This window comes from Canis lupus, chromosome 2 (assembly GCF_011100685.1).
Source record: "Canis lupus familiaris isolate Mischka breed German Shepherd chromosome 2, alternate assembly UU_Cfam_GSD_1.0, whole genome shotgun sequence".
Classification (NCBI taxonomy): domain Eukaryota; kingdom Metazoa; phylum Chordata; class Mammalia; order Carnivora; family Canidae; genus Canis; species Canis lupus.
The window spans coordinates 53,872,485-53,985,587 of record NC_049223.1 but is presented as its reverse complement, the minus strand read 5'-3'; the positions used below and the strand labels follow the sequence as shown (position 1 = coordinate 53,985,587).

At 37.6% G+C, this 113,103-nt stretch overlaps 2 protein-coding genes, 1 long non-coding RNA gene, 1 other non-coding gene and 1 pseudogene across 10 annotated transcripts; 2 read left to right on the top strand and 3 right to left on the bottom strand.

The window, feature by feature from the left end:
* The first annotated feature begins 1,125 nt into the window (after positions 1 to 1,125).
* Positions 1,126 to 2,029, top strand: LOC119870284 (annotated as a pseudogene).
* Positions 2,030 to 7,719: 5,690 nt separating this feature from the next.
* BDP1 (B double prime 1, subunit of RNA polymerase III transcription initiation factor IIIB) lies at positions 7,720 to 96,974 on the bottom strand. Of its 4 annotated transcripts, none has more exons than XM_038530795.1 (39): positions 96,541 to 96,966; positions 92,962 to 93,238; positions 91,269 to 91,378; positions 89,908 to 89,967; positions 87,822 to 87,950; positions 86,486 to 86,619; positions 85,320 to 85,414; positions 78,167 to 78,221; positions 74,548 to 74,691; positions 71,385 to 71,666; positions 69,141 to 69,288; positions 65,728 to 65,886; positions 64,862 to 65,021; positions 62,841 to 62,932; positions 61,349 to 61,547; positions 60,475 to 60,587; positions 57,434 to 59,024; positions 56,086 to 56,267; positions 55,423 to 55,645; positions 52,049 to 52,227; positions 50,210 to 50,414; positions 49,050 to 49,189; positions 43,587 to 43,785; positions 43,120 to 43,310; positions 41,905 to 42,292; positions 38,149 to 38,271; positions 34,740 to 34,776; positions 34,170 to 34,262; positions 32,400 to 32,625; positions 31,093 to 31,250; positions 25,254 to 25,404; positions 24,847 to 25,027; positions 21,986 to 22,046; positions 21,480 to 21,666; positions 20,073 to 20,280; positions 15,958 to 15,997; positions 15,069 to 15,336; positions 14,177 to 14,423; positions 7,720 to 10,507 (listed from the first exon to the last, which is right to left on the bottom strand). In XM_038530795.1, exons 1-39 carry the CDS (start codon positions 96,750 to 96,752, stop codon positions 10,376 to 10,378), a joined length of 7,779 nt encoding a protein of 2,592 aa, XP_038386723.1. In that variant the 5' UTR covers positions 96,753 to 96,966; the 3' UTR covers positions 7,720 to 10,375. The 4 variants fall into 4 exon arrangements, with proteins under 4 accessions (XP_038386723.1, XP_038386724.1, XP_038386725.1 ...); XM_038530796.1 differs by having other exon boundaries at positions 91,269 to 91,375; XM_038530797.1 differs by lacking the exon at positions 14,177 to 14,423 and having other exon boundaries at positions 96,541 to 96,971.
* Positions 52,839 to 52,985, bottom strand: LOC119870585. Its single transcript, XR_005356245.1, has one exon. It is a non-coding gene; the product is annotated as a U4 spliceosomal RNA (small nuclear RNA).
* Positions 96,849 to 104,120, top strand: SERF1A (small EDRK-rich factor 1A). Of its 4 annotated transcripts, none has more exons than XR_005355652.1 (4): positions 96,849 to 97,290; positions 97,379 to 97,434; positions 100,862 to 100,970; positions 103,862 to 103,894. XR_005355652.1 is itself a non-coding variant. In XM_038530799.1 (3 exons), exons 1-3 carry the CDS (start codon positions 98,469 to 98,471, stop codon positions 103,932 to 103,934), a joined length of 231 nt encoding a protein of 76 aa, XP_038386727.1. In that variant the 5' UTR covers positions 98,294 to 98,468; the 3' UTR covers positions 103,935 to 104,120. The 4 variants fall into 4 exon arrangements, 2 of the variants coding, with proteins under 2 accessions (XP_038386727.1, XP_038386728.1); XR_005355651.1 differs by lacking the exon at positions 103,862 to 103,894 and adding an exon at positions 98,273 to 98,512 and having other exon boundaries at positions 96,857 to 97,290; positions 100,862 to 100,924; XM_038530799.1 differs by lacking the exons at positions 96,849 to 97,290; positions 97,379 to 97,434 and adding an exon at positions 98,294 to 98,517 and having other exon boundaries at positions 103,862 to 104,120.
* Positions 97,895 to 99,626, bottom strand: LOC119870285. The gene is made up of 3 exons (XR_005355653.1): positions 99,467 to 99,626; positions 99,277 to 99,353; positions 97,895 to 99,036 (listed from the first exon to the last, which is right to left on the bottom strand). It is a non-coding gene; the product is annotated as an uncharacterized LOC119870285 (long non-coding RNA).
* Positions 104,121 to 113,103: the final 8,983 nt, after the last annotated feature.

Below are 113,103 nucleotides of genomic sequence, written 5' to 3'. Positions count from 1 at the left end.
GAGGAGATGCATATTTACTCATCCAACAAATGTTTTTTTTCCCGTGTCCCCTGTGTCAGTTGCTCTTCTGGCGCTGGGTCTTAACAACTTGGCGAGTCTTCCAGCTTCGTCTTCAAGTGTTTTTGTTTGTTTCGTTTTGTTTTTGTTTTTGGCTAGTTACGATCGGCTTCTTGAGATTCCGTATTAACTTTAGTATGGGTTTTTCTGTTTTCTGCAAAAAAAAAAAAAAAAAAAAAAAAAAAGTCACTCGGGTTTTGATAGGGGTTACATTGATCTGTTGCTCACCATCGTTAGTGTTGACATCTTAACAGTATTAAGTTTTACAATCCATGGACACGAGATGTGTTCCCATGTATTTGTGTCTAATTTCTTTTTTCTTTTTTTAATTGTATTTACTTATTCATGAGAGACAGAGAGAGAGAGAGGCAGAGACACAGGCAGAGGGAGAAGCAGGCTCCATGCAGGGAGCCCGATGCCAGACTCGATCCCAGAACCCCGGGAATCATGCCCTAAGCTGAAGGCAGCGCTAAACCGCTGAGCCCCCTGGGTGCCCCTGTGTCTCATTTCTTTCCATAATGTTTTGTGGTTTTCATCATGCAAATCTTACACCTCCTTGGTTAATCCTATTTTATTCTCTTGAGTATTGTTGTAAGTGGGATTATCATCATAATTTCCTTTTCAACCTGTTACTAGTGTGGAATGCAGCTGATTTTTGTGTGTTGACTTTATATCCTGCTGCTTTGTTGAATTCGTTCATTAGTTATAGAGTTTTGGAGGGGGAGGTTCTTTAGGGTTTTCTACATATTTGTCATCTGCAAAGTGATTGTTTTACTTCTCCCTTTTCGCTTTGAATGCCTTTTATTTCTCTTTATTTCTTCCCTAATTGCTCTGACTAGGTGATATTTGCTGTCCATCAAGAGTATGTCGAGGGATCCCTGGGTGGCGCAGCGGTTTGGCGCCTGCCTTTGGCCCAGGGCGCGATCCTGGAGACCCGGGATCGAATCCCACGTCGGGCTCCCGGTGCATGGAGCCTGCTTCTCCCTCTGCCTGTGTCTCTGCCTCTCTCTCTCTCTGTGACTATCACAAATAAATAAAAATTAAAAAAAAAAAAAAAAAAAAAAGAGTATGTCGAGCTTGGAGATCAGCTCCTCCACCTTCAGTCAGAAGATGAAATTGCCATTATCTCCCCCATTAGTGGAGGGTAGTGCTCTGGAGCCACTTAGGAAAGATCTGAATGAAGTTGAAGAGAAACCTAAAGATATAATAAAATTCACTGCTGAGAACCTCTCCATAGATGAAGTCTCACAATTGGTGATTTCTTCACTGTGTGGTGCAGTCTATTTGTAGGGACTACAAGAAACAACTTTGAAGGGAAAAAAAACTCATTAGTTTAGAATATGAAGCATATCTACCGATGGCAGAAAATGAAATCAGAAAGATCTGTAGTGACATTAGGCAGAAATGGCCAAACACATAGCAGTGTTTCATAGACTTGGCTTAGTTCCAGTATCAGAAGCGAGCATTATCTTTACTGTGTCCTCGGTCCATAGGGCCTCATCCCTCCAGGCTGTGAGCTATGCCATTGATATTTTATTTATTTTTCAAGATTTCATTTTTATTTATTCATGAGAGACTGAGAGAGAGAGAGGCAGAGACACAGGCAGAGGGAGAAGCAGGCTCCAGAGGGGAAGCCCAATGTGGGACTCCATCCCGGGTTTCCAGGATCAGGCCCTGGGCTGAAGGCAGCAGTAAACTGCTGAGCCACGCGGCTGCCCTGCCATTGATACTTTAAAAGCCAAGGTGCCCATATGGAGAAAGGAAATTTATGAAGAATTATCATCATCTTGGAAAAGAAACAAAGAATGCTTTTGGGAGCCCGATGTGGGACTGGATCCTGGGATCCCAGGATCACACCCTGAGCTGAAGGCAGACACTCAACCTCTGAGCCACCCAGGTGCCTCGGTATTAGTTCTTTTTTAAATGTTTGGTAAGATTTACCAGTGAAGCCATAAAGTCCAGTGCTTTTCTTTGTCAGGAGGCTTTTGTTTTGGTGTTGGTTGTTATTGTTATTGTTTTTGATTACTGATTCGATCTTCTTACCATAGATCTATTCGAATTTTTTCTTTGTGAAATAGTCTTGGTAGATTTTTGTGTTGGTAGGATTTGTCCATTTCATCTAGTTACCCAGTTTGTGGGCGTACAGTTGTTCATAGTGTTCAGTTTACTTTTTCTTTTAGGGAATACAGTATGTCAACTTACAAAATGGAAATAAAGATGTTTTTACCTCTTTCTCTCATAAATGATCTCAAAGCAACAAAGGAATATAAAAAAGAATCCATATCCTACCTTCAATTAAAATAGGAGATATGGGATGCCTGGGTGCCTCAGCTGGTTAAGCAACTGACCAACTCTTGATTTTGTCTCAAGTCATGACCTCAGGGTCATGAGATTCAGGCCCTCATCAGGCTCCACACTGGGTATGAAGCCTGCTTGGGATTCTCCCTCCCTCTCTCTCTGCTCCCCTGCCCCTTACAGGTACAGGTACATACACTCTCTATAATAATAATAATAATAATAATAATAATAATGGAGATATATGAAGACAGCAGGCAAAAAAATAGGAAAAATAATTTTTTTCCCCAAAGATTTTATTTATTTATTCATGATAGAAACAGAGAGAGAAAGAGAGGCAGAGACACAGGCAGAGGGAGAAGCAGGCTCCATGCCGGGAGCCCGATGCGGGACTCGATCCTGGGTCTCCAGGATCACCCCCTGGGCCAAAGGCAGGTGCCAAACCGCCGAGCCCCAGGGATCCCCGGAAAATATTTTTCCAGGGATCCCCAGAAAAATAAATTTAGAAGGAAAAGAGGAAGCTGATATCTAAGTGCTTGCACTGGAAGATTAAAAAAACAAGTAAACAAGTTGATTTGCCTCCCGGAAATCCCTACAAGGCTCGGGAATTGGTGGTACTGGAAAAAGAGGAAGGTGTGGGTGGGTGTGGGGAGCAGTGGTAGAAACCAGGAAACAATGAAAGTACTTGAAAATCTGTGTCAGAAGCAGTTAGAACCCTAGGTTTTCACTCCCACTTTGCCCAGAAGTTAGGAGATATATTTTATCTGGAGAAACTGAATCTCGGATGTTCCTTTTTTTTTTTTTAAGATAATTTATTTATTTATTCATAGAGACAGAGAGAGAGAGAGAGAGAGAGAAAGAGGTGCAGAGACACAGGCAGAGGGAGAAGCAGGCTCCATGCAGGGAGCCTGACGTGGTACTCAATCCCAGTCTCCAGGATCACGCCCTAGGCTGCAGACGGCGCTAAACCACTGCGCCACCGGGGCTGCCCTCGGATGTTCCAAATACAGGAACAGTAGGCAAGAGTGAAGCGCCAGATTGAAATCACCAAGATTAACTAAAAGTCTGGAGGCCAAGTCAAGAAAGCTCTGTTCCCCAATGCCCGTTTTCCTCCGAGTTCTAAAATGTTGGCTACTGGGTTTTAATAGGAAGGCATCTGGAGAAACCTTGCCACCTCACAGAAAGGATAGAGTGATATTTGAGGCTTCCCAGTGGAGAAGCACCTTGGAAAATAATACACCTACAGTGTAATCTACAAATTAACGTGTCCTATCTGCACTTCAGGAAGCTTGTAAAATCTCCCAACTTTTTAGAAACTTTCTCTAACATATGCATGGATAGCCAAGGATCAACAGGCATTGGAGCAAAGTCTTCAAAATGAAAAAGACCCCCAACACAACCAAGAAAACCTCAGAAGAAACCAGCAGTACAAGGAACAGAAGCAACTGGAACATCCTTAGAGAAATGAAAAAACATTGCACTTGTGAAACAAGAACAGGATTATGAAAAAATTTCTAAGCTTTTGGAAGTAAAAATGAGATTAAGAATTTTTTAAATCTATAAAAAGGGAAGGAAATGTGGAAATAAAATTTTAAGCCTCATTTCCAATTTAAACCTTGGCTAGAGGAATGCCTGGGTGGCTCAGTGGTTGAGCAGCTGCCTTCGGCTCAGGTTGTGATCCCAGGGTCCTGGGATCGAGTCCTGCATTAGGTTCCCTATAGGGAGCCTGCTTCTCCCTCTGCCTGTGCCTCTGCCTCACTATGTCTCTCATGAATAAATATATAAAATCCTTTAAAAAAATAAACTTTGGCTAGAAAATGTAATCAAAGCTAGAGATTACAAGCTTTGTAGACATTTAATGAGAAATTATTAGGATGGGAAAACATGTTATAAGGAGACTAGATACTCTGCTAGCCACCAAATTTATTAAATGAGAGGTTAGCAATTATTTCCTGGTTGGCATTAAATTTAAGTTTATATCTAATGTATACTTATTAAAAATTTTAATAGTTTATGCTTATCCTGTGTATCTTATTATAATTGAGTTTCTAAATCTGTTTGCTATAGTCAAATAGCGTTCTATAATATTGAAAGGCCTGCTTTAATAGAGCCAGGCTTGGTTTGAAAACATAAGACTATGAATGGATGTTATAGAAAATACCATTGTTAAAATCTTAATTGTAATAAAAAAATCAATTATTTCTTAATATCTCAGCAATAAACAATTAGAAAATAAACATTTTAAAGACCATTTATAATGGCATCAAAGAACACCAAGTACTGGGGCACCTGGCTGGCTCAGTTGGTAGACCATGCAACTCTTGATTTTGGGGTTGTAAGTTTGAGCCCCATGTTGGTGTAGAGAGTACTTAAAAATCTTAAAAAAAAAAAAAAAAGTACTTAGGAGTGTATCTCACAAATGAGGTGATACTATGTATTTACATAAGAGAAATAAAAACATGTCTACAAAAGAATGTTTATATAGCTTTATTTAAAAAAACAGCCAAATTTGCAAACAATCCCACAGGAAAATGGAAAGAAAATTCGGTGTGATCATATTATAATATGTTATATTCATAAAATGGAATACAACTCAGCAACAAAAGCAAAGAACTACTAACAGGGATGAATCTCAAAAACATACTGAGCAAAAATAATCAGATACAAAAAAAATAAATGCATCATATGTGATTCCACAAAGTTTAACACCAGGTGAAACTACTCTTTGTGGATGACCAAGGAGAAGGGGTTTAAGGGAACTTCCTAGGGTGTTGAACATGTAAGATCTGTATATTTTATTAAATGTAAACTATGCCTGGGGCACCTGGGTGGCTCAGTCAGTGAAGTGTACCTTCAGCTCAGGTCATGATCCCGGGTCCTGGGATCAAGCCCCACATCAGGCTCCCTTCTCGGCAGGGGAGTCTGCTTCTCTCTCTCCTCTGCTGCTCCCTCTGCTTGTGCTCTCTCGATCTGTCAAATAAATAAATATGTTTCTTTAAAAAATAATAAATGCAAACTATGCCTTAAAAACACTAATAAAGAAAACAGTGTTGATTCAAAATTATGAACCAAGTCAAAGGATGATGGTTTTACCTGATGGCTCATTCTGTGATTTAATTCTACAAATGTGTTAGAAGCATCAAGACTGTCTTGGCCTTCTTTCTACCCATTCTGTGATTACCAAAGTCACTTCTGAAAAGAAATAGATGCTTACATTTTTCTCCAGAAATCAAAATTGAGACACTCTTCCCCTCCCCAAAACAGGATAACAACAACAAAAGTGAAGAAAAGAAAGGAGAGAGGGAGGAAGAAATGGGAAACAGTATAGAAAAGATAACTTACAGACCCAATAAAAGTGCTAAAAAAAATGATTAATAGAAAGGACAGACATGAGAACAGTGAAAATGGAAGGGACAAAATTATCAAAACAATAATACAAGAACATTTCCCAGAAGGGAAGTAAATGAGTTTCCCTATTAAAAAGGTCCATTAGTATTCAGCAGCATGAATGTAGGGGCAGGAAAGATGGACAGGCTTACACCAAAGTTCATTAGTGTGCAGAATATAGCAGGTCAAAACACTGTAAACAGGCAAGCCACATTCAAAGGAGAGAGAATCAGAATGGCACGAAACTTTTAAACACGGACAACTGGAAGACGATGGAACATGCCTTCAAAATGACATAAAAATTATTTTCAAATTATTTAGGAATTCTATTCATAGCCCAACTAAGAGTAGAATAAATTTCAGACATTAAGTAATGTTACCACCCATGTACCCTTTTGCAGTAAATAGTTGGAACATGTACCTCCCCAAACAAATAAGGAATGACAGTGAAATGGGCTCAAGACACAACATCTAAACCAGGAAAGAGAGGCAGGAGGTTCACAGAGTAATGGCACAGAGAAGTCTCATGATGACAGCTGTGTTGCACACAGAGACCTGGAAAGCCCCTAATCTAGTTCACAACAGGAAAAGCAATCTCTAGAAAGTTTTCCAGGAAAAAAAAAGAGGAGAAAACAGTTTAAGTGATGGTTTGACTATGTGCAAAATTATACGCAGAGGCATTTTACAGACTTGCTAGAGGGTGTGGAAAGTTAAAAGAGGGTAAAAAAGCAAATTAAAGAGTGAAACAAATATTAACTCCAAGAAAAACAAATGCTTGTCCCATAAATGTCACCTTAGTACATAAAGTGGTACAGCACTGAATAATTACGATTAATACAGTAACAACAAATATGGATTAAACCTTAGGATTAACATATAGGAAGGGGAGAGTTTTAAGAAACCCAAAAATCTTAAGTACCAGTGACAATTAACAATGTAATGTCTCATATTTGTGAACAAGAGATAACAGAATAACCATATTTAGAAGTAGGTAATAACAGAAGAAACAGCTTGTTTGAAATCTAGCACTACTTAAGCCATGTATACTAATTTTTTAAAATGCGAAATAATGCATTACTAAAAGGTCAGTACCATGCCTACATAATAAATGGCAGCCTGTTGTTTTAAAAAAGTGAGTTCTTAAAAAGTCAGACCAGGGGTGCCTGGGTGGCTCAGGCGGTTCACCATCTGCCTTCAGCTCAGGTCATGATCTTAGGGTCCTGGGAACACGCCCTCTGTACGGCTCCTAGCTTGATGGGGAGCTTGCTTCTCCCTCTCCTGCTCCCCCTGCTTGTGTTCTTTCTTTGTCAAATAAACTTAAAAAAAACAAATCTTAAAAAAAAAAAAATCAGACCAGTTGTACAGAAGCCCAGTTATTCCTGGCACTGAAGCCAAAGAGAAATATTTCCTATAGATTCTCATACATAAGATATTGGGTGAAATAATTTTTTAAAACTCTGTAATATCATTATAGTAAAAATAACAATTTCTTTAGGCTTTTATTCTATTTCACGTAAAGTCCCTCAACACAAGCAGACAGAATGGAGGCAGCGCATATATATAGCTTTCTGATAATCTGACCAAATTCAAGATAAAAATTCTGTCGACTTCAAAAGTCCAGGATTCTATTATATCCAGGACTAAAGTTTCCCATTTATCTTTCTCTACAGAGAAAACAAAGTAGGAGGAAAAAAGAGCAAGAGATTGAGTTCTTTTACCTAAAAATTCATGATATAAGGAATAAATGAACAAGAAAGCAACCCTTCACAGGTCCTAAATGGGACGGAGGGGAAGTCTATTCTTTACTCTTGCAAGATCAAAAAAATTTCCTTCACAGCATGCATATAAGACAAAAGATTAATTCTTCAGTTCTATTTTTATGAAAGGAAGGAAGTATACACTATAGGAGAAAAATGGACGAGTTTTGGTTAAACATTAATATCTTTAAGTCATTAGAAAAGAAAAAGAAAAAAACAGAAATAGTATAAAATAACTTTTATTTACATAATTTATATCTATAGAACATAACTGCTTTCTTTAGAACAAGAAAATTTACAAATGACAGATATTGCTTTTTTGTCAAAAACTCCTTCAAGTAAGAGTATACATAGTCACTTCTATTTCAAATAATGTGGTGGTAAACAGTGAATATTCGTATTATGTATGATCTGTGCCTCAATCATTTACCAACAATTAGGCTTTTAAAACCATCATGTTGATCACTTGCTAATATATAAGTATTCAGGACAAAAAGTCAAGAAAACAAACACCATTATTCATACCTCCTTTAAGATTTACAAAATAATTCTTCACAACATCATCTTTACATGAATCAGATATAAACAAAGGGTGTGGCTAATTCTTTCCACCTTATAAAGTAAATACAATAATTGAGTTTCTCATTTTCCCCAGATTAGCTTTAAGGATATGATAGGACAATTTAGCTTGGCTGACTTGATTCTCTTACACAATGAATGCCCAAAGATAGAATTATTTCTTATATAGTGAGAAGTTACATCTTCCATAAAATTAATTCATTGTAGATGAGCAAGAGATGGATATTAACAAAGTTAAAAAATAAATATTACACTAGGGATAAAATAATAGTTTAACTGTGGCAACCTAACATCCAAACTAACATTAAATGAAAGAAACTCTTTCAGAATATGAGACCTTAAAAAATTTATAAAAACAGGGCATTAAAATAGTAATGTGATTTACTACCATGATTTTTGTGACATATTAGTCACATGAAATAAATTAACACATACCTAATTGAGAATTTCCACTCAGATTTATAGATCCTCCTTTATGACAAAAAAGTTAAATTGTAAATTTCACTATAAAGTAATGAATAAGAAATGCTTTGATAGCAATTTTAGGATTATTGTTACACTTGCTGAGCCATATCCTATTTTACTAATGAACTTGAAAATTGGCCACTATTTTTCTCAATATACAAACACAATTATCTAAACATTAAAATATTTTCCCAGTTAAAATACTGATCATTTTGTAATGAAATCAACAGTTTTAATTGTGATGCACAACTTATAACTGTCAATGACAAATAATATGTCATAGATAAAATGTCAGCACCTGACGGTAAGAAAATTACCATCCAAAGTAGGGGTCAAACTAAAAAGCCCATTCCAGCCATGTCAACCACTTCCGTATCGTCTGTAGCTGTTTTCACACTGAAGCAGCAGAACTGAACAGTTGCCACAGAAGCCATGTGGCCCACAAATTCAAAAATACTTTGCAGAAAATGTTTCTGATTCCTGCTCTGAGGCTTTTCAAATAAAAGAATAAATCTGTTTTTAAGAAGTTTGATTGGAACCACCGAAGATTTCCTTGGGTGGAAAATGGAATTACATAAGTAAATAACAATATTTGAAAATTAAAAACAACCCTTAAATTAATACTGATGATAATCACTGTACTAAATAAAGTCTTATCATCTTATTTTCTGTTTTTTTTTTTTAATTTTCTGTTTTAACATCACAATTATGTTCTGTGCTTAAAGGCCTATGTGTTCCCTAATCAAAATTTAATGGGGATAAAAAAAGCTATCAAGAAATTAGTTTTAAAAAAAGGAATGTGTGTGAGTGTATACGTGTGTAAAAGGGACTGAGTTTTCTATGTGAATCACCCTCATAAATTAAAGGTTTTTTTCCCCATACAAATCCTGAGATTATCCAAAAAACAAGAAAAACAAAACTTCACAGTACAAATTCAATATACTAAACTATGAGAAAAAAAATTGCATCTAAAACATATATACTATCCAAATACTTTTAGTGATATAACTTTAAATATCTTTAAAATTAAAGAGGGAAAGGGACAAACATAAATTTGTCAATGTCTTCTTTACCCATAATCTGAGTGGTGAAAATAATTAAAACTGAATATTCTTTTAAATAAAAAACTTTAAAAATAAATAAATTTTTTGATGTTTCATTTTTATAAATAAGTTTAAATACTACTTGTTCAATTAGGACTAATGTTACATCAACATGAATTAGAAAAATACATATTTTCCAGTCAAATAGCTGATAATAGAAAATTTTTAACATTTACCATACTAAAGTGGAGTTTCACAATATGCTCTCGTATACTGAGAGGCAACTGAAAAGGCCTTCAGCAAAACAAACAAAACACAAAACAAACAAAACCAAAAAAACAGAAAAAAACCTTTACCAAAGAAGTTTGTTACATGTTAAATACAATCCCACCTCCAAATATGTCGGCACTGTGATTTATACAGACATTTATCCATAATATTCCAACATGTCCATGTGTGTTCAGCACAGGAAGAGTCAAAATGTAAACAAGAGAAGCTATTTCTGTCTCAGGAACAGTCTTATTAATTGCTTTGTATTTCCAAAATGCTAAATCAATCAGAATGAAAGGAACCTCAGCAATGTTTTCCACTGATTATAAAAGCTTCAAATCAAGTTCATTAAATATTCAAAATCAATCTAAAGAAAAACAGCCATAGATGTTCTTTTCTAAATACTGCTTAGTTGATAATTTGACTCTGGAAATCCTAGATATAAAAACCAAAGCCAAAACCAAACCAAACCAAACCAAACCAAAAAAAAAAACAAAAAAAACAAAAAAAAAACAAACAATTTTATTCTGTTTCATCTACTTCAATAAAGATATCATTAAAGAAATATTCAGAGACTGTGGTTGGCTCCTCTTCAGGTACCCGGTTTTGGACACTTTTACATTCTTCTTTTGGTAAGGGACGATCACAAGAAACCTAAAACGATAATTAAAAAAAATATGCAATATAACATTTATGTATTGGATAGTGATCATCTAAATTGATTCTCTCTTTGAAAATCAATACAGTGATAAATATTAAGAGCTTTAAATATGTTCATATGCTTTAACCCAAAAATTTCATGTCTATGCTGTTAGGGAAATAATACTAAACATAGTAAACATTTTATGAATAAGATAACCTTTGAAGCATTAGTTAAAATAACAAAACTGGACTCAACAAGCCTGGACATGATAATAGGCACGATTAGATTATAGTGTACACATGATCCATTATTTTACCCTAATTTCCATGAAAAAAATTTAATACAGAAAAATGTAACACTATCAAAACTATAATGAAGAATTTTAATAATCTGCATAAGAATATACAGACCCACAAAACAGAACAGTATCCCCAGGCAACTACAAAATAAAGCAATCCTATCAAAAGTTAGCCTTTTTTTTTTTTTTAAGATTTTATTTATTCATGAGAGACACAGAGAGAAAGAGAGAGGCAGAGACACAGGTAGAGGGAGAAGCAGGCTCCATGCAAGGAGCCCAATGTGGGGCTCGATCCCGGGACTCCAGGATCACACCGTGAGCTGAAGGCAGATGCTCAACCGCTGAGCCACCCAGGCGTCGCAAAAGTTAGCCTATCTAGAAATCTATAAAAAAATTAAGACAACGTGGTATTGGCATTAGAACAGACTTATGTATTAATGAAAAATGAAGACTAGAAATAACCCCCACGCATATAACTGCAAATTCAGTATCTGAGAATAGTTAGGTTATTTAATAAATAATGTAGGACAACTGTATAACCATCTCAAAAAAAAAAAGTCAAACCTGTACCTCACCAAAATAAATTCATCTATGTAAAAATTTTTTAAAAATCTCTGCATGACAAAAACTACTGTACATAAAATCAAAAGACAAGTGACATATAGGTTAAAAAAATTACAATCTTTATCACAAAGGTTTTTTTTTTAAGATTTTATTTATTTGACAGAGAGAGAGCAGGCACACAAGCAGGGGGAACAGCAGGCAGAGGGAGAAGCAGGCTCCCCACAGAGCAGAGAGCTCAATATGGGGCTTGATCCCAGGACCCTGGGACCATGACCTGAGCTGAAGGCAGACGCTTAACTTACTGAGCCACCCAGGCGACCCACAAGGGTTTTCTTTAATATAAGAGCTTCTACAGATCATCAAGGAAAAGAGTAATAATGTAATTTTTTTTAAAAAATCAGACATATTGGACAGATGGTTCATAGAGAATGCATAAATGATTCAAATATATGAAGACGTACTCAACCTCATTCATATGCTCATTAAATCTATGAAGAATGACAAAAGTGAAAAAAAGATCTCCAAGACATAGTGTTATAGTGAAAACAGCAAGGAAGATAACAGTATGGTATTATTTATGAAAAAAAGAAAAATATTTATATATATATATTTTTAAAGATTTATTTATTTGTGAGAGACACACAGAGAGAGAAGCAGAGACATAGGCAGAGGGGGGAAGCAGGTTCCTCGCAGGGAGCCCGATGTGGGGACTCGATCCCAGACCTCAGGATCACGCTCTGAGTCAAAGGCAGACGCTCAACTACTGCTGAGCCACCCAGGCATCCAAAAAAATATTTATATTTGTATACACATATTGTATGTCTGGAAAAGTAAACCTGAAGCTGATTAATACCATACACTTATAAAAAGGGGAAACTAGGAAGCTAAAGGACAGACGTGGAAAACTTCATACTGTCAACTTTTTTGGTAAATCATGAATTTTAAACCTTGGAATACATTACTTATTTCAAAAATAGTAAAATAGCAATTTGAGAATAATGTTTAGAGTCTTGCCTCATACTCTTTACAGAAGCCAAGAACCATGATTTTTTTGTTTTTTTTTTTTTTTCTAGAAAGAGTACACACACACACACACACACACACACACACAAGACAGGGAAGCAGGACAGGGCCAGAGGGAGAGAGAATCCCAAGCAGGTTCCACAGAGCTCCATCTCAGGACTCTGAGGGACGACCTGAACTGAAACAAAGAGTCAGACACTTAACCAAAGGAGCCACCCAGGCACCCCTGAACAGGGTTAGCTTTAAAACTGATTACTAAATGTTTTATTATCTATGGAGAAAAACCTTCCTAATCATAAAAGCAATATAAGAAATTGTAAAGAAGGGTAGTCCGGGTGGCTCAGTGGTTTAGCGCTGCCTTCAGTCCAGAGCCTGATCCTGGAGATCAGAGATCGAGTCCCACGTCTGGATCCCTGCATGGGGCCTGCTTCTCACCCTCTCCCTCTCTCTCTGTGTGTCTGTCCTTCATGAATAAATAAAATCTTAAAAAAAAAAAAAAAAAAGAAAGTGTAAAGAAAAAAACAGATCTGACTAAACATTTAAAGCTTATGTGTAGGGCAGCCCTGGTGGATCCGAGGTTTATTACCGCCATCACCCCAAGGCATGATCCTTGAGACGCGGGATTGAGTCCCATGTTGGGCTCCCTGCATGGAGCCTGCTTCTCCCCCTCTGCCTGTGTCTGTACCTCTCTTTCTCTGTGTCTCTCATGAATAAATAAAGTCTTACAAATAAATAAATAAAGCTTATGTATATACTAAAAACCCTACAAAAATTAAAAAGTAAATGAATTTTTAAAAATTACTTGCAGTAAAGAGCTAAGAGGTATGTGGCTTTCTTACATAAGAATCTCACATAAATTGGTAAAGAAAACTACCTAGATCCCAAAAGCTCTAAATCAGTGAAAGACAGGAACAAAAAAGAAAACAAAGAGAAAAAAACCTAGTAAACATATGGGAAAAACCTAGTCACTAATAACTAAAGAGGTGCAAATTAAACAAATGAAATTACATTTCCACTCTCTATTATTGTATTAAGTACAAGTATTCCTCTTGAGGCTCACGCTATCCAAGAGATGGTCACCAGCCTTTTCTGCATGGAGATCCTACGTAACCAACACCCATATTCTTTCAAAGTTTTTGAAATACTAGCTCATGTATTTTTCCTTCCCACAAATTGCCATATGAACATCTTCAGAATGCAGAGAAAGGAAACATGCAAACAAATTCTAACTTTACCATTCCTTGCCTTTTTTTTTTTTTTTTTAGATTTTATTTATTTGAGACACACAGAGAAGAGGGAGAGAGAGAAAGGCAGAGACACAGGCAGAGGGAGAAGCAGGCTCCATGCAGAGAGCCCGATGTGGGACTCGATCCCGGGTCTCCAGGATCACGGCCTGGGCTGAAGGCAGCGCTAAGCTGCTAAGCCACCGGGGCTGCCCCCATTCCTTGAATTCTTATGGGTATCAGGACATCTCCCTAAATGCAAATAAAACTCTAGCACTGTTCTGTTTTGCTTCCACAGGTCAGAAAGTTCTTTGCATTAAAGGAATGGCAATTCAGCATCCATTTATGGCTAGCTTAAACGACCTTATATTAAAGGAGCTGCTGGAACTTCCTACCTCAGCAGCTTATCTTCTTCTCTTATAGTGAGGTATGATGGGGAGGAGATAAACAGGAGATGCTCTGAAATAACTTCTGACATCCAAATGAAAGTACCAATTGGCATGTGTTTCCTAGTTGCGTATGATTTCTAGCCCATTCCATACAAATAGTAACACAGAACAGTTACCACGCACCTGAGCTGCTGAACTGTCAATACTCTCAGACTGAGTATTCACAACACTTGGAGATGGAAGCGGGTCAGAGGACTCATGGACTTTTTTCTGGCTTTCATGGAGTGGATTTGATCTTTTCAGATTCTGTCTTGGTGCAGGTATAAGAGGCCTTAGGCGTTTCTTATTAGAAACATGAGTAGGTTCATCAGACTCCAAACTATTCCTTGAACATATTAAAGACAAGAATCCCAGGGGCCTCCTGCCAGGCCTAGAAATGCAAACGTAAAGATATTTAATACCAACTTCTTCCATGATGGTTAAAATGGCACATGTGACAGATACCACCTTAGTGGCACCAGCGTATCTTCTAAATATCATTATTATTTTGATCATTGTACCAGTAGCTGCCAATGTAGAGTTTCTACCTAAAAAGTTAGTCTCAGTTAAAGTCAAGCTCTTATTATATGGAATATTGTATTTATCTGAAGAGTCTTATCAAAATGTTGACATTACTGAATTTCCTTAGATGAAACTCCTTCCCTTTACATTACTGACAGAGGAATATATTTATTTTTTTTATTTTTATTTTTTATTTATTAATGATAGTCACACACAGAAAGAGAGAGAGAGAGGCAGAGACACAGGCAGAGGGAGAAGCAGGCTCCATGCACCGGGACGGGAGCCCGACGTGGGACTCAATCCCGGGTCTCCAGGATCGTGCCCTGGGCCAAAGGCAGGCAGGCGCTAAACCGCTGCGCCACCCAGGGATCCCGAGGAGTATGTTTAGAAAACACTATCCGTAGTACTGAACTTAGTCTTTACGTATATGTCATATCTGTTGCATATATATTACATTTACGCTTTGAGAAAGAGAAAAGGAGAGAAACATTTGTTAAAGATAATCTCATGGTACCTGGTTAATGGGGTTTTTGAAGATGATGTGATGCTAGTCACTTGTTCAGACTTTGAAGCAGCACAAGTTTTCTCTTCCTTATCAGACACAATCCTCTCATCCTGAGGTAACTGTGATGTACTCTTTTCTGTATGTGTATCTGTTACTTTATCAGGAGATCCAGATCCTATATTCTGTAAAGTTGGTTCAAGTTGTTCTTTCTGAGGTTCTGGAGTTGTATGTGTGCTTCCTGAGGTAGGGAAGGTATCTTGTGCTGTGTAAGACTCCCCTTCAAAAAATGAAGACAACTGGTAAGCACAGAGAACACATACTGAAATTTATACATCCAATTGAACTGCAACATTTGAAGGAAAAATCATGACATTCTTCCATAAACCTATTGTAGTAAGAGTAGGCTAAATGATAAATTAATATGTAAGTTATCTATTAAGAACATTGTAGCTGGTAAAAAAAAGTATGGTTACAGTTTCTGCATTCAGATAAAAAATAACCGTATCAACATATCAACATATTTTGATCTGGAAAATCTTTCTCCATAAATGTATCTTCAACTAGCAAAATGAGAGTTATCACTTTCTAATCTCTAGATAAACCTAAAGAACTATAAAAACTTTTTTATGCTCAGCTTTCTAATTCCTAAAATATAGTTAAGCTTTTATAGAAAATCCTGTAGCCACATGGTTTTCTATTAATTACAAGATTAAAGTAGCTTCTTATGACTATGAAAGTGCCAAATCCAAGATCTCAGCTAAGAAGAAAAACTTCTAATAATAAAAGCAAGATTCTTGGAGAAAGCAAGCAAGACTCTTCTTTAATTCCAAATTTGAATAGATGCATCAAAAATAATCCAAAAATAGCAAAATATCACAGTAAAATTTATTTCACTTACCTGTTTCCTCGGAAACATTTATCATTTCCTTTGAGCACACCTGTTTTAAGTAAATTTACAAAAAAATAATTTAAAAATCCATTTATCATGTAAATCGTTCTTGCCTTTTTTTTTTTTTTTTTTTTTTTAAATAAAGAAAGCATGTGAGATACAGAAAGCTATAGGGTAAAAGATATCTCCTGGAAATTCTACCAAACATATACGAAGAATACATTGCTACTGTTACTGAAACTGTTCCAGAGCACAGTGAAGGAGGGGTGAATTTCCAAATGCTTTTTCTAAACCAAGATTAATATTAATTCCAATTCCAATTAATATTAATTCCAATTATAACCAGTACAAAAATATAATGAATTAGTACAAGCATAATTCAGCAACACATCGAAACACTAACACATGATAATCAAGCAGAGTTTTTTCAGGAATGCAAAGATGATTCAATATGAGAAATCTAATATAATTCAAAAGAAGTGAGGAGAAAATAGTGTCTTAATGTAGGGAAAGTGTCCAAAAATGTTCATGCTTGAAAAAAAGGCATTTTCTTAACACCATAAACTATAATTACTACAATTCAAAAACCAGAATCCCACATCATAAACACTGGAAATATTCCCTTTTAAATTAGGAATAAGAAAAAGATGTCTACTATCAGGACTATTTTCTGACATTTTTTTTTAGTTTATTAGGCAATATAGAAAAAAGAAAGAAATTAATGATATATAAAGTACACAAGACAAATTAAAACTGTATTTGCAGATGATATATGACTATTTACTTAGAAAGCCCAGCAGAATCAAGTGAAAATGTACTGTATATAAGGGGAATTCAGTAAGCTCTCTACATAGAAAAGAATTCAATGATAATGGCAACAAAAAAGATAAAATTCTCCTTAGGAGATAACCTAATAAGAAATGAACCAGAATTTTATTTTATTTATTTATTTAAGATTTATTTATGAGAGAGAGACAGAGAGAGAGAGAGAGAGAGGGGCAGACACAGGCAGAGGGAGAAGTAGGCTCCTCGCAGGGAGCCCAATGCAGGACTTGATCCTGGATCCTGGGATCAGGCCCTGAGCCAAAGGCAGATGCCCAACTGCTGAGCCACCCATGCACCCCTGGACCAGAATTTTAAAGAAGAGCTGAAAATACCATTGAGACATAAAAGAATAATTACACAAATGGAAAGTCATACTATGTTTTTGGATTAAAAAAATCCAACATCACAAATCTGACACCAATTTTCTCTATGTTAATTGGTCAAGTTAATATGATCCTAATATAAGTAACAAAACGGTTTTTTATTTTCAAGCTCAGAACAATTGAATTCTAAAATTAATATAAATTTAGAAATATATACCCAACTAGGAAAAACATGAAAAAAAAAAAGTCATGTGGAGGGGACAGAGAAACTTTCCATTTAAAATAGCAAAGCAGGGAATCCCTGGTGGCTCAGGGATTTAGTGCCTGCCTTTGGCCCAGGGCATGATCCTGGAGTCCCGGGATCAAGTCCCACATCAGGCTCCCTGCATGGAGCCTGTTTCTCCCTCTGCCTGTGTCTCTGCCTCTCTCTCTGTGTGTCTTTCATGAATAAATAAATAAATAAAATCTTAAAAAAAAAAAGAAAGAAAGAGAAAGAAAGAAGAAAGAAGAAAGAAAGAAAGAAAGAAAGAAAGAAAGAAAGAAAGAAAGAAAGAAAGAAAGAAAGAAAGAAAGAGAAACAAACAAACAAACTGAATAAAATAGCAAAGCATTTAAAAACTGTAACTTAAAACAGTGAGATACTGGCCCCAGAACAAATAGGTGAATCTCAAAGTAGAAGAAAATTCAGGAATATACCCAAATATGGGATTTAATATCCAGTAAGTATAATTTTAAATCAGTGGAGAAAAAGATGAGTTTTTCAACAAAGAGTGCTGGGACAATTCAGTAGGCACCTGGAGAACATGAAGTTGGTTCCACTCTTCCTAACACCAAAATAAATTCTAACCAAATCATTAATGTTAACTCTAAGAATTTATACTTATCTTGAGGCAGACTTTGAATGTATAACAAAAAGTCCCCTAAAGCCATAAAGACTGAAAAATGGGATTACATAAAAATAAAAAAAGTTTGTATGTGTATGTGAATGCAGTATGTGTGCATTCTAGAATTTACAATTGTAACTTCAACCTTTTATAAGCATCCTTTTATTGTTAGAATGCTGAAAACAAAGTTTAAAAAATAAAAATCACAAGATCAAAAGACATTATACTGTTCTTACATAGTCACATCAACGTATATCTATCATTTTTAAAGGTATATTATAAACTGGGGGCCTAGTTTTGCATATAGTAATGTACTGTGATCCTTTTCTCATGTCATTAAATATACTTTTAAAACAAAAGAGAATAATAATAATGTTTGTAAGGAATGCTGATAAACTGATCAAACTGGGTTAACTGATACACAGGGATACATTATACTTCTCTATCTTTTAAATGCTTGAAATTTTTCAGATTAAAAAATCAGGGCATCTGGCTGGTTCAGTGGGTAGCTCATGAGACTCTTATCTCGGGGTTGTAAATTCAAGCCCCACATGCGTAGAGATTACTTGAAAATAAAATCTTATGCCCCCCCCCCAACCAAAATCAACCAAAAAAAGTATGCAAGAAGAAAAATTCACAAAAAGTAGTTAAAAGACAAACCGAGAAAAAATATATGCAACTCGTTCATGGACATACGATACACAGAGTTCCTCTAAACCTCTAGGAAAAAGATTAACAACACAAATGAAAAGTGGGTAAAGAATATAGAGTCATTTCACTGAGAAAGGAATACAAATGGCTCCTAAGCATATGAAAGACATTCAACCTTACTCATAGTAAGAGAAATTAAAAGCATTCTGGGATACCATTTTCCACCTATCAGATATACAAGGATACACTGCCTCTGTTGTCTGGTCTTCAACTGTCCCTGAGAATATAGATTCTAAATCAACTTTTCCGAAAATAAGTTAATTAACTTTTCCACAGTGTAGCTACATAGTGAGATAAATTATTATGCATACTGGAAACAAAAACAAGTAGGTGCTAAGAAACCGTTAACATAGTGGCTGCTGATCAAATCTACATAGTATCTTCAGGTATCTCTGAGGTAGTGATGACTAGCTAGTCAAACACAAAGAAGTTTGTGTTTGGCAAAGAGATGTCTCAGAAAGAGACCAAAAAAATAATGCTGGGGCATGAAGAAGTATGGTGCATTCAAGAAACTGAAAGATGGGGGCACCTGGGTGGCTCAATGGTTGAACTTCTGCCTTTGGCTCAGGTCATGATCCCGGGGTCCTGGAATTGAGTCCTACATCAGGCTCCCTGTAGGGAGCCTCCCCCCTTCTCCCTCTGCTATGTCTTTGCCCCTCTCTTTGTCTCATGAATAAATAAAATCTTAAAAAAAAAAAAATGGAAAGATTATCAATTCAATATGGTTAGAGAGTGAGGGACAAAGTAAGATCAGAGACAGAAACAGGTTCTGGTTTTCTTCCTAAGAGCAAGGGATAGCTTTAAGCATTGTGGTAACAGTGGTGGTGATACTACTATTACTATTTTACACAATAGGAAACTCATTCACGGAGAGAACATATCTTTACTCAGGTCCCACAGCTGTTCAAGGGTATAGCCAAGATCCAATTCTACAGGATACTTTTTTTTTTTTTTAAGATTTTATTTATTTATTTATTCACAAGAGACACAGATTGAGAGAGGCAGAGACATAGGCAGAGACACAGGCAGAGGGAGAAGCAGGCTCCATGTAGGGAGCCCGACGTGGGACTTGATCCCAGGACTCCAGGATCACACCCTGGGCCAAAGGCAGGCTCTAAACCGCTGAGCCACACAGGGACCCCCTATAGGACACTTCTGGCCTTGTTCTCAGCTAATAACAGAACTGGGGATGGATTTTCCGATTAATGTCCATCAATTTTCATTTAGAACTGGTTGAAAGTGATAATCCAAAACTGGTTTTAGATGGATTATTTATGGTTAAAAGTATTGGAACTATCTTTATATAAAGAGTCTTAAGCAAGAAACAAAAACGGACCTCTTATAATATAGCCATCTTATTTGCTTGATGATTCTCTCTTACCTCAGAGGTGTAATTTTGACAATCATCTCCTGAAGTGAGTGAAGTTTTCTTGGCAGGAGGAACATGGTCACTTTCATCGAGTGTACAGTGAAATCTCTTCCTAGATGTAAGATCCAAATTAGCAGGAGGAGGCTTTTCAGAACCATCTTTTCCAGAATCAGACAAACACATGGCATCTTGACCAAATGAAGTTACTGGAAAATTCATACTGCATAGAAAATGCATACATATGAAATCAGCAAATTAGAATCTACTTAATGAGGTTAAAGGCTGAGCTATTCGAAAGAAAACTGCCAAAAAACTTCCAAGTAATTAATATATATGTAGCCAAGGTCACAAAAATGTTAGTTTTCCAATCAATTCATACTTGAAAACTCACAACCTGAATTCCATTAATACTGAATTAAATCCAAGGTATAGAAATAGCATTTTCTTTGTCAAGTTAAACTTTTAATCTAAAATGTCTTATAAAAAAAAAAACACACTTCAACATCTAATGCTACTTGACAATTAAGTGTCCTAAACCAGTGACTGTCTTAATACATCAATTCTATAGTAAAGAATTTATTTTTTTATATGCAGTATATGTTTTTTTTTTTTTTTAAAGATTTTATTTATTTATTCATGATAGTCACACAGAGAGAGACAGAGAGGCAGAGACACAGGCAGAGGGAGAAGCAGGCTCCATGCTGGGAGCCCGATGTGGGATTCGATCCCGGGTCTCCAGGATCGCGGCCCGGGCCAAAGGCAGGCGCCAAACCGCTGCGCCACCCAGGGATCCCAGTATATGTTTTTTTAAAACACATTTTATTTATTTATTCATGAGAGACAGAAAGAGAAAGAGAGAGAGAGAGAGAGAGAGAGAGGCAGAGGGAGAAGCAGGCTCCATGCAGAGAGCCCGACATGGGACCCAATCCCAGGTCTCCAGGATCATGCCCTGGGCCAAAGGCAGGTGCTAAACCGCTGAGCCACCCAGGGTGCCCTATAGTAAAGAATTTAAAAAGCCCAGGATCCCTGAGTGGCTCTGGTTTAGCGCCGCCTTCAGCTCAACTGCTAATTTTTTTTAGCTTTCAAAATATTTAAGATACCAAACAAGTTTCATACAAAACTATTATACGTTTAAATGGCAGCTTTATCAGGTACAAAATCAACAATTTCTTCTCTAACTTATCACATAACTATTAAATAAGATCTTCAGGACAATTACAATAATGCTTGTGAATGGCTTATTCAGTCAATACTATTCAATTCATAAAGTAATGAATTCTTTCCTCCTAGTAAAAACAGTTTAACTCCCAGGTAATATCTGGAAGTGTACATCACTATATTGTACACTGGGAATTAATACTGCACTGTATGTTAAATGGAATTTAAATAAAAAATAAAATAGTTTAGCTCAATCATTACCTCAAGTCACTCCTTCCTTCTGTATTCACGGATTTGATCAATATAGGTGCTGGCAGTAAAGGGTTTGGCATTAACTGTGCAGTGGTATCATTAAAGTCTTCTACAGCATTGGTTGGAATTTCCACCAGAGTTAAAATGAACGCTTGTTCATCCTCACCATCTTGATGTACGTTAGCAACTAGATTCACTATCAAAGTTTAATAGTAATGAAAAGATGAACTATAAAAATCATTAATTTGTTAATTTATTACATTTCTAAAAAGTCTCACTATAACTTACCCCCACAAATAAGAAACAAATTACACCCACAAAAATAAAAAGTAATTTAATAAAGGATAAGATGGTTAACCATAGAGAGGATGTGCAATTCTGAATAACAATTTTTTTTTTGTTTTTAAGACTGTCATAGACTAAAAAATTATGTTGTTTTTCATAGTCAAATGGGGTATGGGAGTAAAAGCCAAACTATTCGCTTCTGTGATCTTTATCAAAGCAAATTATCATACCTGTTAAGTCTTGAGAACTGATTACATTCTCTTGTTGTATTTCTGGCATAGTTGGTGTACCCTAAAAAAATTAAAATGCAGGAATGAGGCAGACCAAATTCTAGTTGTTTTTTTTGTTTTTGTTTTTCCAAATTCTAGTTTTAAAAAGTCTTCCAGACAACTGGATATAGTAAGAATTGTTTCAAAACTCAGCAACTCTTTAACCATATACAATTTTCCAAGTGTTTTGAAACTTTTTAATTGTACCAGTAACTTCTGATTCATTTAAAGGTTTTTTAAAATTTATCTCTTTGAGAGCAAGAGAGAGAGAGGGAGGGAAGAGAGAGAAAGAGAGAGAGAGAACATGCACAAAGCAGGGGGGAGGGGCAGAGAGAAATGGAGAAGCTGGCTCTCCTTTGAGCAGGGAGCCTGATGCAGGGCTTGATCCCAGGACCCTGAAATCATGACCCAAGCAGAAGGCAGACACTTAACCAAATAAGCCACCCAGGCACCTCACTTTTGATTCATTTAAATAAACATATATATGCATAAAGGGATTACAACTAAATTGTTGAATATGTGAATTTTATGAAATTTTTTCAAAGTAACAAGAAAGGGAGATTCAAACCCCTCAACCTTCCCTCTATCCCCAGCACAGCAGCTCTTGTACTATCAGTAGGTGACACCAGAATGGAAGCGAACTGTCTCTCCTTGCCTCCAGCATTGCTCCTTCCGATCTGTTATCCACAAAATTGCAAACACTGTATTCTCTAAAATGCAATTCTTTTTTTTTTTTAAAGATTTTATTTATTTATTCATGAGAGACACAGGGAGAGAGAGAGGCAGAGACACAGGCAGAGGGAGAAGCAGGCTCCATGCAGGGAGCCTGATGTGGGACTTGAGGGGTCTCCAGGATCATGCCCTGGGCTGAAGGCAGTACTAAACCGCTGAGCCACCAGAGCTGCCCTAAAATGCAATTCTTTTTTTTTTTTTTTTTTTTTTTGCAATTCTTATTATAATTTTCCACTGCTTAAATCTGAAAACTTTCATTTTGTAACCAACAAAGTCAGTAACTGATTCCGGCAAGCATCATCAATGGATACTAGAAGTACTAGGTATAAGATTGTCGAGTCTCAAATTACTTACTAACACAGTGCATAAAACATGCTGTTATTGGAAGAAATCTGGCAGGCCCAGGCTTGCCAGTCAACATCACCAAAAATGGGACAAACTGACATTTACATGCCTATTGAGGTAATACAAAAGGAAGAACACATCAACTAAATAGTAATTGTGCCAAAATGTTCAATCTGAATCTAATACTGAGGAACAACCACAAAAATCCAGATTGTGAATTACCCTGGAATGTCAAGTTCACAAAAGAAGGTAAAGGGCAGGAAGAACTACTCTAGATGAAAAGAGAATAAGGAGGACTACTAAGTACAATGTGAGAGCCTTGACTGAAACTATGTTATTACATATTATTTTTAAATCCTTGTTAGATAGTATGGTAATACTGAGTGTGACAACAGTACTATCATTTCTCTGTAAGAAACATCCTTGTTGATATTAGATATAAGCTGGAGTATGTATAGGTAAAGGCTCATGTCTGCAACTTCCAAATGGTTCAGTTTCTTACAAGTATGTATCTATATAAATGGAGAGCAAGACAGAGTAAGCAAATGAAGTAAAATGTTAATAATTAACAAACCTAAGTAAAGGGCATATGAGAATTCTCTTTTATTTTTAAAAGATTTTTATTTATTTATTCATGAGAGACACACAGAGAGGCAGAGACACGGGCAGAGGGAGAAGCAGGCTCCCTGCAGGGAGCCCAATGCTCTGGGATCACGCCCCGAGCCACCCAGGATTCCCATATATGGGAATTCTATATAAGATCTCTGCAACTTTTCTATGAGTTTGAAATTATTTCAAAATAAAAAAGTTAAAATAAACAACTTGCGGGTCAGGGAAAATCCCTTAACTCTGGATATAGCCCAAACTCTTGTAACAAGTCCTAAACATTCCGTTTATGGTCTGCTCCCAGGCTACCCAGCTCATTCACCTCGAACTACTTCATTTATATCCTACTCATAACTATTTATAGTCCCTGATATGAAATGATGTTTCTTACATATTTTTTACATATGTTCCTCTCCTTTTTCCTGGCTAATTCATACCTGTTCTTCTAGATCAAGGATTCTTTCAGTCCTGGCTGCACATCAGAATAACCTGAGTAACTTTAACAGCAACAAAAAGCAAATGCCTACACCCTACTTCCAGAGACTGATTTTACTGGATTGGGTTGAGGACCACTCCTTTACAGTCTTATGCAACTTGCCTTCATAGCACCTATTCATTTAGCAACCATTCATTTACTAATCTGTTTTCCCACAACTCTGCCTCCCCACTACCTTACACAGTATCGAACATGTAGTAGTAACATCTCAAAATAATACCTGCAACATGACTGTATTTCTCAGATTCAGTGGCCAGCAAGCAGGAGGTAAATACTCTGTACAAACACTTCCTTTTTCATAACTTTCACTGGCTATTTTATCTAGGTTCCAAAGACTAAAGACACACTCAATAAAAGTTCAGTCACAATACATTCTTGCAAGGCAAAACTATAGGAAAAGAAAACAGATCCATGATTGCCAAGCAGTGGGGGTGGCAAGGGAGTGTGTGACTTAAAAAGGGCCCTGGGGCATTTGAGGGATGATGGAACTGTTAATGTGTTGCTTACATGACTATATATGTTTGTCACAACTTGTAGAAGTACACACTAAAAAGGGTGAAGTTTACTGTAAGTTATACCTTAATATTTTTTTAAATGGAGAATAAACACCCAGCCACCCCATGTTATATTGGTATTCTTTTACCTCTGACACATGAAATGTAAGCATACTGTCTCCATCAGAGTCCTCTCTCTGGGGCTCTTTGATAGAACTCTCAGTGAGACCCATATCTGAACCAAGAGTATGGGGCCTTGTCTCAGGGGAAACAACTGGAGCAACTGACAATATCTGAACCTTTTGAGATTCCTCTTCTTGATCATCATTTCTGAAAAAGAAATTAATATATATTCGACTTTCAGAGTATGTATTCCAGTTCTGTATTGAAATCAAGTGGACAACTACAGCATAATGTTTAGAGCTAAGTGAGTCAAAGATTTAATGTTCAAATTTCTAAAATATTTTTAATGCAACAGAACCCCCTTTTTCCAATCAAATTCTTACAGCTGTAGCTAATGACTATAGTTGAAACAAAATCCCAGAACCTCTTTTACCTTTCAGTTAGATTTGCTTCCTGAGAAACAGTAGTCTCTTCAATACCATGTTCACATGCCAATTTATTCTGCTCCTTATTTTCCGCTGCTGTAAGTGATCCAAGGCTTTTATCTTGTAATTCCGTTGCTTCAGAAACATTTTTCTCAGGTTCTTAAACAAAAAACACACTTAAGATGTAGTCTAAAGTAATACAGCTAAAACCTCAATATAAGAAATAAGTTCTCTATTCAAAGACAGATCACTATACAGTGGCTCTTCCAAATTTCTCTTAATCCAAAAATCAAGCTTATCCACATGGAAGAAGAGTGGTACTGGCCAATGAGATTGTTGAAGCAGATGATTAATGAATCCTACACTGCACGTTTCACTGGTGGCTGCCACAACAATTTTATGTCCACTCTATGGTGATAGTAATGTAATTACAAATCCACCTACAAAACAAGTTTAGAGGAGGGTACACATGAGGTCTGGCTAGTTCTACCTTGGGCAAAGTGTTGGGGAGGGAGTTATTTTGCAAAGAATGCCCCAAAAAGAAGAAAAAAGATTTCTACATAAAAGAGTTACTTTCAACTTGCTATTAAAATATCAACAGCAATTATCACAATACTGTATCAAATAACACTAAAATTTGTATGAAACCACAAAAGACTCTAAAGACTCAAAGTAATCTTGAAAAAGAAAAACAAACTTAAGAAGTATGACAATCACAGATTTCAAGATATCCTACAAAGCTATAGTAATTAAAATAGTATTATAAAGACACAAAAGTAGATCAATGGAAGAAAAAAAGAGTCCAGAAGTAAACCCACAGCTATATGGCCAATTAATCTAGGACAAAGGAAGCAAGAATATACAATGGGGAAAAGACAGTCTCTTCAGTAAATGGAAATGGAAACTGGAAAGCTACATGCCAAAGAATGAAACTGGACCACCTTCTAACTCTGCACACAAAAAGTAAACTCAAATGGACTAGAGATCTAAATGTGAGATGAAACCATAAAAATCTTAGGAAAAAACCACAGGCAATAATTTCTCTTACATCAGCTATAGCAACATTTATCTAGATATGTCTCCAGAAGCAAGGGAAACAAAAGCAAAAATAAACTATTGGGACTACATCAAAATAAAAAGCTTTACAGAAAAGGAAATCATTCACAAAATGAAAAGTCAACTACTGAATAGAAATGTGCAAATGGCATATCTGATAAGGGGTTCATATACAACATATATAAAGAACTTACACAACTTAACAGCAAAAAACAAAACATTTTGATTAAAAAATGGGCACAGATGCGGCACCTGGGTGGCTCAGTTGGTTAAATGTCTGACTATCTCAGCTCAGGTCTTGATCTCAGGGTCATGAGTTCAAGCCCTGCACTGGACTCCATTCTAGGAGTGGAGCCTAGTTAAAAAAAAAAAAGGGGGGGGGGGTGCATAGGATCTGCACAGACATTCTTCCAAAGAAGACATACAGATGGACAGCAAATGAAAAGATGCTCAACATCACTAATCATCAAGGAAACGCAAATCAAAACCACAAGATATCACAACAAGAATGGCTAAATACAAACACACACACATACACACAAGAAATAACAAGTGTGGATAGGGATGTAGAAAAAAAGGCATCTTGTGTACTATTAGTGAGAATGTAAATTGGTGCAGCTGCTGTGGAAAACTGTAAGGCTGTTTCTCTAAAACTTAAAAATACAAATACCATATCATTCAATAAATTCCACTAGTAGGTATTTACACAAAGAAACCAAAAACACTAATTCAAAAGATATATGTACCACCCCGACATTTACTGTAGCATTACTTACAATAGCCAAAATACGGAAGCAACCCAAGTGTCCATTAGCACATGAATGGATAAGGAAGATGGGATATCTACACAAAATGGGAAACAACAGGAATACTACAAAGCCATTAAAAGGATGAGATTGGGCCATTTGTGACAACAGCTATAGATGGATGGACCTAGAAGGTATTATGTTAAGTGAAGTAAGTCAGAGAAATAAATACGGTATAATTTCACTCATATATGGAATCTTTAAAAAAGCAAGTGAGGAAACAAATGAAGACCATAATCATATCTACAAATAGAGAACAAACTGGTGGCTTCCAGAGGGGAAGAAGTAGGAGAATAGATAAAGTGGGTGAAAGAGTGGAAGATACAGGCTTCCAGTTATAAAATGAATAAGTCATGAGAATAAAAGGCATAGCATAGGGAATACAGTCAATGTTATTGTAATAGCATCATATAGTGAGAAATGATAGCTCTACTTGTGTAAGCATAGCATAACATACAAACTTATTGAATCACCACATTGTACACCTGAAACTAATGTAACCCTGTGTATCGACCACACTCAAATTTTTAAAAAACTGAATAAAAATATAAAAGGTAACTTCAGCCTGCACATTGAAATAGCTTCTGGGTATTTCTGAACTAAGAGTAAGTAATGAATTAACTAACTGAATCATCAGAGTTCCTGGTTGAAAGGAAATTCCAGACATCAGGAACCACAAAGTAGGGAAAAGATGATGCTAACTATCCAGATCTTCTACCTACAGGGCTTAAGACAATCTAGATAACTTATTAAGTGCACTGTTTGTCCTGCTCTTACTAGCACATAAAAGAGTTGGGCTCTTGGCAGATGGTGGGGGTTGGTATAGGAGTAGGATTCCACACGTACATCACAAGACAGTGAGGCTATTAAAAAAAATGAAAGCACTAGGTGATCACACAGAAAGATTTTTAAAATATACTAATCTTTAAATACAGAGTGCTACTATATAAAGAACTCAATTTAAAAAAAACACAAAAGGCAGCCTGGGTGGCTCAGTGGTTTAGAGCCGCCTTCAGCCCGGGGTGTGATCCTAGAGACCCAGGATAGGGATCGAATCCCACCATCAGGCTCCCTGCATAGAGCCTGCTTCTCCTTCTGCCTATGTCTCTGCCTCTCTCTCTGTCTCTCATGAATAAATAAAATCTTAAAAAAAAAAGAAAGAAAATAAATAAGCACATGAAAAGATATTCAATATCATTGGCCATGAGGGAAATAGAAATCAAAACCACAATGAGATACTAGTTTAAGTCCCCTGGCATATCTCATAACAAGTGTCTAGGAGGATATAGAAACTGAAACCGTCACAGAATGTTGGTGAAAACAGACAATGGTGGGGTACCTGGCTGGCTCTGTTGGTAGACCATGTGATTCTTGATGTGAGTTACAAGTTCAAGCCCCACACTGGGTATAGATTACTTAAAAATAAAACAAAAAAATATTTTTAAAAAGAAAACCAAAGGAAATACAGAATGTTGCTACTTTCGGGGTTTTTTTTGGTGTGTTTTGTGTTTTAAAACAGTTTATTTTGTTCATGAAAACACAGAGAGAGAGGCAGAGACACAGGCAGAGGGAGAAGCAGGCTCCATGCAGGGAGCCCAATGCAGAACTTGATCCCAGGACCCTGGGATCACCACCTAAGCCAAAGGCAGGTGGTCAACCACTGAGCCACCCAAGCTTCTTGATTGCTACCTCTTTTGAAACAGTATGGCAGTTCCTCAAAAAGTGAAATACAGAATTACCATATGATCCAGCAATTCCACTTGTAGGTATAAATCCAAGACAAATGAAATCTTATGTCCACACAAAAACTTACACAAGTGTCCTTAGCAGCATTACTTCTAATAGCCATAAGATAAAAAACAACCTAAATGCCCATCAACAGATGAATGAGTAAACAAAAAGTAGTATATTTATATAATGGAATATTTGGCAAGAAAAAGAAATGGACTATTTGACACATGCTACAACATAGATGAGCCTTGAAAATATGCTAAGTAAAAGAAACCAGACACAAAAGGCCACATATTATATGATTTCATCTAAATGAAATGTCCCAAATAGGCAAAGCTACAGAAGGTAGATTATTGGTTGCCTAGGGTTGAAAAGGGTTGAAGAAAAAAAAAAAAAAAAGAAAAGGGTTGAAGGATATGGGGAGTGCATGCTCCAACTGTTAATGGTGAAGGTTACATAACTTTTAAACACCATAAGTATACGCTTCAAATGGGTTAACTATATAGAATTATCTCAGTAAAACGGTTATTTTTACGAGCTGAACAAGGGGTGCCTGGCTAACACAGTTGCATAAGTGTTTGACTCTTAGTTTTGGCTCAAGTCATTCTCCTGAAATTATGGGATCGAGTCCTGTGTAGGGCTCCATGCTCAGCCCAGAGATTGCATGGGACTCTCTTTCCCTCTCCCTCTGCCTCTTGATCCCATGCTTGCTCTCTCTAATAATCTTTTAAAAATTAGTTAATTAATTAAAATAAAACAGAAGTGCTGAACATATAATGTATGATATAGTATGCTTATATTTTTGTTCTGAAAAGAATACACATATATTTTTATACATGTATGTGTGTGTATATATGTGCGTGTGAATGTATCTACGTACCCGGTCCCACATTTAGATGCTTATACGTATAAAACACTTTTGGAAGTCTACAATAAAAACATAAAGGCAGTTTACTACTAGATATAAGGTTAGGGGACTGGGAACCAAAGTTTATTAAATTTTAAACCTGTGGACAGTGTCTTATTCTTTGCCACACACGTTTATCTTTCTAAAAAAAAAATGTTTGCTTGAATATTCATGTACACAAAAAAAAATACACAAGAAAATGTTTAATCAAGTAAATATAGCTAACTCTTGAAAAACATGGTTTTTTTTTTTTTTTTTTTTTTTTATTTTATTTACTTATGATAGTCACAGAGAGAGAGAGAGAGAGGCAGAGACACAGGTAGAGGGAGAAGCAGGCTCCATACACCGGGAGCCCGATGTGGGATTCGATCCCGGGTCTCCAGGATCATGCCCTGGGCCAAAGGCAGGCGCCAAACCGCTGCGCCACCCAGGGATCCCAAAACATGGGGTTTGAGTGCAGAAAACCTCTCATGCAGTATAAAAATCTGCATATTTGATTCTCAAAAACCCTAACCACTAATAGTATACTATTGACCAGATGCCTTATTGGTGACATAAATAGTCAACCACCACATAATTGCATGTTAAGTATATTAGATACTGTACTCTTACAATAAAGTAAACTAGAACAAATAAAATGTTAAGAAAATCATAAGGAAGAGAGCAAATACAGTTATAATACTATACTGCATTTATTTAAAAAAAAAATCCATGTATAAGGGCACCTGGGTGGCTCAGTCAGTTAAGCATCCAACTCTTGATTTCAGCTCAGGTCATGATCTCAGGGTCAAGATCAAGCCCCACATGGGGCTCCACACTCCATATGGAGTCTGCTTGGGATTCTCATATTCCCTCTCCTTCTCCTGCTCCCTCCACTCTTGCTCTAAATAAATAAATAAAATCTTTTTAAAAATCTGGGGTGTGTCGTTGGCTCAGATAGTTGGGCATCTGCCTTCGGCTCAGGTCATGATCTCCAGGTCCTGGGATCAAGCCCCACAGTGGGCTCCCAAGTCAGCACAGAGTCTACTTCTCCCTCTCCTTCGGCCTCTTCCTCCCCCTGCTTGTGCTTTCTCTCTCTCTCAAATGAATAGATTTTTAAAAAACTTTTAAAAAGCCACGAAGAGTGGACTCATGCAGTTCAAACGTGTGTTATTTTGGGTCAACAAAACACAAAATGATAATGAAGCTAGTTGATGCAATTATTGGTGTTTATCTTATAGTTCACTCTCCATTTTGAAACTTTTAATACTAAATTAAGATAACTTTAACCGAATATTCCACTTGAAATGTTAATGCAATTTCTCTTGTAAAAGTAATTTTGTAGCTATTTAAGGGAATAAAATTTACCTCTTTGACTTTCTATTACTTCTCCTCTGTTTACAAACAAATTGGGAACTTCCTGATGAACATTCAACCTGTTCGTTCTCAAAGCCTTAAGATTTGGTTTAGGCTTGGGAAATCTACTTCTCATTCTCAAATTACTGGTCACATCAGAAGTTGTATTCCTAGAAAAAGAGGGGAAGAGAGAAAAATTCATCAACCATGTAAGAACTCCATCTCATTTCATACATTATGATAGTTATATGTCACCTACTCAGGTGCCACAGTATCTCTAAGTGTTCATTTTTTAATGCTGAAAACACACAGCAGTAATTTTATTCAAAATTTAGAAGGGGGATGTCTGGGTGGCTCAATGGTTGAGCGTCTGCCTTCAGCTCAGTGTGTGATCCAGGTGTCCAGGCACGAGTCCCACCCACATCTGGCTCCCTGCAAGGAGCTTACTTCTCCCTCCCCCTCTGTCTCTGCCCCTCTCGGTGTCTCTCATGAGTAAAGAAAAGAAAATCTTAAAAAAAAAAAAAAAGTCTAGAGAAGGGAAGAGAATCTGGACCAAATTTGGAAAACAGAGTATATTTACATAAAACTATTTCACTAAAGCTTCAAAGATGCACACATTGCATTGACTTTAATATGCAAACCAGTAGGGGTGCCTGGCTGGCTCAGTGGGTAGACACTGTGGCTTCTGATCTCAAAGTCATGAATTCAAGCCCCATGATGAGTGTAGAGTCTATTTTAAAAAAATAAATTAAAAAAAAAAAAAGGCAAGCCAGGGGCACCTGGAGGGCTCAGATGGTTAAACATCTGCCTTAGGCTCAGGTCATGATCCCAGGGTCCTGGGATCGAGCCCCCCCGTCAGGCTCCCTGCTAACAGGGAGTCTGCTTATCCCTCTCACTTGTCCCCCTTTCCCTGCTCATGCTCATACACTCTCAAATAAATAAATAAAATCTTTAAAAAAAAATGCAAACCATTACACTGAAATCAAACCAGCCAATCCTCACTTTAAAGGCTGAGAAATTAGCAGTGCCTACTTCATACTTATACAAGTATTACTCAAAAGCTATTAACTAAATTGATAGTTGGTTTAAATGTATTTATTAGGGTTGGCTCATTGGTTGAGTGAGCATCTGCCTTTGGCTCAGGTCATGATCCCAGGGTCCTGGGATGGAGTCCCCCCATCAGGCTCCCTGCAGGGAGCCTGCTTCTCCCTCTGCCTATGTCTCTGCCTCTCATGAATAAATAAATAAAAATCTTTTTAAAAAATGTATTTATTAATTGCATACTATAAAACTCAAGAGTTTAAGAAAGCAAAATAAACCTGATTGATATAGCGTTCTCCTTTACTTTCTCCACTAAATCAGTTTCTTCTTTAGTACTTTGCTCTTCCAATACAATCTTGTTTTCTTCTAATGATGATGGAGATGTAGTACTGACAGCTGAAGAAAGTTCCTGACATTCAGGAATAATTTTGTGATTTACATTATGTGGGCTAAAAGGAACACAGCTTTTATCCTTTGAATGAACATCAAGAAGTACGCATACTCCTATTACAGAAAAAAAGAGAAAATTAAAAATGACCCAATACAAGTAGGTGTCCAAAGAAAATAAATCCCTCTACATTAAGCAACTGTAAAATTCTATATTATTTTTAAAGTTTACTCTTTTTGGCTCCAAATTTAAATATAGTATCATATATTTTATGCCAGAGATTTGACTTGTTCTAAGCCTAATAATTCTTAAAGACTATAATTTTTGTGCTATTATAAGGAAAAATGAATCTGTTACCTTCAGTAACTACATAGCCTCAAATAAGTTTCAAGGTAGGATTATCTTCATTTACAATTTTTCAAAACCTGCATATTATTTTCTAAAGATTTGTGACAAGCTCCAAAGTAATACTCTGTCATTGAGAAACGAACTATATATGGGCACCTGGATGGCTTAGTTGGTAGAATATGTCACTCTTGATCTTGGGGACATGAGTTTGAGCCCCACACTGGGTGTATAATTTACTCAAAAAAACAAAAAAAAAACAAAAAAAAAACCCACAAAAACAAAAAAACAAACATGAGAGAGTAAATAAGTAAATAAATAAAAATAAATAATAAAATAAATAAAAATAAAAATAAATTAAAAAAACCCACAAAAACAAAAAAACAAACATGAGAGAGTAAATAAGTCTATATAAGGAACCAACGAGAAAACTCCTTGATAAATATATAGATATGGGTCTAGAAGTCTAAAGCCTCAAATAAATGGCAGGCAACTCATCTCCAGACAAAATAATGAGGACGAATATAATTAGCATAACTATCCATTTAGTATACGTAAACTAGAAGGGTCCTCAGACAGTAAAGATAATAACTTCTCCGTAAGGTTAGTCTAATACTTATGGGTTGACATATATTTTGGGTCAGTACAAAGTAACAGAATAGTCACAACTAGATTATTTCAATGACTGCTACTGTCCCTTCATACTATATTCAATTGTCAGGTAACTGTGAAGACAATCCAAAGCAGGAACTCCTTTGCTAAAGTAAACATGTATAAAGTGATCAGTGACCAATGAGATCAGTTAACCCATGTTTATGATGCTTATGTTTATCATGTTTATGATGAATAAAGTGTAAGACTCACTGTATTATTCCAGGAATAAAACTTTTTTAAAATAAACCAAGTGTACTACTTTGAAATGGTGGCTACTACATCTAAAGGGGTAAGTTAGATGGATCAATACACACATATTACCTTTTTCTGGAAAAAAACAAAATTATGCCAAATGTAAAAAGCAGATACTGCCTTATTAGTCAAATGTGGGTATAATTTCTTAAAAGCCAAAAAAGGCTTTTTTTGAAGCACCTGGCTGGCTCAGTCAGTTAAGCATTTGCCTTCGACTCAGGTCATGATTCCAAGGTCCTGGGATCAAGTCCTGCTTCCAGTTGTCTGCTCAGCAGGGAGCCTCCTTATCCCTCTCTCTGTCCTTCCCCCTCATGTTCACTCTCTCGTGCTCTCTCTCTCTCTCTCTCAAATAAATAAAATCTTTAAAAATAAAAGGCTTTTTTTGGTAGGACTTATATTTCATCCTTACCATCACTCTGCTCTGTACCGATCTCTGACTGCAACACTAGATCTCCCATTGTAAGTAAAGTTATAGCAGCTTCAGTGCTTCCATCATTGGTACCTTGTGAGGAAATATACCAACATTAAAATAGAAAAATGAAGCTGAAAATTGAAGTTTGTTTACTTAGAAAACATTTTTAATTCAAATATTTATCCTCTAGCAACAAGTTTCAATATCCTCCATACCACTAATGTCTTACTAGGGCAATGTTTTGTTACTACAAAAAAGAAATCATTGATTGTTAGCTTTTACTCATTGAAAATGCCTCCTTCTCATTAAGTAACTTCCTACCTTCAAAGAAAGTACAACTGTGCAGATAGAGGAAATAAGTAATATTTCTTTACTAAACATTTAATTCTTAACTCACTTCATAATTATTCCAAGAATTCCAAGTTTCTCCTGGATATAACACATTCAACAGTGGAACATATTGTTCAACTCTCCAGTAAAATGATTCATTTGCTAACAAATACCAATACAAAATCACCCTGTTAGTGTTATCCAAGTAGTTTTAGCAGTTCCCTTTTTAACAGTTACCTGTTTCATCTTGGATATGTTCACCTGTGTTCACTTCCTAAAAGAGGAAAAGATAAACAATGTCTTACATATTTTCCCAAATATATGTTCTGTCTCAAAAACCATGATTTTTACAGTTCTTCAATATTATTGATTATAAAGGAGTGGAAACTGTTAAACATATGTCATGATCTTATATGTAGAAAAGTCTAAGGAATAAACTAAAAAAGCTACTAGAACTAAAGAGTTCAACAAAGTTCCAGGATGTAAGACCAATATACAAAAATCAATCATATTTCTCTACATTTGCAATAAAGAACCTGAAAGCGAAATTGAAAATACAGTTCCATTCACAACAGTATCAAAAATAACATACTTGATAATAAATTTAACAAAGGAAGTGCAAAGTCTATACTGTGCAAACTATGAAACACTGTTGAAAAAAATCAAAACCTAAGTAAATGGGCAAAAACTCATGTTCATTCATTGGAAGACAATATTGTGAAGAGGGGACTAGCCCCCGCCACAAAGTGATCTACAGATTCAATGTAATCCTAATCAGAATCTTACATAATGTGCCAAAATGACAAGTTTTTAAAATCCATATGGAATTGCCAAGAGCTCCACAACAGCCAAAACAATCCTAAACAAAGAATCAAGTAGGATGACATATTCTTTCTAATTCCAAAACATTAAGCAACCATAATCAATAGAGCATCACTGGTACAAGGATAGACATATAAATCAATGGAATAGAACTGAGAATCCAGATATACAGTCAACTGATTTTTGACACGAATCCAAGATAATTCAATGGAGGAGGAGTCTTTTCAAAGAAATACTGCAACAACTGTACAGTTACACACAATGAAGAAGGACTCTAACCTCACACCATATACAAAATTTAATTCAAAATTGATTAGACTTAAATGTAAAACTATAGGAAAATCTGGGCAGCCCTGGTGGCGCAGAGGTTTAGCGCCGCCTGCAGCCCAGGGTGTGATCCTGGAGACCCAGGATCAAGTCCCACGTCGGGCTCCCTGCATGGAGCCTGCTTCTCCCTCTGCCTGTGTCTCTGCTTCTCTCTCTCTGTGTATCTCTCATGAATAAATGAATAAAATCTTTAAAAAAAAAAACTATAGATTAAAAAAAAAAAACTATAGGAAAATCTATAAAACTATTAGGATGGCTCAGTTAGTTGAGCATTGACTCTTAATTTCTTAGGTCATGATTTCAGGGTCGTGAGATTGAACTCCATGTCAGGCTCTACATCCAGCTTAAGATTCTCTCTCTCCCTCTGCTCCTGCCCCCCAAACTCGGCAGGCGTGCTCTCTAAAAAAATAAAAAATAAGTAAAACTAATAGAAGAAAAATTGGAGTCAATCTTGAGGACCTTGGCTTTCACAAAGAATTCTTAGATATTACAGAAAAGCATGAGAAACAAAAAAGATAAACTGGACTTCATAACTAAAAACTTTTTTATTTAAGATTTTACTTATTTATTTGTGAGAGACAAAGAGAGAGAGAGGCAGAGACAAAGGGAGAGGGAGAAGCAGGCTCCCTGTGAGGAGCCCAATCTGGGACTCGATCCCAGCACCCTGGGATCACGACCTGAGCCAAAGGCAGACACTCAACTACTGAGCCACTCGGGTGCTTGAAATCTTGTACTTTAAAGTGAACCATCAGGATCCCCGGGTGGCGCAGCGGTTTGGCGCCTGCCTTTGGCCCAGGGCGTGATCCCGGAGACCCGGGATCAAGTCCCACATCAGGCTCCCGGTGCATGGAGCCTGCTTCTCCCTCTGCCTGTGTCTCTGCCTCTCTCTCTCTCTGTGACTATCATAAATAAATAAAAATTTTAAAAAATAAATAAATAAAGTGAACCATCAAGAAAATGAAAAGACAATTCACAGAATAGGAGAAAATATTTGCAAACATGTAAGTGACGAAAGACTTGTATCCAGACAATGTAAGAAAATTCTTACAATTCAATAATAAAAAGACAAACCATGAATTTTAAAAAATGGGAAAAGGCTATGAATAGACATTTCTACAAAGATGATCTACAAATGGTCAATAAGCACATGAAAACATGCTTGATGTCATTAGCCATTAGGGAATGCAAATAATCAAAACCACAGGAAGGTACCATTTCATATTCACTAAAGATGGCTAGATCCAAAAAGTCAAATAAAAAGTGTTTGCAAGGATGTGAAATTGGAACCTTTATACACTGCTAGTGGGAATGTTAAAATGGTACATCAGCTTTGGAAAACAGTTTGCTACTTCCTCAAATTATTAAACACAGAGTTACCATATGAGCCAGCAATTACACTCCTGGGAAGGTATCCAAGAAATATGAAAATGTACTGTCAATAGAGAAACTTCTACATAAATGTTTACAGTAGCATTCTTTATAATAGCCAAAAGATGGAAATGACCTAAATGTTCATGAATACATGAACAGATAAACAAAATGTGGTATTATCCATATGGAGTATTACCTGACCAAAAAAAGGAATAAAGTACTAATACATGCTAGAACATGGCTGAATCTTGAAAATATTATGCCAAGTGAAAAAAGTCAGGCACAAAAGTCCATACCATATGAGTTAATTTATATGAAACATCCAGAACAGACAAATCTATAGAGACAAAAAGTAAATTACTGGTTATCTAGTAACCAGTAGGAGGAAATAGGGAGCAACTACTTTGTGGCCACAAGGTTTCTTTCTGAGGTGACAAAAATGCTCTAAAATTGACCATGACAATGTTTGCACATATCTATAAATATACCAAAACCCACTAAATTGTACACTTTCAATGGGTGACTTATATGGTGTGTGAGTTGTATCTTAATAGTTGTTAAAGAGTATAATTCCCAGTCTTCATTTCCAAAAACAAGATAAATACTAATCAAATAAGGAAGAGTACCAAACAAAATGCAACTAAATATATTTTAAGTAATTTGTATTTAATATGGATTTAATGGAACAGAACCTTTACCTCAGTTTATAAGGATATTAAGAGTTATTCATGCATACACCAAAAATCAATACTTTCAAGCGAAATACAAAATCCATGATTATTCACCAGTTTCTACTATGGCTCCCTATAATGACAGAAATTATAGTAAGAATGGTTTGTAAACGTAAAGCTTTCTTTTTTTTTTTTTTAAGATTTTATTTATTCATGAGTATACACAGAGAGGAGAGAGAGAGAGATAGAGACACAGGCAGAGGGAGAAGCAGGCTTCAAGCAGGGAGCCTGACGTGGGACTCGATCCAGGGTCTCCAGGATCACACCCCGGGCTGCAGGCGGCGCTAAACCGCTGAGCCACAGGGGCTGCCCAACTTAAAGCTTTCAAAATAAACTTCCATTCATTTGAAATAAAACAAAGAATTAAAACAAAACACATTAAAATGGATGCTTACAACAGATAATGCCTTTAAACTTTCTTCTTCTTTCATTTCCTGAGTAGTCACATCTGTGTTTGAGAGTGGATGTTCAACAACAGCTATGCATCCTATATCTGGTGCGTTCACGGTTATTTCAAGCTGTCAAAAACAAGAAGTTTCATTATTTCATTTTGGCATACCACAGTCAGTAAAACACCATGACAAGATAAAATAAAGTGTTAAACTGAAGAAACAATCCACATTCATACACAATTTAAAAATGAAATACAGTAATTCTTAGATTGACATCAACTTGGCAAAAGTTAAAACATTTAAGGTTTTCAAAGGGTCTGTGATCCTTACAAACAGTAGGCAAAATTTCCAAGGCAATTTTCTTAGTACCTAGCATTTCACTTCTACTATCCCCACTTTGGTCTACTTACCCATAATTTCTCTCATCAATCTATTTATGGAGTGCTTTCTAAAAACTAGAGGGCAATAGATACAAGGATACAAAGCTGAGTAAGGCAAGTTTGGTCTCTGCTCTCAAGGAACTCACAATCCGAGAAAAACAGACATGCAACTATCTAACTATATACATTCCTCAATGGTTTAAGAGAGAGAAGTTGAAACCCACCCTTGCACCAAGGCAACTATCCTCTCCCACAACTCCAGGATAGCCACAGCAATGGACATAAAAAAGAAAAAAATGAATTCATTCACATTTACTCATTTAGTAGTCTTTTTGGTCAAAGGCCCCTATAATCTGGGGACTAAAGGACTAAGATTTATCTCCTGACTGTATACAAGACAGTCTGGCTCTTACTCCCTTATTAACAGAGAGAGAAGTATAAAAAAATCATGATTCAGGGGCACCTGGGTGGCTCAGGTGGTTGAGCGTCTACCTTCTGCTCAGGTCATGATCCCAGGGTCCTGGGATCGAGTCTGGCATCAAGCTCCCTGCTCAATGGCAGCCTGCTTCTCCCTCTCCCTCTGTGGGCCACTCCCCCTGCTCATGCTCTGTCAAATAAATAAAATCTTGAAAAAAAAAAAAAAAAAGTACAATTCAACAGAAACAAAGTAAAGAGTCAAGAATGAAAATCTGGGGATCCCTGGGTGGCGCAGCAGTTTAGCGCCTGCCTTTGGCCCAGGGCGCGATCCTGGAGACCTGGGATCGAATCCTACGTCAGGCTCCCTGCATGGAGCCTGCTTCTCCCTCTGCCTGTGTCTCTGCCTCTCTGTGTGTGACTATCATGAATGGATAAATAAAATCTTAAAAAAAAAAAAAAAAAAAAAGAATGAAAATCTGCCTTCATGATATAATTACTATAGTAACACTTATGCGTCCTTTTTTCAGGAGCAAATATTAGAGAAAATCTTTGCTGCTACTCTATAGACCTGGGATCAATGAAAAGGTTCAAGTGACTTGAAAAAAAATTTTTCTGAAGAGTTGAGAATGAATGATAAATGGAAATATTGTAGATATTCCACTTTTAGAACATTTTCATTACTTCAAGAACCCCATATCCATTAGTTATCACTTTTTTTTTAAGATTTTATTTATTTTTATTTATTCATGAGAGACACAGAGAGAAAGAGAGACAGAGACACAGGCAGAGGGAGAAGCAGGCTTCATGCAGGGAGCCCAATGTGGGACTCGATCCTGGGTCTCCAGGATCAGGCCCTGGGCTGAAGGTGGCGGCGCTAAACCGCTGAGCCATCTGGGCTGCCCTCACTTTTTTTTTTTTTTTTTAAAGATTTTATTTATTTATTCATGAGAGATACAGAGAGAGAGGCAGAGACACAGGCAGAGGGAGAAGCAGACTTCTCACATGGAGCCCAATGTGGGACTTCATCCCGGGTCTCCAGGATCACGCCCTGGGCCCAAGGCAGATGCTCAACCACTGAGCCACCCAGGCGTCCCCAGTTATCACTCTCTTAACCCCTCATCTCCAAATCCCTAAGCCAAACCACTAATTTACTTTCTGTCTCTACAGATTTTCCTGTTTAAGACATTTCATGTGAATGGAATTATATGTGATTCTTTTGCAACTGGCTTCTTTCACTTAACAATATGCCTTTCAACCAATGAAATTTGTAAAACACAAAACATACAGCTAAATCATTTTTTATGCAGTATTAATCAGCTGTCCTTGTGATTATTAACAGTGAATAAATAAAGGTGGCTGTGGACTTCCATTTACCATAAATATGAACTTACAGGTTCAATAATCTATTACTTCTGGATTCAACATTACTTAAATTGGTTTAAGTTTCCTACTTCTTTTATTTTTTTTTTTAATTTTTAAAATTTATTTATGATAGTCACAGAGAGAGAGAGGGGGGGGGGGGGGGGCAGAGACACAGGCAGAGGGAGATGCAGGCTCCAAGCACCGGGAGCCCGACGTGGGATTCGATCCCGGGTCTCCAGGATCACGCCCTGGGCCAAAGGGAGGTGCTAAACCGCTGCACCACCCAGGGATCCCTCCTAATCTTTTATTATCATCATCACAACTATCTCAGCTCCAAATTCTGTTGCAAATGACTCAGAAATTATCACAAATCCTTAATACAGAAGACATGCAGTTGCGCTGCTCTTTAAGCTGAGTAATTTACTGAAAATTGAGGCAGAAACAAAGCTGGAATACTAGATCCAAGAAGCCAAAAAAGGAGCTCTTTTAACAAAATAAGTTAAAATATTATGTCCCTCCACCTCCTATCCATTAGGATGGCTACTCCGGGGGAAAAAAAGAAGAAAGAAGAAAGAAGAAAGAAGAATGTGGAGAAATCAGAAACCTTGTACACTGCTGATAGGAAGGGAAAATGATGCAACTGTTATGGAAACAGTATGGAGGTTTTTCAAAAGAGTAAAAATCGGTGTACACTTTACCATATAATACAGTGACTCCACTTCTAGGTATATGCCCCAAAGAACTGAGAACAGGGTTTAGAAAAGGCATTTGTACACCCATGTTCATAGCACCACTCTCTGCAGTACCGAAAAGATGGAAGCAATTCAACTGTCCATTGACAGATGAAAAGATAAACTGTGGCATAGTACATGATGAAATATCATTCAACCTTAAAGAAAGAACATTCTGACACATGCTACAACATGGATGAGGACAGATACTGTATGATTCTAGTTACATGAAGTACCTAAAGTCCTAAAGATGAATATAGAATAGTGCCTGCCATAAGCAAGAAGGGAGGAGGTAATGGGAATATATTGTTTAATGGGTAAAGATTTAGTTTTGCAAGACAAAAAAGTTCTGTGGATAGATGGTAGTGATGGTGCAGCACAATAATATGAATACACTTAATACCACTAAACTACACACTTTAGAATAGCTAAGATAGTAAATTTTATGTTATGTGTATTTTACCACAATTAAAAAAAGAAAAAAAAGTAATACGTCCCTTCTACTTTCTTTACCAACTAAAACTTAGCCTCAGCCTATCAGATAGTTAACAAAAAACACCTGTCAAAATGAAAAAGAGAACTTAATCAGAAAGTAGATTAATCAACTTCCACATATTAAATGAAACTAATTGTTCCTTATTATTATACTACCTCACAGTGGGCCTGGGTCATAAAGCTTAAGTAACCACAGGAGCCTCCTTCTACTTATTCCTTCAGATATCCACCAGGCCTCAAATAAATTACATACAGTAGAGGTTATTTAGAGAACAAACTTTTCAAATCAAAATAATCACTAAGAAGAAACAATACTATAAGACACACTATAAGAAAAAAAGACAAAGTTTCAAGAATTCAAAAAAACAAACCACCTCTTCCATTGTTTCCTCTATTTGAGCAGAAACAGGTTCTGGAGATCTGAGACCAATGGGAACAAACACTGGAGCTTTGTTTACTTCTTCTGGGGCAAGATGGTAACTTTCGTCTTCATAATCAGGCTCAAAATCTTCAGCATCATCTTCATCTTCTTCCTGTGAAGCCCGAAGAGTCACCAGCGTGGCCTTAGAAGCACGAGGTTCCTTCTTAGAGGTCTTACTTCGAACTCGTTTAGATCCACGCCCTCTGGTGACACTTGGTTTCATCTTGCGATGCATTCTCCTTCCACTATGATCTACCTCACACTCTGAAGCAGAGGAGATAGTTGTTCTTCGTTCCAGACCAATTTTAGAGTAATTTGATTCTTTTAACAGCTGTGGAGAGCTGGACGTTTAATCAAAATAACAGTATAGTCATTACAGGCACAAGGAGAAAGATATTGTAATGAAAACCAAATCTTAGAAAGAAGTCCCACTTCAAGCCATTAAAATGAAAACACCCACAATCCATTATGTCAAAGTTACTCTGTGAAATGAAGAAAGAAATGTACTATTACTACTAGTTTCTTATTCAGAGTTCATTCTTAGTTCTACCTACACATTTTTCATAGTAAGTTTTTAATTCTGGGGCCATTTTTTCCTTGCTATTTAAATGAGGATAAGACATGAGACTAGAAATTATTAGAAGAAAATGAGAAAAGGAAAATGATCCAGTAAAACAGAATATGGGATCAAAAAGTGATATTGGTGTATCCTAGTGGGTAAACAGACCAGGTTAAAATAAAGAAGGGAAGGCAGAAAATCCATCAGAACAAAGTTGTTTTTTAGAATTTAAGTTCCTTTTCACTCCCCTTAAAAACTATAGAACATGAGTACCCTTCACCTATGTTTATGGCCCAAATCAAACTATCACCTTAATTATTTAGGGAATAGATACTACTTTGGTCAGGTTTTTCTGCTCATGTCTAATACACTTAATATCCAGAAACTGTAAATGTAGGAAAGAAATATCTTCCTAAGAACATCAGAAAAAGGTAAACTTTAGGTAAATAAAAATCCTAAGTGGGAAAGGAACAGACCTGTAAATAAAAAACCATCTACATTTCTGTTAACAGATCTTTTTACTCTATCAATAAGTTAAGGTAGGATATCTATAAAGAGTAAGTTATTTTTATTTCTTATTCTGAAAGTATTTGTTAAATAAAACTTTACCTTGATAGTTTACTGACACATTGCTCCTCAACAACTAAAGACACAGAATTATCTCTTCCAGTTTTTTCTCCAACACTTCCTGATGGTCCAGCTTCTGAATGAGCATTTTTTTTTGCCAAACTAGCCTCTTTGGAATCTATACAATCTTTTCTTGCTGAAACTTCCGAAGATATCAGAAAACCAGCCTTTTCCTTAAATTTAAGAAGAAACAGCTAATGTTACCATAGAAACAATCTCTATGATAATTTGGTTCAGTAGCTGTGCCTAAAGCTCTAAGCTTATACACACACACACACACACACACACACACGTGTGACTGGTTTCTAACTTTTTATAATATTAGAAGGTCATTCTACTTTTATAAAATTTACAGTACAAAAAACAAAATTTGTATTCTTAAAAATTTTCTTCTTAAGATCTTGACAAAACAGAACCCAATGATAAAAAAGTATTTTTTTCAAACTTACTTTTTGAAGATGGGTGTCAGAATCCCTTGGCTGCAGCAAAATATTTTCTGGCTTCCTTGCCTCACTCTGATCTGCTCTGTCTCTTCCAATGTCTGGTTCCTCTTTCTTACCATGTGCTCTTCCCAAATTTGGCTTAACCTTTTGGAATTGCCTTCTTACCAAATGTGCTGGACTAGGAACCGAACTTTTAGGTTCATCTCTAAAATGAAGCACAAATTATGATGAAAAACCAAAATCAGAATATTCCTTATTGATGTAACAGCTGTTATATCAAACAATTTTGAACACAAACCAATACTATTTTCAAACAACTATATATAAATTGGCTTTAAAACCAAGCACTTAGAATGAAATCACATGCTGATATAAAAACTCCAAAAGCCTTTATAATTTCCATTTTCTGTAGAGTCTGGGAAATAGTTTTACAGTAATACTAATATTTTTTTTAACTTTAATTGATTCTGGTGTGTAGCATCATAGTACTTCATGTAATTTTTCAAAGAAACAACTAGATACCAAAAAAATGAAAGTAGTTAAACATGGATTTCATAAAGTCACTTTAAACAAGTATCTTCAACTGGGCTCTGAAGCATGAGCAAATATACAATGGTCACAATATCGTTGGCCCTTCTGGTTCAAGACCAAGCTTGAAAGCCAGAATCTGTTCTTCCATCACAGGCCTTTCATTTATGGAAAAGGGTTTACAGACAGCCATGTCATAGGATCTCAAAATAATCTATTCGTATCTGCCAAATCAGAAAGACAAGGTTTGACTTTCAACAGAATAGGTATAACTCCCAAAACAACCCCTAAACAGCTAAAAATATTTTCCTGGAAAATATTTTAACAATTAACAAGAATCTGAATTCTGAATTGGGAAGCTTAAAACCAATATAAACTTGGATATTATAAAGAAAATTAGGTATATACATATCAAGAGTTCAATGAAAGATATATGCTAGAGACTAATCTTAAGTGCAATTCTACAAAGGCAAATAAGAATAAAATAGATATATAAACCTAACATGCTACTGACAACAAAAGGAACAAGACAATACTGAACTTAGGAACAATCTAACATTAAAACTATAAAGATTTTTACTCTGAAGAAATTACCATTCACGATAAAGCAAATAAGTGGTATAAATTTCATGAAGAGAAAAAGGTTGTTCTGGGCACCTGAGTGGCTCAGTGGTTGAGTGTCTGCCTTTGATTCAGGTTGTGATCCCAGGGTCCTGGGATGGAGTCCCACATTGGTACCCACAGGGAGCTTGCTTCTCCCTCTGCCTGTGTCTCTGCCTCTCTGAGTCTCTCATGAATAAATACATAAAATCTTAAAAAAAAAAAAAAGGAGTGTGGTTTTCCATAAAAAATTAAAAGTTTGATATCTTCCAGTTGCATTTATATACTATGAGACAAAACAAAGAGAAATTAAGGAATCGATCCCATTTACAACCACACCAAAAACCGTAAGATACCTAGGAATAAACCTAACCAAAGAGGCCAAGAATCTGTACTCAGAAAACCATAGAACACTCATGAAAGATATTGAGAAAGATACAAAGAAATGGAAAAACGTTCCATGCTCATGGAAGAACAAATGCTGTTAAAATGTCTACGCTACCTAGAGCAATCTATACATTCAGTGCAATCCCTATCAAAATACCATCAACTTTTTCACAGAGCTGGAACAAATAATCCTAAAATTTGTATGGAACCAGAAGACCATGAACAGCCAAAGGAATCCTGGAAAAGAAAACCAAAGCTGATGGCATCATAATGCCTCACTTCAAGCTACATTACAAGATCATGATCATCAAGATGCACAAATCAATGGAACAGAACAGAGAACCCAGAAATGAACCCTCAACTCTATGGTCAACTCATCTTTGACAAAGCAGGAAAGAACATCCCATGGAAAAAATGGAAATAAACGTCTCTCAACAAATGGTGTTGGGAAAATTGGATAGCCATGCGAAATTAGACTAAGTCCTTACACCACACACAAAAAGAGACTCAAAATGGATGAAAGATATAAATATGAGACAGGAATCCATCAAAATCCTAGAGAACACAGGCAGCAACCTTCTTGACCTTGACTGTAGCAAGTTCTTGCTAGACATGTCTCCAAAGGCAAGGGAAACAAAGGCAAAAATGGACTACTAGGACTTCGTCTATTGAGACTTCATCAAGAGAAAAAACTTCTGCACAGCAAACAGCTGACAAAACCAAAAGGCAATCTACAGAATGGAAGAAGACATTTGCAAATATCTTATCAGATAAAGGACTGATATCCAAAATCTATAAAGAACTTATCAAACTCAACACCCAAAGGACAAATAATCCAATCAAGAAATGGTCAGAAGATATGAACAGACATTTCTCCAAAGACATACAAATGGCCAACAAACACACGAAAAAATGCTCCCCATCACTCGGCATCAGAAAACTACAAATCAAAATCACATTGAGATACCACCTCACACTAGTCAGAATGACTAAAATTAACAAGTCAGGAAACGACAGACGGTGGTGAGGATGCGGAGAAAGGGAAACCCTATTATACTGTTGGTGGGAATGTAAGCTGCTGCAGCCACTCTGGAAAACAGAGCTACCCTACCACACAGCAATTGCACTACTGGTTATTTACCCCAAAGATACAAATATAGTGATCTGAAGGGCACTTGCACCCCAATGTTTATAGCAGCAATGTCCCAACAGCCAAACTAGGGGAAGAGCCCAGATGTCCATCAACAGATGAACAGATAAAGATATGATGTGTGTGTGTGTTATTTGTGTGTGTGTATACAATGGACTACTATTCCACCACCAAAAAAAAAGAAATCTTGTGATTTGCAATGATGTGGATGGAACTGAAGGTGTTATGCTAAGCGCAATAAGCCAATCAGAGGAAGACAATTATCTGATCTCACTCATATGGGGAATTCAACAAACAAAACAGAGGATCATGGGGGAAGGGAGGAAAAAAAGTAAAACACAATGAAATCAGAGAGGGAGACAAACCAGAAGAGACTCTTGACCATAGGAAACAAACTAAGGGTTGTTGGAGGGGAGGTGGGTGTGGGGATGGGTGTCTGGGTGATGGGCGTTAAGGAGGGTACCTGATATAATGAGCACTGGGTGTGATATAAGACTTATCACTGACCTCTACCTCTAAAACTAATAATACCGTGTTTAAATTAAAAATGTGTGGGATCCCTGGGTGGCGCAGCAGTTTAGCGCCTGCCTTTGGCCCAGGGCGCGATCCTGGAGATCCGGGATCAAATCCCACGTCAGGCTCCCGGTGCATGGAGCCTGCTTCTCCCTCTGCCTGTGTCTCTGCCTCTCTCTCTCAATGTGTGCCTATCATAAATAAATAAAAATTAAAAAAAAAAAAATTAAAAAAGAAAATAAATAAATTAAAAATGTGTTGAAAAGTTTGATTTCTCTCATTAAAAGACACAGAAGTTCAAAATAAAATCTCTTGAAATATGCAGTTTCTTTTAGGATAGTCTGCCTATGTAACTACAGGAATCTGCTGGTCTGAAAGTCATAAATCCTAAAAACTTAAGTTTAAAAACTAATTTGGCAATGTTATTTTGAAAAGCCATTTAAATCCTCTAGGTCTCCCTAGTCAATTATAAATAAGAGTATATGAAAGGCTGACCTTGAAGGTCACTGCTTCTTTAAAGGCTCACTTAGAGTCAAAATCAAATTCCTTACAATGGTCCTATATCATCTGCCATTCTCCTCGGTCAGCCTTTACACCTTCCTACATCTACTACTCTCCCTTCTCTTTCCCTGTTTCACACTAGCCCCTTTACTATTCCTCAAACAAGCCAGGCATGCTCTTGCCTTAAGTACTTTGGAACTGCTGTTCCCTCTCCCCCAGACATCCCGTGGACCTGCTATTCCTTCACTTTTTTGGGGTCCTCTCTCCATTGGTACCCTTGCAATGAGGCATTCTTTGATCACTGCTGAACAAAAAGTAGTATCAGGGCACCTGGGTAGCTCAGTTGGTTAAGAGTCTAAGTCCTGATTCTGGCTCAAGTTATGATTTCAGAGTTGTAAGACCAAGCCCTGCATGGGGCTCTGCGTTGGGGAATCTGCTTGAGATTCTTTTTCTCCCTCTGCCCCTCTCCCCACTCACTCACACAGGAGCATGCTAAATAAATCTTTTTTTTTTTTAAAGTAGTATCAATAATAATAAAGCAAATTACAAGCAATAAATAAAAGTGGTAGTACTGAACTACACCTTTCTAGTGTAACTCATTTAAAAGATACCATTCTAAAAAAATAAAAAATAAAAAATAAAGTAAAATAAAATAAAAAATAAAAGATACCATTCTTAAAAAAAAAAAGATACCATTCTTACCATTTGGTTTGGGACACAATTCTAAATACAGCATATATTAAGTAATTCATAGTACTTCCTATTCATGAATTTAAGTAGGATATAAATTTGTAATTTGTAAATATACAAAGAACTTAAGAACTTCTGTCTAGGGATGCCTGGGTAGCTCAGGGGTTGAACATTTGCCTTTGGCTCAGATCACAATCCTGGAGTTCTAGGATAAATCCCACATTGGGCTCCCTGCATGGAGGGTGCTTCTCACTCTGCCTGTGTCTCTGCCTCTCTCTCTGTGTATCTCATGAATAAATAAAATATTAAAAAAAAAAACAAAAACAAAAACAGAACCTCTGTCTCCTATTAAATTTAGTTTAAAAGAATTTAGTTTTAAAATAAAAAATGAAGATGCTCACTAAACTGTGGAGAAATTATAAATTAAGAGTATCAATCATACAATTCTTATAGTATTTGAAGAAGCATTTTTTTTTTAATTATTTTTATTTATTTATGATAGTCACAGAGAGAGAGAGAGAGGCAGAGACACAGGCAGAGGGAGAAGCAGGCTCCATACACCGGGAGCCCGACATGGGATTCGATTCCGGGTCTCCAGGATCGCGCCCTGGGCCAAAGGCAGGCGCTAAACCGCTGCGCCACCCATGAATCCCTGAAGAAGCATATTTTAAAAAAAATTTTTTTCCCCCCAGATCTCTCTGGGATCCGGCTCCGGGCTAAAGGCAGCGCTAAACCACTGAGCCACCCAGGCTGCCCAAAATATTCAATTTCATAATTAACTACTACTTTACCCTTTCACAATATTTTCTTGATGTAAAATTTTATCTTTATCTTTAAAGTTGATCTTTAAAAAGTTTTATGCTTTTCTGATTAAAAGCAAACTCACGGGAACCCTGGGTGGCGCAGCGGTTTGGCGCCTGCCTTTGGCCTAGGACGCGATCCTGGAGACCCAGGATCAAATCCCACGTCGGCTCCCGGTGCATGGAGCCTGCTTCTCCCTCTGCCTATGTCTCTCTGCCTCTCTCTCTCTCTGTGTGTGACTATCATAAATAAATAAAAATAAAAAAAATAAAAAAAATTTAAAAAAAAAGCAAACTCACCTCATCTTTTCATCTAAAACATTTACTTTGTTAAGATGAAGAGGTTCTACAGGAACCATGTGACTCTGGTTTTCATAAATTCTATCTTCTGAAACTTTAGAGGATACAACTTCGATTTCAGTTCCAACTGGAGAATTTGGCTAAAATGACAAAAAAATAGGTTTTTGTTTTTGTTTTAACAAATGAACATATCTCCTAAAATACTTCAATCATTAAGAATGGTACTGAGTTTTTTCAAAACTGGGAGTCAAACTAGGTATGCACTGTTCATTCTTTGCTGTCCAAAAGAAAATGGTCTAATTCAGAGAAAAAGTTTCAATTACTGCAATTACTATCTTTACACAATGCTTTAAAAACTAAATAACTAACTGTTGTGAACACCCACTGACCCCCTCCACCCTGCCACCAAGGGGTAAGAGAGGGTCCAAACAAGGATTACAATCACTCTAGATATAGATTTTCCCTTGGTAAATTAAAAAAGGACAAAGAAACAAGCTCTGTTGAAAAGGGCATTACACTACTTTGATGTGTATCAAAACATACATCAATAAAAGATTGGTTTAACCATCAAAGAGCAAACTGTTATGCAGCAATGAAAAATGATGTACTCTCCATAGTTCTTGACATAAAAAGTCATTTAATATATTAAGTAAAAAATAAGTCAAATAACATGCACACAATTATTTATTAATTTTTAAAATATTTTATGTTTAGGTAATGTCTATACCCAGTGGGGCTTAAACTTACAAACCCAAGATCAAGAGTTGCATGCTCTACCACCTAAGTAAGCCAGGTGCCCCAGTGATTTTATTATTTAAAGTTACATTAGTGTACACACATGTATGCATGGAGATATACCTAGTAAGGTACGTCAAAAGGTTTTCAGTGATTACCTAAGGGTGTTATGACCAGGATAATCATTATATTTTGTACTAACTGAACATTTTCACAATGAACAGGTTCATTAGTTAGGGAAAAAATATATCTATTTTCACTTTTAAAAAAAAATCCAGAATGGTAAATCTGGAACAGAACTAGGTATGTTATATACTCATTGAGCAGAGGTGTCAGATACCTATATTCTAAGCCCAGTGTGAGTTGTCATTTTGTGTTTCAAAATGCATTAAAAGGCTCAATTTAATTATGTAACAATAACTCACCACAGTCAAGAGTTTTTTAGTTTCATCTTTTTGTACAATTGTTCTTTCTTCCTTAAGGATGCCTTCAGCTTCACTTTTTCCTATCTGCCTCTGTCCAGTCTTTCTTATGTTTGGTCTGGGTCTCTGAAGTCGGCTCCTTACTATTCGAGCAGGTGGGATAATGCTTTCCTTCACTTCTTGCTGGAAAGTATTTGTATTTTGAGCCCTAAAAAAAGAGGATAGGGAGAGAGGGAACTAGATTGTAAAAAAATGAAAACTAAAATCATAAAACTTGAGTCTCCTTTCATAAACTATACATTTTTGTGCAATTAGAGGAAAACCAAATTATATTGATAAGTATATCTTCTTTTATTTAAAAAATAGTTAATTTTCAAAAAAAAAAATAAAAATAAAAAATAGTTAATTTTCAAAAGGCTATGAATTTATATGAGGTAGCTAAAAGATTCAAATTCACAGAGACAGAAAGTACAAAGGTAGCTGTCAGGGAATAGAAGAGGAGGGATGAGGTGGTCTTGTTAATGGATAGAGTTTTAGTTTGAGAAGATGAAAATGTTCAGGAGATACATGAGGTAACTGTTGCAAAACAATGCAAATGTACGATAATGCCACTAGATAACATACATAAAAAATGGTTAAAATGGTAAATAAGTCTTCTACTACAATATTTAAGAAGATAATGAATATAATCCTTACAAACATGTATTTTTAAATGCAATGATTTGTATAAATCCTTAAGTAGCTAACAGTGAATACAAGCAGGGAAGCATTAAAAAGTGTAACTCAATGTGTTTTCTATTTTAGGCAGTCTGACATATGAATAAAAATAAATGAAGTAACCTTGGAGCGTCTGGGGGGCACAGTCAGTTAAGCATTCAACTCTTGGTTTCAGCTCAAGTTGTAATCTCAGGGTGAAGAGATCAATCCCCATGTAGGACTCTGAGCTTAGCGTGGAGTCTACTTATGACTCTCTCCCTCTGCCCCTCTCCCTGAGCACTTACCTCTCTCTCAAAAAAATAAATCAGGAAGGAAGGAAGGAAGGAAGGAAGGAAGGAAGGAAGGAAGGAAGGAAGGAAGGAAGGAAGGAAGGAAGGAAGGAAGGAAGGGAAGGAGGGAAGGAGGAAGGAGGGAAGGAGGGAAGGAGGGAAGGAAGGAAGGAAGGAAGGAAGGAAGGAAGGAAGGAAGGAAGGAAGGAAGGAAGGAAGGAAGGAAAAGAAAGAAAGAGAGAGAGAGAGAAAGAAAGAAAGAAAGAAAGTCAGTCAAGTATGCTTGGTATTCACTTTTAAAATATAGTAACATGGGACGCCTGGGTGGCTCAGCGGTTGAGCATCTGCCTTCAGCCCACGGTGTGATCCTGGGGTTCCAGGATCAAGTCCCACATCGGGCTCCCTGCATGGAGCCTGCTTCTCCCTCTGCCTGTGTCTCTGCCTCTCTCTGTGTCCCTCATGAATGGATAAATAAAATCTTTAAAAATAATAATAATAAATAAAATAAAGTAAAAGAAATAAAAGAAATAAATGAAATGAAATAAAGTAACAGATCTGAATAACAATGAAGAAATAGGGCAGCCCCGGTGGCGCAGCGGTTTAGCGCCGCCTGCAGCCTGGGGTGTGATCCTGGAGACCCCGGAATCGAGTCCCACATTGGGCTTCCTGCATGGAGCCTGCTTCTCCCTCTGCCTGTGTCTCTGCCTCTCTCTCTCTCTCTCTGAATGAATGAATAAATAAATCTTTAAAAAAAAAAAAAGAAGAAATACTTGAAAGATTTCTCTCTCAAATTTCTTTTTTTTTTTTTTTTTTTTTTTTTAAGTATAGTTTAGATTCTCGAAGTATCACTGTTTACCTCATAGAAACAACTAATTCCTTTTCCTGGGCCTTTGTAGGCTGAGCCTTCTCTTCAGGATCACAAGAACTCGCAGGTGAAAGGTCCTTTTCAGTCTGTATACATGGTAATATCACAGCCTCCTCCTGCCTGTAACCTGATTTGTCTTTTTCTCTTGATGTCGTTAGGGAAGCCACACCCTAGAAGGCCGGTAAGAAAAATTTCATCAAGGGTTGATAAAAATATAGGGAAACAAGAACTTTTATATACTACTAGCAAAATAAACTGGTCAAGTCTATATAGAAGACAACAGTATCCACCAAAAGTTTTAATTCCCAGCACTTCTACTTTTAGAAATGTATCTTATAAAAATACTCAAGTATACAGAAAATTATACACAAGGATATTTACTATACCGATTTAATAGCCCTCCAAAAAAGCAAGAACAAAATAAAAAACTGGAAACAAGACAAACCTATCAGTAGAGTATTAAATAAATTATAATTTGTTTATAATGGAAAAGTCCAGAGCCATTTAGAAGATAAATTTGTATATACGGATCCAAAAATAATACTGTATTAAGTGAAAAAATGAAAAGTTATTATGCCATTTTTGGAAAACAATGAAAATACCAACACATTTTATTATTTATATATAAATTCCTATACAGAAAGGGTTGGGTGGATATACTCAAAATAGCTACATGATTGATTAGCTTGGGAGAGAGAAATGGGACATTACAATGGACTCTCGTATTTTAGATTACAAATTTTTTCAATTGGAAATTTTTATAATCAGATAAAATAATAAAAAAAATTATACCTCTTAACATATAAGAAGAAAAAGTACAAATTGTCAAACATAGTAAGAGCTAAGCTATTCTATTTTATATTTCAATTAGCAATAATCACGCCTCAGATAAACCTCACTGGCTATGATACTGCCATTGTGCAAAGCTTATTTATTTTTAAGTAAGATCCACACCAGTCTTGAACTCACGATCCTGAAATAAAGACCTGAGCTGAAATCAGGGGTCAGATGCTTAAACAACCGAGTTACTCAGGAGCCCCAGAACTAATAAGCTACTTTAAAACATAAAAGAAGAATTTTGGGACGCCTGGGTGGCTCAGCGGGTTGAGCAGCTGCCTTCGGCTCAGAGCATGATCTTGGGTCCTGGAATGGAGTCCCACACTGGGCTCCGTGTGAGAAGCCTGCTTCTCCCTCTGCCTATCTTTGCCTCTCTCCCTCTCTCTCTGTCTCTCATAAATAAATAAAATATTTTAAAAAAAACAAAATAAAACCATAAAAGAATTTTAATCCAAAATGGTTCTTCTACAATCATTTTTTTCAAGATTTTATTTATTTATTCATGAGAGACACGGGGAGAGAGAGAGAGAGAGAGAGAGAGAGAGAGAGGCAGAGACATAGAGGGAGAAGCAGGCTCCCTTTGTGGAGCCCAGTGCAGGACTTGATCCCAAGACACTGGGATCACCACCTGAGCCAAAGGCAGACGCTCAACCACTGAGCCACCCAGCCATCCTCCAAAATGGTACTTTTAGAAAATTCATTCTTTTATTATTTTTTGTGAACTAGTCTTTATTAATTATTGAAATATAGTTGACATACCATGCTTTATTAGTTTTACAACACAGTGACTCAACAATTTTACATTACTCAATATTCACCATGGTAAGTATAGTCACTACCTGCCACCATTCACAATTACTATATTATTAACTATATTCCCTATGCTATACTTTTTTTTCTCTGTGACCTATTTCAGGACTGAAAGTTTGTACTTCTTGAAGATTTTAAGTAATCTCTACACCTAACATGGGGTTCAAATTTATAACCCGAAGATCAAGAGTTGCATGGTTTACCAACTAAGTCAGCCAGGAGCCCTGGGAAGTTTATATCTCTTAATCCCCTTTTCCTATTTCCTCCATCCTCCCACCCTCTTCTCCTCTGGCAACCACCAGTTTATTCTCTGTATTTGAATCTGCTTCTGGTTTTTTGTTGTTTTTTAGAGTCCACATGTTAAGTGAAATTAGATGGTATTTGCCTTTCTCTGTCTGGCTTATTTCTCTTAGCATAATATTTCACTTGGCAAAATGGACTCCTAGGCCCATCCATGTTACTGTAAATGGCAACATCTCTCTTTTTTTTTTTTTTTTTTAATGGCTGGGTAACACTTCATTGTACATACATAACTCATTTTCCTTATCCATTCATCTATTGGTAGACACTTCGGTTGCCCTCCTATCTTGTCTACTGTAAATAATACTATGATAAACATAAGGGTCCATTAGTGGGAATGTAAATTGATGCAACCACTGTGGAAAGCAGTGTGGATGTTCTTTAAAAAATAAGGATCCAGGAATTCTAGTAGTGGACATTTGCCCAAATCTTTCCATATTCTTTTTTTTTATTATTTTTATTTATTTATTTATGATAGTCACACAGAGAGAGAGAGAGAGAGGCAGAGACACAGGCAGAGGGAGAAACAGGCTCCATGCACCGGGAGCCCGATGTGGGATTCGATCCCGGGTCTCCAGGATTGTGCCCTGGGCCAAAGGCAGGCGCTAAACCGCTGCGCCACCCAGGGATCCCTCTTTCCATATTCTTTGGGCAAATGTCCACTACTAGAATTCCTGGATCCTTATTTTTTAAAGAATATCCACACTGTTTTCCACAGTGGTTGCATCAATTTACATTCCCACTAATAGTGCATGACAGTTTCTCTCCACATCTTTGCCGACACTTGCTATTTCTTGTCTTTCTGATATTATTCTGTCTGATGTAAGATGATAGCTTATTGTGGTTTTGATTTGCATTTTCCTGATGATCAGCGATGTTGAGTATCTCTTCATGTACCTGTTTCCATCTATATGGCCAAAAAAAGTACTTACATGCTTAGAACAATCAACTTAGGAGTGTTAACACTTCCTTTCAAAGTTTATGATATTGTATCACACGATCTTAATTTGTTATGGACCAAGTTAACAAAGTAAATAAAATATCTCCTTTAATTCCCATCAAGCTTCTAACTCTTTATTTCACCTTAACAACCAAGTAAAATAAAGAATGACTATCAATCTCAGTTTTTCCTGTGAAGAAGCCAGCCGCATCATTGGCTACGGTCACATGATGAATAAAGGGTCAAAACTGGAGCCTAGGCTTCTTAAATTCCTTCCCATGACATATCTGCCCATTGTGAGACCTACGAGATTCTTATAAAACCACATGGCATATGAGGGACATTAAGTACAGCAAGAACAGTACCACAGGCAGCAGAAATTACAAGAGAAAATATTTGTGAAATGTTACTCCCAGTTCTTTTACTTTAATAACCATAAGAGCTAACACAAAAAACATCCACCTTGAATAGTACTCACATGTTGAGAAGGGGAAGTATTCATCTCTTCACTGCTCTGTGGTACCACAACTATCTCAGTTTTATCAGTTTCCAATTTCTTCCCACGTACATGTTTTTCTGCTTCTGTAGTCTCTCTCTTTAAAGTTGCTCTTGCTAAGTTTGGTTTTGGTCTTTTGAATCGACTTCTCACAAAAGGTGCTGGTCTAACTTCAAGTGGCTTCTGCTCTTGATGAAGAGATTTGCTTTTGGAAAAAGGATTATCAACCTTTAGAATGAGTTGAAGGGGCAATGAGAACAGAGTTGAAGGACAACTTGAGAAACTAGCAGTAAATATTAATTCTAATTCTTCACAGGAAAACAAACTAGACTATTTGGTAGATCCTGAAAAACATGACTACAATCCAAATATAAGCCTACAAATAACATCTTTGCAAAAATACAGGTTTTCTCACACCGTTGACATAGGATTGTGTATAACGTAAAATTCCGATGTTAGTTAATTCTCTCAATCTACTGTCACGACGACCTTAAAATTCCCTTCCAATCATCCCAAACCCAGCTTAAAATCTAGAACACTATGCTATAGAGGATAGGTCTTAAAACCTTACTTAGTTTCACACAATCTGAAACTATAACTCTAAACGCTTTGTCTTTAAAAGCACACAGATCAATACACTTGTACCTTAAATTAGTATCTGAAAACTGCTCTGGAACATCTGAAGATAGTATCCCCTGGTCTTCTGTTTTATCAGGTTCAGAAATCTGCAAAGTTTTCAAACGGCTCAAGTGATCTGATAGTTCCTTTTCAGAATTTGTTTCTTCTTCAGGTGTATGCACCATGGACAGTACTTCACTGCTAATGTTCTGGAGGAAGTCATAGAAATCAACCAAAGTAAATCAGCACAAATGGAAAATGTCACAACAGTGTGAACTTCCAGTAACTGGAAACTTTTTTTTCTTAAAGATCTCATTTTTAAGTAATCTCTATACTCAACATATGGCTCAAACCTACAACCCCAAGATCAAGAGTCACATGCTTAAAAAAAAGGGGGGGTGGCAGCCTGGGTAGATCAGCGGTTTGGCGCCGCCTTCAGCCCAGGGTGTGATTCTGGAGACCCGGGATCGGGATCGAGTCCCACGTCGGGCTCCCTGCATGGAGCCTGCTTCTCCCTCTTCCTGTGTCCCTCTGTGTCTCTCATGGATAAATAAATAAAATCTTAAAAAAAAAAAAAAGGTTGTATGATTGATCCACCAACTGAGCTAATAACCAAGTACCTCAACTGGAAACTTTTAACAAAAGGAAATTTTAGGGGCTCAGTCAGTTGGGAGTCCAACTCTTGATTTCAGCTCAGGTCATGATCCCGAGGTCGTGGGATCAAGCCCCACACTGGGCTTCATGATGACCATGGAGCCTGCTTGAGATTCTGTATCTCTCTGCCCCTGTCCCATTCACACTCATTCTCACTCTTTCTAAAATAAAATTTGAAAAAAAATTTTAAATAAGAAAATTTAAAAGTGGAGTAGGGGGGCACCTGAGTGGCTCAGTCAGTTAAGCATCCAACTCTTAGTTTAGGCTCAGGTCATGATCTCAGGGTTATAAGATGGAACCCCACATTGGACTCCCTGCTCAATGCAGTCTGCTTGGGATTGTCTTTCTCCTTCTACTCCTTCCCCTTGCTCTAAATAAATAAAAACTTAGAAAGATGTGGTCAAAAGAAATAATTCTAATGTATGTTCATACTAGCGTTAGCACAAATTCAGTCCAACCCCCTACACTCCTTTTAGCTAAAAGAATAACTTCAAACTTACATTAAGAATGGTTTACTTCTCCATAATTAAATATTTTAAATTATTTTTTTAAAGATACATAGTTTAAGGTCCTAAAACATAGAATTTACAGCTGAGAAAGACTTTAAGCTTTTAGAGATTTTAAATGTTGTGGGATTTAAAAGCAATAATCACAATTTTCATTTTGATAATTTTCTATGAAAAAGTGTTCAAAATTTTATAAAGACCAGAAAAATACATACTTTGATATTTAGTGAAGGCACAGTGCTACAGCAACTACTATTGCTTTGTATTAAACCAGTCTCAGTTTGTCTTGAGGTCTTAGTCTCCTCTGCTCCATTTTTCCTTAAAGAAATGTCTATTTTTCCAGTTTTTTCCAAATCTGCAGCCATTTCTTCAGGAGGACTAATCTCTTCTGATCTGCTTTCCCTCAAGGAAATGTCTCCTCCAGTTTCTTTCAAATCTGCTTCTGTTTCTTCAATAGCAGTTATCTTTCCTGATTCCTTTTCCATCAGAGAAAGGTTTCTTTCTTCAGTTTCTTTCAAATCAATCTCCTTTTCCCTTATGGCACTGATATCCATTGGTACCTTTTCCCTTGGGGAAGTTTCTTTTCCAATTTCTTTCCAGTCTGTCTCCATTTCACCTTGAGTCTTGACTTCTCCTTCTATGTCTATTTCTCCTTTTTCAGTTTCTTCCAAATGTATTTCTCTCTCCTCAGTGGCATCAACCATCTCTGGAACATTCTCCCTTATAGAAATCTCGCTTCTAGTTTCTTCTAAACCTGTTTCTACTTCATCTGTAGTGCTGACCTCTGGTGCATTTTCCTGTAAGGATATTTCTCTTCTTCCAGTTTCTTCCAAATTTATCACTCTTTCCTCAGTGAGCTCAGATACCTCCGATATAGTATCCTTTGGGGAAGCCTCTCTTCCAGTTTCTTCCAAATTTATCACTCTTTCCTCCATGAGCTCAGATACCTCCAATATAGTATTCCTTGGAGAAACCTCTTTTCCAGTTTCTTCCAAATTTATCACTCTTTCCTCAGTGAGCTCAGATACCTCCAATATAGTATCCCTTGGAGAAACGTCTTTTCCAGTTTCTTCCAAATTTATCACTCTTTCTTCAGTGAGCTCAGATACCTCCGATATACTATCCCTTGGAGAAACCGCTCTTCCAGTTTCTTCCAAATCTATCACTCTTTCCTCAGTGAGCTCAGATACCTCCAATATAGTATCCCTTGGGGAACCCTCTCTTCCAGTTTCTTCCAAATTTATCACTCTTTCCTCAGTAAGCTCAGATACCTCCGATGTAATATCCCTTGGGGAAACCTCTCTTCCAGTTTCCTCCAAATTTATCACTCTTTCCTCAGTGAGCTCAGATACCTCCAATGTAGTATCTCTTGGTGAAACCGCTCTTTCAGTTTCTTTCAAATTTATCACTCTTTCCTCAGTGACATCAGACACCTCTGATACACTGTCCCCTGGGGAAACTTCCCTTCCAGTTTCTTTCAAATCTGTCTCCATTTCCACACTATTATCCATTATTTCTGGTATCTTCTCTCTGGGAGAGTTGTCTCTTCCAGTTTTTTTTAAATATGACTCCATTTCCTTAGTAGTATTAGTAGTACTAGCCTCTACGGATACTCTCTCCTTTGGTAAGGTTTCTTCCACTCTCACAGTTTCCCTCAAAGGTGCCGTGAACTGCTCAGATGCAACAATCTCCTCTGACACCTCCTCCTTTGAGAAAACTTCTCTTCTTCTAGCTCCTCTTCCTATATTTGGTTTTGGTTTCTGAAATCGAGTCTTTAGAACTGGGACTTTATTATCCTCTTGAATACTAAATAATAAAAAAGAAAGACACACAATCAAATTTTAAACCATATTGCCAGCTGAAGAGAGAATGGTTGGGAAAATACTACTGAAAGACCAGGAATTCTCAAATAAAATTAATTAATTAATTAATTAATTAATTAATTAATGCCTCAGGCAGCTCTGGGTAAAACCTAAAAATTAAAAGAGGGGGGAACACCATGTTTTGAAATTTAAAATTTTTTAAATAAATATATCAGGACGGTGGCTGATAGGTGGCTCAGCGGTTGAGTGTCTGCCTTTGACTCAGGGAATAGTGATCCCTGGGTCTAGGATCAAGTCCCACACTGGGCTCCTGTGAGGAGCCTGCTTCTCCCTTTGCCGGTCTCTCTCATGAATAAATAAATAAAATCTTTAATGAAAAATAAAATAAAATAAATATACCTACTCATACAGAGATATGTATAAAGAGAAATCAGTAAGGTCAATTAGAGTAGTGGCCAAGTGGCTCTGAACAGTTTCTAATTGTCATGCATATGATCCTTCCCAAATACTGGCCAAGTCTCCAGTCCTCTGCATTGGAGCTGGACCAATCTGTGCCTACTATGCCTACCTCTTTGCCCCTATTATCCTTCATCCAGATATATGCCTTGTCTTAAGAGTTAAGCAACAAAATTAAATGGCCAGATTTGAGCAGCATCTCAAATAGCCAGATAGAAGGAAGTATGATCTAAACAAGAGAGTAAAAAATAATAATAATAAATAAATAAATAAAAATTTAAAAAAGAGTAAAAAATAAATAAAAATAAATAAAAAAATAAACAAGAGAGTATAAGAAAGCCCAGACTTTAAATGTAAAGATTCTTAAAATTCTAGTAATAGTTGAAACTGCATAGTAGTTTGTGAGAGTCCCATTATTCTGTTCTCACTACTTTTGTATACATTGAACATTCCAAAGACATTTTCAAAAGTATTCTAATAGTTCCACTGATTTTGTTAGGTACCATCCAGAGGGGAAATAACAAATATAAAGAGCCACATGTGGCTAAGAGACGTATGAGTTTCTACATAAAATTTCTGTGAACCTTAAATAAAGGTCATATGTAGATCAATCTAATCCAAAGAAGCAAATATAATAAGCTGCATTTCACATCTGGACATATACATTTAATCTAATATGCATGTTAACTGATACTGTTAATTGCTAATTCAGGTCTAATTTTTTTTTTAATTCGGGTCTAATTTATGAGTAAATTAACTCATCAAATCACACATAACAGAAATTAGCATGAAAGCTATGACATAAATTGCCTTGAAAAATGAAGTTATATTTGTGAATATTATGTAATTTGATACAGATAACAAATCAGTATGATTTGCTTTTATTTTTTCTTGCTTTTGTTTTAATAAACAAATCAAATACTTCTAAAACTTTATACAAAATTCAAAGATTACATAACCAATAAGTTGATGCTTACCTTAGACATTCATTAACATTCATCTGAAAAAAATCATCTTCTTTCTCAGATTGTGATATGATGTCTTCAAAGTCAAAATCTTTACTTGACTTATCTTCTATTTGTTCAGGACTCTTAATAACAAACATATTTTTAAGATTTCACAATGAGCCACCCATTTATAAAAAAGTTGCATTGAAAATCTTATCCAATTTGAGTACAGGGAAAATGCTGAACATTTCAAAACTATATAATGATATTCAAGGGACACTTTTTAATATTACTTAAATATCTTTAAAAATTTCATAAGCTGCCACCTTCTACCTTATCTCAAAACCCCCATCCTTTCTCTCCTAATCAGAAACAAGTTACTACACACTCTAGTCTCATCTGTTAGAATTATTCCCAGGGGTCTATCTTCTGATTATTACCATTACAGTATAGACTTTGAGAATTATAACAAAAGAAATTCAAATCTCAAACTATGACCTGAATTCTTACTCTTAACACAAAAACTAGTTACTATGTAAATAACCTAAAATTTATAATCTTTGTTATTGGAATTCTATTTTAGAAGGAAGCTGTTTAAGCCAGAGTTAAAATTCACCTACCTAGCTATATTTTCAAAAAAGAAGTGTAATTCAAACATCTAAATGATGGACGGGGGGGAGTCAAGTCAAACATAAGGTATCATCAAAGCAGATGCTCCATTATGAAAATACTCAAAATCTAGATTGTGATTAAGTGGCTTTACAAGTAGCAGAGCTACTGGCTCTGAGAGTTTTAAATACGCAATGTACACAATTGTATAGTCTTGCGGTTTAAATGGGTGGGGGTTAAAGAAGGCTTAAGCAGTTGTTTTACAAAAAAAACTGGTATGAATCAGAGTACTTACCTCTCTAGCAATACAGGATTCACTTTCATTCTTTTTTACGTTGGCCTCAATTTTTTCCTGTGATGCAAGAATTTCTTTTCTTTCAGCAGCTTTACGTACATTTGGCTTTGGCCTTTGCAATCGGCCCCTCAGTCGTGCTGGTCTGAGAGCCTTTGTTTGATCATCTTCCTGCACACAAAGTTTTTCATTCAAGCTAGAACTACAAGAGAATAAAATCATGGTTATTCTGAAATCCCATATTTGTTTTCAGTATTCCATTCTCCAAGGTATAAGTAAACAATTTGGAAAACAAATATAACAAGTGTCCTCAAAAACATCTTCAAAGATACATTTCTGGGCAGCCCTGGTGGCGCAGTGGTTTAGTGCCGCCTGCAGGCCGGGGTGTGATCCTGGAGACCCGGGATCGAATCCCATGTCGGGCTCCCTGCATGGGGCCTGCTTCTCCCTCTGCCTGTGTCTCTGCCTCTCTCTCTCTTGCTCTGTGTCTCTCATGAATAAATAAAAAAATAAAATAAAATCTTTTTAAAAAAAAAAGATACATTTCTATACCCTAATACTTTGGAACAAACATAATCCCGGAACCCTAAATATAAAAATCACTTGCTCACAAAACTGAAAAAAATCTATACCTGACACATATTTAATACTATTCTCCACTAAGAATACTAGTTTTTCATGTATACCTCCAGGGTACTACACAAAGATCATAAATATAGTCCAGAATCCAATGGCTCAGATTCATATTAGAATAAGAATCTACATTCCAAGTTAAATATTCCCTCTTGACATCTCCTGCTGTAAATAAAACTACCCAGCATAACCATTAATTAAGCTAACAAAACTTTGTTAAAATCTTGTTAATAAGTAGAGGAAGAAATTTAATTGTTAACTCAATGGATTTGTATCATAATTTATTTCTCCAGTAACACAAAGAACACTACTGAAATGTTTCAATACACTTATAGTTAAAAGACTACTTTTTTGGGATCCCTGGGTGGCGCAGCGGTTTGGCGCCTGCCTTTGGCCCAGGGCGCGATCCTGGAGACCAGGGATCGAATCCCACATCGGGCTTCCGATGCATGGAGCCTGCTTCTCCCTCTGCCTATGTCTCTGCCTCTCTCTTTCTCTCTCTGTGACTATCATAAATAAATAAAAATTAAAAAAATAAAAAATAAAATAAAAAAATAAAAATAAATAAAAGACTACTTTTTTTTAAGATTTTGTTTATTTATTCATGAGAGACAGAGAGAGGCAGAGACACAGGCAGAGGGAGTAACAGGCTCCCTGTGGGGAGCCCGATGCGGGACTTGATCCCAGGACTCCAGGATCATGCTCTGAGCCAAAGGCAGATGCCCAATTGCTGAGCCACTCAGGTGCCCCTAAAAGAAGACTTAAGTACACTAACTGGAAATAAAATTCAGACATTATCCAGTAGAGAAGTTATTACAATCACTCTTAAAAGCTACAAGTTTCTCTACTTCTAAATACTTACTTAGAAACAGTCTCAGCTTCTGGGTTCTCTCTCTCTGTTTTATCCATTCCAGAAATGTCCAATGTATTGACTTTATCCTTTTCCATGTGATTCTATAAATTCAATTTTTTACATTTTATCAACTTAACATAGAAAAGTCCAAATTTGATAAATGGAAATTAAAAACAATGAATTTCATTTTTTGTTCATAGAGTTTTAAAAATCATCAATGCAGTTGTGAATATTATAAAACACATAATCCCATCTATTACTGACAGGAGCAAAAATTGGCCTACCCTTTCTGGAAAGCCTTTTGCTTTCCAGAGCTTTAAAAATGTTCATTCCCTAATACCATTTCTAAGACTCTATTCTAAGTAAATATTCAGACAAAGTACAAGAATGTTCACGAGAACATTATATAAAATACCAAACACTATGGAGTAGACAAAATATCCAATAATGAGTAAATGGTTAAATTCAGTTATACCCATTGACAGACTATTATGAAGTCACTGAAGACCATAGTTTCAAAGAATATTTAATAATATGGAAAAATATTCATGAAATGTTAAGCACCAAAGGGGACAAAACTGAATTAACAATACTAAATTTTGTAATAGAAAAGCTGGAAGGACATTTGCTAAAAGGTTATTTGCATCTGGATAATGAAATTACAAGTAATTTTTGTCTTAATTTTTTTTTAAGATTTTATTTATTTATTTATTCATTAGAGACAAAGAGAGAGAGGCAGAGACACAGGCAGAGGGAGAAGCAGGCTCCATGCAGAGACCCTGACATGGGACTCAATCCCGGGTCTCCAGGATCACACCCTGGGCTGAAGGCAGGACCAAACCGCTGAGCCATCGGGGCTGCCCTGTCTTAATTTTTATATGAATCTTTAAAAAAAAATTTTTATATGAATCTGTAGTTTCTCAATTTTCTTGATTTTCAGAAAATTATACTAATATAATTTTATTATAAAAAGTATAATAAAAAAGATACTTCACATACAAGGGGATAAAGCTAGTATTTTAAAATGTATTTTAGCAAAAATTTAAACAATATAATGCTAGCAGAAATATACATAAACAGGAACATTCATTTAGTGCCTATAGCAATGTAAATAAATTCTTTTTTTTTACTGTCATTTGACAATAACAAAAGCCAAATAAATTTAAAATACTCTGACCCATTAATCACATCTCCTTTGGAAATTTATCTTCTGCCTTTTTCCTAAAGAAATTGCTATTTAGGGATCCCTGGGTGGCGCAGCGGTTTAGCGCCTGCCTTTCGCCCAGGGCGCGATCCTGGAGACCGGGGATCGAATCCCATGTCGGGCTCCCTGCATGGAACCTGCTTCTGCCTCTGCCTGTGTCTCTGCCTCTCTTTCTCTCTCTCTCTCTCTCTCTCTCTCTCTGTGACTATCATGAATAAATAAATAAAATCTTAAAAAAAAAAAAAAGAAATTGCTATTTACAAAATCATTTGCTCTTATTTATGGGAGTTAAAAAAATGGAAACAAATTAAATGACTACCATTAGAAAAATGCTTAGGTAAATCAGTAATGTGTTAATCTGATACAGCTATTAAAAGATTAAGCCCAAGAAAATGTTAATTAAGTAGTTTCAGAGAAAGAAGTTTTAAATATTTTGTGTTATGATTAAAAACTACAAAAATGTTTACATACATAAAAAGAAAGACAAAGTTTATGTGAAGGATAAAGGACGTCTGTGTTTGGGGAAATGATTGTGGATATAATTTTATGTAAAAACTGGTTAAAAATGTTTTTAACACGAAGTTTATATAAATAAATGAGAGAGATCTGTTGCTAATGAGTATAATTGAAATGATTTGTCCTAGGTTCTTAAATGCATCAACAGGAAATAATTAAGACACATTTAATATTCATATGTAAGTTCTTGTATCTTTGTTTTAGTATCAGTTACACTACCATGTACTTATTTTAAGTTACACAATTTTACTCCCAACTAGGAAAAATTTTTGTGATTTTTATTTTCCATAAAGTGTTTTTTAGTCCGTACCTTTTCATTTGATGTTTCTGCATGTAACGTCTTGGTCTCTGCATCTGTTTTATCTTGTGAAAGAACAGTTTTCTTCCCAACTGCCCTTGATAAATTGGGTTTAGGTCTCTGTAGTTGTCTTCTTCCTACCAGTTTAACATTTCTGGACTGATCAGTTTCCCTAAAAAACAATTATTATTTATCATTATTTAAAATGAACATTATGTAATAAATTGCACTAATATGCAGGTATAATCCAACAAAATTCTCAAAATAATTCTTTAAAAACCCACTCAAAAGTAGAAAAGAAGTCCCTTAAGCTTACTTACAATAAGGATAGCAAAGACAACTGAAAGAGCCAAGAGAGGTAACTAATTTATTCTATCAGATGTTAAAAACAAGCTATTCAGCATCAATATTTTTTAAGATTTTACTTAGGGGCACCTGGGTGGCTCATTTGGTTAAGTATCTGCCTTCAGCTCAGGTCATGATCCCAAGGTTCTTCTCCCTCTCTCACTCCCCCTACTTGAGCACTATCTCTCTGTCAAATACATAAATAAAATCTTAAAAATTTTTTTTAAATTTATTGAGAGACAGCACGCACACACATAAGCAGGGGGAGCTGTAGGCAGATTATTTTAGAATTTCAGTGTAAGTCACCACTATGCATAAAATTCCTATCATGATTATACATTTGATATTAAAGAAAATTTTCTGTAATCAAATATAAAGTGATAACCCTTTATGTCACAATCAGACCACGGTACAACTATACATTAAATGGTGTACCATCCCTTTCTAATCCCTAAAGAAAACATTATCATTTCTTAAGAAATCATTACAATTTTGCAAATAAATTTTAAAATCCTACCATGTAAAATACTTACAGTGATTTATTTTTTAGGTCAACACTGCTTTCTTCTGTACAATTACTTTCAGCATTATCCACTTCACACAGTGCACTAATTACAGCTTCTGATGAAGGCAAATCTGAAGGGCTTGATTCTGAAGCTTCAGTTGCTGATGACACAGCATCTTGTTGACCACTAAGTAGATGAAAACATCAGGAAGAATAGAATCCTTAGTAATACATGTTTTATTACTACTTAAAATACTTTTCTAATATATAAAGCCACTTCGGAAAATGATATTTCATATTTTAGAATTATCAGTATCAATATTTTGGCTTTTCTATGATCCATCTTGTACCATGTTATTAAAAACTGTACCTTCAGGAGTGCCTGAGTGGCTTGGTCTGTTAAGCATCCAACTCTTGATTTAGGCTCAGATCATATCTCAAGATCATGAGATCGAGCCCTGAGTCAGGCTCCAGAATGAGCATGGAGCCTGCTGACAATACTTTACTATAGGGAACAACCTGAGGGTTGCTAGAGGGGAGGTGGACTGGGAATGGGGTAATAGGGTAATGGGCATGACTCCCCACCCCTCATTTTTTCTATTGTCTTTTCCCAACTAATCAGTAAGAGCTCTTTAAGTATTATTTTTTGATTAGATATTACCCATAAAACATCCCAAACAGGGAACCCTGGGTGGCGCAGCGGTTTAGCGCCTGCCTTTGGCCCAGGGCGCGATCCTGGGGACCCGGGATCGAATCCCACGTCGGGCTCCCGGTGCATGGAGCCTGCTTCTCCCTCTGCCTATGTCTCTGCCTCTCTCTCTCTCTCTCTGTGACTATCATAAATAAATAAAAATTAAAAAAAAAAAAAAATCCCAAACAGTAGCTTGTCTTTCACTTTCTCTATAAAAACTTTTACCAAATATCTGAGTTTACTGCAATCAAATTCGTCAATTTTACCTTTTAAAGTTTTGCTTTTTATATCTTAAGAAATCCTTGACTTTAGAAAGATACTTCCCAACACCTTCTCTAAAAGTTTTAAAGATTTGCCTTTTACGTGTAGCCTTTAATCAATCAGAAATTTAGCATGCAGGGTGAAATAAGGATCTAACATTATTTAGTATTACTTAATATTAGATAGATCTAACATCTAATGAATAGTTCACTCAATCTTCATTCACTAATTTCTACTGCTATCTTTGCTATGTACAGATTCCTACATTTTATTCCCTAGGTTTTATATTCAGTTTTCCTGTGTCAATTTGTCCCTGGGTCAGTAATACACTGCTATAATTACTCTAGCTTTTTTTTTTGTTTTTTTACTTTTAAAAAATATATATATGTTTTTACTCTAGCTTTAGAGTATTAATGTATTTCCTCCTCAGAAATATTGTTTTTCAAATTGTATTTACTACTCATGACCCTTTGCTCTTGTGTGATTAATAATTTTAGAATCAGCTCATTGTTTTATAAAACCAGTTAGGATATTAGTCACTACAGGGTTGTTTTTCCCCTAAAAAAAAGGCATAGTATCTTTTGCATGTAGTTTATGAAATTAGTTGTATCTCTGAAGTCATAATTTAGATGTCCATCACTTAGCAAATTAAGGACCCAAGGTCCATGGCTCAGCTTCAAAGAAACTATTAATCTTCCAAACTGATGAAAAAACTAGCACAAAGAGACAAGTGGGACAATATCAAACTAAACAGCTTCAGCACAGCAAAGGAAATAATCAACGAAATCAAAAGACAACCTATGGAATGGGAGAAAATATTTGTAAACTATCTGACACAAGCTTAATATCTAAAATATAAAAGGAATGCTATAATTCAATTAAAATAACCTAATTAAAAATATGAAAAGGAAATGAAGAGACATTTCTCCAAAGACAACACACAAACAGCCAATAAGTATATGTAAAGATCCTCAATATCACTAATTAAGGAAATGCAAATCAAAACTATAATGAAGGGGCACGTGGGTGGCTCAGTGGTTGAGCACCTGCGTTTGGCTCAGGGCGTGATCCTGGGGTCCTGGGATCGAGTCCCACATCAGGCTCTCGGCAGCAAAGAGCCTGCTTCTCCCTCTGCCTGTGTCTCTGCCTCTCTCACTCTGTGTCTCATAAATAAATAAATTAAATAAAAATATATACATAGCAAAAACCACAATGAAGTATCACCTCACACAGGTCTGAATAACCGTTTTCAAAACACAAAGAAAATAGAAAATAACAAGTATTGGTGAGGACATGGAAAACTGGTATCTGGGACACCTGGGTGGCTCAGCAGTTGAGCGTCTGCCTTTGGCTCAGGGTGTGATCCCAGAGTTCCAGGATCGAGTCCCACATCGGGCTTCCTGCATGGAGCCTGCTTCTCTATGCCTCTGCCTCTCATGAATAAATAAATAAAATCTTAAGAAAAAAAAAAAAGAACTGGTATCTCTGTGCACTGCTGATGGGAAGGTAAAACAGCATAGCCACTGTGACAAAGAGCAGGGAGGCTCCTCAAAAAATTAAAAATAGAGGGATGCCTGGTTGGCTCAGTCAGTAGAGCATGTGGCTCTCAATCTTGGGGTTGTGTGTATGAGCCCCACAATGGGGGTTGAGATTACCTTAAAAAAATAATAAAATATCAAAAAATTAAAAACAGAACTATATGATTCATCAATCCCTCTTCTGGGTATTTATCTATAAGAAATGGAAATAAGACCTCAAATAGCTATCTGCATTCCAATGTTTATTAGAGTAATATTTAAAAGAGCTGAGAGATGGAAACAATCTAAATGTTCACTGACAGATGAAAGAATAAAGAAAATGTGATACATGCACACGATGGAATATTATTTAGCCATAAAAAAAGAAGAAAACATCATCATATGCTGCAACACAGGTGAAACCTGAAAACATTATGCTAAGTAAAATAAGCCAGTCAGAGGCACCAGCATGGCTCAGCTGGTTAAGCATCCCACTTCTGATTTCAGCTTAGGTCATAATCTCAGGGTCATAATATCAAGCCCTGTGTCGGGCTCTGTGCTGAGAGTGGAGCCTGCTTGGGATTTTCTCTTCCTCTCTCTCCACCTCTAACTTGTGCCACCCTTGTGCTCGCTAGGAAAGGAAAAGGAAAAGGAAAAGGAAACGGAAAAGGAAACGGAAAAGGAAAAAGAAACCCATGCAAACACTAACAACCATAAGACAACAGCTGTAGCAAAGTAAGCACGAAAACAAACAGCAATATCAAATAACACACACGAATGATAAAAGGGTGATTTCATCAAGATACAACAATCTTAGATATGTAGGTACCTAACAGGAGCTTCAAAAGACATGAAAAAAAAAATTGAGCAGAAAAGAGTAACAGGCAAATTCATAATTAGAGTTGGAGACTTCACACTCCCCTCTCAGTAACAGAAGATGTAAACGAAGCCAGTAAGGGTATAGAAAAATACCTTGATAAAAGCATAGGGTCAGTTCTGTTCTCAGCCTTTTCAATGGAGGATAAATCCACAATGTCATCAATGTTTTGTATGCAAGGAAGTTTCTGTTCCTTATTGCCTTCATCTTCATTTATCTCAGGCCTTAAAGACTGACCTTTATCTACAAATACAAAATGCATGTTATTCTAAAAAATGAAAACATCTACCTTTTTTTTTTAACGTCTACCTTTTAAAGCATAAATGAAGTTATATAAAATGGTCTTTTTCCCTACAAATTATTCATCCATTCCACATTTAAGTTCCTATATGCAACGCAGAGATTTTTAGAACATTTTTTTTTTTTTAAAGATTTATTTATTCATTCATTCAGAGAGAGCGAAGAGAGAGGCAGAGACACAGGCAGAGGGAGAAGCAGGCTCCATGCAGGAAGCCCGATGTGGGACTCGATCCCCGGTCTCCAGGATCACACCAGGCTGCAGGCGGCACTAAACCACTGCGCCACCGGGGCTGCCCGATTTTTAGAACATTAATGAAAAGTTAATCAACATAGAACTGTGTAAGTTGTAACTGTGTTTTGAGAATCAGCCCAAATTCCCTCGGTAGTCTGCAGCATTTTCCTTTCATCTTCCTTAAATTTTAAATGGTTAAATTGACTTCTATATAGATGGTTAGGAAGCTACAGGTGGACTTGCCTATTCTCCTTCTGAAGAATCGTAATTAATAACACAGGAAGAGCTATCATTTATTACTTACTAAGTGATAAAAATTTTAAGTCCAACAAATGCATTATCTCATTTAATACTGAAAATAGACCTATTAAAAGGTGTTAAACCCATCACAAAAAAAAAAAAAAAAAAAAAAAACCATCACAGAGAAAAAGAACCTGAGTTCAAGATCTTAGCTGACTTATCCAAGGTCATAATTAGCAAATAAAAGAGCTGGAATCTAAACCAAGGTCTATTTGATTTCCAAAATCCAACTTCCTAATTACTGAGCTTTTCTGCTTTTTATGTAATATCTTTAATAGAAAAAAACACAAAAAAGAGGGGCACCCGGGTGGCTCAGTGCTTGAGTGTCATCCTTTGGCTCAGGTCGTGATCTGGGATCAAGTCCCACATCAGGCTTCCTGCATGGAGCCTGCTTCACCCTCTGCCTATGCCTCTGCCTCTCTCTGTGTCTCATGAATAAAATATTTAAAAGTGAAGGAAGAGAAGGAAGAGAAGAGAAGGAAGAGAAGGAAGAGAAGGAAGGAAGGAAGGAAGGAAGGAAGGAAGGAAGGAAGGAAGGAAAAGAAAGCTTATTCTAGTAGTTCTTTTAGAGAAATTAAACAACTCATTGTGGACTCTGAGGTGCTCTGTAGAGGCAGAACATGAACACCTATGATTTATTAAGAGACACAAGCAATATACAGCTAACTATATACACTGTTATGATTTCTAATCACTGTTTGGTTTTAACTAAAAATAAAAAATAAAAAATGTGGGGATCCCAGGCTCCATGTGGGGAGCCTGCTTCTCACTCTGCCTATGTCTCTGTCTCTCATGAATGAATTAAAATCTTAAAAAAAAAAAATCAAGACCTAAGATCAAGACCTGAGCTGAAATCAAGAGGTAGATGCTTAAATGACTAAGCCACCTGGGCTCCAGAAACATATTTTAGGGAAAATCTCCCCAGTTTACTTGGTTTCCTTACCACTCGACAATAAACTTCTTTCCTTTAAACTAAAAACCAGGGATGCCTGGGTGGCTCAGCGGTTGAGCATCTATCTGTCTTTGGCTCAGGGTGTGATCCCAGAGTCCCAGGATCGAGTCCCACATCGGGCTCCCTGCATGGAACCTGCTTCTCCCTCTGCCTGTGTCTCTGCCTCTCTTTCTTTCTCTCTGTGTCTCTCATGAATAAAGTCTTTTTAAAAAAATAAAAATAAGGGATCCCTGGGTGGCTCAGTGGTTTAGCGCCACCTTCAGCTCAGAGCCTGATCCTGGAGACCCCGGATTGAGTCCCACATCAGGTTCTCTGCATGGAGCCGGCTTCGCCCTCTGCCTGTGTCTCTGCCTCTCTGTGTATCTCATGAATAAATAAATAAAATCTTAAAAAAAAAAAAAAAACCCAAGGATTTAACACAGTAACATGAATATAAAATACAAAATTTAAGCGTTATTAGTTGCTACTACCCAGCAGTATTTAAATTACACATCATACTACAATACACATCTTCTTAAGTAATACAGGGACTATTAATATATTTAAAAAACTTACTTTTGCATTTTTCTCCTGTAGAATGACCTGATTGAACAGTGGGACTTTCTGGAAGATTTTTTACTTGTTTGCCAACTTCATCCTGATTCTTTCTTCTTCTTTTCTTTTGATTTAGGTCTGGTTCTAATGCAATCTGTTCTGAATCCTGTCCTGTTAAAGTCTGAGACTCTTGTTGTCCTTCAACTATCTGAGCATCCTTTTGAGATGGTTCTGGGTCTGAAATTTTGGTGCTCAGAGATACATCTGGATCATCATTTCGTCCTTCGCTGGCAACTTTTTTCGCTTTGAAAATAAGAGATGTTGTTATAAACATAGAAATAATCTACAGAAAAATTCTTAAAGATGGAGAAGATAAATACTCGAGGATATGTGGGCAAAAGTTTGAAGACAACCTAAAACAGCCAACTGGAAATGACTCAAGAACCTTTAATATACTTATGCTATAAAACTTCTCACAACAAATAATGAAGTATACTTATAAGCAGTAACGTAAAAGATTTCAAAATCTATAGTTGCACAAAAAACTCAAGCTGCAGAAGAAGATATACATAGTATGATACCATTTTTATTAAGCAAAAATAATTACATATCTCTAAGACACACATACACTTGAACAGAAGTGTTTACTCATAGTTATTCCTAGAAAATCTGGACAATTTTGAGGGCAGGATACAATAGAGAATTCAACAAATTTATTTTCCACATCATTTATTTTTCAATGAATAATCTTTCTAACAAATATTTTTAAACCATTTCTAGTGCCCTTTTTATGAAGGGATATTAACAGTTAACTGTATCAAAAGATGAAAACAATAAATTTTTAAAAATCAAGTAAGAAAGAGCACCATGGAGACATCAATCAAAAGCAAACTTAACATCACAACCACAGTCAACCAAGACATCTTCTCTAAAAATACTTAATTTAAAAAATAATAAAATTCAATGTCATTTATTTTTGCTCAAAAGAAAAAAAAAGCCATAACAAGATTTTAAAACTGAAAAGGTAACACTGGATTCTCTATCAGAGTAATAAACAGTAATTTTGAAATTATGAGACTTACAATAATATATCTCAAAATTCTCACATTAAGATACAATGAGTTATGTATGCTATCACCTGTAATAGGATGATGTTAATATATCTATTTTAATATATCTATCTCCCATAGCCAAATATAGTAAGTCAAAGAAACGACTAAAGAATGAAATAATTTTGTAGTTACCAATACTATTTTTTAAATGATACAGACATCAAGCTCCAGAAAAAAGAAATGCTGGATTACTCTGTGTAGAAGAGAGTTAATGCAGCAGACCTCACTGCTATCCCTTCAAAGACCTGCTTAAAAGGTTGGCCTTTGGGCTGTGCCTAGAAAGGTAAGGTCAGGAGAATTCACAAAAGTGGTTCACTGTGCCTCAAATGTTCATACTGGGCAGCCCCGGTGGCTCAGCAGTTTAGCGCCACCTTCGGTCCAGGGTGTGATCCCGGAGACCCAGGATCCAGTCCCGCATCAGGCTCCCTGCATGGAGCCTGCTTCTCCCTCTGCCTGTGTCTCTGCCTCTCTCTTTCCGTGTCTCTATGAATAAATTAATAAAATCTTTAAAAAATAAAAAATAAAATAAAATGTTCGTACCAACAATGTGGTTTATGCCAAACAATTATTTTTGTTCTGCGAGTTCCAAATTCCTTTTTTTTTTAAATATTTTTTTTAGTATTTTTTTAATTTTTATTTATTTATGATAGTCACAGAGAGAGAGAGAGAGAGAGAGAGAGAGAGGCAGAGACACAGGCAGAGGGAGAAGCAGGCTCCATGCACCAGGAGCCCGACATGGGATTCGATCCTGGGTCTCCAGGATCGCGCCCTGGGCCAAAGGCAGGCGCCAAACCGCTGCGCCACCCAGGGATCCGAGTTCCAAATTCCTGTATGTACAAGGCAGAGACGGTGTCTACATGACCAGTGTCCAATAAAAATCTTGGATATTGAGTTTCTTTTTTTTTTTTTTTTAAAGATTTTACTTATTTATTCATGAGATATATATATAGAGAGAGAGATGGAGAGGCAGAGACACAGGCAGAGGGAGAAGCAGGCTCCATGCATGGAGCCCAACATGGGACTCGATCCCGCGTCCCAGGATCACGCCCTGAGCTGAAGGTGGCGCGCTAAACCGCTGAGCCACCGGGCTGCCCGGATATTGAGTTTCTAACAAGCTTTGCTGATAGACAACTTGCTACATATCTCTTCATGACTTGCTGCTATACAAATGAAGCACATTCTGCGTGACTCTAGGGGAAAGGACTCTTGTAAGCTTGCACCTAGATTCCCCTAGACTTTGAGCCACATCTTTTCTCTCTGTTGATTTTATTCCATATCCTTTCACTGTAACAAATCTCAGCTGTCTGTATAACCATATGCTGGATCTTATGAGTCTACTAGCAAAAAATCAAACCTAGCAGTAGTCTTGCAGACCCCCAGAGCAGGCGCTTACGGCCCCAGGTTCAAGTCCTGCCTCTGCCACTACTAAAACTGTGAGACACAAGGAAAAAGGAACAATATCTCCAGGGCTATTTCCAAGTGACAACAAATGGAAAGGGTCTGGAATGCAGACTACCTAACATACAAAATTCTCTACAGTTCCATGATTCTTTAAAGCTCTAGAATATAACCACTGTCCTCTTAGATCACAATTCAAATAATTAAGAAATTATATGTTTAAAAATAGTAAAACCTACATATAAACAAGTTTCTACCTAGTATAGGTCAACATTAACCCTTAGATATAAATTGTACTCAAACAATACAATTCAGTCAAAAGCAGAAGTATCGGAGTTCCAGTTTTTAAATATTAGAATTTTGTACCAAGTTTTATAAAGGAAAATGACAGTAAGTAACCAAACATGACACCTCCAAATTCCAATGCTCTTTTACTAGCTACAACTACACTCTAGTTCAAGAAAGATGTACAAATAACCCCACCATGCCAATCATAAAATTTACAAAGAAGTACTATTTTGGGCCAGATAACCGAAAGCCAAGAAAAATCAATTCTCCCCTATTGGATGCCCTAATGATCTCAACTACCTGAACTACAAAGGAATGCTCAAGACTTGAGTGATAAGACTCTAAGTCTATTATTAAGTAATAGAACACACTTTCTTTTACTCTACCTTTTACATTTTTCCGTGGTTTAGAGGATTTCTTCTCCTTTACGCTCTGATTTTTAACAGATTTTTGTTTTCTTTTCTCTTCTTCAGCAAGAACTTTCTGAAGCAAATGAGCAAAAAAATCGAAGTCAAAAGGGCGCTTTTCCTCTGTTTAAAAAAAGAAAGAAAAAGAAACTTCAAGTTTTTATTTTTAAAGAAGAATTAAAGTATCATGATATGACATCAAAAGCAAATGGGCTTATGAGCAGGAGAATGGATAACCAACTCTAGTCACTATACTACAGTCAAACAAAGGAAAACTGAGCAATAAAGAGGAATAAGCTGCAGTAGTTTAAAAAAAAATTAAAAAGGGGGATCCCTGGGTGGCTCAGCGGTTCGGCAGCTGCCTTTGGCCCAGGGCGCGATCCTGGAGTCCCAGGATGGAGTCCCGCATCGGGCTCCCGGCATGGAGCCTGCTTCTCCCTCTGCCTATCTCTCTCTCTCTCTCTCTATCATAAATAAATCTTTAAAAAAAATTAAAAAGGAACTACATACTGATATAAGTGATATTGTAAGAATCTTAAAAATGCTAAAAGAAGTCAGATATAAAAGAGTACAAAAAAATAAAAATAAAAAAATAAAAGAGTACATAGTGTACGATGCCATGAATAAGAAGTTCTAGTACAGGCTAAGCCAACTAACCTATGATGATTCAAATAAAAACGATGGTTGCCCTGCATCAGGATGGCTGTGGAAACTGACTAGAAAGGGATACAAGGGGCCTTTCTAGAGTGGTGAAAATGTTTCATACCTTTGTTTCAGGTGGTGGTTACACAGGTATACTCTTTGTCAAAACTCAAAATATAAATTGCACTGTAAGTATATTATCAACCAACTTTAAGACAACTTAGATGACTAATTCCTCAAAAGCCTCTCCACCACCACATGGCCTCTGTTCATTACACCCCTTTCACTATTTACCCATGTATAAACAAACAAGTAAACAAATGAATTGCGATCAGAATCACATTTACTAAATACCTATCAACATCCATTACATAAGGAAGAGCCATGAATGGGGTGCCTTGCAGGCTCAGTCAGGAGACTGAGTCATGTGACTCTTGATCTCAAGGTCTTGAGTTCAAGGCCGTGTTACGTGTGGAGCCTACTTTAAAAAAATTTTTTAGGGATCCCTGGGTGGCTCAGTGGTCTAGCGCCTGCCTTTGGCCCAGGGTGTGATCCTGGAGTCCCGGGATCGAGTCCCACATCAGGCTCCCTGCATGGAACCTGCTTCTCCTTCTGCCTATGTCTCTGCTTCTCTCTCATGAATAAATAAATAAAATATTTTAAAAAAAATTTTTTTAAAAAGGAGAAGGAGGGATCCCTGGGTGGCGCAGCGGTTTGGCACCTGCCTTTGGCCTGGGGCGCGATCCTGGAGACCCGGGATCGAATCCCACATCGGGCTCCCGGTGCATGGAGCCTGCTTCTCCCTCTGCCTGTGTCTCTGCCTCTCTCTCTCTCTCTCTCTCTGTGACTATCATAAATAAATAAAAATTAAAAAAAAAAAAACATTTAAAAAAAAAAAAAGGAGAAGGAGAGGAGGAGAACAAGACGGAGGAGAGGAAGAGAGAGCCATGAATAAATCAGGAATCAAAACATTACAGGAGTCAAATCTTTGTCTAACATCTACATCTAAAATTACAATGAATGTAGAGAAAATTATGTTCTATACACATAAGCCCCAAGATTGGTTTAATTCCAAGATGGTTACAACATGGCCTCAAAAACATATATATATCATAAAAAAGTAAATTAGCCTCAAGAAACCAACCCCAAACCTGGGATTCCTGAAGGCCCTGATTATTGTGGATTCAGCCTTTTTCTGTTCTGACCCTCCACAACAATGATTCTGAAAAATACAGCATTAAAATCATTCTCAGAGGATGGGGCACCTGGCTGTGACTCAGTCAGTAGAACATGCAGCTCTTAATCTTGGGGTTGGAGTTTAAGCCCCACGTTGGGACTAGAAATTGCTTAAATAAATAAACTTTTAAAAAATAAAATAATTTTCAAAGGAATTGAACACAGAAGTTATAAAAGAAAAAAAAATGGGGGACTTAATTTTTTTTAATTTTCCACTACAAAGCACCCAAATCAGTGAATGTAGCTACAATAACGGTTTTAACAATGGCTCCACACCCCATAAAGCCTTTACAGATATATGGATTCTTTTTTTCTTATAATGCACTGAACATAATACACAGTTTCAGGACCACCTCTCCAAAATGGAGAGGGGTGAGGACCAAAACAATTCTTCCAGGAGCCACTCCAGGAAGGGTGTCCCTGAGAATCCCGTACAACACTGGGTGTAGAGTCTAGTCATCTACCTTAGTGTCTACTCATAAAGTAAACACACATGCTATATAACATCAATCCTCAGTAGAAGTTTTGTTCTCAGATTAGCACTATAGCAAATGGACATGGAGTTCATTTATTTATAATGAAACATTGAGAACTGTCTTCCACACAAAGAATATAAGTACTACTTTATTATTTTTTTAAATAAGTGTCAAATCTTTTTTTTTTTTTAAGTTTACTTTTTTAGTAATCTGTACAGCCAACATGGGGCTCTAAGGCATGATCCCAAAGTCAAGAGTCACATGCTCTTCTGACTGAGCTAGCCAGGCATCCTTATAGGTACTATTTTAAACAATGCATTCAATTTTGTTTTGCTGTACAGATCCCTTAACGTTTTCCTCTGGACTCAAACAGACAAAAAAAAAGTTAATTTTAATGAGGCTATTACTTAAAAGCTGAAAAATGTATAGCACTCTTTCAAATCAGGTCAAAATTAAAATGCCATCTTTTCAGAGAAAACTTTCCTGACCACTCAATCTACACATCCACTCTTCACTCCCTCTTCTTCTTCTTAGAAATTACTCACTTTCTGCAGTTAACCATGCTTATTTTCTCCTCTCAGCTATCTAAAACAGGTTTCTCAAATGCCCTGTTTACCATTACATCCTCTGCCTAGAACATTAAGTAGCACACAGGAGGTGTTCAGTATTGTTAAATTAATGAATGACCACTAGAAGGAATCATCTATAGTATAAGTTCTTCAGAAACAACTCCTTGAATACAGATCCCTCAAAAAAAAAAAATTAGAAATGGTGTCTTCAGGGACACATGGATGGCTCAGTCAGTTGAGCATTCAACTCTTGATTTTGGCTCAGGTCATGATCTCAGGGTTCTGGAAGGTAGCACTGGGTTAGACAGCTTGAGATTCTCTCTCTCCCTCACTCTCTGCCCCTCCCCTAGAGAAGCTCTCTCCATCTCTCTCTAAAATAAATAAATAAATCTTAAAAAAAAAAGAAAAAGAAATAGTTATCTTCAGTTCCTCTAACTTCTGGAACTCAGAACTCGGCTTACTTGGGCTTCCTGATGTTTTAGCTAATCCCTTGCCTATAGATCTGTTATCAGGTCCCAGACCTGCACTGCTGAAGAGAAAAATCTCCAGTCTCATTCTTCCTATGACAATAAAGAGACAAAACAAATCTAAAACACAATGAATCCAAAGATAAAAGATTGGTCATTTTTTAAGATCTCCAAGTGATAATGTTTCAAAAGAGGTCTTAATACTTACGAAAGGCTTTGTCTATTCTCCATCCATTTGTTTTCTCTTCACGTTTAAATTTATTCTGTTAATAAAAGAAGACAAAAGCCTATAGTAATTTTCTCCCATTAAAAAAGTGAAGATTATAGGGGTGCCTGGGTGGCTCAATGGTTAGGCATCTGACTCTTGATTTCTGCTCAGGTCATGATCTCAGGGTCATGAGAGAGAGTCTCATATCAGGCTCTGCACTGGGCGTGAAGTCTGTTTGAGATTCTCTCTCACTCTCCCTCTGCCCCTCCTCACTCACACGTTTTCTTTCTCTCTCTCTCTCTCTCAAAAAAATAAAAAATGGGACACCTGGGTGATTCAGTCAGTTAAGCATCTGCCTTCAGCTCAGGTAATGATGTCAGAGTCCTGGGATGGAGCTCCGGATCCGGCTCCATGCTCAGTAGGGAGCCTGCTTCTCCCTCTCCCTCCGCCACTCCCCCTACTTGTAATCTCTCTCTCAAATCAGTAAATTCGTTAAAAAGAAAAAAGATCTGAAGATCTTCAAAAAAAAGCAGATTACATTTAAAAGTAAGTATTAAAACAAATTCTTATAATAACAAATGGTTCTCTTCTAAATAACGTTTGTGCCAATAGGCAAGCAACTTAAACCTTCAGTGTTTTAATAATAGGGATGAAGATTTATACTGAACTCTTTGAACCTCCTTATAATCAACAGCATAAATCAGCAACGGAAGCTAGATTTATAGAAGATACGAAAAAATAAAGCCAACTAGCCTAGTAACAAATCAAACTATCAATTAAGCTAACTAGTATTAGCACTTTAAAAACTAATATATTCTTCACATCAAGTTAAATATGTTATTATTCTAATGATTTTTATGGCATTGAGGAGAGACTGTAAAGAAGCAAAATAATTTTTAGTAAGGCTAAGTTTATCTTTTGAGTCTTCTTTATATTAAGGCACATTTCTTGATTTTCTGAAAATAAACGATCACACCATTCTAAGTTGCACTCCAGATTACTTTCATTAAGATGGAGATGGTTAAAGTTTAAGGTTCAATCCATCCTGAAGTCATTATGAAGTGTGAGAGTATACACTTGTGTTTGAGAATGTCTAATCATGCATATATATCCTGGAGAGAAGAATCACCAATTTCTCTAACAACTTCACAGGATTTTAATATCTTTTTATCTAATTGTTACTCTTTTTTCCCAGTCTTTTCTTCATAAATCTTACTACCAAGTAACATACAACTTTTCAAAAATTATCATCTTTCTCCTACAAAGATATTATTCTTTAAACATCGCCTTGAAAAAAAAAAAAAAAAAAACTCCTTGAAAGTTACTTCCACAAATGACAGGCTATCATCACTAAATTAAATATTCTAGGAGAAATGTCAGTAAGCTTTAGGTATTATTCAATTTTAAAACAATATTGCAGCATATTTTACCTAAATGGGAATATAATTGATAACATTTTAAGACATTTTTAAAGAATGTATTATTATTCATTGAATTTATAGACAGAAACTCTTCCAGACTAAATTCCATGATTGTAAAATAAATCCCATTATATCCAACCCTAACACTGATAAAATAATTGGTTATAGACTTACTCAACACATCCAGCCACACCAAAAATTACTTTACCACTGAACAAAATAAATGAATCAACTATTTCCAAACCCTGGACAATAGCAAGAGCAAAACTACAACCCCATATTTCCGGAGAGAACGGAAATACCTAAGATGTACCAACATTCACCCTGGCTCTCTGACTGGGCTAAATTTCCTAAACAGTGAAGAGGAAATAAAGGTCAAAGAGAGGAGAGCTCTCACTGAGCTAAGGAAGTAGAGAATCGTTAGGAATTCTAGAAAGACTGCTATTTAAAAGGGGAGCCTCCCCGGTGCATGGAGCCTGCTTCTCCCTCTGCCTGTGTCTCTGCCTCTCTCTCTCTCTCTGTGTGACTATCATAAATAAATTAAAAAAAAAAAAAAAAAAAAAAAAAAAGGAAATAAAAGGGGAGCCTCACAAGCCCAGGAGAAGTATCCCATGGGTCCTTATTCTACATCTGGGTTCCACATGCCACAGCATGTGGCCTAGTAGAGAACTCCAGGAATGAGAGCATAACACACAGAGGTAACAGAATTCTAGCCCACACAAATGGAAAGTTAAAACCCAAACCTTTACTTCAGATACCAGAAGAGCCACCTCTTAGAGATAAGGACCAGTCTTGGAGCAGCCTTTCTCAACTGGGGTTCTAGCCATGAGAATTAGACCCTAATCCCCTATAGAATACACTATATGTAATGAGTCACCTTCTCTTCCATGCACCTAGAACAGTACTAATATGACAGTCCTTGGAGAACTTAGAAAAAAGTAATTCAAATTCTTTTTGATGGTTCAGATGAGAAACCCAGAATAAGGATCAATCTAGATTTGCCTTATTAAAGCCTAAAACCAAGCCTTGACAGGAACAAGGAGAGCTGGGAAGACATTGGCTGCCTTTTAGAATAAAATTTAACACTCCTTAAAGGAAAAAAACAAACATAATTCAGACATTATCAAATATATCATCCACAATGTCTAGTACTCAATTTACAAAACTCCATAACATGAGAAAAGACAGAAAAATGTGATACACGAGGAAAAAAAAGGAGACTCAACAGAAAGAGATCTCAACATGACATAAACATTGAAATTAGCAGACAAAAAAATTAAAGTAGCTGTTATTAATGTGTTCAATGATTTAAAGGAAAATAACAGAATGAACAGATAGGGAAATCTCAGCAGAAGAAAGGAAACTAAGAAAAATAACCAAGTGGAAATTACAGAAATAAAAAATAGAACATGAGAAACGAACCATTCACTGAATATGCTTATCTGCAGATCAAAGAAAGTAGAAGACAGTCAACTTGTGAATACAGTAATGGAAACTAACCAAGTTAAATACAAAACATAACAACAACAAAAAATCTAACAGAGCTTTAGTAGTACCCTGAAGTATAATCTTATGTACACTAACACATGTAAGTGGGATCCCAGAGAGAGAGCAAAACAATGTATCACACACAGAGGAAGAATAACATAAATATGACCGATTCTTCAACAGAAACACTGGAAGTCAGTGTACAATGGAATGACAATTTTAAAACACTGAAAGGAAAAATCCTTTAATCCTGTTAAATCACTTGGCTATCCAGCAAAATATCCTGCAAAAGTGAAGCTGAAATAGAGACCTCAGATAAATCAAAGTTGAGAGAATTTTTCAACAGCAGATCTGCCTTTCAAACCTGTAAGACATTATAAGCATAAAAAATGGTGGCTAGGGATCCCTGGGTGGCGCAGCGGTTTGGCGCCTGCCTTTGGCCCAGGGCGCGATCCTGGAGACCCGGGATCGAATCCCACATCGGGCTCCTGGTGCATGGAGCCTGCTTCTCCCTCTGCCTGTGTCTCTGCCTCTCTCTCTCTCTCTCTCTCTCTCTCTGTGACTATCATAAATAAATAAAAATTAAAAAAAAAATGGTGGCTAAATACTAAACGTGGCTATGTACTAAAACTAGTTTCCTTTTTCTACTCCATTTCCTTTAAAGATAAAAGACTTTAAAATAAGTTCGACATAAAACTAGGTTATGTAAAAAGTGAAATATACAATAGCACAAAGGCTGAAGGGTAAATGGAATATACTTTTATTTTATTTTATTTTTTTTTTGGAATATACTTTTAAGAGTTTATTACTTGTGGAATATGAAGTATAAAGAATGAAATTGTACAAAAGAAAAAATTAAATACAATTTATCTGAATAACCCAAAAGAAGGCAGCAAACAAGGAGTAAAAAACAGGATAAGAGGAAAATATTGAGATGGCAGACGTAAACTCAGTCATATCAATTATTACATTAAAGTAAATGAACTAAATTATTACATGGAAATGTACAACAGACATCTCATGCTATTTTTAATCAAAGGTCAACGTAAGAATTCAATTAACATTTTTTCATGCCAGAAATGCAACCTATAACAAAATTAAATTAAAAAGCAGAGCATCAGAACTGGATAAATTGCTGTAGCCACTGGAAAATAGTGTGGATATTCTTCAAAAAAATAAAACAAAATTATCATGATACAGCAATCTTACCTCTGCATCTTTACCTGAAAGAAACAAAATCATCTTCTTGAAAAGATATACTATCCCCCATTCACTGTAACATTATTTACAAAGCCAAGACAATCTAGTGTCCAGTGACAAATGAATAAAGAAAATATGGCATATAGGTGTGTGTATAGGAATATTAGTGGTAAAGAAATCCTTCCATTTGTAACATCGTGAATTGGCACTGAAAACGTTATGCCAAGTGAAATATATCAGAGAAGGACTTATGATGTATTATCAATTCGATAAAATATTAAAAGCCAATGCACTCAAAGAACTTCAATATACATGAACTTCAATATATATTAAAAACTGATAAATAGGGTCACCTGGGTGGCTCAGTCAGTTAAGCATCTGCACAGGTCATGATCTCAGGGTTTTGGGATTGAGCCCTGCGTTGGGTCTCCCTGCTCAGCAGGAGAGCCTGCTTCTCCCTCGCCCTTTGCCCTTCCCCGTCATTCGTGCTTGCTCACTCACTCTCAAAATTTTTTTAAATCTTAAAAACAAAACAAAACAAAAAAAAAATCTTAAAAAAAAACAAAAAAAACTGATAGATATAAACACAGAAACAGGCAAATCTGTAATTATGGTTGCAGATGTCAATTCTTCTCTCAGTTAACTGATAGAGAACTAGATAAAACATCCAACAACTAGAGGACACACTCATTTAAAGTGCACCAGGAATACTGACCAAGATAAGTATAAAAGATTCTAAAATAAATCTCAGAAAATGGAAATCTTACAGATCGTCTTATTTCACACTCACAATGGAATTAAGGTAGAAAACAGTAAGATATTTACCAATGTCCCAAATATTTGGAAATTAACACACTTCTAAATAACTGACATGTAAAGAAATCACAAGGAAGGGACACCTGGGTGGCTCAGTGTTGAATGTCTGCCTTTGGCTCAGGTCGTGATCCTGGGATCGAGTCCCGCATCAGGCTCCCCACAGGGAGCCTGCTTCTCCCTCTGCCTATGTCTCTGCCTCTCTCTCTCTGTCTCTCATGAATAAATAAATAAAATCTTAAAAAAAAAAATAGGAAAGAAATCACAAGGAAAACTAGAAAATACTTTTAACTTAATAATGAAAAAACAACCTCAAAATTTATGAAATGCAACAAAAGCAGTGCTCAGATAAAAATGTATACCTTTGAACGTCTAATTAGAAAAGAAAAAGGGGTTAAAATCAATTTTCCAAATTTTCATCTTAAGAAGCAAGAAAAATAGAGAAAATTAAAGGCACAGTAAATAAAAGAAAGGAAATGTTAAAGAGTTAAAAAAAATAAAAATACACAAGCAACTAAAAACTTATAGTTAAAAGTCATTCATTAAAAATACTTTTGGAAGTCAAAATACCCTTAGCAAGAAAAAGGAAAAAGAGAGAGAGAGAGAGAGAGAAGGAAAATATCAATTATCAATCAAAGAGGAAAACATTAAAATTATTAGTAAACAGTATGAAAAACTTCATGCCTATAAATTCAGCAGCTTAACATCTAAACTGACACAAGAAACTGCAAATCTAAATATACCTATAGATATTAAAGAAATGGAATGTATAATCAAATTCTTCCTGCAAAGAAAATTACAGGCCCAGATGGTTTCACTGTTGAATTCTATCAAACATTAAAGGAGAAATACCACTAATCTTAAATTTGTTCACATAAAAGAGGGAACATGTTCCAACTCAATTTCTATCCCCACAATAATCCAAAACATTTTAGACAAAGGTATTTAAAAAAACTACAGGAATGCCTGGGTGGCTCAGTGGTTGAGCATCTGCCTTCAGCTCAGGCCATGGTCCCAGGGTTGTGGGATCAAATCCCGCATCAGGCTCCCCCGTGACGAGCCTGCTTCCCCTTTGCCTATGTCTCTGCCTCTCTCTCTGTGTGTCTCAGGAGTAAACAGACAAAATGTTTGAAAAAAACAAAATTACAAGATATTTCTCATAAACAAATATGCAAAAAGCCCTCACGAAAATACAATAAAATTAAACATACCAAAGGAATAATAGAATTTTGGTTCAACATTTGAAAATCAATATAACTGACTAGTCCATTTTTACTTTTTACTCTTCTATACTTTTGCCCAAAGACCTGTTGGAACTGCACCAACCTTAGGAGAGGAATCTAAATAATTTGAGAAAAATAGTCTAGTGACAAATTTATCATTAATTACTCAGATCAGAAAGCTCCCTAGACAATCAATTTCTAGCCTTCACAGTTTAACATTTTGTTCTCTTTATAAAGATCAACATTAGGAAAAGAACATAAATAATATAAACAATTCTTCATCTTTTGCAGAAACAGAATAACAATTACACTATACAATGGTCCACTAGTAAAGGATCCATGCCTAGTCTAGTTCAAGAAAAAATCTTTCATAGTATTCTTTTAATTAATGAAGCAAAAAACCCATGGTTGAATAAAGATCTCACCATAAATTAGAAATGCATTACAGCAACATAGTGTGCACTCCAAAAGAATAAAATAGAGAATGCTCATTCTTTCAGACATAATAAAGCACTAACTTGCATCATTGTTGTTAATAGTGTCCCTGACTGACTTAACAAAAGTTAAGGCAGCATAGGAAAACAATGGTTAGATGAGATAATAAGAATTATTTAACTTAGCGTACTTCTCTTCATGCCTTCCTAGGAAATTCAGAAATACATTGTGTTCAGAAGCCATTCTTAACCCAAAAATTCTAGTACATTTATCTTCCCTCTCCAATATTCAGCTCTTCTTTTATCTTATATTTGGTGGTTTTAGGGGTACTCCCTCAAATCCATTTTAGAAATGGGCAAGAAAACAAATAATATGCTAAAGCTAAGGAGACTGTACTCATATTAGAATTGAGTAATACTGCATTACTTTCTGAGCTATGAAAAGGGAAAGATCTACCCAAAACATAGTAGACAACAAGAATTGACTGAGGTTTACATAAAAGTAAAAAAAAAAAAAAAAACCTAGTAATTTTTGGTCCTTTTCCAATCAACAAATATCCTGGGTGTACTTTACCTTAATTTCTATCCTTGCTCTGTGAGGAAAAAGCTGTCCGATCATAGAAAAGTCAGTTCCTACCATGCTGATGGCTAAAAAAAACATATCTGTTTCTGTAAAAATAAAAGATTTACAAAGAATGAAATTAAACTCAATGATTCAGAGGAAAAAAATCTTAGATTAAGTATACATTTTGGGTTAAAAATAAATGAGAGTACTTAATAGTCTTTAGGAAATATTTAGTGAATTTTATTGCAAAGAACTTCAAGAATTTAAAATATTTCTAAATTTTCATACAGAAATTAATATAAGAAATTTGTATACTCATACCAAAGCAACTGGAATAAAAAAAAATAAAGATGACGACAACATTCTGCCTTCTGGTTTCAAAGTGTCCTTAAGAAAACTGTCAGTCACAGTCAGTATATTACTGCTTTAATGGAAGCAACCAAGATATGCTAATTAGTATGTGTAAGAAAGTAGCTAGAAAAACACACAAGAAACCCAAACAGAATAGGATCGAGGAAGTCAGAGGAAGAAAGCATAGAATCTTTCTTGCTGCCCTCATTATTCTGTTATGTTTTTTTCCCCTCAAATGAATTATTTTTATAAGAATATGCAATACCAGGGGGCACCTGAGTGGCTCAGTCAGTTAAGCATCTTCCTTCGGTTCAGGTCACGATCCCAGGGTCCTGGGATTGAGCCCTACATCAGGCTTTGCTAGCAGGGAGTCTGCTTCTCCCTCTGACCCTCTCCCCTGCTCATGCTTGCTTGATTGCTCTCTCTCTCTCTCCCCCTCAAATAAAAACCGTAAAAATAATAAGCAATACCATTCAATAGGTATTACAGGCTTTTTTAACAGCCTGGTCTTTATTCTTAAAATTTTTATTATGCCATAAAAGTATAACATTATTGAGTATTTAAAAATATTAATTTTCCATAAAATAAGGATTTGACAGAGAGGAATACTCCAGCATGACCATAATGCTAATTCTTAAAAAGAGTACTAAGATAAAGCCAGAGATTTGGTGTTCCAAAGCATTAGGAGAGGGGGTTCCCACTGGAAGGTACCAATAAAATTAGCTAAAGAGAAAATAATATGGCTTGCATTTTATTTACTTTAAGAAAATAATTCACTTTATTTCAAATAAATAACCTACACAATTTAAAATGAAATTAGTTACCTTTATTTGACCATGGTTTAGAATAATAGTTTTTCCTAAAGCTGGAATATGTAGTTGTAGAACCACGCTCAAATATAGGGTCATTTTCCTCAACAACACAGGGTCCTTTTGTCCTTAAAACTTCTACAGTTAAACTGAAAGAAACACATTTTTAAATAGATCTGCACTAAAAACAAGAAAAAAAAATGACATTCGAATAGTTATATTTTGAAATTTACCATGGCAGACTCATATCAAAAGTATAATATATATATGAGGTATGCATATTTTCTAAGAATCCGCTAATTTTCCCTTAAAAAGTGATTGCCAAGGAATAAAAATAAATGCTAACACTTTCTCAAAATTCTTAACAGCAATATAAAATTTATAAATTATCTTTGGGCCACCAAAAAAATTTTTTGTTTTATTAACTTGGGCATGTCTCCTATATTTAATATATATTTTCATATCATGCTAGACCCAGAAGAATATCAAGAATATAAGCTTAGTAAATTGAACACCAATAAAAAATAAATTAAAAAAAAAAAAAAGGAATATAAGCACCTGATATTTATGTTCTATGTTCCTGCACACAAATAAGTTAAATGTTTTTAACTATTTAATGACCAGCATATCATCACAATATAAGAGAAAACACAGAAATAATTACTAATAGGATTGCATTAATGTTTTAATGTTTAATCAAAGAATTTTATATTTATAAAAAAGATTTTTTTTATAAAAAAAGATATTTTAACCAACTGTAAGAAGACTTTCTATCACCCTTTTTTATTTACTTACTTATGATTAATCTTCTTTTTATAACATACTTTGGACAAATTTCACAATGCCAAATTTGAAAATTTTAATGTTGTAACTGAGAAATGAAACTACAAGGTGAATTAAACTTTGTCAAAACAGAAATTATAGAATATTAAACCCATGATTCATTGCATTTTCATTACTTATTTCCAGACAACAAAGTATGGTATTAGTTAATAATATGAAAACATGAATTTTGACTTTGAGACTCAATTTTTGATACCTATCCATCAGCAGAGGCCAGCATATGATTAGTTCAGTAGTTCATCTCAATTATCGGTAAAGTTAGTAAAACAATGGTGGTTGGTTAATGGATGATAGGTCAAAAGTACAGTCTTCTCATATAAAACATAGCATAAAAACAGCTAAAAATTATAAATGAATCTAACTCACTTTTCCATTTACAACATCCATTAGAAAAATATAAACATCAGTGTCTAAGCAACAATAACTGATGTGGAAACACTCTCTCTGATTAGACAAAGCACATTTATTCTCAGGTTTGAAACCACAATCTGTGTTTGTTTTAACTTACCTTTCTTCATCCAAAATAATGGATCCATCTTCTGCCACTTTTACTCGAGGAACCAGCAATGGTCCATCATCCACATCATCTTCTGGTACTTCATTATCTGCAGTATCAGGAGTACTCTTACCTTCTTGTCTACCACATGTAAAAGATAGGTTAATTCATATATCCATGACAAGTATTTTCTGAATACTATGAACTCATGAAATAAATTACTTCAAATCCAATATTCTATTTATTTCCAACTTTCCCTAAAATGTAATTAAAGATCCTACCTGGTAAGGACAGGACTAGAAGAATTTCTCTAATTCTATCCAGGAGCATTTATTAAGAACTCTATATTCTCTTTTGAAAATAGAGAATTAAACAGCCTGGGTGGCTCAGCGGTTTAGCGCCACCTTTGGCCCAGGGCGTGATCCTGGAGATCTGGGATTGAGTCTCGCATTGCGTTCCCTGCATGGGGCCTGCTTCTGTCTCTGCCTCTCTCTCTCTCTCTCTCTCACTCTCTGTGTGTCTATAAAATCTTTAAAAAAAAAAAAAGAAAATAGAGAATTAAATTTTCATTTTTTTAAAATGTTTTTTAAATTTTATTTATTCATGAGAGACAGAGGGGGAGAGCAAGAGAGACAGAAAGACAGAGAGGCAGAGACACAGGAAGAGGGAGAAGCACACAAGCTCCATGCAGGGAGCCCGATGTGGGACTCGAATCCTAGTCCCCAGGATCACGCCCTGGACTGAAGGTGGTGCTAAACCGCTGAGCCACCCAGGCTGTCTAAATTCTCATTCTTTCTGTCTCAACAGAGTATCAGATAAACCAAACAGATATTGGGGAATTAAAAAAAAAAAAAAACCTTACAGTTATAAAGCGTTAGTTTCCAGATCATTTATTAACTCTTCATAACAACTCTTGGGCATTGGTATTTTCAAACACACTTGAGGTCTGCAGTAATAAATAATCTTTGCTCTAGATTACACAACAGTAAAGGCATACCAAGAAGCTAAACACAATTTTCCAAATAATGACTCTGATTCCCAATTACCTTCCATTCAACTACATGGTTTTCCTGGGGTTTCACAGAAGCAAACATAACCTATTAATCTATAAAAATGCAACTAACTGCTAAAGTCTGAGAGTTCTGCTTTAAAACAATGTAAGTTATAAGCAAAATAGCAATCATTACTTAATAACCTTTGAAGTAACAACCAAAAAATCCCAATGTTTCTGGCAATTTTCCATAATCCTTCATCTTGAATTACAAAACTACATTAACTTCCTAGGAAGCCTCTTGGAGACATTTCTTAGTGGTAAGCTAACATTACAGGGCAGTGTGGAAGGCAACAAGAAGCTCATACCAAAAAAACAGATTCTCTAGTGGCATCAAACTATAAAAAGAAAGGTAGGGATCCCTGGGTGGCGCAGCGGTTTGGCGCCTGCCTTTGGCCCGGGGCGCGATCCTGGAGACCCGGGATCGAATCCCACATCTGGCTCCTGGTGCATGGAGCCTGCTTCTCCCTCTGCCTGTGTCTCTGCCTCTCTCTCTCTCTCACTATGTGCCTATCATAAATAAATAAAAAAAAAAAAAATTAAAAAAAATAAATAAATAAAAAAGAAAGGTAAAGAAAAGGAAAAAGCAAAATATATAGAAGCTTGTTTGGATAGACACAGAATGGGATAAGAATGATACATTAAACAACTGGTAACATTTGTTGCCTCCATAGAAGAACAAGATGACCGGAAAACAGTTGGAAGACTTTTCTAGGTCTACTTTTGTTCCTTTTGGGTTTTGTACCATTGTATTATTCTAAAACAAAACAAAATCCTTTTTAATACTAAAAGCTTTAACTGAAATCATATGACTGGTCATTTCCATATATAATACACAAATAGTGTGGACCTTTCATCTTGATTTAAATCACACATTAACTTTAACTCTTGTGATTCTATTTAAATATTCCTAGCACATGTAACTTGACTGTAACAAAAAATATCATTTGATTTCATTTTTTAAAAACTCTACCCACCAAAAAAAAAAAAAAAAAAACTCTACCCACCAAAGATTTTATTAAAAAAACAGTAAGATAAAACACTTACTCTCTTGTCTGGACTGGTGTCAATGATTTTTCAGTTTTCTTTTCTTGCTCCAGTGAGGAACTAAAAAAAAAAAAAGAAAGGATATTCTTTTTTAAATATGTAAAAGATTTAATATTTAACATAAAAAATATTTTAAGGTAATTTACATCATGCCTATTCCATCCAGCAACAGAAAAAGAAATTTTAACTTACTTTTTATAAAATGATACACCATAACATCATTATTAATGACAGGATGGTCCAGGAGTCAATTTCTTAGTCAAAAACCTTTATCTTCAAGTGTAAATAATATGCAACAGCCTAAGTAAGTAATGTTTTTACTCTCCACTCTTTAGTAAAGGGAGTCTCTCCCAGTCCTGAGGCCTAAAGCAACTTACATGGCTTGTCTCCCAAATCCTAGACGTCAAATAACTCAAAACCTAGGTGTTTGGCCCTTCCTTCAATAGGCCAAAGACCTGATAAACCTGAAAAAGGCTACAGTGAAAACAGGCTACTATTCCTACATCCATCTACAAAACCACCAAACATAACAATGAGACAGGCTAACTCTGACTAAAGAAGCTTTGTTCCGGGCCCTTGGGTGGCTCAGTTGGGTGGGCATCTGCCTTCAAATCAGGTCATAATATCAAGGTCCTGGGATTGAGCCCCAAGTTGGGCTCCCTGAACCCGCTTCTCCCCTCCCTCTGCCTGCCGCTCCCCATGCTTGTGTGCACGCTGTCAAATAAATAAAATCTTTAAAATTAATTAGTTAAAAAAGCTTTCTTCTTGGAGGATTTGTTAATCAAATGCCACTATAATTAGGAGATAGGACATAAAAATTAGACCATTCCTTTAGAATTGGGTTATATATAGTATATAAAGAATGGAAACCGTAATAGCAATTAGAGAAAAGTTGTTTAGTTGGTCTTACACAGCTTAGGAATATAATGAAACTTATTTTTAACCTCAGAGGTGATGGATACCAACCCAAGAAAGAAGTTACCTGAAATACCACTAAACTTTGTTAAAAAATTCTACCTAGGGCAGCCCGGGTGGATCAGCATTTTAGCGCCGCCTTCGGCCCAGGGCATGATCCTGGGGACCCGGGATTGAGTCCCACATCGGGCTTCCTGAGAGGGGCCTGCTTCTCCCTATGCCTGTGTCTTTGCCTCTCTCTCTCTCTGTCTCTGCCTCTCTCTCTCTCTCTCTGTGTGTCTCTCTCATGAATAAATAAAATTAAGAAAAAAATTCTACCTAAAAGAACATGGTATGTGCTATAAATTTTGTCAACACACTTTTAGAAAACACGGAAACTGTACTCTAAAAGTGGTACTTACATCACAACACACGCAAAGAAAGGAAAACAAGTAAAGTTTACTTACGTCATTGGGTTGTTATCTGGCAGGTAATATATGAAATCTCTCATAGTCATTTTTGAACGATCTGGTGGCTTCTGACTTTCATTTATGGCATATTTGTTTTTCCATTGCTTCTAGACACACAAACACAAATGAAGACCTACTTTTATTTTACAAATATAGAAGAAATTCACATGTACTAGAATGTAAGGTATAGCCCACTATTGCATTCATTCCAAGTGATTTGTTATTCCTACCATAATCATTCATAATTTAAGGAAGAGTTTTCCTAAACTGAATATAAAGAAGTTGTAGAACATCAAGAAACCTTAGAAACTGGGGGATGCCCGGATGGCTCAGTGTTTTAGCACCTGCCTGTGTGCCAGGGCATGATCCTGGAGTCCCGGGATAGAGTCCTGTATTGGGCTCCCTGCATGGAGCTTGCTTCTCCCTCTGCCTATGTCTCTGCCTCCTCTCTCTGTGTCTCTCATGAAGAAAAAAAATAAAATCTTTAAAAAAAAAAAAAAAAAAAAGAATAGAAAAGAAACCTTAAAAACTAAAGTGTCTAGGACTGGATAAAAGCTCATTATATAAAAAAATAATAAAAATAATAATAATAAAATAAGTAAAAAACCCTCATTATATAAAATCACCCTAATGTCTTCTAACTACAATAGTTCACTGAGAATTTATAAACATATAGCTTTTGTTGACCCTGTAATGAACTGGATTTCTGTGAATTTTATGAAATTCTTGAAGGAAATTTTTAATTTTTTAATTCCCCAGAACAAATCTACCTAAGCATATTCTGTAAACATAGAACATCTTGAAACACTTAAATTTTAGAGGTTATACATTCAAAACCCCTTGATGTTTGATAAAAAGCAAATAACCTCCGTGAAGCTATTTCTGTGTAAAAAGTGACGTCTACTTCACAAATATGATAGAATTAAATAACAAACAAAGTACCAGACTAAGTGTCTTCCTCTTAATTAAAAAGGGCATCCTATAATAAAGAGCTGACATGTGTTGGGTTCTATTTGCCAGACACTAGTCTAAATATGTTTGACATGTATTAAGTCATCTAATCTTTACAACCCTCCAATAAGATACATACCATCCTCAGTCTTACTTTGCAGATGAAGATACAGAAAAGTTAATTAAATGCACAGGTCCCATAACAGGATGACTCTAAGATTCAAATCCTAAGTATTTAACTGTAGACTTACATGCTTCACTATTGGTACCATGTTCTCTCAGAAAAATCCATTTTCAAGGGTAAAAAGAAGATGGACTCTACTATACACATACATGCAAATTCTTGCCGTTTATAATTTCCATATTGCCACCTAAGAAAATATTACGAATTCACGCTGCTCAAGTATACCTATCTTAATTCAAATTAATATAACTCGTGTCACTTAGGACATCATGAAAAATCAGATTAAAGGCTTAATTTATAAATATGCTTTGTATGCTTTCCATGTGTCTGTGTGTACACAACTTCTATCTGTGGCCTTCACCAAAAACAATAAAGATATAGATGAATATATAAAAATTAACATACTAGAGAAATTAAGTCTATTGTTCTTATTAATCAATTAACGAGATATTGATTACGCGCCATTAAATGCTATAGATATTTTTTCTCCAAATCATGCCTGACGAACATATAAACGGAATTCTAGCCAAGAAAGTAATTTTTTTTCTCCCTTACCTTCTCTTTTCTCAATTCTTCTTTTAACATTTCTCTTAGTTTCTGAGCTTTATAAATTCGGTATCTGTCTGAACATGGCTGTTTCTCTTTTGTTAAAACAGGATTTGGCTGTGGAACTTCTTGATTAACTGTAGATAAGGGATGAGATTCTGAAGGAACACTGACACCAGGCTTAACCAGAGTAGGAGGACTTGATATTCGCTTTCTTCTCTGTGAAACAGTAGAGGAAGATTTACTGGATTCTTCAACATAATTCTCACTGTCAGTCTTTTCATCACTGTTGAAATTTAAAAAAAGAAAAAAAAGGGCACCATGGATCTCTTATATTCTAGTTTCAAAAACTAATCTAATGAAAATCTTTTTTTTAATCAAATGAAAACCTAAAACAGTAAAATTTCATTATCAAAAAAATCAGTGACTTGAGATACAGATTGACGACTGCAATAAAAATTGTATTTAGTAAATGTTTTTAACAGATATGTAAATTCTAAAAAGAGACTATTAATCTTTTTTGAACTTCAAGTCCCCTAGGGCACTAGAACATATAATTTCATGCTCGTGTTAACTCCTTCAAGAAAAACAAAAGGCCAAGTTACAAATTAAAGCTTAATCACCCTATTTTGAATCATGAGATAACTGACAATCATTTTTCTAGAAAGTTTATACTGACATCCCCCTGAACTGATCTAAATTACTGAAATTTTACTCTATCAACCTAAGATCAGTCAAACCAAATATACAAAACTTCAAACTTCTAAAATATCTCTACTGCAGTATTTGAGAATATACATTTAGCTACATTAATCAAGCCAAACATTGAGGCAGAAATCATTTATCTTTGGTTGGGCATAACTACTCACACAGCTATCAAACTCCACTTAAAAACAATACTCAGTCACTCCAAATTACATATTAGGTATGTAGCTCAGATTGGATATACATATTTCAAAAATGGCCTGAAAACGGGATCTCTGGGTGGCTCAGCAGTTTAGCCCCTACCTTGGGCCCAGGGCGTGACCCTGGGGTCCCAGGATCGAGTCTCGCATCAGGCTCCCTGCATGGAGCCTGCTTCTCCCTCTGCCTGTGTCTCTGCCTCTCTCCCTCTCTGTCTCTCGTGAATAAATAAAAAAATCTTTGAAAAGAAAACAAAAAGGCCTGGGGGCAGCCCTGGTGGCTCAGCGGTTTAGCGCCGCCTTCAGCCCAGGGCCTGATCCTGGAGACCTGGGATCGAGTCCCACATCAGGCTCCCTGCGTGGAGCCTGCTTCTCCCTCTGCCTGTCTCTCTCTCTCTCTCTCTCTGTCTCTATGAATAAATAAAATCTTTTAAAAAAAAAAAAAAAAAGAAAACAAAAAGGCCTGAAAGCAAATTAAGTCAGAGATAATTAGATAAGAATTAAAAGCAGTCTACATTTTTCATGTTATAATTAGTTTTATATAAAAATGGAAAATGCCTAAAACTATAGAATAACCTTTCCAAGAAATTTCCTTTTTGAAAGCCCCCCCGCGCCCCCCCGTAATCTCTGCACTCAATGTAGGACCCAAACTTAAAATCCCAAGATCAAGAGTCTCATACTCTTCCTACTAAACCAGCCAGGCACCCAAAGAAATCTCCAATTTAAATTCTTATCTCAGCCTTTATAACCTGATCCTTGCATCATGTGCCATTTCACTCAATTTCATTGAAACTTTTTTTTTTCATTGAAACTTTAAGGACAAAACTTACATTCTTGTTTTTACCACTTACATTTATAACTGCAAACACACACACACACACACACACACACACACACACACACAAAACACCATACTAAACAACAAAAAAAATCTAAAGTACTCCATAAATGCCCACTGTCAAAAACCAAATATCCTCAACCTCAAATGTCTCGAATACAGAACCTCAGTAATTCATTAAATTACAATCATCACACACTAATGTGTAATTAACAGGATCTCTGCCAACTTTATTAACAATGACTAATACCTGTATTTCCTTTTTTAGAAGTTTGAAAGAAATATTCATGTAAGAAACCTGGAAATCTCTAAAGCATCACTAAGCTAGCAAAATAACACCCCGTACCCAGCACCAGTTTAGGCGAACAGAGGAAGATTGGACAAAAAAAAAGGAATAAAATCTTCACCTTCCTGTCAGAGCATACAGAGAATTTACACCATCTCATTGTCATTTAATAGGGTCAGGTTTTATTGTTCTCCTCACGTATATATTATAGAAAGAGAGGCTATTAATAGCCCAACATGTCTTAACTTTAATTACTTTGTTAATCACTACCATCACATTTACTTTAAACAATGAATTTTTTGTACACAACTATTCTGCAAGGTCCTACACAAGACAGCTTGTCAGGTTTTTCCTAAAACTCCACGACAACTCTCCAAAGCAGGTAATGTTATCTCCATTTTAACAGGTAAATAAATCCTGCCTGGCCACGTCTAGTAAACGGTTAAATAAAGAAAAAACAAAAACACCCTGAATCCAAATGTGGTCCTGGCACATGTTTTTTCCCTTCGGAAAGGCCACTCTAAAGGGGCAGGCCCTCAAACCAAAGCAAGGAACAAGAGGCAGCCCGGGTGGCTCAGCGGTTTAGCACTGTCTTGAGTCCAGGGCCTGATGCTGGAGACCCAGGACTAAGTCCCGTGTCAGGCTCCCCGCATGGCGCCTGCTTCTCCCTCTGCCTGGGTCTCTGCCTCTCTCTCTGTGTGTCTCATGAATAAATAAATAAAATCTTAAAAAAAAAAAAAAAAAGTGAAAATCCGTATCCTGGGACACCCGGGTGGCTCATTGGTTGAGCACCTGCCTTCAGCCCAGGGCGTGACCCCGAGGTCCCGGGATCGAGTCCCACGTCGGGCTCCCTGCATGGAGCCTGCTTCTCCCTCTGCCTGGGTCTCTGCCTCTCTCTCTGTGTCTCTGCCTCTCTCTCTCTGTCTCTCTCATGAATAAATAAATAAAATCTTTTTTTAAAAAAAGTGAAAATCCATATCCTGGGACACCCGGGTGGCCCAGCGGTTGAGCACCTGCCTTCGGCCCAGGGCGTGACCCCGGGATCCCGGGATGGAGTCCCACATCGGGCTCCCCGCAGAGAGCCTGCTTCTCCCTCTGCCTCTCTGTCTCTCACTAAAAAATAAATAACATCTTAAAAAAAAAAAAAAAAAGGCAAGGAACATCTCCCTTCCACGGCCACAAATCAGCAGAGCCGAAGTCACACTGGTCTTTTAGGGAGAAATGAGTGTTTTCAAATTTGTAGGAACTACAGCTCCTCGCCGAGGACTCCAGCGGGAGAGAAACGACGGGAAGGCCGCCCGAGCCGTGCCATGAACGACAGCACGTGTGGGCACCTTGGGCTTCCAAGTCGTCCCCTCCGGAGCTCCCACCGCTGCGGAGGACGCGGGCCGCTCCCGACCACACAGCCCACGCCTTGCGGACGGAGCCACACACTGCAGCTCGCGGCGGGCTCCCAGGGCCTCCCGCGCGCGGGTGCCGGCGGCGGAGTCCTCCACCGCGCAGCCTGCGGTCGGCTCTCGCGGGTCGGGCCCGCCGGGGTGCGCCCCTCCGCGCGCGCTTACCTGCTCCGGGGGGCCTCCGCCCGGGGCTCGCTCCCCCCGCAGGCGGCCGCCGGCACATCCGTGGACTCCGCGGGCTTCGGGGAAGGGGCCGCCGCCGGGGCCTGGGGCCCGGGCGCCTCCGGCCTGCGGTGCGCGGTGGGGGCGGTGGAAGCCCGGGCGCCTGCGGCAGGCCTGACATTCGGCTTCACGCTAAGGCGTGCCCTGCGGAACATGGCGGAGCCAGGGGGCCCGGGGAGGCGGCCCCGCGGCCGCTCTCAGCCCCGAGCCCCGGCCGCTGCCCGGGGAAGGGATTAAGAGCTACGCCCTCTCCACGCGGCCACGCCACCAGCCCCGCGGGCAGCTACCGCAGCTTCGCACCCCCGCCGCCGCCGCCTTCCTCCCGCCGCCGCCTCTTCTTCATGACCCTGCCACACTGAGAGCTAAGTCTCCGCCGTACCTCGCTTCCCCGCCCTCGGGGGGGCGCCGGAACTGATGACGCCATCAGCCAGCGCCGCGGAAGGACGTCAGACGCACGGCTCCCGGAGCCATGGTAACTGTCAAGCTACAGGGGCCCCAGCAAACCGGAAATGGGACTGCGCGGCGAAGCGTTCCTCCGTCCCACCCCCGCCGCAGGAATCCCTGCGAGTTACTGGCGGGGGCGCAGAGAGGGAGTCTTGCAAGCCGCTGGGCGCAAACCGTGAGGAGACCGGTGCAATCAGGCGGCGCCCGCCTGCTCAGCCAGAGGAGCGTGGGACTCTTGATCCGGGGGTCGTGAGTTCAGGCCCCACGCCTGGGGGGGGGGGGGGGCGGGGAGGTGTTAGAGTACTTAAAATTTTTTTTTTTACTTTACAAAAATAAGGTCTTGCAGAGTAGCGCCTGTTCACCAGCACATCCCCAGAACTTAGAAACTCCAAAGTGAGTAGGGACGCCTGGGGGGCTCAGCGGTTGGGCACCTGCCTTGAGCCCAGGGCCTGATCCTGGAGGGGGGGGGGTGTCTTTCATGGGGCCCCCTGCATGGAGCCTGCTCCTCCCTCTGCCTGTGTCTCTGCCTCTCTCTCTCATGAATAAATAAATAAAATCGTAAAAAAAAAGGAAAAAAAAGATATTCTAAAGTGAGTAGAACATAGATGACAAATTCAGGTGTGAAGGAATTGGTAAGTGACCTCCTCCAAGAGGAACATGTCATGGGAGGAAGACCATTCACTTTGTACCTTTGTTTACTTTTTAATGTACCTGTTCAGAAATTATTATAGCTAAAAGTATATAGTTATGTAGTAAATTAACATAAGTATTCCCTAATCTGTTTCGGGAGATGGCAGTGGAGCCATAAGCAAGGCGTTCTGGGTTGGGGAGGGAAAAAGAGTACAACAAAAGAACAAGATAACTTAAGAATTTATTAAATGCTATAAAAGAAACGTAAAGGATAGTATCACAGAGATTAAGGGAAGGCTGGCTTGCTTTAGTAGGATGGTTAGGGAAGGTTTCTATAAGGAGAGGAAAAATGGCCATAGATGACATCGGTTTTACACAGTATGGGCCAGTTCTTGCCGGCTATATAAATCCCCTGACTCATTGCAATTGCAACAGACAGGTCTGACTTCTTTCTTGGAAAGACAAGTTTTTTTTTTGTTTTTTTTTTTTGTTTTGTTTTTTTTTTTGAAGGACAAGATTTTACAAGAATATCCTGTTAATAACAAAATGTCAAAGGAATCTAATCCTTTATTAATTAATCCTTGCTATGTCATCAAGACAGGAGAAAGACAAGGGCTTTTCAAAGTTTAAATAACAAGGATGAAAGCATAGGAGAGAGAAGAGATTCCTCTAAGACTGGAAAGAAAATAGAGGTCTCTGGATTCTGTGGGCTCCCTCCGGTACCCTGAGGGAGTGAACAGGACTTCAGATGCTTTTAAAGAAGTTCAACAACTAGACAAAGGAACCCCCTACTGAAGATGTCTCAGGAATCCTGGAACCACCGACAGGACCACAGGGCTTTGTACGGTATATTCTGATGATGCATTGTCTTTCCCCAAACATTCCGATTCCACCTGACACTCTAGGGCATTCCCACAATTCTATAGCTAAGGCAGAGGACAATGACAAAGATTTAACTTCTCATTAGTATCAGGATGGGAACAAAGTCGGATTTCATTTTATTATTGAACTATAAAGTCAGGCACACCTGGGTGGCTCAGTTGGTTAAGCGAAAGACTCTTGATTTTGGTTCCAGTCACGACCTCTGGGTTATTAGGTCCAGCCCGGAATGGAGGCTCTGCACTCAGCTTAGAGTCCACCTATCCTTTCTTCCTCTGCTCCTCCCTCTGCACATTCACTCTCTACCCACCCCACCCTCTGTCTCAAATAAACAAAATCCTTTAAAATAAAGTCCTAAGGTATTTCTTACACTCCCAAGTTTGTGGAGTAAATTCATAATGGCATCACAGTAACTTCAAAAATCTTCAGTTTTCTCTGGCAGACAATCCCAACTTTTCTTGTGTACATCAGCTGTATCCTTAACAACTTGCCATAAAAAAAAAAAACTCAATTAGACTGGACATTAAGACCACATACAGAAGTAAGAACGCTGCCACTTCTCTTCCAATCCCACATTCCCTTCCCATCACACAACCGAGCACAGAGACAGTAACCTAAAACTCCCAAAGTCGTGTCGACCGTGACAAAGGCCCTGGGGTCAAATGGGAAAATGAGCAGATTCAAGAGTCCGTCGTAAATCTGAATCTCCCTTGTACGAGTCCCTACCTGTTAGGTCGCTCGCTCTTAGTCTCAGGGTCTCCATCTCCTCCGTAAAATGAGAACAATGAGGTCTACCTTACAGGCTTGATGTAGGAATAGCGTAAGAAAACGTGTCAAGAGCCACAGCTGCCTGCTGCAGAGTCCCCCTCAATCTGTCCTGCCCCCTTCCCGCTCTTCCCGCTTCTGCAAGGCATACTCGAGAGAAAGTTAACGTCCTCCGTCGAACCCTTAGATACAGCAGCACTTAGTGTGGTTTCTGTCGTTAGCAAACAAATGAGGGCTGGCCAGGCACCAGCGCTCGGCCCGCAGCGGGTGACGTCCGCGGACGCCCGGCCCGCCTTCCAGGGAGCGCCCCCGGCGCGGACTCGTCTCGCCGCGAGCCTGCAGGTCCCAGCCCCAGCTCCGCGGCGGGGGCTGCCCCCGCCTCCCCGTGGCGCACGCGCAGTCGCTCGCCCTGCTCGCGGGAGGCGGGGCCACGGACGGCGGGGGCGGGGCCCGGCGGAGGATCGGCGCGGGGGCGGGGCCACGGGCGGCGCGGGGGGCGGAGCCCGGCGGAGGGTCTGCGCGGGCTCCGGGTTCCCGGGCGGCGGGTGCGGACGGCCGCTGAGCGTGCCTGGAGGCGGTTGCTCTCGCGCGGAGCTCTCTCCCCGGCGGGGTCGCCGTCGGCATGGCCCGTGAGAGTGCGGGCGGGCGGGCGGCGGGGAGCGTCCGCGGAGGAAGCCTCGCTGCGGGGCTGGCGGGGCGCGGGGGCCGGGGCTGGCGGGGGCTGGGGAGGGGGACGCTGTCCTCTGTCCGCCGGGGACCAGGACGCTTAGCCTCGGCCGCGCCTCCGACGTGGGCCGCCGCTGCCGGGGTGCGAGCGTCCGCGGTAGAGAGCCGCTCCCGGGAGGGGGGGGACTAGAGGACCGCGGCCCCGGAGGGGCCTTAAGGACGGGAAGCCCCGACGGAGCCCGCTCCCTGGTTCTTTTGTTTGGCCCTTTCAGTCCGTCCTCCTTCCCGTCCACGCGTTTCAAAAAGGTAGAGCTGCGGACGCCCGGGGGGCTCCGCGGTGGAGCGTCTGCCTTCGGCCCAGGGCGTGACCCCGGAGTCCGGGGATCGAGTCCCGCGTCGGGCTCCCTGCACGGAGCCTGCTTCTCCCACTGCCTGGGTCTTTGCCTCTCTCGCTGTCTCATGAATAAATAAAATCTTTTAAAAAAACTAGAGCTTAGTTTGAAGCAGCGAGCCATGTGGACCGAGGAGCGGAATGCCCGTTGTGCTTACAGCCCGAGAGCACGCCGCCAGGCGGGATAACTCGCCTTAGGCGTCCACCCCACGGGCGCATCTGCTCGACAGCTACAACTTCAGATGCGTTTTTAAACGAGTGGTTTTTTGTTTTTTGAAAAACTCTTATTTATTTTCCTATGAGAGAGAAAGAGGCAGAGGGAGAAGCAGGCTCCATGCAGGGAGCCCGATGCGGGACTCCATCCCGGGCCAAAGGCAGGCGCTGAACCGCTGAGCCACCCAGGGATCTCCTAAAGTACGAGCGGCCTAACGGGATTCGTGTGGAGTTTTGAGATGGGAAAATTAGAGCAGGACTGTTTGACTTTTGTAGGAGGAAACCAGCGAGAACTCGCCCGCCAGAAAAACATGAAGAAATCCCAGGAAATTAGCAAGGGAAAAAGAAAAGAAGATAGCTTGACCACCTCTCAGAGAAAGCAGAGGTAAGTGAGTGACACTAATGGGATTTTCAAGTCACTGAAGCTGTCATTTTGGAGAATGGAAAGAAATGTTTTTTCTTTTCCCCCCGTCCTTGGTAGAACTAGTCTTAGCCTGCATAGAGGGGTAGACAGTGGAACATCTGTGCGGCGCATGCCAGAATTATGTAGCCATCCCGAACCATGGGTGAAAAATTGCCAGCTCTCAAGCTATAGTCTTTCTTTCTTTCTTTTTTTTTTTTTTTTTAAGATTTTATTTATTCATAGAGACAGGCAGAGACACAGGCAAAGGGAGAAGCAGGCATCATACAGAGAGCCTGATGTGGGACTCGATCCAGGGTCTTCAGGATCATGCCCTGGGCTGCAGGCGTCGCTAAACCGCTGCACACCTGGGCTGCCCTAGTCTTTTTTTTTTTTTTTTTTTTTAGGATCTTATTTTATTTTTTCATTCGTGAGCGACACAGAGGGAAAGACAGAGGGAGAAGCAGGCTCACTATGCGGAGCCCGATGCAGGACTCGATTCTGAGACCACTAAGCCACCCTGGCGTCCCTCAAACTATAGTCTTGAGGAGAATCTCATGCTGATTCATCACTACAACCCTAAGAACTTCATTTAGCAAAATAGTCGAATGCCTTGCCTATGGAGGGCACTTGTTCAGTGCTAGGGATACAGTGTTTTCAAAGTGGACACCCTACCCAAACTAGTGAAGATGACTGGTTGACTCAATCATAGGGATAAAGGTTCTGAAGAAAACACAAGTATATGTAGCTATCTTGTCTTCCGAAGATCCTTTGTGTTGGAGAAAAATGCAGGTGCACAGCCTTGATATATGATTACTTGTGAGAAATAATACAAAACTGCTACAGAAATACCTTGGGAGTATAGCTTGAATTTTTTCAATGCATATTTATAAACGAGTTTAATTTTATTCTAAAATCAAATTTTGTCTATGTGCAACTTGGAGGTCACTTGAAGAATTGACCAGACATGCTTCAGTGGGGCTTCTCGGTTGTCCGCGAGCCTGCGTATTAGAACCACCTGGGGAAACCCTGAGGGCTACTCAAGCCTGTGCCTTAAATCCAGTTCTGGTTTAATTGGTCTGGGGCTGGGCATAACAGGTGCTCTAGGTATATCTTATTGTGCCTAAGTTAAACCTGCCTTTAGAAAAAGCTCCTCAGGTGATGCTGATGGGCACCTATAGTTAAGAATCATCGTTTAGAGGCGCGTGGCTAGCTCAATTAGTGGAGCATGCAACTCTTGAGGCCTGACTTCAAGCCCCACATTGGGTTAATGATCACCTCTCTTTCTATGTTAAAGTGATGAGGTTTGCCTTCAATTTCTGTTTACCCACACTGGAGTAAAAATGAGCGTGGTACAAATCAATGAACATGAAATTTTTAATGGAGAACCCTAGTCCAGCTTGGCTCAGTAATAGTCCCTGTTAAAAGGATATCCACAGGTTAGAAAGCTCTGTGCTGGCTACTCTACGTGTATTGTCTCTCTTGTTATCCTGAAAAGCAGCATTAGCCTCAATGTATAGAATAGGAAGCTGAGGCTCTGAACTTCAATAACATTGCTAAGAGTACAGCAAGCACAACAGAGCTCCATTTCAAACAGAAAAATAGCTATCACTATTTTCCATGATACTTCATTTCTTTGTAGTCTTGTTTTTCCTTCATTCTCTTTGCTATTGGCTTTACAGAAATGTCTACTGTCATGGACAGAGCTACTCACCCTGAATTAAAATCTTAAACTAAATCTGTGTGATTTTTGGGAAGAGCTTGAACTTTGAAATTGGACAAGGGCAGCCCCAGTGGCTCGGAGGTTTAGCGCCGCCTTCAGCCCAGGGTGTGATCCTGGAGACCCAGGATGGATTCCCATGGCGCGCTTCCTGCATGGAGCCTGCTTCTCCCTCTGCCTGTGTCTCTGCCTCTCTCTTTGTGTCTCTCATGAATAAATAAGTAAAATCTTGAAAAGAAAGAAAGAGAGAGAGAAAGAAAGAAAGAGAGAGAGAGAGAAAGAAAAGGGAAAGGGAAGGAAAAGGAAAGGAAGAAATTGGACAGACTTGAATTTTATGTGATTTGAGGCAAATTATTTAGCTCTAAGCTTTTAGTTTGGTTTTTTTTTTAAATCTGAATCAGGAGAATAATAACAGAGTTGCTATAGGACTTAATCCAGAGCCAGCAAAGTGGCACATAGTGGGGATTGGTTACAAAGTCATTTCATGTATTTTTTAAAATAAGGATTTCCTGGACCATCTAGCCCAGGTAGTCTGGTTGTAGTTCACAGTTAATATGATATATGGAGGTTCAGCCAGAGACACAAAAGGTTAAGGAAATGTCCTAATATCCTTTGTTTTTTAGTGTAACCCATTTTTAAATCATTTGCTATCAGGCTTTTAGGTTTGCTATGAGGCAATTCAGTTTCTTACGGCAATATCCTAACGCTGGGTACCATTTTGGATATCTATGAGACTTAAATGCTTCTTCTATGAGACTTAAATGCTTCTTCTTTCAGGGAAAAATAGAGAACATTAACTTTGTTGACAACCAGGAGTAATTGCCATTATTTCTGTAGATAGCTACCTAATGTCAGATGTATATATTGATAGCTATTTTACAAAACAACCCAAATAAGTACTGTTCTAATTTTGAAATGTCCTTATTTGCCCAAGAATGTGGTAGCAATAGAGATGGTTTTCAAAATAAGATGTGGCTTCAGAGCCCTTCTATTCCTTGCTTTCCCATTCTGTTGCCATGAAAACAGAAAGACATGAATCTTTTATATCTTTTAATTTGTTTTTTTAATATGCTTAATGGGTTATGTATAGAAAACAAGTGACAACATACAACCAATTTCTCTATAACAACCTAACAGCCCTTTTCCCCCATTTTAGGGACTCTGAGATAATGCAACAAAAGCAGAAGGCAGCTAATGAGAAGAAGTCTATGCAGACAAGAGAAAAATGATGACTATGGAAAAACCTGGGTGCTACTGCCAACTAGGTGTATCAGGCTCTAAGGTCAAAATTTTGTGGAGCGAACAATCATATGTTATATCCTTACAAAACTATTTTAGACTTTACCTTTCAGCCTGACTTAGTGTAATGTTTCATAAGCATTCTTCAAATAATAAAACACTAACTGTGCATGTGACATATTGGTGAATGTTTTTTTTAATCAGTGAGCATTTATATAATTTAATAGAGAAGTAATCTGATGAGATAATAGAATCTCCTATAAATCTAGAATCTTTGTCATAAACTTTGTTAAAGTAAATCTTAAAGTCAACTTGATTGTATAATAGAGTTTAAAATACATTTATCTCATGTTGCTTTGTAATTAACTAGTTTGCTTGAAGAATTTACAAGATAGTGCAGTCCCACCTGGAATAGCAACTAAGTGAATACAAACTAAATGAAGAGTAACTTACTGAGAAACCTCTCAGTGAGAGTTTTGCTTACAGCTTTAAAATTGTCTAGAATAAGTGCCTTTTTTTTTAAGGTTTTATTTATTTATTCATGAGAGACACAGAGAGAGGCAGAAACACAGCCAGAGGGAGGAGTAGGCTTCCTGTAGGGAGTCCAATGCAGGACTCCATCCTAGACCCCAGGATCATGACCTGAGCCAAAGACAGAAGCTCAACTGCTGAGCCACCGAGGCTGCCCAAGTACATAGTTTATTAGTGCAATGTACAAAGGATTCACTCTTTGTGTTTTAAGAGTGCCATTTTCTAAGGCTGTTCTAAGACTCTGGAAAAAAAAAATTGAGGGTTAAAAATATGGAAGTACGAGGCCCCTGGGTGGCTTAGTGGTTTAGAGCCTGCCTTTGGCCCAGGGTGTGATCCTGAGGTCCTGGGATCGAGTCCTGCGTCAGGCTCCCTGCATGGAGCCTGCTTCTCCCTCTGCCTGTGTCTCAGGCTCTCTCTTTCTCTCTCTCTCTCATATGAGTAAATTAAAAAAATCTAAAAAAAAAAAAAAAAAAAAAATGGAAGTACATTAACCTGATAATCTTGAGATACGTCACTTAGCAATGATACCACCCATTAATGGAGTGGAATCCAAACTGTCTTTAATACTTAAAGACGCAAATGTGAAGTTTTTCACATTAGGTACAGCTTTTCAGTTAAAGTAAAATTTTGTTCTACTTTTTGGGGTTAAGTCTTCAAACTTTATATGATGGTAGTAATAAGAGCAAAAGGATTACAACAGCTTAAGTTACTTTCCAATAAAAGATGAAGTCTGTACCACAAAGATTTTTTATGGATCTGATTTCTGTAATCTTATCTCAAGAATTTCTACAGTGATAAGTCATGAGTACAAAGAATTTGTTATGCTTTCAGCTGTATACTATATTCATCACAAAAAAAGCAATTTCCTTTTTTTTTTTTTTTTTTTTAAAGATTTTTGAGAGAGAGAGAGAGGGAACATGAGAGGTGAGAGGGATCAGAGAAGCAGACTCCCCACTGAGAGGGGACTCCTGATCATGACCTGGACCAAAGGCAGAGGCTTAACTGACTGAACCACCCAGGTGCCCCACAATTTCTATGTTTAAAATACCTTATGTAGTGAAATAATTTTAAACTTTTAAAAGGTAATCCTTATAAATCTGGGGAAAACTATAATTTCCAAAACAATATGGATATTAGGATAAGAAAGATCTCTACATTGGAATTAATCATTAAGACTTAAATCCAAACTACATCTTAACAATGAATTAATTGTTAAGATAAAGGATTTGGTTTTGTTTTTTTAAAGATTTTATTTATTGAGACACACAGAGAGAGGCAGAGACACAGGAAAGAGAAAGAGAAGCAGGCTCCATGCAGGGAACCCGACGTGGGACTCGATCCCGGACCTCCAGGACCACACCCCAGGCTGCAGGCGGCACTAAACTGCCGCGCCACCAGGGCTGCCCCGTGCATTTGGTTTTTAACTAAAACATGACCACATATTTCCTCAAGGCAGACAGAAGACTTATCTGAGAGGAAGAAAAATAATTATGTAATATATTGACACTTTAGTTTCTTGTAGTATATTTAAGCAAGGTAACTAAAATAGGTAAACTTCTAAAGATAGTAACTGGTCAAGATATTTCTGTTAATATCTGAAAAATGAGATATTAAGGGAAAATACAGGCCTCCAGTCAGTTATGCACGAATTTTAGGTTATTCTTTTGGCATGTTGTTAAAGCAAGATAAAATTACTTAGATGAAGTAGTGCTGGCTTTACAATGTTGTTTAGAAAATACTGAATTCCATGGAACACCCTTTAGGCATTAGCAATCTTCATTAGTTCTGCTGAGAAATAAGAGGGAGCGGCTTCTACTGCCCAAGGTGGTTAACAGGTCAGCTTCTCAATTACTTGATCGCTTTTGAATATCTTTTCTATTGTATGTGTAAGAAATTGTTACCCACTTACATTATAGCTCATTTTTGAAAAATGTAGCTGATTGTTGATAAGTTTTCTGACTTTTTAAATATATATATATATATTAAAGATTTATTTGTGAGAGACACAGAGAGAGAGAGATGCAGAGACAGGCAGAGGGAGAAGCAGGTTCCATGCAGGGTGTCTGACGTGGGACTCGACCCCAGGTCTCTAGGATCAGGCACTGGGCTGGAGGCGGTGCTAAATCACTGAGCCACCCGGACTGCCCTATTTTGTTCTTTTTCTGGATGTTTTTATGGATGGGAAGAGGTTACTCCCTTGTAGAAAGAGAATCGTTACTTATTTTCAAGTGTACCTTGTATAGAGTTTTTCTGTTTCAAGGCAGGAGTCATACAGCTGCCCTTAGCTTTGAGTCAAAAAGCTGTTTGAAAACTATTGAAGGGGGGCCGCCCCGGTGGCGCAGTGGTTTAGCGCCGCCTGCAGCCCAGGTCGTAATCCTGGAGACCCGGGATCGAGGTCCCACGTCAGGCTTCCTGCACGGAGCTTGCTTCTCCCTCTGCCTGTGTCTTTGCCTCTGTGTGTGTGTGTGTGTGTGTATGTGTATAAACAAACAAACAAACAATTGAAGGGGCACCTGGCTGGCTCAGTCAGTAGAGCATGTGACTCTTGATCTCAGGGTTGTGAATACCACCCCCATGTTGGGTGTGGAGACTACTTAAAAATATTAAAAAAAAACAAAAAACTATTGAACCTTAAAAAGGCTATCCCTCCTTGGGATGCCTGAGTGGCTCAGAGGCTGAGTGCCTTCCTCTGGCTTAGGTCATGATGCTGGGGTCCTAGGATTGAATCCCACATCGGGCTCCCTGCATGGAGCCTGCTTCTCCCTCTGCCTATGTCTCTGTCTCTTTTTGTGTTTCATGAATAAATATTTTAAAAATAGGCCTCTCCCCTCACAATGTATACATATGTCAAATACATCATACACCTTAAATATATACAATTTTATTGGTAAATCATACCTCGATGAAGCAGTAGGAGGGTAAAAATCCCTAAAGTGAAAACCTAATATAAAATTGACTTTGGGAGGCAGAATTTAAGATGCGTACATTTGGGCAGCTCCAGTGGCGCAGCGGTTTGGCGCCGTCTGCAGTCCAGGGTGTGATCCTGGAGACCCGGGATCGAGTCCCACATCGGGCTCCCTGCATGGAGCCTGCTTCTCCCTCTGCCTGTGTCTCTGCCTCTCTGTGTGTGTGTGTCTCTATGAATAAATAAATAAAATCTTAAAAAAAAAAAACCTAATTAAATTGAAAAAATTAACTTTATGAACTTGTCAGCCATAGTTTTTCATTAGAACAAAATGGAGTAAGGAAATTTTTTTTTAAGATTTTATTTATTCATGAGAAACACAGAGAGAGGCAGAGACCTGGGCAGAGGGAGAAGTAGGCTCCCTGTGGGGAACCCGATGCAGGACTTGATCCCAGGACTCCAGGATCGAGTCCCCCATTGGGATCCTTGCATGGAGCCTGCTTCTCCCTCTGCCCAGGTCTCTGCCTCTCTCTCTCTGTGTCTCTCATGAATGAATGAATGAATGAATGATTAAATAAATAAATAGAATCTTTGAATAAAAAATAAAGTCGCTTCCTGCGACTTTACCTACTAAAGTACTTGCTGTTTAGTAAACACTTATTGGAATAAATTATCTTTACAGATGGCCAAGTCATGAAAATGTCAGTGGGAAAAGAAGAATGACTCTAAGTTGCTGAAATGTACTTTCCCATAAATCGCGGCAAGGTTTAAAACTTCATATAGGCTTTTCCTTACAACTTTGCTTCTTAAAAACAAAAAACTCTTACATACCACAAAATGAGCATGAAAAGTTCACAAATAGCCTGCTTTTAAACGATTTGCCCAGGAAAATCGAGGTTTTCAAAATTTGATTTTGATTATAACATACAGAAATATTTTCCATGCCAGATACCATCCATGCTACTTTATCAATTGGACATGACTCTGCTTGCCATTGTATCCATGCGGGAACATTTCCTTGAGTATTACTGAATGGAGTTTTTTTACACAATTAAAACTATTTTTTTTCAATTTGAGAGAGATAGCAAGCCCTCAAACATGAGCAGGGGAGAGGGACAGAGGGAGAGGAAGAGACAGACTCCCTGCTGAGCAGGGATCCTGATGTGGGACTTGAACCCAGGACTGCAGTATCATGACCCAAGCCAAAGTAACCACTGGAGCCATCCAGGCGCCCCTACAGAGTTTTTTAGTTTATAAGAAATTGGCTACCAACCTGAGTATAATTGAGACAAACTCCTATTGAATACTTGTTTTTATAAACATACATTTCATGAGTAAGGCTTTTGTGAAGGCCTTGGATTGGAATGGGGGGAGTTACTGGTCAAAAAGCTCATTTGGCCTTGTTCTGCTCAAGATGACTATTAAGGTGGCTTATGAATGGACATTTAACGTAGATTATGTACTTTAATGTATGAAAAAATACAAGCACATCAAACCCGTGATTTTGGGAGACCTTGGGGCTCAGTGGTTGAGCATCTGCCTTTGCCTCAGGTTGAGATTCAGGGGTCCTGGGATCGAGTCCTGCATTGAGCTCCCCGGGTGGAGCCTGCTTCTCCCTCTACCTGTGTCTCTGCCTCTCTCTCTGTATCTCTCATGAATAAATAAATAAAAATCTTTTAAAAAAAAAAAAACCTGTGATTTGATGATATATTGAAATTTCTAGTTGCAAATAATCATTAATTATAAATAAACACGTTAGTTGCAACAGTTGAGTGGATGAGAGACTCCAGAGTCTAAGGAAAAGTTGAAGACTCAAGGCTTTGGAAAGATCAAGAGTTAGAACAGCTCCAGGAACTATGAGAATTTTTTTTTCACAATGTTGCTATCAGGGTGAAATTTTGACAACTATTTTCAGTCTTTATGTCATTCAGAGTTTCTCCAAATGAACTTGTTTGGGTTACATGCCTACTCTTCAAAAAGGGGAGGGCAGGCATCTGAGATGATATAACCAAGAGTGTATCCAGTGAGGAATAGGTGGTTCTTCTAACAAATCTGGGGTTCTCTTGCCAGAAAGTGGGGTGAATGGATGCTGGGCAGCCTAAAAGAGTCCACTACTCTCATTGCAAGGCTAAAATTAAATTTAAAAAATGTAGATACATGAATGATAAGGCAAATCATGAAGGTGGTGAGTAAAGTTCTGAAGTGTAAAATGAAGCTCATGCCATTCATACTTCTACCAGCTTTTTTTTTTTCTACCAGCTTTCAAACCCCAAAAATTCAGTGCCAACTCATTATAAAAAATTGGGGAAAATGAGCTGTAATAATTTTAGCCATGAATTAGTTACTCAGAAAACTAAACATACTATATAATCCAGTAATTGTGTTCCTGGATATTTTTTCCCAGTGAAATGATAATAAAGAGCATAATTAAGTATACATTTTTATTGACTTGTACTAGACTCTACCCAGATCAAGATCCATAGACATGGTATGCCTGGGTGGCTCAGCAGTTGAGCATCTGCCTTTGGCTGAGGGTGTGATCCTGAAGTCCTGGGATCGAGTCCCACATTGGGCTCCCTGCATGGAGCCTGCTTCTCCCTCTGCCTGTGTCTCTGCCTCTCTCTCTGTGTGTCTCTCATGAATAAATAAATAAAATCTTTATTTTAGAAAAAAGATCCATAGGCATTTCTATCACCCTAGCAGGCTCCCTTGTGACTATCACTATAGATTAGCTTTGCAGGGATCCCTGGGTGGTGCAGCGGTTTAGCGCCTGCCTTTGGCCCAGGGCGCGATCCTGGAGACCCGGGATCGAATCCCACGTCAGGCTCCCGGTGCATGGAGCCTGCTTCTCCCTCTGCCTATGTCTCTGCCTCTCTCTCTCTCTCTCTCTCTCTCTCTGACTATCCCAGTGCATGGAGCCTGCTTCTCCCTCTGCCTATGTCTCTACCTCTCTCTCTCTTTCTCTGACTATCATAATTTTAAAAAAAAGATTAGCTTTGCATATTTTTTATTTTCACATTAGTGGAATCCTACAGGTATGCACTAGGGTGAGTCTGGTTTCATTTGTTTAACATCATGTCTGTGAGAATGCTTTGTCTTTTGTGTGTCTATAGCTCCATCTTTTTCTTTGCTGTGTAGTATTCTGTTAAATATACCATAAGTTAGTTACCCACTCTACTTTCCTTTTTTTTTAATTTTTATTTATTTATGATAGTCACAGAGAGAGAGAGAGAGAGGCAGAGACACAGGCAGAGGGAGAAGCAGGCTCCATGCACCGGGATCCCGATGTGGGATTCGATCCCGGGTCTCCGGGATCGCTCCCTGGGCCAAAGGCAGGCGCCAAACCGCTGCGCCACCCAGGGATCCCGCCACTCTACTTTTCGTGGATGTTTGGGTTGCTCTTAGTTTGGAGCTTTTAAGAATAATTATGCTATAGATAGATCTTTCAGTGGTCATAAATAAATATTTATTTCTAATACACACTTAAGAGTGGAATTTCTGGGTCATAGAGTGTATAAAATTGTATAGTTTTTCTTAATGCTCACCTAAGTAAGCATTTGTAAACAAACATATAACTAAGGGATGTGGAGAATTTCCTTGGGTTGTCATAATTACCACAAACTTGGTGATTTGCAACAACAAAAATTTATTCTGTCACAGTTCTATAGGCCAGAAGTCCAAAAGCAAGTTGTCACCAGGACCACATGCCCTCTGAAGATTGTATGGGAAAATCTTTGCTTGCCTCTTCCAGAAGCCTTGGGCATTATTTTGCTTGTGTCAGCATTACTCCTATCTCCATCTTCACATAGCCTTTTTTTCTCAGGCTTCTTCCTGTTATTTAGCCACCACCACTAATTCTAGAACATCTCATCACCCCAAAAGAAGCCTTGTGCCCATTAGCAGTCCCTGTTTTTCCCTCCTCCCATCCCCTCGCAACTAATCACTTTTTATCTGTATTGATTACTTATTTTGGATATTTATGTAAATGGAATATCTGGCCTTTGATGTCTGGGTTTTTCTCTTAGCATAAAGTTTTCAAGGAGGAATAATATTTTAATAAATTTAGAATGGCAGATTCTTTGTTGAAAGAATTTTAAAGCTATTTTGGGCACTAATGCAATAAACATTGGGGTGCACTGCCGCTTTGGATCACTACACTTGTATCTTTGGGGTGTATACCTAGTGCAATTGCTGGGTTGTAAAACACATGTATTTCTGATCTCCATAGAAGCCAAAGGGAAGCTGTCAAATTTCCTTGGGTAGATTTTTTATTTTTTTTAAAGATTTTATTTATTTATTCATGAGAGACACAGAGAGAGAGAGGCAGAGACACAGACAGAGAACCCGATGTGGGACTCGATCCCAGGTCTCCAGGATCACACCCGGACCTGAAGGCAGTGCTAAACAGCTGAGCCACCCAGGTTGCCCTGGGTAGATTTTTTTTAAAGAAAATTACTAAAAAAAAAAAAAATTACCAGTACATGGAATCTACATGGCAGTCTTAAGTACCTAAAGAATCTGGAAAAGTAAATGATAAATTCCTACTAAGATCTAAAATCCTGCTTGATCCGTGTAAAGATAGGGGGGAAATATGCACCTCCTTAAACATGGGACATTTGATCCCATTTTTCTTCTCTATACCATTTTCTATCCCCATACTCCCCTCCCCTCCATCCCCTGACAATTGTCAGTTCTCTGTGAATGTTTCATTCGTTTATTAGCTTTCATATATAAGTGAAGTCATATGGTATTTCTTTCTCTGACTTATTTCACTTAGCATGGTACTACTGTCTGGGTCTGTCCATGTTGTTGTAAATGGAAAGATTTCATTGTTTTTATGGCTGAATTATATTCCATCAGGCATACATGTATAAACACATGTTTATCCACTCATCTAGTGTTTGCATCAATTTATATTCTCACCAGATTCCCTTTTCTTACATCCTTACTCTCATTTAAAAAATATATATATATACATATATATATACACACATACATGCATACACGTATTTGGGCAGCCCGGGTGGCTCAGCGGTTTAGCGCCTGCCTTCAGCCCAGGGTGTGATCCTGGAGACCCAGGATCAAGTCCCATGTCGGCCTCCCTGCATGGAGCATGCTTCTCCCTCTGTGTCTCTGTCTCTCTCTCTTTAAATAAATAAAACCTTAAAAAAAAATATATATATATATATATATATTTAAGAGAAAGACAACATGAGCAGGGGGAGGGGCAGAGGGAGAAGGAGATGGCGACTCCCTGCTGAGTGGGGAGCCTGATGCAGGACTGGATCCCAGGACCCTGGGATCACGACCAGAGCCGGGGACAGACGCTTAACCGCCTGAGTACCCAGGTGCCCCATCTCACTTGTTATTTCTTGTCTTTTGAAAATAGTTATTCTGGGATCTCTGGGTGGCGCAGCGGTTTAGCGCCTGCCTTTGGCCCAGGGCATGATCCTGGAGACCCAGGCTCGAATCCCATGTCGGGCTCCCGGTGCATGGAGCCTGCTTCTCCCTCTGTGTCTCTGCCTCTCTCTCTCTCTCTCTGTGTGACTATCATAAATAAATAAATGAAAATAGCTATTTTGTTTTAATAGCTCAATTTTTGTTTGAATTACATTTTCCTGATGGTTGGTGATATTGGTCACCTTTTCATGTACCTGTTGACATCTGTAGGTGTTCTTTGGAAAAATGTCCACGCACTGCCTCACCATATTTTTAATGGGATT

Bases quoted from the DNA above. Each gene is read 5' to 3' on its own strand.
- BDP1 (XM_038530795.1), bottom strand. From the start codon at position 96,752: ATGTTCCGCAGGGCACGCCTTAGCGTGAAGCCGAATGTCAGGCCTGCC. The intron at 71,667-74,547 runs GTAGAGTAAAAG...TTATTTTCAAAG, and splicing joins ACCACGGAAAAATGTAAAAG to CGAAAAAAGTTGCCAGCGAA. The intron at 43,311-43,586 runs GTAAGTTTGAAA...CTTAAATTTAAG, and splicing joins CTGACACCCATCTTCAAAAA to GAAAAGGCTGGTTTTCTGAT.
- SERF1A (XM_038530799.1), top strand. From the start codon at position 98,469: ATGTCTCAGGAATCCTGGAACCACCGACAGGACCACAGGGCTTTGTAC. The intron at 98,518-100,861 runs GTATATTCTGAT...TGACTTTTGTAG, and splicing joins GGACCACAGGGCTTTGTACG to GAGGAAACCAGCGAGAACTC. The intron at 100,971-103,861 runs GTAAGTGAGTGA...CCCCCATTTTAG, and splicing joins ACCTCTCAGAGAAAGCAGAG to GGACTCTGAGATAATGCAAC.